Source organism: Delphinus delphis, chromosome 6 (genome assembly GCF_949987515.2).
Source record: "Delphinus delphis chromosome 6, mDelDel1.2, whole genome shotgun sequence".
NCBI lineage: Eukaryota > Metazoa > Chordata > Mammalia > Artiodactyla > Delphinidae > Delphinus > Delphinus delphis.
In genome coordinates, this window is record NC_082688.1 from 52962177 (window position 1) to 53106355 (window position 144179).

General features: G+C 40.5%; 2 long non-coding RNA genes across 3 annotated transcripts; one reads left to right on the plus strand and one right to left on the minus strand.

Annotated features, from left to right (window-relative positions):
* The first annotated feature begins 18157 nt into the window (after positions 1 to 18157).
* LOC132426641 (uncharacterized) lies at positions 18158 to 64668 on the plus strand. Of its 2 annotated transcripts, XR_009519744.1 has the most exons (4): positions 18158 to 18244; positions 62621 to 62666; positions 63464 to 63582; positions 64536 to 64668. It is a non-coding gene; the product is annotated as an uncharacterized lncRNA (long non-coding RNA). The 2 variants fall into 2 exon arrangements; XR_009519743.1 differs by lacking the exon at positions 64536 to 64668 and having other exon boundaries at positions 63464 to 63870.
* A 5143-nt stretch (positions 64669 to 69811) lies between these two features.
* On the minus strand, positions 69812 to 72338 carry LOC132426640 (uncharacterized). Its single transcript, XR_009519742.1, has 3 exons — positions 71985 to 72338; positions 71118 to 71319; positions 69812 to 69987 (listed from the first exon to the last, which is right to left on the minus strand). It is a non-coding gene; the product is annotated as an uncharacterized lncRNA (long non-coding RNA).
* Positions 72339 to 144179: the final 71841 nt, after the last annotated feature.

Here is a 144179-nt window from a genome sequence, read left to right on the forward strand (position 1 = left end):
AAACTTTTCATCTTGCATTTGTTCATATTTGTATCAGGAAGGAAAACAGAGAAATCCACATTTAGTTCACAATAATGCTGGAACTGTAAGGTCCCATGCCAGTAAAACAAGGGATCTAGGTGATGTCCAATGTCCCTTACATATTTGAAATTCTATTATTTTCAGTGCTAACGTTGACTTTATCTAGTGCATGTACATCATATTAAATTCCTATAGTCCTTACCTGTTGCTGATTCCTTAACTATCAGAAGATTTTATCATAAGAGATTCCACCAGAGAATCCATTTTATGATTTTATATCCATAAAATGCTGGGCTCAAGCAGATTTCTGTACAAGCCTCTTAGTGAATTTATGTCAGTGTGACTGAATTCTTTGACTAATTTCCTTTGTAAAATGTAACCTCCATGTTGGTTGTCATAGTCACTGAATATGCTCACAGTTATTTCATCTCTTTCTTCTTTGAAGCATATGGTAGGATTACCATTCTTCTCCCTCTTAAATTTAGATGTAGCAATATGACTTGCTTTGACCAGTGAAATGAGAGATGATATGACTTCCTGGTGGAAACTTTAAGAGTTAATATGTGCTTCACCAAATTCTCTTTTCCTTCTCCCATAGAAACTGGCAATGTCCCAGATGGTGTTGCTTTCTTAGCAGAGGTCCCAGAATGAGATGTATTCAAAGTAGAGTTTCTAAATGACTGATAATTGACATGGAGTCTGACTGAGAAATAAACTTTTGTTGTCTGAGATTTTAGGGTTGTTTGTTACTGCAGCATAACTTAGTCTTTCCTGATTGATTCAAGAATAGGTGGGGCAGCTTATTTTTCATTGTACTTCCCATATCCTAGCACAGTAAATATTTGTGAATTGTTGAGTCAGATTTTAAAATTAGAGCTCTCTAACCCCTGTGATAACAGTGCAATGATGGGGATTCTCCAATTTTCTGTGAGACTTGGTCTTGTATCCTTAATGTATTCCATCCATTTTTTTCCTAGCCAGAGGGAAGGAGAATTACATTCGACTTAGTCACAACTAGAAATCATATTGTTTGGTACAAAGCCCGCTGGGAAAAAGAATACAAAAGAATTTTTTTCCCCAGGAGGTAACCGGCTACTGCACTGGCCTGAGAGAAATGTTGCTAGGTAGAAGAAGTAAGGTTTTTTTGTTAGTTTGTGTCTTTGTTCAAAATAATTGGGAAAGAAACCTCTCCGATCACAGAAATGTGTGCTTGGGAAAGACTTTAGCATTCACTGAGTCCACTTCATTCCCTACAAGTAACCTGTCTCAGAAAGAAGTGTTTTCTCCTCAGAGGGTATGAGGTCGTTTTTGTTCTATGAAGTTACATGTATCTACCAAGATCTCTTGGTCAGATAAGTATTTTACGGATTTTTTTCCAAATAGGTGGAGTAGCCATATTATTTATTGTCCAGACATAAAGACATTTGAGAATGAAAGAGGCTATTTTTACCAATTAAAACAGGGCAACTAGCATACACTGATATTTACCTGGGAAAACTGCATGAACATCTTATAAATAGAGACAATTATGAATGTGAATTTTGTAATATCGAATCAGGGCATTAAGTCCTTTGTTCTCAGAGGACTGAACAGCAAAGGGAAGGAAATTTCATCCCCAATCAGGCACTTTGATGAGTAACGTCATTTTTCCATTAGCTGATTATCATTAAATATTCTGCAGATATTTGATACCTTTGTACAAATGCATGAACTATTTGCCTGGCCTGGAAGACCCATTTCTCCCCAGCAATCCTCCACCCCAAGACGACACACATTAAATGTTATTTCCTCTGGAAATAACATCCCTAGAGGTGGCTACTCTTTGGCGACTAGGTTTCCCCAGTGCGGTGTACACACTTCTGTAGTGGACTTAGCACACTGAATTCTAATTCTCCATGTCTGCCTTCCCTCATGGGCTGCTCAAGGGCAAAAACCATATCATATTTTCTATTGTATCTTCCTAAGAAAAACCTTTTTTGACCAAAAGTAACTGCTCAGGAAATTGAAAGAATCAATGCAGAGAACTACTTATTTAGAAAAAGATTACACTTACGAGTCTCTGGCAGCTTGAGCATGAGATAAAAGGAATAGAAAGAATGAACTGGTTTACCAGCTGTTCGCTGCTTCACAGGGGAAGAAGGAAACAGTGATTCAGAGGTGGAGGCAGGGGAAAAACAAAGCCCAGGGCCTCCATATTAATTACATTCAGCTCTGGCACCATTCAGGAGGGAACTCACAAAACTGTAAGTGCTAGAAGCTGGGTGTTTATTGCTTGAGGGAAAACAAGGTAATATAGTAATCTTTAAGGGAGTTTTAAAAGGCTTTTCTGGTACAGCTTCTAGGAATGAAACTTAAATGTAGATCAGATCCCCCAAGTGGCAATTATAGAAATTAGAGATGTAGAGAGCTCATCTGGTCCACCCTCTCAGCACAGCATGCATTTTAATGTAACTCCTGTCACTCCCCAGAAGTGGGCAGAGTTCCTAACAGAGCAGAGAACACTGCTTTGAAAATAGAAGGCAGATCCTTTGATCCTAATGCTATATGGCCTTGGTGAGGGATTGGGAATTGACAAATAAATTAGCAGCAGAATTCTCCAAGCCAGGAGTTAAATCTGAAGCCTGAACTACTAAGAAGTCATATATATTTATGTATAGGGGAGAGCCCTCTCTTCTGGGCCAAGAAGTGGATGGAGAGGAGGTACATTTGCTTTCCTAAGCTGTTTTATAGGAGTTGAAGGGCTGATCTCACTGAGGCACACGCAAGACAGGGCAATTGTTCTCAGAGTCACAAGTAGTACTGTGTATGGAGAATAGCACAAGGCAGAGACTTTGGAAGTTCCTTTGGGTTTTAACTTTGAGCTGACATTTGAGTGCGTTAGAAGCATTAAACATTGGTGTCTCTCTCCAGAGCTAGAGTTTTCATAGCACTAGGGTGTAAGGTAGGGGTCCCGGAAACCATGGGAGGTGGCAGCAGAAGGAGATGGTGCAGAAAGCGCATCATACATCTGTCCCTGCACTAAGTCTACCTCAGCCCTCACCTTCCTCTCACTCTGTTCCTTCAACGAGTGTATCCTGGGGCTCCACTAAGTTCATGGCACTGTGCTAAGCAATGGTAAAAATGACAGTCTTGACTGTCATGATCTCCCAGTCTTGTGGGGAAGGCAGCTACAGAAACAAATCGTCATCATCCACTGTGACGGTTATGCTATCAGAAATGTGTATAGGAGGTGGTGGGAATGTGGAGGAGGGAGTTGCTGATTCCGTGTGGTTATAATTATGGAGAAATTGAAGTTTGGGGAAGGGTTCCCATACGGCTCTCCATTGTAAAACCCAGTCCTCTTGGTGTGGGATTCTGGGGTCTCCAATATATGTGTCTTAGCCAGCTTGGGCTGATGTAACAAAATATCATAGACTGGGTGGCTTATAAACCGCAGGAATTGATTTCTCGCAGTTCTGGAGGCTGGGACGTCCAGGATCATGGCACCAACAGATTTTGTGTTTGGCAAGGATGTCCTGGTTCACAGAATGCTGTCTTTTCCCTTTGTCCTCACGCAGCAGAAGGGGCAAGGGATATCTCTGTGGTCTCTTTTAAAAGTGCACTGGTCCATTCATGAGGGCTCTACCCTCATGACCTCATCACCTCTTAGAAGCCCTGTCTTCTCATACCACTCCTTTGGGCCTTAGGTTTTCAACACATGAATTTTAAGGGGACACAAGCTTTCAGTCTATAGCAAAGTATCTCCGCTAGTCCAGTCTCACCACCCATCATGATTGGCACCATCGCACTGCTCCATCCTCTCTGTTGCCCGGCTGGAAAGCTCTGCTCTATACTTATGTGAATCTTATCGGTCAAAGATCAACTGAAGTTGTGCCTTCTCTGCGAAGCCTTCTCTGATTATTATAGCCCACAGTGGTCTCCCCATCCTGGACTTACTGTTTGGAATTCTGCTTTGATGCTTGATTTTATCCTGCCTTGTGACATCTCTTATATCGTTATACAGCTCTTCTATTATTGATTTAATAAGCAGACTTTTCTCCTCAACTAAAAGTAAAGGCATTTAGTGGCAGAATCCATTATCTAACATTCCGCATAGATGGTAGTAAAGTATAGGACACGGTGCTCAGTAAACACCTGTTGAATGAATGAATGGAAAATATAGGCATTTTGTTCCCTGGGGGGCTTTCAACATGAAATTGTCTTTTTTCTGAGCACCAGATTCAATACGGAGAGCCTTCCTTTCCTGTGGCTGCTAACTGGGTAATGGTATTTTTTTCCTGAAAGCCCTCCATACGTACATCCAACCATGAAATATTTACTTGAGAGTTCACTGTGACTCACTACTTGGTGCCAGAGAAACTGAAATTAACATACCCTAAGAACTGCCGTCTACATGGGAAGGCATATACGCTGAGAAAACCATAATTCAAAAAGAGTCATGTACCAAAATGTTCATTGCAGCTCTATTTACAATAGCCAGGAGATGGAAACAACCTAAATGTCCATCATCGGATGAATGGATAAAGAAGATGTGGCACATATATACAATGGGATATTACTCAGCCATAAAAAGAAATGAAATTGAGCTATTTGTAATGAGGTGGATGGACCTAGAGTCTGTCATACAGAGTGAAGTAAGTCAGAAAGAGAAAGACAAATACCGTATGCTAACACATATATATGGAATTTAAGAAAAAAAAATGTCATGAAGAACCTAGGGGTAAGACGGGAATAAAGACACAGACCTACTAGAGAACGGACTTGAGGACACAGGAAGGGGGAAGGGTGAGCTGTGACAAAGCGAGAGAGTGGCATGGACATATATGCACTACCAAACGTAAAATAGATAGCTAGTGGGAAGCAGCCGCATAGCACAGGGAGATCAGCTCGGTGCTTTGTGACCACCTAGAGGGGTGGGATCGGGAGGGTGGGAGGGAGGGAGTTGCAAGAGGGAAGAGATATGGGAACATATGTATATGTATAACTGATTCACTTTGTTATAAAGTAGAAACTAACACACCATTGTAAAGCAATTATACTCGAATAAAGATGTAAAAAAAAATAGATAATCAACAAGGACTTACTGTATAGCACATGGAACTCTGCTCAATACTCTGTAATAACCTAAATGGGAAAAGAATTTGAAAAAGAATAGATGCATGTATATGTGAAACTGAATCACTTTGCTGTACACCTGAAACTAATACAACATTGTTAATCAACTACACTCCAATATAAAATAATTTTTTTTTTTAAATCTAAAATAAATAAATGGGAAGGCCAGCACGTAAAGGGATAAGTGGGATAAAGTGTTAGGAGTTTTCTCTCTTAGGCTGGGGGCACAGAGAACTGAAAGTCAATTCTCTCCCAAGGGTAAGAAATGCTTTCATGAGGCAGGGGCTGCTTATTCCCATGTTCACCAGGGAGTGATGTGGCTGGGTGGGGACTTTAAGGGGGAAAAGCATTAGGAGCAAAGTAGAGCTCTATAGAGGTCAAGGCAGCCCGTTGCAGCCACACACCCCACGGTTTTTACATCCAAGTGAGGAGCCCTGAACACTAGCCGGTTATTTTAGTTTGTCTTGTCCCCTTTGTGCACTCCTGAGCTGATTCCACTGTGATATTGCATATTTGAACGCATCTTTATACTACCGTCACAGATGATTTGATGGCTACTTTGGCAGGAGATAAGAGTTCTTGGCTGGAAATTACTTTCCCTCAAAATTCTGAAGACATTTCCCACTTTTTTCTAGCTTCCGGTGTGGCTCAAGTTAGATGCCATTGCTGATTCTTGATGTTTTTATGTGTGACCTTTTTCTTCCCTGTTGGCCCCAGAAGTTTTTAGGATCCTCTCTTTGTCTCTGGGATCAATTATAATGTACCTTGATACGTTTTGCTGTTGTCAATTTGTGACTTCAATTAAATTAAAAATTTTAATTCTTTAACACATGATGGGCTCTCTCAAAATTGAGATCCGCGATCCTGTTTTATTTCTTTAATAATTTTCTACTCTCCATTTTTCTCCTTTCTCTCTTTCTGAAATTTCTGTTAGCTAGATGTCTCAGCTTCTGAACTGTTTCTCAAATTTTACATCCTCTCTCATTATCCATCTTTTTGACAATTTGTTTTACTTGCTGAGGTTTCTTTAACTTCATCTTCCAGTTACTTTACTGAATTTTTTTCTGAACATAGTAATACATTTTATTTTTATTTATTTATTTATTTTTTTCTGCGGTACGTGGGCCTCTCACTGTTGTGACCTCTCCCGTTGCGGAGCACAGGCTCTGGACACGCAGGCTCAGCGGCCATGGCTCACGAGCCCAGCCGCTCCGCAGCACGTGGGATCTTCCCGGACCGGGGCACGAACCCGTGTCCCCTGCATCGGCAGGCGGACTCTCAACCACTGCACCACCAGGGAAGCCCAGTAATACATTTTTATTAGGCATAGCAAGGTTTATCTCTTCTTTTTTATTTTATTTTATTTTTTATTTATTTTTTTGTGTTACGCGGGCCTCTCACTGTTGCGGCCTCTCCCGTTGCGGAGCATAGGCTCTGGACGCGCAGACTGAGCGGCCATGGCTCACGAGCCCAGCCGCTCCACAGCATGTGGGATCTTCCCGGACCCGGGCACGAACCTGTGTCCCCTGCATTGGCAGGTGGACTCTCAACCACTGCGCCACCAGGGAAGCCCTATCTCTTCTTTTTTTAAATTGAAGTATAGTTGAGTTACAATATTGTATTAGTTTCAGATGTGTAGCATTGTGGTCCAGTATATTTTACAGATTATACCTCCATTATAACTTACTATACAGCTATAATTCCTTGTGCTATACAATATATCCTTGTTGCTGATCTATTTTATACTAAGTAGTTTGTATTTGTTAATCTCATACCTGGAATTTGTCCCTCCCCTCTTCAGTAACCACTAGCTTGTTTTCTAAGTCTGTGAGTCTGTTTCTCTTTTATATATACATTCATTTGCATTATTTTTTAGACTCCACATTTAAGTGATACCATACAGTCTTCATCTGTCTGACTTATTTCACTAAGCATAACATTCTCTAGTTTCATCCACGTTGCTTCAAATGGCAGAATTTCATTCTTTTTAATGGCTGAGTAATATTCCATTGTATATACATACCACAACGTCTTTAGCCATTCATCTGTTCATGAACACTTGGGTTGCTTCCATGTCTTAACTATTGTAAATAGTGCTGTTATGAACATTGGGGTGTTGAATGTTTTCTTTCTGTTATCATATTTTGATTTTCTGTTTGTTATTTCTTGTTTTGAGTGATTTTTAAATAGCATCCCATTGTTTCATTGAAGCAAAATGTTCCCTTAATTTTCTGAGAATAATATATACAATTTTCTTGTAAGCCCTTTATTTTTTCTCCAAGTAACTTTTATCTTTTTTGGTTTACTTGGGGGTTTTCCTTAAACATCAGCCCCCCCTGGCTATCTGTTCATGACTTAGAATGTGCCACTAGGAAGCTGAGTGGATGATCCATTTGCATAGGCAGGGTTGGTTGATGGGTGGAGAGCATTTTAAAATGATCAGTCAGAGACCCAGTAATTTTCCTGGTGAATTTCTTGCACACATCAATGGGTGTTTTCCCTTAAGTTATGATGTCAGCAATCTGAAAACCAAGCCAGAGAAGGAAGGGAGTAGGATCTCACTGTTTACCATGTAGACTCTTAGTTATTCTGTTTACAGCACAATATTCCACTTTTTTCTGTGCTTGATGTACTTAACTCTGGAGGCTCTCATGTCCCTATTCTCCAGTAAATCAGCTCCTCTGAGCTTGGGGCTGGAAAGGCACCTGGGTGCTACCTGCCTCTTATACTCACTAATCCCTCCCCACCCCAGTGTCTTCTGATGCCCCTGGTACCCCTAAATCCTGAGCCTTTTCAGATTTTTTGCAGGTTAATCAGTTTCTCCCTCTACAAGCTTTCTTCATTATGGTGTCAGTTACCACTTATCTATTACTTTGTATCTCTGAAATTTTTTTGAAATATTATCAATTACTGTCATGTCCTATTCCCATTTTCTTCGTAACTTATGGGTTTTCTTTTTCATTCTCTTACTATCACGTTGGAGATTTTTCTGGTTAGAGTTGAGCTAGACCTGCCATATTTAATGAATAGTCCTTTTCCTTGTATTGGACCTTAGATTTCTCATACTGTCTTGGGAGGGTCCCCTCACCTTCCACCCCATACCAAGTGCTGTGGTATAAGGTTGCCAGATTAGGAAATAAAAATATAGGTTGCCCAGTTAAATCTGAACCTTAGATAAACAAATATTGTATAGAACATATTAAACTAAAAAAATATTCATTGTTTTTCTGGAATTCACATTTATCTGGTCATCCTCTATTTTACTTGGCAGCCCTATTAGGATAGAAACTTCTCACCTTGACATTGGCCCTGTAGAGCCCAATCCACCCATCTCACCACTTAGCACATAAGCAGCCTTCCTTGCTCTCCGCCTTCCACAAGAGGGTGGTGCTAGGCCTACCTGTGGTTCTACCCTCTGTTGAAACGAGATGGGTACGAGGTCTGCTCTCTACATTTTGCTTCTCCCTAAACTAAAGAGTTTGAATTTCATCCTTAAAAGTTTTGGAAAATTACCAAATATTTTTACCAGTGAAATGACGTGATCAGATTTTGAATTAAAAAGAAAAATCATGCTGTAGCATACAGGGTGATAAGTCTTTGGGTCACTGTTGTCATGAGTAATTCAAGTAAGAAAATATGGCATCCGGAACCAGGACAGAACACGTGAGAATGGAGAAAAGAATAATGCGAGGAATATTAAGGAGGTAGGAACCACTGGCCCGGGAAATTGAAAGCTGTAGGGAAGGGAAGGGAGATGTTGAAGACGCTTGCTGAGTTTCTGACTGAAGCCAATGAGGGCGAGTTGAGCCTTTAACCAAGACAAGAAATTCAAGAGGAGAACAGATTTCGGGGAGGAGGTTCCTATTAGTTCTCTCATAAAGCGTTCTCATTTACACAGGGGGGAGGGGGTGTTCTTCTGGGAATCATGAATGTGTTTGGCTTTGTCCCAAACTCCAGCAAAAAGAAACCACAAGGACATATCCAGCTTACTAAAGTTGCTTGCAAACTCTTGCTTCTGCACTGGCTGTGAGCTCGGCTGATAGAGGAAAGCCTTCCATTTCCCAAATACAAGCAAGGGAGGGGCCTTTTCACATGATAGTTCTGTCCTTTCAACTGGGGGGTGATACCTGGTGGCAGCTGTCAGCTCAGCAGCCCTGGAAGTAGGCTGTCCTCATTTTGCTCCAGCCCATGATGTCAAACGAGAATGATAGGGACTGTTTTGTGTTCACCCTGAATGGAAATAACCCATCCTGGACAGAGACCTGATAGAATCCGAGAGGACTTGCTCTCTGAAGGAACCATTTTCTTACTGCTTTGGGAGCTTCCTTCCTCACTTTCTCTCTTAACTTTCAGATCATATTATTTGCATCCAGGTCTCTTTTTGCACTAAATCATCTGCTTGGAATAATTATGTCAGGGGTAGTTTATTAGCTGCAGTCCACACATGTCACTTCCTGAGGCCCTGGAAATAATGTGGACTTCTTTGTTGTTAATTTTTGGCTCATGCTAAATCTCATTACTGAATTTAGTTGGTTGAGAGTTTAATATCAACTTCAGTGCCAGTTCTTTGCCCTGTTAATTGTCAAGCCAGTGAAGGCAACTGCTATCTCTGTTAAGCTAATGAGGCCGGGTAAGCATGGAGGATGGCAGGTGAGCCCATCCCATCATCCCTTGAGTCTCTGGTTGCCCAGGCAACTTTTCCCACGACCGTAAATGGCAGTTCAATGCTTTTCAGTGTTGCTTCCCTCTGTCCTGTGTTAGCAGACCACCTGGCCTCTCCCTTTTGTTTTCTCAAAGCCTGTGTGGGATGAACACAAATAGTCATCGTGGCCACTCCGGACATGCCTTCTCTGTCAATTTTTATTGCTGTTGATTTCTCTTGCTGTCGATTTCATGTCTTTTTGAAAAAGTTGTACAGAACTGAAAGCACAATTTTGCACGTGAAATTACCAGCACAAAGCAGCAAATGGCTATAGTGACTGGGAAAAGGAAGGTGGATATTGAAGGATACATTTTAAAAGTTGGGGGCGGAGAGAGAGAGGAATTCTGAAACTGAGATCTTCAGCTGAGTAACTCTAATGAGTCCATAGAAAAGTAAGAAAAGGGACTGCAAAATTTGAGGGACCACAAATTTGAAAAAACATTACTGAGCCTAAGTTTGCCCTGTTGGACAGATTGTTACCCTTCAGCCAAAGGACAGTGAAATAATAGGGAATCAACAGAACAGATTTTTTTAAATGGATAGCCTGGAAAACAGGACTTAAGTGGAAGAAGAGGGAGACACTGCACCGTAGCTTACAGAAGGAAGCATTCGTCAGCCCATAAGAGGCTTGCTGTTGGTTTTTTTTAACCAGCCCGCATTTCATGAGGTAACCATGGAATATGATGGATTAAATTCAGTGTTCAAATTCTCGTGATGCACATATATACGCTTGTGCGTATTTCGCAGGCAGGCGCACACACCCCAGCATGGCCCGAAGCTACTCCACTAGTTTTCAAGAAGTACCGTTATGCAGTGGTTAAGCATCTGGTCTGGAGTGAAAAGCCCAAGTGTCACATACCAGATCTGTACACTGCTAACAGATTTGGTAAAAATGATTCGGTCTCTGAGCCTCAGTGTACCTCTGAAGAAGGGGATGATTAATGGAGAAAAAGCCACAAGGCGCACCAGACCAGTGCCCGGCACACTCCAGCTGCCGCACAGTTGTTCTTTTGGGAGACTTGCCTACAAAGAGCGCGTCCTTTCCATTTCTTGGGTTCTGCAACTGAAGCACAACACAAGTGTTCCCACTTCCTTTGGTCCCTCAAGGGAGGTGCTTCCTCAGTCTCTGTCTCCCTTGTGTTTTGTTGCTGGCGGGTTGCACAGCCTCTTGGTTCTGGGGCTGGAGAGGAGGTTTGGCTACTTGCCAAGCTGTGAGGAGGCGCCCCCCCCCCCTTGGGGACTGTGTCAGAGAGAGATACTAATGAGATCTCTGTTTAGCCAGCACTGTGAGCTCTCCTGGCAACTAGGGGAGGGCAGAAACACCTTGCACAACAATTAGTTTTTCACAGCCTTTAGCAATTTCTAGTCATTAGCACCTAGAAATGCTGCAAATAACACTCAGGATGCAAATACCACTGAGTGGGAACAGGGCTTCTGAGCAGCAGTAGCCCCCAGAGAGGCAGGGGTCTTTTTTTTTTTAACATCTTTATTGCAGTATAATTGCTTTACAATGGTGTGTTAGTTTCTGCTTTATAACAAAGTGAATCAGCCATACATACATATATATCCCCATATCCCCTCCCTCTCGCATCTCCCTCCGACCCTCCCTATCCCACCTGTCTAGGTGGTCACAAAGCACTGAGCTGATCTCCCTGTGCTATGCGGCTGCTTCCCACTAGCCAGCTATTTTACATTCGGTAGTGTATATAAGTCCAGAGGCAAGGGTCTTAGAGGGTGAGACCCCCTGTCTCTGCCCACTCCAGCAAAAGGGATGTGTGACCCAAAGGGCCTCTGTCCCTTCCCATCGTACCTTTGAAGAAGGCTGCATTAAGCCTATTATTAGTTTCAGTGAAACGTAAATCTTTCTGAAGGAAAGTCCAGAAGACGTAGTATGTAATAAAGCGATTCTAAATTCCTTCACAGACCAAGAAACTTCCTAAACTGGGTATGAATAATTGAAATGTGAATTGCATGAAACCCCAGTGCAGTGCAGTGATTCAGCCCCAAAGCTGTTCATAGCAACACTGCTAAATACTGAAACCATCTATATCTGTAACGGTAAGAACTGGCTAAATAATTGTTATACCCTTTCAGTGGAATATAACACAGCCTTTTACAATAATATACTGGAATTTATAGGTAAATTATATTTAAAAAGGTTATAAAACAGTATTAACATATGACTTCATTTTTTGTAAAAATGATACACAATCTCTAAAATTTCAGCATTGGTTGTTCTTGGGTCTGGAAATAGTTTTAAATTTTCATTCTTCTGCTGCTCTGCTTCATATTATTGTTCTAAAATGACTATACACGTGTAAGTCTTGTGAATTTGAGAGGGAAAAAGAGCAGAGAAAGTAAGCCCTGCCTGGCTAAGTGGATTTAACATAAATGCAACATTTTAAAATAAATTTGGGCTTCCCTGGTGGCGCAGTGGTTGAGAGTCCACCTGCCGATGCAGGGGACGCGGGTTCGTGCCCCAGTCTGGGAAGATCCCACACGCCACGGAGCAGCCTGTGAGCCATAGCCGCTGAGCCTGCGCGTCCAGAGCCTGCGCGTCCAGAGCCTGTGCTCCACAATGGGAGAGGCCACAACAGTGAGAGGCCCGCGTACCACAAAAAATAATAATAAAATAATAAGTAAAGTAAATATTTTATTGAAGTATAACCTATATACAGAAAAAAGACACAAATACTAAGTACACAGTTTCATAACTTTTCATAAAGTGCATAAACCGAAATGCAAATTGAGTCTTAAAAACAGTGATGTTAATCATTAGAGAAATGCAAATCAAAACTACAATGTGGTATCACCTCACACAGGTCAGAATAGCCATCATCAAAAAATCTACAAACAATAAATGCTGGAGAGGATGTGGAGAAAAGGGAAACCTCTTGCACTGTTGGTGGCAATGTAAATTGATACAGTCACTATGGAGAACAGTATGGAGGTTCCTTCAAAAACTAAAAATAGAACTACCATGCAACCCAGCAATCCCACTGCTGGGCATATACCCTGAGAAAACCATAATTCAAAGAGTCATGTACCACAATGTTCACTGCAGCTCTATTTACAATAGCCAGGACATGGAAGCAACCTATGTGTCCATCGACAGATGAATGGATAAAGAAGGTGTGGCACATATATACAATGGAATATTACTCAGCCATAAAAGGAAATGAAATTGAGTTATTTGTAGTGAGGTGGAGGGACCTAGAGATTGTCATACATAGTGAAGTAAGTCAGAAAGAGAAAAACAAATACTGTATGCTAACACATATATATGGAATCTAAAAAAAAAAATGGTTCTGAAGAACATGGCAGGACAGGAATAAAGATGCAGACATAGAGAATGGACTTGAGGATATGGGGAGGGGGAAGGGTAAGCTGTGACAAAGTGAGAGAGTGGCATGGACATATATACACTACTAAATGTAAAACAGATAGCTAGTGGGAAGCAGCCGCATAGCACAGGGAGATCAGCTTGGTGCTTTGTGATCACCTAGAGGGGTGGGATAGGGAGGGTGGGAGGGAGATGCAAGAGGGAAGAGATATGGGGATATATGTGTATGTATGGCTGATTCACTCTGTTATAAAGCAGAAACTAACACACCATTGTAAAGCAATTATACTCCAATAAAGTTGTAAAAAAAAAAAAACAAAAAACAGTGATGTTTCTGCTTGTGGTTCCACAACCAGGAATCTGGATGGTGAGCGATTACAGTTAGGGGGTCAGCTAAGAGGAGCTCAGCGATCCAGGTTGGCAAATTGGAAGCCGTTGATGGTAACTCTAGAAAGAAAGGTGGTAAATCTTTATTTTGTAGCTGCAGCAGCTGGAACAAAGGGAGTAAGAGTAACTTGAATCCCACAGGTTCTAAATAGGGAAGCTGAGATTCATTCCCAAGCAGTCAGGCTCTGGAATCAATGCCTCTCCAAGAAGGAAAAATATAGCTGCGGCAACAAGCAGAAGGCCAGAGCTATCCCTCAAGGCTTGATGACTGGATATCAGCAGAGGGGGAAAAGATGTACAGGAGAGCGCAGGAAGGCTTATGTTAGGAAGGGATAGAAAAACCAGTTCTGGCAGTTCTACAAAAGGCAGACCAATGGAGAAAGCAATACTCCTGGTCTGGTACCTTTGTGTGCTTATATTCCAGGCAGGAATGAAAGATGCCCTTGAGGCTGATGGGCCAGAGATGCTGAGCATGAGAGCTCAGGCCTTGTTCAGAAGTCACAGTCAGCTCAGGAGGACGGAATCTGATTTCTCTATCCTTACATTTGCTGATTCAAAAGGAAGTAAGGCATAACTCATAATCCCCTCCACCTTAAACATGCCCCCCCCAAATCTTCACTAAATTATCAAATTTGTTTTCCCCTTGAAATAACTGCTCTGGGTGAACCATGCAGCGGGTACGCTTTGGACAAGGAATAACTTTGGAGAATAGAGGGTAAATGTTGAGGATCTTGGGCGATGACAGCAGAAAGTCACCTCCCAAAATAAACTCAGCTAGGGAGGACCAAGCTTGGGAAGCTTTCATGGGCAACACTTGTCAGAGATATATGCCTGGGAACGTGGTTTTCCTAATTAACTCAATGGTAGTACTGTGCTGTGCTAAGAGGGCTAGATATGATACCTTGTAAATACCTCTGTTCACATTGTAACATTCTGTTTTGTCACTGTAAGCTTTTCAAGGATAAGGGCTATGTGGTGCATCTCAACATCCGCAATGCATCATAAAGTGCCTGGTAGATAAGGGATGTTAAATAAATCTTACTGAATGTATAGAACACACACCCTAGATTTTCTAGGGCAATACCAATTTAAATATTCCATGGATTGTGTACTCCAATTGAAGTTCAGAAACATGGATCACCAGAGAGTTAGGTCTAAACGTGGCTCATGGGAATCACTGGGAATTCTGAGGAGATATTTCTCAGCAGTAGCTGCAACATCCATCACTTTTCATACTGTTTCTCAGTCATTCTTTGGCCCCAGAAAAGGTAGGATGAGACAGAAATCAAGAAGTCCCTGGCAGTGAGGGAATCAAGACCTTTATAAAACTTAAAATTGGATCCCAATATTCATACCTCAGGAACTTCAGAGGTTTTTTTTTTTTTATCACGTACACACCTTTTCAACAGGCATTTATTGAAATCTTACTAAGTGCCAGGATAATATTCAAGGCTAAAAGTACAAAAATTAATAAGACAGAATCCAGACATAACATATATAAATTACAACATGAATTGGAAAGTGTTTATATCACAGAAGATGTCTTTGGCTGCAAGTAAGAGAAATGAAATAGTGGCTAAAACAAAAGAAAATTTTAATCATCTCACAAATTATCAAATTCTGGAAGAAAATGGTTGCAGATTAGTTCAGCAGTTCAACAATATTATCAAAAACCTGTGTTCTGTCTTTTCACTGTTTTATCCTGTGCCCTTTGGCTTGTTGCCTCATGGTCACAAAATGGTTGCTGTCACTCCAAGCACCATGTTCTCACGCAATTGCATTCAAGTCAGGTAGGAAGGAACTTACTGTTTCTCTTTGTAACAGACAGATCCCTTCAACAAACTGCCCCTTTGGTCTCAACGGTCAGAACTGGGTCACACGCCCACTTCCAATTCTATCACCAGGAGAGGGGAAGGGAATTGCTATGTTTGGTGTAAGCCAATTATGCTTCATTCTCTCAGGCTGGGGGAAGGGTTCCATTTTCCTTAAGTATGTTGCCACACCCAGAAGTGGGGATCCTATAACCTAAAGAAGATGGAAAGAGAAGGTAGCCAACTACGCTTGACAACAGGTTAAGCAGAGTTGTGCCTATCTTGTACCTATTTTCCATGAGTTGTGCCATGTACTGTACCTATTTTCTCTTATTAATGACACGTGTTTAGCCCCACATGCCTTCCCTAGCATAACGCCCAAAGCCCTGGCCTTTCACTGACTCTGCCCTGGCGTTGACCGCCCCAGTGCAGGGAGTAAAATAAGCTGTCAGACTCAGCTGTGGCCTTATGTTGAGCTCCCATAACCTTAAGCTTTCACAAGTCTAACCAACTTCACAAAATGCAGTTTGTTGATGTGAGTGGGAGTTAGGAATGCTGGAGGGGAAGGGTGAAAGTCAGGTCAGTGAAAGAGATTTGAAGTGGATTTCCTTCTTTAGACAGAGGGTTCCTGTCAGGACTCAACTCCAGTGGCTTCTCCTGAGTGGCCCGGCCCAGCCACAGGTGTAGCTGAATGTCATTTTAGAGGAAGAACAAGTAGATTTTTCTACCTGAAGTGCACTGGGTATTGCTTTTAGAATATACATGAGAGAGAAATAAAAAGTGGTCTGAGTCTGGGGGAAAAAAGGTGACTGGAAGAGATCTCTACGGGGGGATGTGACTTCGGTCAACATACCCATTGGCACTGGTTTTACAAGGCTACACTCTATACTGCTGCTATATATAATGTGATATGATACAATACTGTATATATAATATCATGTAATATAATGTAATACAATATAACCTAACAAAGAGTAACTAAAACTTACCGAGCATTCCCTGTGATGGACAGGTTACAGAGTACATTCCTTGTATGATTACTTATGATCACAGTCATGGTATAAGTTCCATTATTACCCAGAGGTTGGTAACTTGCCCAAAACTACTGCATTAGATGGTGGACTCCAGGGTTCAGGGCTGTCTGCCCCCAGAACCCGCATCCCACACCCCACTTTACCACTTTGCTGTCTGCTTCCAGTTCGTCTTTTTCCCACTAGGGTGTGAAGGAATATTGTGGCAACAAGGCCAGGTGTTAGCAAAAGACAAGACAGTGAGAGAGTTTATAATGAAAAATAGTTCATTTGGACTCTGGATTGGGAACAAATGTTCAACTGGTTAGAAAAATAAAAGAAGTGACACCAAAAAGTTATTTTAATCCTGCCCAAATGTTCAGAGAACAAAAGAGCTAAGTTAAATGTTTCTTTTTCTACAGAGTTCAGTAGACTAAAGAACAGAAGAGGAAATGCCGTACTAATAGGAATTAGATAAACAGATGAACCTCTTTCTCCAGTGTAGAATTCATGCAAATTTATTCATGCATCATCAAGGTTTTGCAATTCCCTTGTGTATTTCCACAATCATTCTCTACCCAGATAGTTCATTCATTAACTCAAACACTCACTTTTCCTTCCTCCCTCCCTTCCTCCCTCCCTCCCTCCCTCCCTCCCTCCCTCCCTCCCTTCCTTCCTTCCTTCTTTCCTTCCTTCCTTCCTTTTTTCCGTTTCTTTCTTTTCTTTCTTCTTTCCCTAGTCATTTGTCAGATGTTTATTCAATCTCTTCCATGTACTGGGTACCAAGGAGGATAATGGAGGCTTAAGAATAAAAGAAAATGAAAAAAAAAAAGCACTGTTTCCTGCCATGAATGGAATTTAAATATGCTCACAAGAGACGGCAGTTTTCTCCTTCATATCTACCTTCAGCTCCGCCTTATCCGTGAATGGTTCTCTGCTATAGACAGATCTCCTTTAGTCCTCCGGCATGGCACTGCTATACTGGAGAGAGTTGCCTGTCCCTAATTTAGGATTGGGATACTGTAAAGAATGGAAGACATTAGATATGTCCTCCGTTGATCTGATTGGAGCAAATCCTGGTCCAGGGACCTCCTATGAGGTTCTGAGACATCAATATCCTATGGGATTTTGAAGACATCAAAGGTTCCAAGAACTGATCAGCCCAAAGTGGTCCCTTTAAGATTTCCCTCCCACCTGTGAAGGGGCTAGGCCGTGGGTAAGGCAGGTGTTTGGGGGCAGTCTTCATTCTCCAAGTCTACTCAAGAGATAACCCCTGCAACTGGATGGCTGATAGCCATTCCCCCTGGTCTGGCCTTTCAGCTTGACTCACAGATCCTAATGAAAGTCTCACCTCTCCAGTGCCTTTCTCTGGACACTGAAAAACCAGTGATGAGCACCATTCCTGAAACAGCTCTAGAATCATCCATACCTCTCTATGGCCTCCTGTTATACAAAGCCCCCAGAGACTGGGATCCCACCCTAACTATCCCATCCTGAGAAGGAATTACAGATCATTGAAGATGACCTGTATCAAAAAATGCTCCCCATGGTGATGGCAAACGTCCTCAGCAGTTTCCTATGTCGGAGGCAGTTCATGACCATAACTGGAACCCAATTATGACAATGCTTTAGAAAGAGCCCCCCCACCCCACCGAAGCCGAGGTATTTCTTTCTGCTCATTTCTCTGCCTAGATTTTCTCCTTTACAAAATAAATAGTTCAGACTAAGACGGGGCCTCAGGTCCTATCGAGCCTGGACAATCTATGACTTCTGAGTACTCGATGTATCTGCTCTGGCAGTTTGCACTGAGAACTGGACTTCAGAGATGCAGCACGTCCCGAGGTTCACTCAAGTGGTAAGCATATTCGGTTTCCCTGGTATGCGTCTACCAGGCATCTCTGGCATCTGGAGTGCCGGGGGTAGCTGGCATTCCCAGCCCAGTCCTGGGGGAGATGCAGCAGCTACTCCACTAAAGGACACTTTGGTCTCCATGGGAGCAGGTCTGTCCTCTTGGCAGAGGGCAGCCTGGGGAGAGGAGACACATCCGTGTGTGCTGCAGCTTGGGCAGAATGCCCTGGGGGCCGCGATCCCAAGCGCCCATGAATGGAGGCAGGGGACAGCCAGTCCCAGTGTGCCTGTGTCCTGTTTGATCTTAGAAACTTGGAAGCCTTTATGACCTGGAAGTGCTCACATCCAGAGGCCGTGCAGTGTGGTGGAAAGAGGCCTGGCTTTGCGATCAGAAGTTCTGGTCTGAGTCTCAGCTCTGCCCTTACTGGCTACGTGACTAGGAGCAGGTCTGCTCACCCTGCCGAGTGTGGGTTTTCTTGTCTGTCCAATGGGGAGAATTAGATCTTCCCTGATGACCTCATGGGCTGGCCTTTGTTGGTTACTTTTCCTACACAGAGTGCACAACACTCCCTCCACCACAACCCGTGATGTCTTCATCACAATCTAATGACAATATTGCTGCAGGATGATGATAACATTAATATTAATTTTTGTAGCAAATAGAAAAATAACTATTGCTACCAGCTGAGCTCTTATTATGTACCACACACTCTGCTAAGGACTGTAGAAACATTAGGTCACTGGCCAAGGTCACATGGCTGGTAAATCTTACTGCAGGACTCAACCCAGACATCCCCAACTCCAGAGCCAAGATCTTAACCCCAAGAGCACTTTGCTTCATTCCTTGTGCCCAAACAGCCCAGTTTCTTTAAGTCCTGGCTGGCAGAGGATGAGTGAGATGTGCTGGCTTGTCTACTCACCTTGATAAACGAACTAAATTAATTAAATCCTTTAAAACAGCCAAACACAGCAACTTTGGAATACATATCTTAAAAGATATTTAAGGTGCATAGTTAAATAAATGCATGCATTTTAAAAAGCGTATTTTCACTAATAGTCAAGCAACGTTGCTTACTGCCTTATGACAAACTTTTTCATAGGCTTGTACAGGGTGGCATCCATCCCAACCATCCAACACCCACCTCCAAATTCATTCTTTTAAGAACAATCTTTCAAGTGCCTACTCTGTGCCATGCACCCGAGAAGTGCTCAGATTCAGTGATGAATGAGGCGTTCGTGCCATCAAGGATCATTCTGGTGAAGGAGACTGATAGACAAGTACAGCCTGAAAGTCCTTTGGGGTGGGTTGGGGGAGGACAAACAGAACCTAAGAAGCTAATCCAGTCTGAGAGCACCAGAGAAGACTTCCCAGAAAAGGTGAGAGCTGAGCTGAGTGAGGGTCAAGCTTTTGGAAGGGAGGGGGGCAAGGACATGGTGGGGAGGAAGGAAAGGGGCAGGACAGTTCAGGAAGTGGGAACGTCCTATGCAGTGGCTAAGAGGCAAGAGAGTCATGACCCATTCGGAGAGCCAAAAGGAGTTCGGAATGGCTGAAGGACAGAGCCCAAAGATGGGAGGTGAGAGCTGAAAAGGAAGCCATATCATGCAGGGCCATATATATCATGCAAAGGAGATTGGACTTAATTGTAATCACATTGAGAATTAATTGAAAGGGCTCAAGCTGGGTGGTGGGGAGGTGGATTCTAATCTGCTTTGTGTGTTGCAAAGATGAATCTGGCCCTAGCATGGAAAATAGATTAATGAGGGGCGGGGGAGGGCAGGTAACAGAAGATAGAGCTAATTGTTCCTGGAGTAATTCAACCAAAAGCTGAAGATGACTCAGCCTGGGGGACTGGCAGTGGGAATGGAGAGAAGCAGGTACTGTGAAGAATGTTTAGTGAGGTGATGTGATTGAGTGAAGACGGGGGTGGGGAAGGCATGGTGTCAGGGATGCTGTGTCTGTGCCAGACCTCACCATCTCTGAAAATAAGGGGTGGTCTGTCTTGTTCCAGGCTCTTCCCAGTTAAGATGGAATGGTTTTGTGTCCCCCAATTTCTGAATCCATCATCCCATGCTTTTTGATGTCTCTCATCGCTTCTTTGGCCCTACATTTTCTTTCATTCTTCAGTGTGATAACTAGGGCAATGTGAACTGTGGCATCAAACCCAGAACTTTCAGTGGCTTAGCACAATAAAAGTTTATTTCTTGCCCATGTAAGAATCTTCCCAGGTGGGCCAGTGGCTTTCCTCCATATGCACGTTCAGAAAGCAGGCCTCCTTCTATTATATGGCTTGGCCATTCCCTAGGGCCCCAGTGCTCTCAGCATCCAGTTTAGTAGAAGGAGCAAGAGAGATTGAAGAAAGTAACCTTGGTGCATAGAACCTCATTTGTATGTCCATTAGTGAGAACTCGTTGCATGGCCATATCTGGTTGCATAGTTTATACCTACACACGAACATGAGGGAGGGCACATGAAGGTTTGCTAGACAGCCACCTCTGACACAGGCCTGCGTATTAACTGATTTTTTCCCCTTTTTTTTTTTTTTTTTTTTTGCGGTACACGGGCCTCTCACTGTTGTGGCCTCTCCCGTTGTGGAGCACAGGCTCCAGACGCGCAGGCTCAGCGGCCATGGCTCACGGGCCCAGCCTCTCCGCGGCATGTGGGATCCTCCCGGACTGGGGCACGAACCCATGTCCCCTGCATCGGCAGGCGGACTCCCAACCACTGTACCACCGGGGAAGCCCTCCCTTATTTTTATTTAGCTGCTTCTACTCGTCAACATTTCCTGATCACCGGAATGACACATTTCATTCCTCTGGTTTAGACTTTGAAGGAGGATGACACTCCTCTAATGCACCAGAAAACAAAACAAAACAACAAAAAAAAAGCTTAATGGTTTTTGGACCCTTGGTTAGTTAACAGCTGGGTAGTTCTAATCTTTTCTGTTTTCATTGCCTTAACCACAAATTGTGGTGCTTTTTGTATGTTTTATGTATAAATCACACAGTTGAATTCTGACTATTTTTAAGACAAAAGTCTGTTAAACTTTTTTATTGTAAAGAATATTTATTATGTGAATCTATTATATTTACTGCAAAAACTGTTGAAATGTACTCATGTCTTAATATAACAAAATATCAATACATAACAGAAAATAAGGTGACACGCAGAAAGTACATATGTTAACTATAATGCAGAAAATATATTAATGAAACTATCGAAAATTTTTTATTTTATTTTGTTTTTTTTTAAGTTTCAAAATATTTATTGAAAAACAATCTACCATGACATTCTTATACCACAGGACTCTAAAAAACAAAACAAAACAAAAGACAAACAAAACAGAAAAGGGACAATTCACAAACTGTCCATCCCAGGTAAACCCGTGACCGTTGTGCTGCCACTGAGAAAAGTCCACCTGAGAAATGGGAGATCTGGGTTCAAGTTCTGGCTCCATCAATAATTTATTGCATGACTTAAGCAAGTCACTTTTCCTCTCTGGGCCCCAGTGTTCTCATCAGTAAAAGGGATGGACTGGGCTACGCCAGTGTTTCTCTGTGTCCTATAGAACATTAGTTACATGAAAAATTCTGTGAAAAACTCTTCTCTGGCCAAATAAGTTTGGGAAATACTGTGAATTTTAAACCTCTCCTGGGACATTATAATAACCTCAGAATAGAATTGAACATATTTAATACAAATTAAACATGTTATAATTATCTTTTACATTTTATACAGCTCTGTTGAGATATAATTTGTATGCCAGATGATTCACCTAAAGTATAAAATTAAATAATTATTAGTATATTATTACTTCCAAAAGAAACCCCATACTCTTAGTGATCTCCCCATTTCTCCCCAAACCCTCAGCCCTAGTCAATCACAAAAGTACTTTATGTCTCTATAAATTTGCCTAAACTGGAAATTTCATATGAATGGAATCATACAATAGGTGCTCATTTGCGATTGGCTTCCTTTACTTAGCATAATGTTTTCAAAGTTTATCCAGGTTGAGATATGTGGGGTATTTCATTCTAGTTTATGGTTGAATAGTATTCCATTATATAAATACACCACATTTTATTCATTCATCAGTTGACGGACATTTGAGTTGTATCCATTTTTTGGCTATTGTGAATAATGTTGCTATGAATATTCATGTACAAGTTATCATGTGGACATTTTCATTTTTTCTTAAATTTATACCTAGAAGGTGAATTGCTGGGCAATAAGATAACCCTATGTTTAACCTTTTCAGAAACTGCCTGAGTACTTTTCAAAATGCACCATGTTACATTCCTATGAGCAGTGTATGAGGGCTCCAATTTCATCAACATTTGTTTTTCTGTCTTTTTATTGTAGCCATTCTAGTGGGTGTAAAGTGGTATCTCATTGTAGTTTTGATTGCCATTTACCTAATAAGTAATGATGTCAAGCATCTTTTCATGTGCTTATTGGCCATTTGTATATCATCTTAGGAAAACTGTCTATTCAGATCCTTTGCCACTTTTTAATTTGTTATTTTTCTTTTATTATTGTGTTGTAAGAGCTCTATATCCTTTATCAGATATATGATTTGCAAATATTTTCTCCAATTCTGTGGACTGTATTTTAACTTTCTTAATGGTATTCTTTAGAGTGCAAAAGTTTTTAATTTTGATGGTGTCCAATTTATTTTCCTTTTGATGTTGGGCTTTTAGTACTATATCTAAGAAACCATTGTCTAATCCAAGGTCATGAAAATTTATGCCTATGATTTTTTCAAAGTATTTTCTAACTTTAGCTTTTACGTTTAGGTTGTTATATTCAGTGTGAGTTAATTTTTATATATAGTGTTGTGGTGTGTGGGTGTAACTTCATTCTTTGGCTTGTGGAAATCCAGTTGCCCTAGTACCACTTGTTGAAAAGACTGTTCTTTCCTCTATTGGATTTTCTTATCATTCTTGTTGACAATCAATGGATCATAAATGTGGGAATGAAATATGGACTCTCAATTCAGTTTACTTGATCTGTATGGCTAGACTTAAGCCAGTGTCACACAGTCTTGATGGCTGTAACTTTGCAGTAAATTTTAAAATTGGAAAGTATCAAGTCCTCCAATTTTTTTTTTCAAGACTGTTTTGGCTACTCTGGGTCCCTTAAGTTTCCATATAAATTTTAAGGTCAACTTGTCAATTTCTGTAAAGAAGGCTGTTTGGGTTTAATAGGAATTGTGTTGAATCTATAGATCAGTTTGAGGCATTTTGCCATCTTAACAATATTAAGTCTTGCAATGCATGAACACAGGATGCTTCCCATTCAATTAGGTCTTTAATTTCTTGCAGCAGTATTTTGTAGTTTTCAGAGTGTGAGGTTTGCATTTCTTTTGTGAAACTTATTTCTAAGTATTATATTCTTTTTGAAGTTATTGTAAATGGAATTATTTTCTTAATTGCATTTTTTGGATTATCCACTGCTCTTGTGTAGACATACAATTGATTTTTGTATATTGATCATATAGCCTGCAAGCTGGCTGATTTCATTTTCTAGTTCTAACAGCTTTGGGTGGATTCCTTGGGATTTTCTATATACATGATCACATCATCTGCAGAGATAGTTTTACTTCTTCCTTTACAATCTGATGCCTTTTGTTTTATTTTAATTTTATTTTTTTGTCTAATTTGCCCTGGTTAGAACCTCCAGTATAATACTGAATAGAAATGGTAAGAGCAGTCATCCCTGATTTTAGAGGGCAGCAATGAGATTTTCCCCTTTAAGGATTATGAAACATGGACCAAAAGGTGGCTCGCCATGAGCAAATTGGAAATGCCAGACATGCCTTGATTTAATGTAGAGGAGAAAGGATTCAAAGACGTAGGGAGACTGGAATGTTAGAGTGGATTTTTCATTTAAGACTTAATTACCTGCAGTGGGAGCATCCAAAAGATATACCTTTCACCAATACTTTGAGAAATACATTTGTGAGGGGAGCTTTGTGATTCCCTCTTCTCTGTAGGTCAGACCTCACAGTGGGAAATGCAGTCACTGAATTGGGAAACCTAAATGCAATGGAAGAAATTGGATCCCGGGGTGGCAGGGTCCAAGTGAAGACACTCAGGCACCAAAGACAATGGCGTCGTTACCATGATGAACAGCAGTCAAAGCAACAATCAGAATAGTTTGACCTGCACAGAGTTTTTGGTGCTGGCTAATTAGTCATGGTGTTCCTAGAAGTCAAAGAGATAGAAAGGCTACTTATTCTTGATATGTATAAGCAGAAAATTTCTAAGTCAAGTGAACAAAAGTCTAACCCGAATCATAAAACACAGTCATGGTCCTTCAGTCAATTCCCAGACTTGAGCCAGTTTACAGACCCTGAACTCCTTGGATGAAAGGGAAGCCAAGTCCCCTTGAAGAAAAATCTAAGTACTATCAAGTACTTGTATCTTGTATCTACCAAAAGTTTATAGAGCTGACCCTTAAACAACGTGGAGGTTAGGGGTGCTGACTCTCCATGCAGTCAAAAATCCGAGTCTAACTTTACAGTTAGCCCTCCATATTCACAGTTCCACAGCCATGGATTCAATGAACCTCAGATTGTGTAGTACTGCGCAGTATGTAATGAAAGAAACCCACGTATAAGTGGAACACATGCAGTTCAATCTCATGTTGTTCAAGAATCAACTGTACTGTTAACCTTTCTCCCAGACTTCCCCTAAAGGAACCTATGACCTTTTACGAGGGTAACTGCATATTGGGGAAAAGGAAATAATCAGATCTTTCAGATCTGAACACTGGCTCCTAACTGACACTAATTCCAAGTGACACAATGTCAGCTGTGGTGCACCAGAGTAGCGGCTTATGGTGGTCTGGTGATCGATGGGGTTTTAGCATAGGTATCTCTCACAGTGGTTCCACGGGTTTCCTGAACCCATCTGTGGTTATTTCTCCAGTCTGAGAGTACATAATTGGAATAGACATAAATAGCAGCTGGCAAAACCTTCACGCTAGTTCCTTTTAGCTCTGGGTTTTCCATAGGTGTCCTTTTTCAGATTGAGAATGTTCCTTTCTATGCCTAGATAAGCGTTTTTATTATGAAGTGGTGTTCTGTTGTGTTAAATGCTTTTTCAGCAACTATTGAAATGATTATGTGCTTTGTCATTTTTTTATTTGTATAGCATTGATTGATTTTTGAATGTTGAACCAATCTTGCATTCCTGTGATAAATCCCACTTGGTCATGATGTATAGTCTTTTTATATCTTGATCATGATTTATAATCTTTTAAAATGTTGCTCAGTTTGGTTTGCTAGAATTTTGTTGGTTTTTGTGTCTATATTCATAAGAGATAATGATCTATAGTTTCTTTTTTCTTGTGATATCTTCATATGGTTTGGGTAGCAGGGTAATACGGACCTCATAAAATGAATTGTTTCTTTCTTTCCTATTTTTTGAAAGAGTTTATGAAGTATTGGTGCAAATTCTTTAAATATTTTGTAGAATTAACCAGTGAAGCTATCTGGTTCTGGGGTTTTCTTTGTGTATAAGTTCTTTTTAAATTTGTACTAATTAATCTACTATTATATATCTATTCAGATTGTCTTTTGCTCCTTGAGTCACTTTTAGTAGTTTGTATCTTTCTAGGAATTTGTTTATCTAGATTAACTTGTTGGCATACAATTGTTCATAGCGTATCCTTATAATTTTTTCATTTCTCTAAGGTTGGTAGTTCTGTTCCCTCTTTCATCCTGATTTTAGTAAAATGACTCTTCTCTCTTTCTTTGTTAGTTTAGCTAAAGGTTTTGTTGATTTTTTTTCAAAGAAAAAAGTTTTTTCTATTGATTTTCTCTTCCCATTTCATTAATTTCTGCTGTAATCTTTATTATTTATTTCCTTTTGCCTGTTCTAGAGTTGTTAGTGTGCTCTTCTTTTTCTAGTGTCTTAATGTGGAATACTAGGTTACTACTGTGAGATTTCCCTCTGCTACAAATTTCCCTCTAAGCTTTATTCACATCCCATAAGTTTTGCTATACTGTATTTTAACTTTAATTTCATTTCAGGGTATCTTCTGATTCCTTTGTGGACCTATTGGGTGTTTAGGAGTGTGTTTTTTAATATGAACATATTTATAAATTCTCCAAATTTCTTTCTTTTATTGACTTCTAAGTTCATTCTATTGTGGAGATCATCATTTGTATGATTTAAATCCTTTTAAACTTATTGAGGCTTGTTTTATTGCCTAACATATGGTCGATCAAGGAGAATCTATGTGCATGTGTGAAGAATGCATATTCTATGACTGTTAGGTAGAGGCTTCTATTAGGTCTAATCGGTTTATAGTATTGTTGAACTCTTCTATTTGTTCATCTTCTGCCTTGTTGTTCTATCCATTATTGAAATTGGAGTATAAAAGTCTCCAAATCTTGTTAAATTGTCTTTCTTCCTTTATTTCTGTTTTTGTTTCATGTATTTTAGGCTGTTTTTAGGTGAACATATGTTTATAATTGTTATATCTTCCAGATGGATTGACCCTTCTGTAATAAGAAAATGTCTCTTTATCTTTATTAAAATTTTTGTTCTAAAGCCTATTTTGCCTGATATATGTATAGTCAATCCAGCTTTCTTATGTTTACTGTTTGCAAGATGTATCTTATTCTATTCTTTTTTTTTTTTTTTCTTTTGAGGTATGCGGGCCTCTCACTGTTGTGGCCTCTCCCATTGCGGAGCACAGGCTCCGGACGCGCAGGCTCAGCGGCCACGGCTCACGGGCCCAGTTGCTCTGCAGCATGTGGGATCTTCCCAGACCGGGGCACAAACCCGTGTCCCCTGCACTGGCAGGCGGACTCTCAACCACTGCGCCACCAGGAAAGCCCTTATTCTATTCTTTTATTCATAATTATTTGTATTTTTGAATCTAAACTAGGTTTCCTGCAGACATCATATAGTTGGGTGTTGTCTTTTTATTCTGTCTGACCATCTCTGCCTTTTAATTGAAATGTTTAATCCATTCACACTTAATGTTATTATTGAAGTAGTTAGATTTACATCTGCCATATTCCTTTGTTTTCTATGTGCATATTAGTTTTCTAGGGCTGCCATAACAAAGTACAACAAAGTGGGTGGCTTAAACAACAGAAATTTGTTGTTACACAGTTCTGGAGGCTAGAAGTCTACGACCAAGTTGTCAGGTTTGGTTCCTTCTGAGGACTGTGAGAAAAGGATCTGTCCCAGGCCCCTCTTCTTTGCTTGAGGGTAGCCATCTTCTCCCTGTGTCTCTATTCATATCATCTCCCCTCTGTGTCTGTGCCCAGATTTCCCATTCTTAAAAGGACACTAGTCATATTGGATTAGGGCTCACCCTAATAACCTCATTTTAAATTGACTACCTGTGTAAAGACCCTATCTCCAAATAGAGTCATATTCTGAGGTACTGAGGGTTATGACTTCAACATGTAAATTTTGTAGAGACACAACTCAACCCATAATAATATTTTTTCCACTAGTCTTCTTTTACTACTTGCTTTTGCATTAATGAATATTTTCTAGTGTAACTTTTCACTATACAGTTTGAACAACACAGGTTTGAAATGCATAAGTCTACTTAAACACAGATTTTTTTTTTAATAGTGAATACTACAGTACTACACAATCCATAGTTGGATGAATCTGCAGACTTAGAACTGCAGATACAGAGAAACTGCAGATACACAGGGACAACTATAAGTTATATGCAGATTTTCAACTGTGTAGAGGGTTGGAGTACCTAACCATTGTGCTGTTAAAGGGTCAACTGTATATTTTTTGAGTTATTCTCTTAGTGTTTACTCTATGAATTACCATACACATCTTAATTTTCAGAGTCTACTTCAGATTTACCAATTTTATTCCAGTGAAATATAGAAAAGCTGCTCCTTTTAGTTCTATAGTCTCTTCCTCCCTTTTGTGTGATTACTCTGTGTGTGTGTGTGTATCTCACAAACCCAACAACACATTCTTGTAATTATTACTTTATATAATTTTACGTGTTTTAAGGAGGTAAGAGAAGAAAAAAGAGCAAGCTTATACTTACAGAGTTTGTTACAGTAACTGTCTTATTTGCCATTTCTTGTTCTTTTCATTTGTTCCTGTGTTTTTTAGTTAGCATATGATGTTATTTCCTTACTACAATATAGCCTTGCTCCCACCCACGTCCTTTTTGCTGTTATGATCAAGTATATTACATTTCCATTACATAGTCCCCCAAATACAATTATATACATATTGCTTTACACAACTGCTTTCTAAATAAGAGAAAGGAGAAGAAATATGCACTTATACTGTCTTATATGACTACATAATTACCTCTATCAGTGCTCTTTGGTTTTTTCCACATAGATTTAAGTTACTGGTTGCAGCCACTTGATTTTATCTTGGAGAACGCCTTCTTTAGTATTTCTTGTAAGATACTCTGATAGCAATAAATTCTCTCAGTTTTATTTATCTGGGTATGTCTGATTTTTGTCTTTATTTTTGAAAGACTGTTTTACTGGATTTAAGTTTCTCAATTGTCCATTTATTAAAAATTTTAGCACTTTGAATATGCCATCCCACTGCCAGTCTCATTGTTTCTAGGGAGAAGTCAGCTATTAATCTTTTTGGGATTCCCTTGTACATGATGAATCCATTTTCTTACTGCTTTCAAGATTTTCTATCTTTATCTTTCAGTGCTTCAATTATGAAGTGTCTGGCTATGGATCTCATTGCCTGTATCCTCCTTGGAATATGTTGAACGTCTATGTATAGATTACTGTTTTTCATCAAAGTTTGGGAATTTTCAGCTATTACTGAATATTCTTTCTACTTCCTTCTCTTTCCTCTCATTTTGCATCCACATTCTGTATATGTTAGTGCTCTTAACGATGTCTCACATTTCTCTGAGCCACTGTTAATTTTTCATCATTTTTTTAATCTCTCTGTTATTTGGATTCTGCAACCTGTATCAAACTGTCTTCAAGATCATTGATTCTTTCTTTGCCAGTTCAAAATCACTGTTGAGTCCCTTTAGTGGATTTTTCATTTCAGTTACTGTATTTTCAGCTCTAGAATCTGCATTGTGCTCATCTTTTAGAGTTTCTATCACTTTGTTATTATTCTTTATTTGATAAGACATTGTCATCATACCTTCCTTTACTTTTTTTTAAATACATCTTTATGGGAGTAAAATTGCTTCACAGTACTGTGTTAGTTTCTCTTGTACAACAAAGTGAATCAGCCATATGCATACATGTATCCCCATATCACCTCCCTCCCTCCCTCCCACCCTCCCTATGCCACCCCTCTAGGTCATTGCAAAGCACTGAGCTGATCTCCCTGTGCTATGCTGCTGCTTCCCACTAGCTATCTATTTTACATGTGGTAGTGTATATATGTTGATGTTACTCTCACTTCGCCCCAGCTTCCACCTCCCTTCCCCACGTCCTCAAGTCCATCCTCTCTGTCTGTGCCTTTATTCCTGCCCTACCACTAGGTGCATCAGTACCATTCTTTTTTAATTCCATATGTATGTGTTAGCATACAGTATTTGTTTTTCTCTTTTTGACTGACTTCACTCTGTATGACAGACTCTAGGCCCATCCACCTCACTACAAATAACTCAACTTTGTTTCTTTTTATAGCTGAGTAATATTCCATTGTATATATGTGCCACATCTTCTTTATCCATTCATCTGTCAGTGGACATTTAGGTTGCTTCCATGTCCTGGCAAATGTAAATAGTGATACAATGAACATTGTGGTACATGTCTCTTTTTGAATTATGATTTTCTCAGGGTATATGCCAAGTAGTGGGATTGCTGGATCATATGGTAGTTCTATTTTTAGTTTTTGAAGGAACCTCCATACTGTTCTCCACAGTGGTTGTATCAATTTACATTCCCACCAACAGTGCAGGAGGGTTCCCTTTTCTCCACACCCTCTCCAGCATTTATTGTTTCTAGATATTTTGATAATGGCCATTCTGACTGGTATGAGGTGATACCTCATTGTAGTTTTGATTTGCATTTCTCTAATAATTAGTGATGTTGAGCATTTTTTCATGTGCCTCTTGGCCCTCTGTATGTCTTCTTTGGAGAAGTGTCCGTCCATTTTTTAATTGGGTTGTTTGTTTTTTTGATATTGAGCTCCAAGAGCTGTTTGTATATTTTGAAGATTAATCCTTTGTCCATTGTTTCATTTGCAAATATTTTCTCCCATTCTGAAGGTTATCTTTTTGTCTTGTTTATGGTCTCCTTTGCTGTGCAAAAGGTTTTAAGTTTAATTAGGTCCCATTTGTTTATTTTTGTTTTCATTTTCGTTACTCAAGGAGGTGGGTCAAAAAAGATCTTCTGTGGTTTATGTCAAAGAGTGTTTTTCCTTTGTTTTCCTCTAAGAGTTTTATAGTGTCTGGTCTTATATTTAGGTATTTAATCCATTTTGAGTTCATTTTTGTGTATGGTGTTAGGGAGTGTTCTAATTTCATTCTTTTACATGTAGCTGTCCAGTTTTCCCGGCACCACTTATTGAAGAGGCTGTCTTGCCTCTTCAATGTTCTTGCCTCCTTTGTCATAAATTAGGTGACCATATGTGTGTGGGTTTATCTCTGGGCTTTCTATCTTGTACCACTGATCTATATTTCTGTTTTTGTGCCAGTACCATACTGTCTTGATTACTGTAGCTTTGTAGTATAGTCTGAAGTCAGGGAGTCTGATTCCTCCAGCTCCATTTTTCTTTCTCAAGATTGCTTTGGCTATTCGGGCTCTTCTGTGTTTCCATACAGATTGTAAAATTCTTTGTTCTAATTCTGTGAAGAATGCCATTGGTAATTTGATAGGGATTGCATTGAATCTGTAGATTGCTTTGAATAGTATGGTAATCTTCACAATATTGATTCTTCCAATCCAAGAACATGGTATATTTCTCCATCTATTTATGTCATCTTTGATTTCTTTCATCAGTGTTTTATAGTTTTCAGAGTACAAGTCTTTCGCCTCCTTAGGTTTATTCCTAGGTATTTTATTCTTTTTGTTGCCATGGTAAATGTGATTGTCTCCTTAATTTCTCTTTCTGATTTTTTGTTGTTAGTGTATAGGGATGCCAGAGGTTTCTGTGCATTAATTTTGTATCCTTCAACCTTACCAAATCCATTGATTAGTTCTAGTAGTTTTCTGGTGACATCTTTAGGATTTTCTATGTATAGTATCATGTCATGTGCAAACAGTGACAGTTTTACTTCTTCTTTTCCAATTTGTATTCCTTTCATTTCATTTTCTCCTCTGATTGCCATGGCTAGGACTTCCAAAACTGTTGAATAAGAGTGGTGAGAGTGGACTTCCTTGTCTTGTTCCTGTTCTTAGTGGAAGTGCTTCCAGTTTTTCACCATTAAATATGATGTTTGCTGTGGGTTTGTCATATATGGCCTTTATCATGTTGAGTAAGTTCCCTCTATGCCCATTTTCTGGAGAGTTTTTATCCTAAATGGGTGTCGAATTTTTTTCAAAAGCTTTTTCTGCATCTATTGAGATGATCATATGGTTTTTATTCCTTAATTTGTTATATGGTGTATCACATTGATTGATTTGCATATATTGGAGAATCCTTGCATCCCTGTGATAAATCCAACTTGATCATGGTGTATGATCCTTTTAATATGTTGTTGGATTCTGTTCAGAATTTTACATCTATGTTCACTGGTGATATTGGTGTATTATTTTCTTTTTTTGTGATATCTTTTTTTGGTTTTGGTATCAGGGTGATGGTGGCTTTGTAGAACTAATTTGGGAGTGTTCCTCCTTCTGCAATTATTTGGAAGAGTTTGAGAAGGATGGCTGTTAGCTCTTCTCTAAATGTTTGATAGAATTCTCCTGTGAAGCCATCTGGTCCTGAACTTTTGTTCGTTGGAAGATTGTTAATTACAGTTTCAATTTCATTGCTTGTGATAGGTCTGTTTATGTTTTCTAATTCTTCCTGGTTCAGTCTTGGAAAATTGTACCTTTCCAAGAATTTGTCCATTTCTTCGTGGTTGTCCAGTTTATTGGCATGTAGTTGTCTGTAGTAGTCTCTTATAATTCTTTGTATTTCAGCTGTATCAGTTGTGATTTCTCCTTTTTTGTTTCTAATTTTATTGATTTGCATCCTCTCCCTTTTTTTCTTGATGAGTCTGGCTAAGGGCTTATCAATTTTGTTTATCTCCTCAAAGAACCAACTTTTAGATTTATTGATCTTTGCTATTGTTTTCTTCGTTTCTATTTCATTTATTTCTGCTCTGATATTTATGATTTCTTTCCTTCTACGGACTTTGGGTATTCATTGTTCTTCTTTCTCTAGTTGCTTTAGCTGTAGGGTTAGATTGTTTATTTGAGATTTTTCTTGTTTCTTGAAGTGAAATTGAGTTGCTATAAACTTCCCTCTTAGAACTGCTTTTGCTGCAGCCTGTAGGTTTTGAGTTGTTGTGTTTTCATTGTCATTTGTTTCTATGTATTGTTTAATTTCTTCTTTGATTCCTTCAGTGATCTCTTGGTTATTTAGTAGCACACAGTTTTGTTTTCTTTTCCTGTAACTGATTTCCAAACTCATAGTGTTGTGGTCAGAAAAGATGCTTGATATAATTTCAATTTTCTTAAATCTACTGAGGCTTTATTTGTGACTCAAGATGTGATCTTTCCTGGAGAGTGTTCCTTGTGCACTTGAGAAGAAAAGGGTATTCTGCCTCTTTTGGGTGGAATGTTCTATAAATATCAATTAAATCTATCTGGTGGCATTTAAAGCTTGTGTTTCCTTATTTATTTTCTGTTTGGAATTTATGGAAGTGGAGTGTTAAAGTCCCCTACTATTATTGTGTTACTGTCGATTTCCCCTTTCATGGTTGTTAGCATTTGCTTTATACATTGAGGTGCTCCTGTGTTGGGTGCATGAGCATTTATAACTGTTTTATCTTCTTCTTGGATTGATCCCTTGATCATTATGTAGTGTGCTTCCTTATGTCTTGTAACAGTCTTTATTTTAAAGTCTGTTTTATCAGATATGAATATTGCTATTTCAGTTTTCTTTTGATTTCCATTTACATGGAATAACTTTTTCCATACTTTCACTTTCAGTCTGTATGTGTCCCTATGTCTGAAGTGGGTCTCTTGTAGACAGCATATATATGGGTCTTGTTTTTGTATCCATTCAGCCAGTCTGTGTCTTTAGTTGGGGTATTTAATCGATTTACATTCAAGGTTATTATCGATACGTATGTTCCTATTACCATTTTCTTAATTTTTTTGAGTTTGTTATTGTGGGTCTTTTTCTTCTTTTGTGTTTCCCACCTAGAGAAGTTTCTTTAGCATTTGTTGTAAAGCTGGTTTGGTGGTGCTGAATTCTCTTAGCTTTTGCTTGTCTGAAAAGCTTTTGATTTCTCTGTTGAATCTGAATGAGATGCTTGCTGGGTAGAGTAATCTTGCTTGTACGTTTTTCTCTTTCATCACTTTAAGTATGTCCTGCCACTCCCTGTGGCCTGCAGAGTTTCCACTGAAAAATCAGCTGATAACTTTATGGGGATTCCTTTGTATGTTATTTTTTGCTTTTCCCCTGCTGCTTTTAATATTTTTTCTTTGAATTTTAGTGTTGTTAGTTTGATTAATATGTATCTTGGTGTTTTTCTCCTAGGGTTCATCCTGTATGGGACTCTCTGCACTTTCTGGACTTGGGTGACTATTTCCTTTCCCATATTAGGGAAGTTTTCAACTCTAATCTCTTCAAATATTTTCTCAAACCTTTCATTTTTCTCTTCCTCTTCTGGGATCCCTATACTTCGTATGTTGATGCATTTAGCACTGTCCCAGAGGTCTCTGAGTTTGTATTCAATTCTTTTCATTCTTTTCTTCTTTATTCTGCTCCTTGGCAGTTATTTCCACCATTTTGTCTTCCAGCTCACTTATTCATTCTTCGGCCTCAGTTATTCTGTTATTGATTCCTTCTAGTGTATTTTTCACTTCAGTTATTGTGTTGTTTATCTCTGTTTGTTTGTTCTTTAGTTCTTGTAGATCTTTGTTAAACATTTCTTGTATTTTCTCAATCCGTGTCTCCATCCTATTTCCGAGATTCTGGATCATCTTTACTATCATTACTCTGAAATCTTTTTCAGGTAGGTTGGCTATTTCCTCTTCATTTATTTGGTCTTGTAGGTTTTTACCTTGCTCCTTCATCTATGACCTATTTTTTGCTGTCTGATTTATTTATTTATTTATTTTTTAATGAGTGGGATTGTGTTCCTGTCTTCCTGGTTGTTTGGCCTGAGGCTTCCAACATTGGAGTTTGTAGGCTATTGGGTAGAGCTGGGTCTTGGTGCTGAGATGAGGACCTCCAGGAGACTTCACTCCCATGAATATTCCCTGGTGTCTGAGGTTCTCTGTTAGTCCAGTGTTTTGGACTCAGAGCTCCTACTGCAGGAGCTTTGGCCCACCCCCTGGCTCATGAACCAAGCTCCCACAAGCCATGTGGTGTGGCAAAAAAAAAAAAAAAAAGAAAGAAAAAAGGGAGAACAATAATAAAGAATAAAAAATAAAATTAGACTAGGAAACTAACCAATATGTTAGAAAGAATATAAAAATAAAAGTATAGATGAAACAACAACCAGAAGGTAAAACAGAACCACAAGAGTAAAAGAAAAGGAGAAAAAGAAAAAAAAAAAAGGTAGAAAAAGTCTTTGCTGTGGAGGGTGTGGCTTATGCAGTGGTGGGGTTTAGGTGGTGTGTGGGGCCTATGCTTAGGACCCACAGGGCTGGAAAAGGCCCTGGGGTGGGTGTGGGGTGGGGCCTAGTGTCAATGGAACAGAAGGGGCCCAGGTGTGCCTCTGGTCTCAGAGGGTCGGGGACCCAGCAGGCTTCCCTGGGCCTGAGCACGCAGAGCAAATGCCCTCTGCTCCTCTCTCGCTCCTCTAGTCCTGGAGAGCCCCTCTCACCTGCCTCTCCTGCTCTTCCCCAGCCTCCTTCCTATGTTCCCAGGACCAATGTGGCCCCGAAGGGGACCTTGGAGGGCGGGGGACCTGGCCTGGGAGCTCAGCAGTCTTCCCAGGCCGATTGGGCAGGGGAAATCCTCAGTGCACCGCCCCCAAACTGAGCCCCCAAGGGTCCCTCCAGGCGTGGGAAAGCCTCCCCCCTCCCAGCCATCTCTCAGGAGCACCAGTCCTGTCCGGCTTCCACCTCTCCTACCCCCTCATTTCCCCCACGTCTTACCAGTTCGCTTGGGGGTTCCTCCCATCTCCTTGGGTGTCGAGGTTTCTCACCAGCGTCCAGCAGGTGCCCTAGTTGTCCCTTGCTTTACTTTTTAATGCATGTTTTCCTTTAGTTCTTTGAACATATTATGATGGATGTTGTGAAGTCTATTAAGTCAGACATCTGGGCCATCTTAGAGGTGGTTTCTCCTCCTCCACTCCCCAGCTGCCATATATTGGTCATACTATCCTGCTTCTTTACATTTCTCCTTTTTTTTCCCCCCTGAAAACTGAACATTTTTTATAATATATTGTAGGAACTCTGGATCTGATTTCTCTTCCCCCAGCCTTCTTGTTGCTATTTATTTGCTTATTTGTTTGCTTATTTGTTTAGTAACTTGGCTGGAGTATTTTAGTGATATCTATGTTTCATGCATTGTGAAGTCTCTGATGTCATTCTTAAGAGGATGCAGGCTAGGCATGGGCACAGTTGCTCTGGGATGACTGGTTTTAGTAGGGCTCTCTTTGTCTATTTTTCTGATCTCTCTGTTAAGCTGTTCGTCTCTGTTGGTATTACATCCAGCTGTTAGGCTCCACTAATTCCTGGTTGATTTTTGTTATTGATAATGTCCTAGTACATACATTGCTCCACAGTCTGATACAGTTAAATTTGGACCTCTTCATAGGGCCAGTATTTCAGGTGTTTTTTGACTCCAGGACTGCTCATCTTAGCAGTTCTCTCTTTACCTCGTTTCCTCTGGTAATCCAGCTGGCCTGTAGTTTTTCTTCTTGCTTTCATGGAGCTACCAACCTCCTCTGAATTGCTTACCACCAGAACCTCCATTGTTGTTTGAGAATGCACGTAGGATTGAGCTTCTCCACATTCTGTTGCAAATCAATTCAAATTCATATTCTTTTGGCCTGCCTCTCCCTCTAAGCAAAATATCAGAGCCACTGCTTTGGATCTGAGAGCAGGGACAATGAACCACTTCTCTTAGAGTACCATTCCTGCTCTAATGAGGAGGGCAATGGGAAGGGGTGGTAGCCTCTTGTCCTCCCAGCTTTCTTCTCCCAGTGTGAAATATTCTCCCTATGAGCAAACTGTGGTGAGGGTAATTGGTCCCAGTATTATCAGCCCTCTTTGCCTGGGATAGAACCAGTGGGGCTACAAAAGGAGCTGGACGGAAGAAGGGAGCCCCTGACCTCAGGACCACACTTGTCTAAAAATTAGCCTTTGCAGCAGGTGGCTAGGGGAGGGTGAGAAGTGTTGGCAGCCTGTCGATCCCAGAGAGATACTCTAGTGCTTGACTGGTAGTTTGGTATAGAGGGAGCCCCCTCTGAAGTGGAGTTTCCATTGTGCTGAGCCATGGGGGAGGAGCAAGGGAGGGACTAGACCCTGACTCAAGTGACATAGGTGCTCACTGTTCTGTCCAAGTTTTATTAGATTTTCTTAAATAAATGTTTTCTCAATTTCTGTATTTCCTTGGGCATTTTACAGAGATTTTAAAATAGTTATTGTTATTTAAAATAATCTTGACCAATTAAGGTTGTTTTTGGGGGAGTTAGTTTGCAGAATTCTTCATATTGCCATTTTAGAAGTCATCTCTCTCTAATTATCTTTGGATGAAACTTAGCTGATTAGGGTAAAGGAAATAAATCGGTGTAAATACAAAGAGTTAGAACAAACCTGAAGTCTAACTAATTTGTATATTAGTAGTAATTATTATTTACAGATAGATTATTTGTAGCTCATTAACTGCAAACTTGCTTCATTTGTGTTGTAACCCATTAATCAAAAAAATATGTTGAGTGATGAGACTCTAATGTGGTTTGACTTTTTAAATAAATTCCAAGATTTGGATATCAAATTCCAGTGGAGCATTAAATAAGCACTTTAGAGGATTGAAGAATTGGTGATTATATACATTTTCTATAATGCAAATACTTTAGTATCTTAAATGTCAGTGTGCTTATCTACCCAGAGTCTGGGTAGGTTTTAATATGTCTGCTCTACACCATATCTCATGTTTGCCGAACTGGCACAGTAAGAAATTATTTTATCTTATAGAACACATAATCTCTGATTTAATTAGCCAAGAAATATTTATAGAGTATCTACTGCCTCAAAAGTCACTGTGCTACAAGATACAGCAAACTCCACAAATGTAGTCTAAGACACCTGTCTCCAAGAAGCTAATTACTGAGCTGGTAAGGTATTCTCTAAACACAAGAAAAAATAATTTCTAACTCAAGATAGCAGAGTTCAATGACAGATGAGTGGTACTAAGGGATTCAGAGGACAGTCAGGCCCTTTAGCGTTAAAGTCATATTAACCCTAAAGTTAAAACAGTGGCTTAGGGCTTCCCTGGTGGCGCAGTGGTTGGGAGTCCGCCTGCCGATGCAGGGGACGCGGGTTCATGCCCCGGTCCGGGAGGATCCCACATGCTGCGGAGCGGCTGGGCCCGTGAGCCATGGCCGCTGAGCCTGTGTGTGCGGAGCCTGTGCTCCGCAACGGGAGAGGCCAAAACAGTGAGAGGCCCGCATACCACAAAAAAAATACAAAAAAACAAAAAAACAAACAAAAAAAAACAACAGTGGCTTAAAACAATAGCATTTTTTCCCTCTTCCTCATAAATCTTCAATTTGAAGATTTGGGCAAGACTCCTGGGAAAAGCTTGTCTCTACTCCATGCAGTGTTAGCTGCGGAGTAGCTGGTGGGTAATAATGATTAGCAGAGGGCTGGAGGATTTGCTTCCAAGATGGTGCCCTCATGTGACTAGTGAGATGGTGCTGGCTTTTCAAGGTGCTGAGAGCCAGAGATCTCGGTTTCTCACCTGGAAAGTTCTAAAGAGGGAGCAAGGAAAATGAGGACTTAAAGAGGTCATTGGAATCACCTACATTAGAATCCAAGAATACTAGAATTTGGGGGAAAGAAATCAAATTGCAAACAGAGGAGGAAACAGAATTGAAGCAGGTTCATCTCTAGTCCAGAATGTAAATGCTTAAAGGCAATAGAGAGATTGGTTGGTAACCAGAGAGACAGTTCAATCAAATAAAGGCTTTCTTTTAAGCTAAGAGAGATCATTTATCATAGAAAGCTGAAGAGAAAGAAGAACATTCAGTATGTAGCCTGCATTAGACTGGGTTTCTAATAGTACTGCATTTGAATACTACCTAAGGAATTTCTTGTACTCTTTTGGGGTCTTGATTTGTTGAGATGCTTCTGTGCCTCCAAGAAAAGAGAGTCAGATTTTTACAGCAGTCCATCTTGAAATAACCTGAATCCAGTACTTTCAGAAGAGAGTAAGTAGTTTTCTATTCCTCTCCCTTTGGAGAATCGTTCCCCTTGGAGATTAAGAGAAGGCTGAGTACTTCTTGGCCTCAAGCAAAATAGAATATGGCTGAAGGGACAACCAAAAGTATAACACTGAGTGGAAATTTGCACTGAAATTGCAATAATGTTCTCCAAAGAGCTATGTGACTTTATTCATAATCACTTATTGGGTAGTCATAGCTACCTGAGACTGGAAAGCCCATAGAGGACCCTGGTGATAATTTGCCTATTTACTGGCAAGAGGTCTCATTGCTAGGAGAGATGGCTAGAAGGCAGCTTAAGTGACCTACAATTGGGAGCCACCACTTCTAAGAGCAACTGCTGCTGCTGAGAGTTCCTGCTACAGAGGCTCCAGGGTGTACTGTTCAGTGGGGACCAACTTCAGCTCCTGACGGTTGGCATTGATGGGAACAGGCTCAACTGGGCTTTTCCTAAGGACACCACTAATTCGGCTGGTGCTGTCAATAGATACTGCTGTGAGCCACTGAGAGAAAACTCTCCAGGGGGCTGAATTTAGATTCAAAAATTGGGAGCATTCTTTGCAGGTCAGTGGTAAGCATTGGTCTTAACATTGGTGGGAAGAGCAGATAGTATGGTTGAAAGAGCATGAGCCTTGGAGCCTAGTAGAGTTGGGTTTGTATCCTTGCTCTGATACATACTTTTGTGTCCATTGATGATTTGTCTCAGTTTCCTTGTCACCAACATTTAGAAAAATCATGTCAGGATGTTACAGAGAGGGCTGAATGAGATGAGATAATACAGGCGATACCACTGGTGCATGGTATGTTCTCAGATTGTGACAGCCAGCAGTGTTCTTTCCTATCTGAACCCCATGTGAAATGGAAAGCAGGAAACTCTAAGGCACCCAGCCAGTTATTGAATCCTTGAATTATAACTTGTTTCTTGTACTCCTATGGAAATAATCTAGAAGAGTGTTGTTTGGGAAATTTGTTAAATAAAGTATGAGAAGCAGGCCCTGTGCCTGTGAGAGCTAGCACTCTATTATAAGGAGGTGGACTTAGGATTGATCCTAGAAATTTCATGTGCTGTAGAAGCTGGCAAACCCATTCTATTTTTCTTTCTTTCTTTCCTTCCTTTCTTTATTTCTCTTTTCTTTCTTTCTTTTTCTTTCTTTCTTCTTCTCTCCCTCCCTCCCTCCCTTCCTTCCTCTCTTTCTCACTCCCTCCCTTCCTCTCTTTTTCTTTCTCTCTCTCACTCTCTCCCTCCCTTCCTTCCTCTCTCTCTCTCTCTCTCTGTCTCACTCTCTCCCTCCCTCTCTCCCTCACCCCCTTTCCTTCTTTATTTATTGCTGCGTTGGGTCTTCGCTGCTGTGCATGGTCTTTCTCTAGTTGCGGTGAGCGGGGGCCACTGCTTGTTGTGGTGCACAGGCCTCCCATTGCCGTGGCCTCTCTTTGCGGCACAGCATGGGTTCTAGGCACGTGGGCTTCAGTAGTTGCAGCATGTAGGCTCTGTAGTTGTGGCTCATGGGCTCTAGAGTGCAGGCTCTGTAGTTGTGGTGCATGGGCTTAGTTGCTCTGTGGCATGTGGGATCTTCCCAGACCAGGGCTCAAATCCATGTCCCCTGCATTGGCAGGGAGCTTCTTAACCAATGCTCCACCACGGAAGTCCTCTATGTATTTCTAATGATGACTTCAGGGCAATTATCATTAAACTGTTGAAAGAATTACAGTCACAAAGGATTTTGTTTCTGGAAAATGTTTTCAACATAAGCCTCCTTCAACTCATGTATAAAAGATGCAGGCCAAATTTCTCCTTTAAAAATCTACTGTTTGATTAATTTCCCCTTGCCCAAGTTGTGTAATAGCTAGATCACTTTACAATTCAAAATCGGAGCCTTCCAAAGATGCTTCTTGATTTGATGTCCTAGGTGGCTGAGAAGAAACGGACATTAAGGGATAGCTCGTGGCTTCCTTCAACAGGGTGGAGAATGTCAATATGTACCTGACATTTAAGACTCATATTTTTCTGATTATACATACAAATCATGTGACAGTGGCAAGTAACTCATTTTTACACATATCCAGTGCTCAGTTACATCAGGGCTCAAAGCTGATTGGTGCCTCTGTGACTGGCATTTCAGAGGTGTATTAGTTTCGGTCCTATATTGCCTTTCTCTTTTAACTCCAGCCTCAAAGGAATTTAAACAATTTGGCTGGTGGGTAAAGGGAAAGTAATTACTCACTGTATATATAATCATTTACACATTCAGAACCCCCAAAATGTGCCAGTTTTTCACAGCTCGAATTTTGCACATAATTCATTTTCTAAAGATAAAATGACACATTTCAAAAAATATTGCAAAAAACATGGATGTGAGCATTTGAAACATTGTTATATAATAAATAGCCATAAAGTTCCTACAAGTGCTGCTATTTTTGGTGTAGCATCAAATCACTGATCCACCAAGGCACAGTTCTGAACATTACAAAATATTTTCATCTAGTGCTTGGTACAGATAAAAATACTTTACAACTAAAATGTTTTTCACACATACTGCATTGTTAATACACTCAAGCTCAGTGAATTAGATTCAGATATTTGTTTTGCAAATATTTATTGAGTCCATTTTGTGCCAAGCCTTGAACTAGCACTGCATTTTAAAAGGTCTCATTATATCTGGATGTACAAACAATAAATTTTAGACACAAAAATAAAATACAGTGTTCTACATATTATAAAAGAAATAGTGTGTAGGGATGGTGAATTTTATGAGGTTTTAGACTGAAGAGTCAAGGAAGGACTCCCTAGGATTTAGGTGAAGTGACATTTAAGGTGAGTATGCTGTGTAATATCACAATTACTAAGCATCTCACCTGAGGCCAGGTGGGATGAGATACTGGCATTTGCAAACTTGCTAATACTTGAGAGATAAAGTCCAGTGGTAACTATAAGGGCTGTGGAGTTGGCAGGCTCAACCAAACCAACCACTTATTCAGGGCGTAATGTGCAACTCAAGAGGCCTCTCTCACGGACTTAAAGAGATCCTGCACTACCACAGACAGAAGGCAGATTGGGCTGAAAATCAGGCCCAGGACCTGACTGTGAAAAACAAATTACAGAGAAGCCCTAATATGTAGCCCCACCAAATCTCATACGCCAAAGTCAAGGTTTGATAGGGAACGCATGGGATACTGGGGCATAGAATGGGGACATCTAGATGGAAGAATTGAGTACTCTGGGTCCTCAGAATCCCTTGAACCCTCTGGGCCTTCAGAAGTGGTCCATTATTCCTTGCCTAAAAATACTACAAAGGCTTCCCTTGAGGCAGACGCCTTGCAAGTTGGAAACATTTCTTTCTCAAGATTTGTCTCCACCTCCTTCATGACATCCAGGTCAATAACCAGGATCAACTCCCCAAACTGCCCAACTATAAAATAATGTTGTGAAGGATAAAAGAAAACATATATAGGTTTTAGTTTTATATTGCTGCTGTAGCCAGTTACCACACATTTAAAAAATTCAAGAATACAATTTACTGTTTTACATTTCTGTAGATCAGAAGTCTGGCAGAGCCTCAGGGGTTAAAATCAAGTTGTCAGCAGGGCTGCAGTCCTTTTAGAGGCTAGAGGGTAGGATCCGTTTCCTTGCCTTTTCTAGATTTTAGAGGCCACCCACATTCCTTGACTCAGGGTCCCTTCCTCCTTCTTCAAAACCAGCAATGGCAGGTTAAGTCCTTCTCACTTCATATCACTCTGATCTTCTCTTGCGCTTCCATCTTCTACTTCTCGGACCCTTATTATATTGGACCCACATAACCCATATAATCTAGGATGATCTCCCTATTTCGCAGTTGGCTGATCCGCAACCTGCATTCCATCTGTAACCTTAACTCCCCTTTGCCATATAATGTAGCACATTCACAGATTCCAGAGATTAGGATGTGGGCATTACTAGAAGGTCATTATTCTGCTTACCACAATATGCAGAGATGCTAAGATAAGTTTCAGGTACATAGGAAATGCTCAATAAATGTTTGCTGTTATTTTCTGCCTCTGTTCCTGGGCTTCTGCTTGCAAGTGGAAAAAAATCACAACCATGAAAACCAGAGGCATCTCAAACCCAATGTGCTCCCCCGCCATCAGTGATATTTCTCCTTCTACTTACTTCTCTGATGTTCCCAAGCTACCATTTTCCCTCAGCCCTTTCCCCAGTCTCAATGTCCTTACTACCAGCAGATGTGACTTTGTAACCTACTTCAACAAAAACTGAAGCCATCTGGCTTGAACTGTACCATCCTGTGGTGTTCCCACCTCCACGTTTACCTACCTCTGCTCCCATTCTTGGATCTTTCCCTATGGTCTTGGAGGATTAGAGGTACTCATGGTCAACTCTTCCAACCCATACACTTGGCCTCCCATCAGCTTGAGGACATTGCTCCATCCTCTCTTCTCCCTACTTTTAAAAAAATTTTTACTGAAGTATAGTTGGTATACAATGTTGTATTAATTTCTGCTGTACAGCAAAGTGACTCAGTTATACATATATATATATTCTTTTTCATATTCTCTTCCATTATGGCTTATTATAAGATATTGAATATACTTCCCTGTGCCATACAGTAGGACCCTGTTGTTTACCCATCCTATATACAATAGTCTGTATCTGCTAATCCCAAACTCCTAATCCTTCCCTCCTCCACCCCCCGTCCCCCTTGGCAACCACAAGTCTGTTCTCTATGAGTCCTTTTTTGTTTCATAGATATGTTGATTCGTGTCATATTTTAGATCCCACATGTAAGTATATCATATGGTATTTGTCTTTCTCTTTCTGACTTACCTCACTTAGTATGATAATCTCTGTCCATCCATGCTGCTGGAAATGGCATTGTTTCATTCTTTTTAATGGCTGAGTAATATTCCATCATACATACATACACACACACACACACACACACACCCCACATCTTCTTTATCCATTCATCTGTTGATGGACATTTAGGCTGTCTCCATGTCTTGGCTATTGTAAGTAGTGCTGCTATGAACATAGGGGTACATATATCTTTTTGAATTGTAGTTTTGTCTGTGTATATGCCCAGGAGTGAGATTTCTGGATCATGTGGCAACTCTATTTTTAGTCTTTTCAGGAATCTCCATACTGTTCTCCATAGTGGCTGCACCAATTTACATTCCTACCAACAGTGTAAGAGGGTTCCCATTTCTCCACACTCTCGCCAGCATTTATTAATTGCAGACTTTTTTAATGATGGCCATTCTGACCAGTGTGAGGTGGTACCTCACTGTAGTTTTGATTTGCATTTCTCTAATAATTAGCAATGATGTCTTCTCTCTACTTTTTCTCTGTACTTTACTGTTGCATATTACCTTCTCCTTGAGTTGCTGTCTATAATTTCTTGCTCTGCACAGCAGGCTTCTCTGGCACTATTTTCTCCCAGTTCTATTTCTACCTCTCTCATCACTTCTTGATCCCCTTCAAAGTCTCCTTTTCCTCCACGTACCCCTTAATCTATGGGATATCCCAGATCTTGTCTTTGGTCCCTACTGTTCTTATTTCATCGTCATTTTTTCTCCATCTGATAAATGGTGCTCACTTTGTTCATCCTTCTAAGACTCAGCAACTTCAGGAAGCCTTTCATTGACCTCTCCTCAATGCCTTTCCTCTGAGTTTCCATAGCGCTCGTGAGTATCTGCATCTTAGAATTTATATACTGTAATGTTGAAATTGTATCTTTGCTGGTCTGTCTTCCCTAATGTAGTATAATCTCCACCTGGATGGAGTATTTTAGTCATCTTTCTTTCTCTGGTACCAACTACAGAGGCTGGCACACAATTAACTCTCAATATAAATTTGGTGAGGTTTTGAAAATAAAAAACTAATGGTGAATTTATAAGGTCCTGGACTTAATCTTTCTTGTCCACTAGATCTACCTTCTGCTGAAAGATGTATGTTCTGTTATATTGAACATCCTCTGTAAAGTAGAATAACACTTTCTAACAAATTTCACTAGTGTCATTCTACTTTGAGTATATGCTTAACAAAGCAAAAGAAACTTTGTTAGGCTAGTTATAAATATAAACAATTTGATGTAAAGTAAATTCCAATACTGGTTCTGATTTCTGTATCTAAAATGCTTCCATTGCTTGCTCCACACATTTTTGGAAGCCCATTTATGGAAACATTCTCATATTTGCACAGTGTTTATGTGGATCTGAATGGCCACAATATGGGTTTTTGTAATGGACGGCTGATTAAATGCTCTGGAAGTCCAGAAATAAGGTCAGATTTGCACAATACTTACTGTATACAGCCTCCATTCAATAGGTTGTTTCATTGACAATGAAATTTGGTAACTTAGTTCTTAAATATCCTATTCATGTCAGGAGATCATGGAGGAGTAGACAGCTTTTTAAAATTTCTGACCCTCCTCTTAGCTCTGCAGTAAAATTATTAAGGTCTCCTGGGATGGTTGCTCTGTTTGACTTGTAAGGGGCATATGTTTTATTGGTGGATGAAGTGATGCATCCTTATGCCAAGTGTAATTTTCCAAAGTTCTTTGTGTAACAGATGTTACACAAACAAGAGAAGGCACTTGGAATAAATAGCAACATACAAATGCAGCTTCCTTTGGAGCTTTTCAAAACTGGGAAATACTGAGTCAGGAAAAAGAAAGAGTTCAGTAGAATCAGTTTGTGGTTCAACCTATTTACTGGGTCATCCTTTTCTAAATCAAGCCATATAGAGCAATCCATCTACACAATACTGGATGGCTTCAAAGAATAGTGGAAACATATTTAGGTCACCATGGAGTAACTCATGTTTTTTTTTACTTAGCATCGCAGGATGGAAATTGTCCCAGCTTTGTCAGTACAGGAAGCACTCAATAAATACTTGATGAAATAAATCCAGGTCAGACTCTGTCCCCAGTGCTAGGATAAAAAGTTAAATAAGACACATTCCACGCTGGAGGAGGTCACAGTTTGGCAGAAAAATCAAAGAAGCTAACAAAAGGGGATAATAAAATGTGATAGAAGCAAAGTGCTCCGGAAGCGTAGTAAAGGGTAAGATTAATTGTTAGGTGGAATAAGAAAAGGTGACATCCTTCAAGTCCCAGTAGGCAGAGAAGCCAGGGGATAAGGGAGAGAAGAAAGGATGTTTCAGGAAGCATCTATGAGGTCTCAATGAGAGAGCATGGAGTATATTCCTGGAACTCTATGTAGTTTGGGCTAAAACAAAGATGGTGAAGGGTGAGGGGTGGGAATAAATTAGGTCTGGAACGGCAGGTTGAGGTTGGGTTGTGAAAAGCATCATAAATCGTGGAAAGGAGTTTGCATTTCATTTTCCCCACTGAAAACCTCAATTTTTAAAGATTTATGTTGCCTGTACGACTAGGTTTTCCAAAATCTGTTCCTGGGCATGCTAGTTTTACAGACTGTTAATAGGTGTTAAACGAAAACTCCTATTCAGCTTTTAGTTGAAGGTGGAAAGGTAATTGTCTGGAGCAGATAGTATGGAGACCACTTGAGAGAGAGTTTCCTGAAATGTGTACAGTCTATGAATGTCTTAAACCAAATTAGACTGCATAGCTAGACCCTATAGTTCTGTCTCTTCCTCGAATGGATTTTACCATTCTGCCCTTCGGCAAAATGAGACTGAGAATTGTATTAGGAAATTATTTGATGTGACATTTATGTGTGCTTCCTCTGAATAGCTGGTTTGTCTTTATCTTAAAGGCAATATAAGTGTTGTAATTGATTGTGTGTCCTTTTTTGTCAAACACTAGGAAGCCTAGAGCCAAGTTTGTGGTTCACCTACAAACGAGGGTCCTCAGGGCATGCATTCTTGGGTAATGACTGAACCCAGGATTCTGTTTGACTTCCTACATTCATATTCCTTTTGCTAAAACGCCTTCATCTACTTATTTGATCATTTTGCAAGCATTTTGCAACGTCTCTCTGATCTTTGTGGGGGCGGCGGGGGAAAGCTGAGAAGAAAGAGAGTGAACATATATCACTTATCACAGTACCTGGCGTACAGTACATATGAAATGAGGTCTTTTTTCTTTTATTACGATTTTTTATCAGTCTCACCTACTCCACTGCACCATCCTCCATGTTGACAGAAATGGAAAGGTAGCGTATATAACAGAAATTATTTTCAAATGCTATTTTCATGATCTCAAGTCCTTTAAGCACAAAATTAAATGGACAGATATGAGGTGAACAGTCACCAACTGCAAGTTCCTAAACCTTGTGCTGAAAAAGAGACAAGTCAGTAAGTCAAAGAGATGGTAAATGGAGCTTCTAATCTGATGAGGGAGATAGGATAGCACTATGGGCCCTGGGATCCTCATCTGTAAAATGGGAATAATAATACAGCCTAATTTATGGAGTCATTGTATGGATTCTGACTTTATATCAGTAAAGTGACAAGAATAACGCCTGGCACATAATACTCAGTTAATATTTATTATTGCTGTAAATTATAGTTCATGTGGGCACCCCCAGAATGTACAGTCATTAAGGGATCTAAAAATTCAAACAAGGGGGAAATCACTTCTAGCTGAAGTCATCCAGGAAGGCTTCCCAGAGGAGGTGAGATTTGAACAAGACCTTAAAGGATGGAGATAATTCAACTAGGCAGAGAGGAGTAAGGGGAGTTGATCCCTTTGGGAACATCTCCCCCCACCAAAAAAGAAAAGGTAGAGAGGAAGGATATATCCCATCAGGAAGAGACCTCAGGAGAGCAGAGGACTCATGAAGGGGGTTCATGGGTGGCAGGGCTGGCACAGGCCCCTGTCCTATTGTATCCTCGCTGTCCACAGAGTCAGCACTAATGCCCTGCCTCACGATGGGCTCCTCCCCAACTATTCCCCTGAAAGAAAATCCACGCTGTTCTCTGAGAGACATCGGAGCATCCTTCTGAATCCTTTATCTACCTCGTAGCCAGCAGGAAAATTACTTCAGGGTGTGATGATTACAGGGAGCTCCAGAGACCCTGTCCATTCTCCCTGTAAATTCCTACACAGGGACTGAAAAAACGGTGATTCTATTTTGGGCAGTAGAGTGCTTAGGAAGAAAAGTGCAGGAAATGTGAAATGAGAAGGTGGCAGAATTCCCATCTGTGCAGACACCGAAAGGCCTTTATTACAGAACTTGAGAGAGAAACTCGGTGAGTTCCCGCCCTGATGGCTGGATGGGCTCCAGCGTGGAGGCTGCAGAAGGCCACAGCCAAAATGGCTGCAATGATTTCAGAGACAAGGGTTCAAGGCTCCTTTCTCACACTGATCTGTTTAAAGAGAAGAAAGTGTGTTTTTAAAGATGTCCCATAGTCTGGGATTTCTAGAGCCCTTAAGGTTTGGAAGGGAGGGAAAAAAATCCTATCAGCTCAAAGATGTTAATTTCGATAATTAACCACAATCCTTACACCAAGAGGAAAAAAAACCAATTTTAAACTGCAGCAGTGAACTGTGAATCAACAAAGTATACAGAAGGTTTGACTGATGTGTGCATGCCGATAAGCTTATGCCTATCGGTGACAGAAGCCTTAAAAGCAGAAGGATGAAGATAGCAAGCAAAGAGTGAAATTGCAGTTATAGCTATTTATTTATACCCTGACTCATTCTAAAATTATTTGAGCTTGCCGAAATTCAAGTGGCGAAGTCGAACTATTCAAATTAACACCTGCTGACACCACTGAGTATCACATTTAAAGCAAATGCTAAACTCTGTACGGGAGAGATTTTCCTTTTTTTTTTTTTTTTTTTAATTTTCCTTTCTGCCACGAAACACTGCTCTGAGTGGGGAAAAGAGCATTAGTGAAGCCTGGAAATTCATTTGAGTCAAACCTACACTCCCCACTTCTGTCACTGTCGTCAATGCCACAGAGAAACATGTTTCACAAGGGGAACATCTCTAAATTAAAATTTTTATTAAAATATGAGAGACAGATACATGCCCAAATCATAAACATACAGCTGGATGAAAACTCCACAGCCAGCACCCAGATCAAGAAGTAGACACTACTGGGGTCCCAGATGCCCCTTCTATCAGTTACCCTGTACATTGGAGAGTAACTATTCTCATGATTTCTAACACCATATATAACTTTTACCTGCTTTTTGAGCTTATAAAAATGGAATTCTACATCATTTATTTCTGGCTTCCTTCACTCAACATTACGTTTGTGAAATTCATTCACAGTCAGTCAGTCTCACTGTTGTATAGGATTTATTTATTTTAAATGCCGTGATTTACTTACCCATTCTATGGTTACGAGACATTTGGGTTATTTACAGTTTGGGACTAATCCAGAAAATGCTGCTTTGAACAGTCTTGTACATGTCTTGCATATGTTGGGATTATACCCAAGAGTGAAATTTTTATTGGAAATATTTTTGAGTGCTTGCTATTGACTGGAAACGATGAAAGTAGGCTAGGCACTGGAATAAAGTCATAGAAAAACCCAGCCCTTGCTTGCAAGGACCTCAAGACCCAATCAAGGACAGAGATGGGCCAGCAAATACTCTTAGCTGTTTGTAGGGGTCATGTGTGAGAGAGCCTTGGACTGAATCGGGGGGACAAGGGAGGTGAGAGGGAGGGAGGGAGAGGCAGAAAAGGTTTCTCTCAGTAGGGATGACACTCAAATTCAGTTTTGAAAGACAAGGAGGCATTGACGGGGGGACCAAGGGGAGAAGGGAAGGGAACAACCTGTGGAAAAGCAGACGCAAGTGAGAAAGCAGGTCAAGTCCAAATACAGTGTGTTAGAGAAATAGCGGAAGGTGGGAAGTCTGTGGTGACAGTGAGGGCTAACTCGGTAAGTTGGGGGCATATCACGAAGGACCCGGCTAGCCATCCAAGGAATACATATATTATCCTGAATGTGATGGGAAGCCACAGAAGATTCAAGGGCCATGGAGTGACAAGATCAGTTCATTCAGGTGGCTCTGCAAAGGCAGGACTGGAGAGGAAGAACCAAGGAGTTGGAAAGGGACCAGAGAGTGTGCTTTATCTGGAAAGGGGAAAAGAAATATGGTATTTTAGCAGATGGAAACTTGGTGATTCTTTGAAGGTCTGCCGGTGGCCCAATATCGTGGCCAAATGGAACAGGCTTCTAATGGAATACAGAGTGTATGTTGGGGGGTGGGGGGCAGGGAGGTGTGGATGTGTGTGGGTTCCATGTTTCAACGTGTAGAAACCACACACAGTAATTCATGCAGAAGGCTTTGGGGGACAGCAGGCCACCTGCTGACATCCAGACTGGTGCAGGCAAGGAGCCCTCTGCTTGATCGCAGAAAGGCAAACCATATGTGTGAGGAGTTCCAGCCAAAAAACCAATGCACTACAACTTGGGTCTGGAACAGGATCTCATCACTCCCCATCCGCACTGGAGACTAAGATGGAATGTTGAGTGGAAACCAGCCAGTTCGAATCCCACCCAGCTCCCTGCTAGACTCCTGAGAGGATTCTAGAAAAGTTTCCAAGCCTTTGTTTTCATGATTCAAATCATAAATTCAGTAGTAATATTTGTATGTAAACTTACCTAATGTGGTGGTCTGGTTGGAGCCCAGAAACTTGGCATTAGGACTCAGTGTGGACATTTGACAGAGCAGAGAGGTGTGTAAAATAGGATGGAAAGATGCTGATTACTTTATTAAGTTCAATTTTATATTTAAAAAATAAATTTCCTACTCATTCTTCTAAGAATAAAATTGGTAATATATTAGAAAGTATGAAAAAGTCATAAGTAGAAAACATTTGCCCCATGTTTCACTGGCCAAAGAAAACTATAAGGAGAGAGTTTTCAGTCCTTCCTCCTTTTTTCCTTTATTTATATCCTTTATTCTTTTAATTTATACATAGTTGTAATCTTTTTGCCATATTCGGTATTATCTCATATTAAAAAGTTTTATCAACAAATCATTGTATCTTATTTTTGTTAAAAAATAAAATTTCATTACAAAATTTATAAGCAATACTACGTAAAAAGAAAACTAACCAGAAGTTCCAACCACCCAGAGATAATCATTACCAATTCTTAGTACAACTCTTTCTTGGCATTTTATGTGTTCTGATCTATAATTTAACAAAATTATAATATTTCACCTATTTTTCATTTTTTATTATTACCTATATATTATTAATATTTTTGCTAACTATATTCCATTGTATAGCACCATATTGTATTAGTTCCTATCTGGGGATATTTAAGTTCCCAATTTTTTCTTAATATAAACAGTGTTACACTTGTTCAATTTTTAAAAAAATATATTTCTATATGGATTTGCTGAGCAAAAAAAAAGAATTAAGACTTTGCTTACATACTACCAACTTTCTGTCTAGAAGCTATGTACCAACTTATACTACCAACGGCAAAGTTATGCCCATTTCTCCACAATTTCACCAACACTGGGTATTATCAATCTTTTTTTTCTTCAACTAATTTTTATCAGATGAGTGAAAAGGAAATTTTATTATTTCCTTTAATACTAATAAGGTTAAATATTTGTGTTTGTGGTACATTTTTATTTCTTTTGTAAACCACCTGCTCAAAGATAATTTTTAAACTGGCATAGCTCTGTCATGTGGATATAGCATTATTTATCTAAGCGTTTTCTATCGAAAAGGGAAAGCCAAATATATGTGTAAGGAGTTCAAGCCAAAAAGCAAATGCATTTCTACATGTGTCTGAAACAATTTGCCAAGATCTTAGTGCCCTCTGTCCCTTCTGGAGACTTGCAGATTTCCACATATATCTATATAATGCTGGAATGAATATCTTTGAATATATAGACTTTTTAATTTAATTTTTATTTTATATTGGAGTATAGTTGATTTACAATGTTGTTAGTTTCAGGTGTACAGCAAAGTGATTCAGTTATATGTATACATATATCCATTCTTTTTCAGATTCTTTTTCCATATAGGTTATTACAGAATATTGAGTAGAGCTCCCGGTGCTATAAAGTAGGTCCTAGTTGATTATCTATTTTATATATAGTAGTGTGTATATGTTAATCCCAAACTGCTAATTTATCCCTCCCACCCACGTTTTTCCTTTGGTAACCGTAAGTTTGTTTTTGAAGTCTGTGACTCTGTTTCTGTTTTATAAATAAGTTCATTTGTATTCTTTTTTTTAGATTTCACATGTAAGTGATATCATATGATATTTGTCTTTCTCTGTCTGACTTAGTTCACTTAGTATGATCATCTCTAGGTCCATCCATGTTGCTGCAAATGGCATTATTTCATTCTTTTTTATGGCTGAGTAATATTCCATTGTGTATATGTACGACATCTTCTTTATCCATTCATCTGTCGATGGATATTTAGGTTGCTTCCATGTCTTTGCTTTTGTAAATAGTGCTGCAATGAACATTGGGGTGCATGTACCTTTTCAAATTATGGTTTTCTCCAGATATATGCCCAGGAGTGGGATTGCTGGATCATAGGTAGTTTTATTTTTCGTATTTTAAGGAACCTCCATACTGTTCTCCATAGTGACTGTACCAATTTACATTCCCACCAACAGTGTAGGAGGGTCCCCATTTCTCCACACCTTCTCCAGCATTTATCATTTGTAGATTTTTTGATGATGGCCATTCTGACCCATGTGAGGTGATCTCTCACTGTAGTTTTGATTTGCATTTCTCTCATAATTAGTGATGTTGAGCATCTCTTCATGTACTTTTTGGCCATCTGTATGTCTTCTTTGGAGAAATATCTATTTAGTTCATATGCCTGTTTTTTTTGATTGGTTTTTTTTTTTTTTTGATATAGAGCTGCGTGAGCTGTTTTTATATGTTGGAGATTAACCCCTTGTCAGTCGCCTTGTTTGCAAATATCTTCTCCCATCGTGTGGGCTGTCTTTTCATTTTGTTTATGGCTTAAAAGCTTTTAAGTTCAATCAGGTGCCATTGGTTTATTTTTGTTTTCATTTTGATTACTCTAAGAGGTGGATCCAAAAAGATACTGCTGTGATTTATGTCATAGAGTGTTCTGCCTATGTTTTCCTCTAAGCGTTTTATAGCAGCTGGCCTTATATTTAGGTCTTTAATCCATTTTGAGTTTATTTTTGTGTATGTTGTTAGAGATGTTCTAATTTCATTTTTTTACATGTAACTGTCCAGTTTTCCCAGCACCATTTATTGAAGAGACTGTCTTTTCTCCATTGTATAGTCTTGCCTCCTTTGTTGTAGATTAATTGACCATAGGTGTGTGGGTTTATTTCTGGGCTTTCTGTCCTGTTCCATTGATCTGTATTTCTGTTTTTGTGCTAGTACCATATTGTTCTGATGACTGTAGCTTGGTAGTATAGCCTGAAATCAGGGAATCTGATTCCTCCAGCTCCGTTTTTCTATCTCAGGATTGCTTTGGCAATTTGGGGGTCTTCTGTGTTCCCATGGGAATTTTACAATTTTTTTGTTCTAGTTCTGTGAAAAATGCCCTTGGTAATTTGATAAGGATTGCATTGAATCTGTAGATTGACTTGGTGAGTATAGTCATTTTGACAATATTGATTCTTCCAACCCAAGAACATTGGTACATCTTTCCATCTGTTTTTGTCATCTTCGATTTCTTTCATCAGCATCTTATAGTTTTCAGAGTACAGGTCTTTTGTCTTCTTAAGTAGGTTTATTCTTATGTATTTTATACTTTTTGATGCCATAGTAAATGGGATTGTTTCCTTAATTTCTCTTTCTGACCTTTAGTGTATAGAAATGCAACAGATTTCTGTGTATTAATTTTGTATCCTGAAACTTTACCAAATCATTTTTTAGCTCTAGTAGTTTTCTGGTAGCATCTTTAGGATTCTCTATGTATAGTATCATGTTATCTGCAAACAGTGACAGTTTTACTTCTTCTTTTCCAGTTTGTATTCCTTTTATTTCTTTTTCTTCTCTGACTGCCGTGGCTAGGACTTCCAAAACTAGGTTGAATAACAGTGGTGAGAGTGGACATCCTCGTCTTGTTCCTGACCTTAGAGGAAATGCTTTCAGTTTTTCACCACTGAGAATGATGTTAGCTGTGGGTTTGTCATACATGGCCTTTATCATGTTGAGGTAGGTTCCCTCTGTGCCCACCTTCTGGAGAATTTTAATCATAAATTGGTGTTGAAATTTGTCAAAAGCTTTTTCTGCATCTATTGAGATGATCATATGGTTTTTATTCTTCAATTTGTTAATATGGTGTATCACACTGATTAATTTGCGGATATTGAAAAATCCTTGCATCCCTGGGATAAATCCCACTTGATCATGGTGTATGAGCCTTTGAATGTGTTGTTGGATTCGGTTTGCTAGTATTTTGTTGAGGATTTTTGCGCCTATGTTCTTCAGTGATACTGGCCTGCAATTTTCTTTTTTTGTGTATGTGGTTTTTTTTGTGTTTGGGTATTTAGGATAAATTCCTAGAAGTGGTGCTATTAGTTCAAAAAGTATGGCTATTGTAACTATTCTAATTACACTCAGTATTACTTTAATGTAGAGTTAGCCTTTATTATAAGAGTTAACCAACCACTAATCTGAAAACAGATGTCCATAAAGGTAGACTAGATTTCTTATATTGGTGGGTTAAGGTTTGTTTTGTATTTAATATGATATACCAAGTAAGACAGAAAGCATGTCTTGCCAAACACTCTGAAAATTTGGAACATTCATTAGTCTCATCAAACACACACCCAGGATTCTGAAGGTGTGAGGCAGAATGATGTGCCCTCTGGTTCTAGTCATAGGTACACTGGAGAAGACGGAAATGGGAAAAGATTTCGGAGGTCAGAGATACTTGTACTAACTCCTTTGCCTTGTTCTTTTGGGATCATCTTCTGGCACCATTTAGCATGGATTCTTAGTTATGGATCCAACCTCTCCATTTTTTTTTTAGGGGTAATCTCACTAAAATACAGCAGAGAACAATGTGTGTGAGCATACCAATGTATGTATGTGTTTATGTATTTGGTGCTAAGGAAAGAGGGTTTTAAACATACTTGATGACCCGAGAAGCTTTTTAAAATGCACATTCCTGAACAACATGCAAGGGCATCTGGGGTAAAACCATAATACTGTAGTTTAATGTGCTTCTCAAGTGATTCTGATGGTAAGTGAGAATTGTCTTCTGGTCTCTATTTCATTGATATCCTCTATTATTCTAATGATTGTTCCTTTGCATGTTATCTGTCTTTTCTCTCTACTTGCTTTTCAACTAGAGTTTGTTTTTCTTCAGTGTTCCAGTCTTCACAGGATTAACAGTGGATTTCTATATTGTGCAAGACTCAGTGTGGTTCTTCAGACTGAGGTTTCATGGCTTTTCTTAGTTCTGAAAAATTCATAGCTATTTTCCCTTAAAATATTGCCCCTTCACCATTTTCTCCTTCTGAAATTCCCATTAGACGCAAATTGAAACTTCTAGTTTAATCATCCATTTATCCTAACCTCTCTTTTGGGTTTCACATCTCTTTATCTCCCTCTGGGTAATTTTCTCACGTACATCTTTCATATCATCAATTCTCTCTATAACTAACTGTCCCAATCTGCTCTTAAATTGGTCATTGTGTTTAATTTTATTCACAACTTTTCATTTTGAATCGTTCTATTGGGTTGTGTTTCATATCTGCTTGTTCTTTTTGAATGCCCTGGTTTTTTTTATGAGGGTTGTTATTTCTCCCTTTATCTCTTCAATGATTGTAAATATACTTAATTTACAGACAGCTTTTGATCATTATATCTCAGGTTCTTGTGGTGCTTTTCCTCCCACATGTATCTGCTGACTCTCCCATGTTGTGAACCACTTTCTTACTTAATCTGTACTTTTTAATTGTGAGCATATTTTCGGCTAGGTTATATTTCCCTGTGGAATCCCTGTGTGTACTGTAAGATTTGGTGGTAACCATTCAGAGAAGTCTTACCTTTGATTTTTCTGAGGATTCCAGGAGTTTCAGTGGTCTGAAATATTTCCAGTATCTCCATCAGTATCTCCATTTGGGATTCCTATTCTATGAAAATAGTCTAAAATTTGGATTCTACACCTGTGCATAACATAGAGTTTTAAATTGCCATTTATTGTGTGGAACTTCTTCCCATCCAGATATCTAATCAGTGAGAATTTTGCCACTTGGGCGTTTGTACTAAGTGAACGATGTTTCATAGTCCCTTTATATGGTGGGAGCAGCTCTTCCTCGGTCCTAGCTTTATGCATGAATTTCAGTTCCAACTCCTCACCTTTCACAGGCCCAAAGGCAAGTCTTTTGTTCTAGACATGTAAAAACCACAGCCCCTAGCCGTTAGGTCACATAGCCATGTCTGATATCCTCTGTTTCGTTCTGGCATCAGCTCATGCACTTACCATATCGGTTACGAGATTCTTCTTTATTTTTGGCCTGTAAGAATTTCCTTTCTCTCTCCCTCCCTTTCTTCCTTGGCAATGTATATCATAGTTTTGTTATATTTTATCCAGCATTTCTGTTACATGTAGTACACAGAAGGACGTCAATATGTTAAGTAGTTGAAACTAGAACCCTGCATTAGTCAGGTTTGGAGACCACCAGCAAGTGCAGTAGAGAATATGTGATCTTTGAAACTGGAACCAGAGTTTGGACTGTTTAACTTTACTACTTTCTACTTGAGTAAGCTCTGCTAAGTCACATAATCTCGCTAAGCTTTATTTTTATCATCAGGAAACTAGGGATAATACTATTACTAGTTTTCCTTCTAGGTTCTTCCTTATTGCTCTAAATTCCTTCCTTTATAAATTCAAGCCATTTCTCCACCCTCCATACCTACAAAGGTGGGAGCAGACTGCAAGTTTTTTGGAGGCAAGAACCATAGACTATTCAATATTTTCTCTTACAAAGCAAATAATGAAAGAGTAGTTGATTGAAGGACCGTGGGAGGAGACTGCAAGTTTCTTGGAGGCAAGAACCATAGACTATTCAATATTTTCTTTTACAAAGCAAATAATGAAATAGTAGTTGATTGAAGTACCTTGTTAATTTCCTTTTATTAATGTACTTTTCCGTACCGACCCACCGAGAAAAACTGGTTAAAAAAAGACAGACCTGGGATTGGAAGAAATGAATTTCATTTCTCAAGAAGTTTCCAAGGGTGAAGTGCGGGGTAGACTACATTTCTGTGGAGTTTCACTCCCTAGAGTTCTCCTTCTCTCCCTAGGGTGCATGTGAGTGAAAATGTATGTTGGTTTAGAGGCTCTGCTTGGATAAATGTTTCAGAGCCCCTAAATCTGTCACAGTAGCTCTCAGGCTGAGCCAAGGTGAACAGTCACACAGTAATTGCTCCAGAGCCTCAGGTATCAGGCAGCACAAGCAGGGAGGTCCCTGGATTCCTGCTCACCTTATGCCCAGGAGCAGAGACATCACCCCACATGCCTAGGAGGAGCTTTCCCCAAATGCTGTATTTACCATATGGTAAAATTCCTTGTCAAACAGCAGAGCAATGAGATGTAAAACACAATTAGAAAAAAAAACAGTAGTACATAAAAATAACCAGTTTGCTCAGTGATGCTGGTGGTTGGTAGACTCCAGGTGAAAATCAGTAATCATTACAGAAGGCAACGTGGTGGTGGTGCTCAAAAAGTTTAGTGTACACGTCCTTTGTTTCAGCTACTCACTTCTAGAAGTATATGCCACAGGCACACTCACACAGAAGTATGAGGTTGTCCATGGCAGTTCAATTTTTAATTTTTAGCAGTTTATTTCTCATAATGAAAAATGTGGAAGAGAATAAAAATTCTCATCAATTGGGAGCTGATAAGCGCCATCACACAATGGAGTGTTCTGTAGGTACGAAAATTACGCAGTAGATCTCTGTATACGCAAATGGAAAGGTGTCCGAGATACACTGCTTATAGTGACTGAGAGCGTGAACTTGGGAGCCAGTCTGCCTGAGCCCAAATGCTTGTGTGACACCAGGCAGATAGAGAGCTTCCCAGCTCTGTGCCTCAGTTTGCTCACGTATGAGGATAACAGTAATATTTAAGCCATAGGGTTATCGTAAGCACCAAAATAAGTTCATATAGGAAGTGCTTCTAACAACATCAGACTCACAGTGAAGTACTAAACTATCATTATGTTAGCTATTACGAGTAGTAACAGTAGTAACTAAAAATAACTAATGCTAACTGCTTATTTCTGGGGCTTATACTTGTGGAGTTTGAGGTGAAAAAGTAGACTTTTCCATTTTCATTTTATATCATTTGGATTAGTTACAGTGAACACAGTACTTTTATTAAAAAGAATAATTAAAATCATTATTCAAAAGTATACGGGATAAGAAGACACTTGTTTTGCAAGTTTGACATGTAACAGGGACTTAACCAAAATCACAATTACTGACGGCTGTATATTTAATACATTAGAAACTGATTAATGTAAGCAATCCCTTACATTTAATCCCTTGTATCTGTAATGCATTTTACACTTAGCAAAATGTCTTCTCATTCATGAGTTGATTTAATCCAACTAACTGGTTTATTAATAAGTTCACTTAGTCCCTGTGAAGTGAATTTTCATATTGTTATTCCAAATAAAGAAGGGACGAGAGGGACTTCCCTGGCAATCCAGTGGTTAAGACTCTGTGCTTCCATTACAGGGAGTGCGGGTTCCATCCTTGGTCGGGGAGCTAAGATCCTGAAAAGATCCTGCATGCTGTGCGGGCAAAAACTAGAAGAAAAAAAAAAGGGGGGAGAGAGTGAGAGAAAGTGAGAGAGAGTGGGTGAGAGGAAGTGAGAGAGAGTGGTTATTGGTATTTTTGGTTTTGTTGTTGTTGTTTTCTCCCTGCTCATGGCAAAGCTGGACAGGCTACGAAATTGAAGCTTAGAGTATTAAGGGCTTGCTTAAGCTCAGACAGCTTCTGAGTAATAGAATGGACGAAAAACCAGGCTTCCCAAGGCGAAGGTCTTTCTGCCAAACCATGATTACCCTGTAAACTGGGCCACTACCATGATGACAAAATAGATTTATAATTCTACCCTACACATAAACACTATCAAGTATCTGGTTGGTAAAAAGGTGGGTTTTTAGTGGGTCAGCAGGTGAGAACAGCCAAAAAGTCAGTTCTCTAAGTTTATAAAAAAAGCTTATAACTGCCCCGGGAAAAATATGACCTGTGTTAATGGCAACTGACACAATAGAATGTAGAGCTGGCTCCTATCCCAAACACCCTTGGGTAGGATAACGCTAATAAGATATGACCCTAAGGTGAGATGATGAACAAATGAGATTGGCAGAGCCAAGAGTATAATTAAAGATAGTTGCTTTGGGATGTAGTTGAGGTCACCATAACAATGAACAAATTTAAAACAATAAGCCAAAGAGCCTGAGAACTACATCATCTTTGGCAAGTCGCTTTTCTCTCTGGTTTTCTCACCTCTGAAAGTGAGGAAGTTGGACTAGATGGCCTCTAAGGCCATCTGTTAATCCATTCATTCTACAAATAGGCACTGAGTGATTTTTTTTTTTTTTTAGTTCCAGGCACTGATGATACTAGTTGAGTAAAGATGGATGAGGTCACTTCTCTCAAGGAGTGGTGGGCGTTAGACAGACAATAAACAAACAAAAATATCAGAGAGGAATAAGTGTTATCCATAGAATTAAAATAGGCTGATGGTAGAGAAAATGACTGAATAAGTACTCTAGGTGGGTACCCTGGGAAGGATTCTCTGAGGCGGTGACTTTTTAGATAAGAAGAGAATACTGAATGTGCGCTGTGAGAATGAGAGAGAAGCTCATTCTAGGCAGAGGAAGAGCTGGGTCAAAAACTCTAGGGAGGGAATGAGCCTGGTGTTGTGAGGAACCAAAGGAAGGGTTGGTAGACCAGAGCTAGAACATGTATGGTTCTGTAAATCATAAGACTTGGAGGATTTTAAGCAGTGGCGTGATCTGATTTATGCTTCTAAAAGTTTGCTATGTGCAAGCTTGGAAGCAGGGATCCCAGGTAAGAAGCTACTGCAGTAGCCTAGAAGAAATATTATGATGTCTTTGTCTAAGGTAAGAGTCAAGAAAATGCAGAGAATTGGACAGATTCAAGGTATTTATGGGAGTAGAACCCATAGTGTTTGTAGATAAATAGTTTTTGTGGGTAAAGTGAAAGAAATGAATCAAGGGTAACTGTCAGATTAGGAGCTTGAGCAAGTAGCTGGATTTTGGTGCCATTTTCCAAAATGGGAAGAAAGAGGTATGTAAGGGGTAGTTACGATGTTATGCTAAGCACTAGAGGCCTATTGAACATTTGTATGAAGATGTCAAGGAGGCAACTAGAGTCAGGAGTCCTGGGGATACAACACAGTTAAATGTCTGGGAGTCATTAGCATAAAAGTATGGACTAGATGGCATCACCTAAAGAGACCTGGTAGACAGAAGAGAAGAGGTGAGTACAGGATCCGGAAGCACTCTTCCATTAGAGGTCAGGTTGAGGAGGTGGACCTAACACAGGAGGAGAGAAAAGAGGGGCCAACGGGATAGGAGGTAGCAGCAATATTGGGAGAGAGTGGTATCCAGGGAAACTCTAAGAAGCAGAAACCAATCCAGTGTATTAAATGCTGCTAGGAGGTCAAGTTACAATAATACCAGAAAGAGCAAGTATGTGAGTCCACATAAAGGAAATCACGTTTAAGGATCCAGCTCTGTCTACAACTAGTTTCTATAACCTTGAGGGCTTGGGGAGGAACTCTCAACAATATGTTAGACGAGAGGTCTAGAGCGTTAAATTGAAAGTCCCATAGCGGGACAGTCTAGTGTGACTGTCCCCAAATGGAGAAAATCTCAGGCATCAAGAGGATAAAGAAACATGTGGTTTCAGCAGAGTCACTGAAACAAGGAGAAGGAGGTACATCAAGATAAATGTAATTATCATGATGCGTAGAATGGATCTACATGCAGTAATTACAGAAATAAGGAGTATATGTAAATTGGCACCAGTCCAGAAGTAAAGTTTCTTGATAGTTATCATGTAACTACTAGAGTTTTCACCTCTAATAGTTGGGTATGTGGCACAAACTTAAGAATGATTGTTCTGGGCTTCCCTGGTGGCGCAGTGGTTGAAAGTCCGCCTGCCAATGCAGGGGACGCGGGTTCATGCCCCCATCCGGGAAGATCCCACATGCCGCGGAGCGGCTGGGCCCATGAGCCATGGCCACTGAGCCTGCGCGTCTGGAGCTTGTGCTCCGCAACGGGAGAGGCCCCAAGAGTGAGAGGCCCGCGTACCGCAAAAAAAAAAAAAAAAAGATTCTTCTTTGGGCTAGAACTGTCTTCAGAATTCGTAAGAATTCGTGAAGCTGATTATTCTGAGGACATACGTCAGCATGAACCTAATAGCTCTACCTTAAAATGGGTACGAATTTAATAGTGGGGAGAGGAGACCATGATAAGCAATACGGTGGGGAAATAGAGTCCAAGGTGCAGAAATAGCAGGAAGAGCTTTAGGAACCCACCCACATATCTCACAGTGAATTTTTTGTTGTTTGTTTGTGCTGCCGTAATAGAAATTATCTCAATCTTCTCAAGACTTCAATACACATTTACACAAATAAATACGTCATGTGCTTAGAGAACACTCTGTAGGTCCTGACACATAGGAATCTCCCAATTAAAAAGCCAACTCATCACCCAGTTACTCTACAGTGCACTTTACAGTTGACAAGCCAAGTGTAAGCACACAGAGCTTCCAGCATTCTAACTTTTACAATATGAACAGAAAACCAGTGATGGCTTGACAGTTGAAGAAAGCCTCTACCATAAAAGATAGAGACATCAAAACAGAAGCAAGGAGGAAAGAAAACTCAAAAAAAAAGAGAGAACGCACTAAAAAGAAGAAAATTTAAAAAAACATATTTAATGACCTCAGAGAAGATAAGCTATCATTAAAACAAGGTCAGGATGCTATTAAGAAAAAGGAATAGGCAGACATTATTATTAGGATAAGAAAACATTCTTAGAAATGTAAATATGAGAGCTAAAATTACATGGATAAATATACATTTATATGCGTATTGTATATATATGGCAAATAGGAACATACCTCAAAACCTTTAAAAAATGGGACAGAAAAAAAAGAAGAAACCAGAAGGCCAATCCCAGAGGCCCAACAGCCTACCGTAAGGATCCACAAGAGAAAAATGTCAAGAGAAATAGTACAAGAACATTTTCTGGACCTGCAGAAAAGTCCTCCCGAACACCCAGCACAATAAATGAAAAATACCAACCACTGCTGTAAAATTTCAGAATACCAGGAAGATAGTAAAAGACAGGTCACATGTAAACAATCGAGGATAAGAGGGCAGTGAACACTGTACCCAGGGCTATCAAACTAGAATACAAACACTTGCTAACATTTAAGATCTAACAATTATTTGTCTCCCATTCACCTTTTCTCAAGAAGTCTTCTAAAGGATTGGCTTCCCCCTAAAGCAATAAGGTACACCCAAAAGAAGTGATAGCCAGAAAATGAGGAATCAGTACAGAAAGGAGATATGGGAAATTCCCTTGACGATACTGAAAATCCATCCTACTATGACAGCAGGTACAGGTATAGTACACAAGCAAAATCCAGAGGAAAATGAGAGCACAGGGACATGCAGGAGAAAGAGTTCTAGTGTAAAAGAAAAAACCAATTGCTTATCGGGTAGACTTGCTTGTGTAGAAAGTTTTCTCAAAGGCTGTGCTGCTTCAGTTTGGGAATGTGGATACAAAAGCCAGACGGGCCGGGCTCAAATGCTGCCTCTGCCACAATGATCTTACATCCCCACGAAGCACAGGCAGCCTCCCGGTGCTTCATGTTTCCCGTCTATAAAATGTGGATCGTGATGTACCTACCGCACAGAGCTTCTTAAAAAATTAAATACATTACTTAATGTGTTAAAATAGTGTTTTGAATATTACAGGCTCTCGGAGGGACTGCAAAAACATTAACAACGTGTACAGAGAAAAGTAAGTACATTTCTAAAACATAAGTAATTTATCAGCTCTAGGAAAAAAAAAACAATTGAATAAGAAAGGAAACGTAATGATAATAGACTCGGCTCAACAGTGAATATTCCATTGTCAGATAACACAAATAGTAAAAACTGTAGTGTAAAAAATTAGAAGGATGGAGGAAGGGTAAAGGGATATGACCTACCTCAGAGGTAGGCATTCTATGTAGAATGAGGAATATTAACATGAATGAAGAAATATGTTTAAAATAGTCCTGAAAGAACAGGACATGGGTAATGATGGCCCTTTGGGTAATAAGTGACTGAGTGAGTGAGACAGATGCAGGGGGACCAGGGGCTGCTCTGCTTCTGGGTTTCCAGAGCACCAGCTTCCACGAGGGATCTGAGGGTGAGGGGGTCCACCATGGGGTTGGCACTGCTGGGAACAATGCTAGGAAGGGAAGAGTTGCCCTCCTTAGCATTCCATCATACAAACCCCGAACATGGGTCTCGCCTATTCTGGGAAGGTTCTTTTCTGGTCTGGAATAGGGCCTGAAGGGCAACCCAATCCTAAAAATTCATAGGGGAGAGCTTCCCTTTTTGACCTCCACCGCCTAGGACATAGGCACCGCCTAGGACATAGGATAAGCTTGGCTCGACACTACCACCATTCATTTTAAAAAAAAAATTACATTTTGGTTTGAAATCATAGTTTCTAAAACAGCAAGTCATGACAAAATTGATATTTGAAGGCACCTGACCAACACATAAATAAAGCAATCAATATCCCTGTTGTGCTCTGAAATTAAACAGATGAAAAGGATTGTGTCCATGACAAGTAGAAGAATGAGAGAGACGGCGTAGAGGGTGAAGCTTAAGTGAGACCTGATATTGCCTGGGCTCCAGCTGATGTTTCAAAGCCAAGCCAAGCGGTGAGTACCCTGACGACCGCCCCCAGGTATCAGTGCTGGCTGGCACGCTTCCACCCCAGTGACCCATCCCTGGGCTTTGCCTTCATCCCTGGTACTCAGGTATCCTTGTGGTACTCAGCTCCCACACTGTCTTGTCTTTTTTTTTTTTTTTTTTTTTTTTTGCGGTACGCGGGCCTCTCCCGTTGCGGAGCACAGGTTCCGGACGCGCAGGCTCAGCGGCCACGGCTCACGGGCCCAGCCGCTCCGCGGCATGTGGGATCTTCCCGGACCGGGGCACGAACACGTGTCCCCTGCATTGGCAGGTGGACTCTCAACCACTGCGCCACCAGGGAAGCCCCCACACACTCTGTAAGGGCTGAATAAAACCACAAGCCTAGCCAGCATGGAGGAAGTCACTTAATAAGCACTTTCCTATCTGGGGGGACAGATGTGTTTGGATTTCAGTGAAGGAAGTGAAATTTCAACAGCTGAGTTCAAGAAAGCTGCTGCAGAAACCCAGAGGGAGATGTAGGGTCTTGTGTTTTGTACCGTATCTTGGCAACCCTCCTGGCTGCTGCTGACCCATGGCAGAGGCCCGGCTCCTTTTGCAATGGGCCTCGAGGTGATCTTATTTCCAACCGTGTCAAAAGTGTGCTATAGTCACGGGACTCCTTGCTTGGGTCACAGAAACACCAAGACACCACCTGAGAATGAAATCCCACAGAAAATAGAAACCAGTAGACATTTCACGGCACCCATGGGAAGTGAGGATTCCTCACCTCCTCATTCCTCACACTGAAGAAACAAAATAAGTGCAGATGAATTTTTTTTAGAGCATCTGAAATCCTGAGTAAATGGCCTTGGATTTACAATGCCCATGGATTTTTGGTGTTTTAAGCATTTTCCTATAAAAGGGATTCACCCCAGCCATTTTTTCTAGACAGTACTTCACTTTCTCACTTTTTTCCCTCTAGGTTACAGCTATGATAAAAAGAAGGGAGACTGAGGAAGCGAACAAATATTTATCATGGCCTAGAAGCTTTGCCTGTATACCATGCTCCTTCTCACAAATGCAAACACAGACCTTTGCTTCCTCTTACGCACTGCCACTAACAAAGAGATTACATTCCATTTATTCATGGAATTCATCGAGGACGATACCATCAATTCAAACTGTGAGTGAATGCGCTCATCTCTTGGTTATCAAGATGCCAAGTATTTAAAACTCTTCATTATTCGTTGTTTCTTACCTTGCCCAATGAAAGTTGGCAAGCACTGTTATCCTCACTTAATAACCCACGTTACCCAGGGAATAGCCTGGATTAGAAGCTATGATACTCAAAGCTCCTGGATAAGCGCTCTGAGTCTCCTGTCTAGACTCGATGAATAATTCACAGGTCTAGTTGGTGGGTGTCCAGTTAGGAGCCTGGCAGAGTTGATTGCTTCAGAGCCAAGACATCCAGGGCCTTACTCTTGCCTCATTTTCCTCCTTTCTCTCCGATTGCTTCTTCTTAAGGGAAATCCTCTCATTTCCCTATTCTTTTAAGAGTTGGTACAGCGCAAGATTCTGGTGCCAGCCCTCTCCTTGGTTATTCTCTTCACTCATTCAGCCAAAGAGCATTTGAACTCCTAGCACATGGGCATGGCAATTGCCTGTCGGCTTTCAGGTCTATTTCTGGCTCTTGCCCTGTTCTGCTGTGTACTATAGGCTCCCTTGCCCTCTAGCTTCTGGTCATTACTTCCAACTCATGGGAGGTACGGTGTAAAATTGGAGGCAGGGAAAAAGAAAGAAGACCAGATATTTCTTTCTCTCCCTCTTGCCCATCCTTCCTGTGAGCTTCAGCTCCTGGATCTCACTGGTCAACCCTCTGCACAGCCCCTACATGGTTCTAGCTCCTGTCAGATGATGGGTTCCCTTCCTCCACTGCCCCTCCAGCCCTAGTGGTGGTAGCAGCTTCCAGCTATCACCGACCTGTGAGTTGCTTCCTTTCTCCCTGTTTGGCTTGCCAGCTTTTCCATCACCCTTTTAACCTATTATCTGTATTAAATTATTAAACCCCATCTGCGTGCAAGATTTAGAGGACTGTTTTCCTGGCTCTATCCTGACTGACACAGACACCATTCTTAGTTACAAGCTACAGAAACCACCCTTGACATGGTGGCAGGAAAGGATTTTACCACGAAAGCTATTGGAGAGATCAAAGAATCTCCGAGAGGACCCCAGAACCCGGCTCCGAGACCACAAGGGAAAGAACAGTGCTCGAAAATCTCCAGGCGACACTGTGTGGGGGAAGCCATGCTCGATGTCTTGGGTCGTGCCATGTGTACCAGCAACACTGGATGCTGCAAGGTGCCGTTCAAACTGTCAACAGAATCAAATCTGGGCATCTCCTACTACTTCATGACATGAGCTTCCAATTTAGAGAGTGTGGAGATGGGTACATCTAATGCTCAATGCCCAGGTCATGTGCCCAACCCTGGCCACAAGTGTATCTGACATTTTCCATTCCTGTCATGGGAGATGGGCTCTTTATAGGCAGAATTCCCTAAACGTACAATAGAGATTTGGATGCCTGAGTAGACCTTGAGACAAGGATTCAAGTGTAAGTGGTTTCTTTGGGAGTTGTGAAAATCCCAGGAATCACTGGTAAGGAAGTGGGGAAAGGAAGGGAGGGTAACTTATCGATCGAGTTATTGCTATGAGGTAACTAGATCTAAATCCTCTACGGGGAACTTGGAGCCAGTGTAGAAGACATGTCTCAGAGTCATTCCAGGGCCTAGGAGCTGAGTTATTTATACACCAGCTCTACCCCAAGCTGCTGAGAGCAGCTGGGGTGGGCCCTAATTCTCCTGCACTCCCGGCTTCCCTCCCCTACTAGTGGGCTGAGTGGCCCTCATCGGCCAGAGCAAACCTTCAGGCAAATAAAAGCAGTGGGGAGAGCAGCTGAAAGTTGGGCAGGTGTAAGCTGAAAAGGTGAGGGAGAGATGATGTGACAGGGAACCTACCACATCAGCCACGGCGGAGAAGAAGAGCAAAGGTCCACTAGGAACTGCTCAGCGTTGAAGATATGACAGTGGATAAGAGAGAAGCATTCCTGGCCTCACTAAGCTCATGGTCTCAAGACCCAGACATGACAACAGGCAAGTACAATATACAGTGGGACAAGAGCGGTAATAGAGGCAGCCCTACGCAGCTAGAGGTAGACCTCAAGCCTCTAAGACCCAGGAGCACAGAGACAGCAACCTACTCATTTTCCCATCCCCACTGCCTAGGATGGTACCTATTCACTACATGTTTTCTGGCTCAAGACTGACCTGCGAGGCACAGTTCTGGTGTGTTAGATTCATGGTTTCTATGTAGGTGTGTCTCTATTTTACAGGGAAGAAAGTTAAGGCCCTCGTGATTATTCCTCACCACCTGACTACCCCGAGTGATTCTTCGCACTTCAGCTTTGGTGTAATTTCTCCAGAAGTTTTGCCTGCATCTCCAAGCCTGGGCTAACCTACCGGAGAACGTATGCTCTGGAGTGTCACTGGCAACTCATTCTCAAGTATCCTCCCGAGCTAAGCTCTTAGAGAGCAGGAACCATATGTCCGTTTTGTTTAGCAACGTACACTCAGCATCCAGGCCACAGCTGGCGCTTTCTAGATGTGCAAGCCTCCTTTCTACTGATGATTTTTGGAATGATGTGAATAAATGAATAAGGCTCAGAGAGGTTGAGTAACCTGACCAGTCACACAGCTAAGACATGGCAGAACTGAGGCTTGAACTGCAGTCTGTCTGAGCCCCAAATATCTCCTATGCCTTGCTGAGCATTAAGCAACTTATCTGTCTATGGCAACTAGAAAATTTAACTTGGCTTAAAGGTTGCTGCTCTAAGGTCAGAAGTCATGGGGCAGGAAGTGGCTAAGAACTTCCCATATTCATGAGGCTGAGGAAATATCAAGCAGAACTCTGGACCTAAAGCTGGAAGAAGGTTTTTACAGGATATGGCAGGATGGGACAACCTTTAAAATTCCCTGAAATTAGAACATTCTGTAACACCATACACAAAAATAACCTCAAAATGGATTACAGACCTAAATGTAAGACCTGATACTCTAAAACTCTTAGAGGAAAACAGAGGCAGCAATATCATTTTGGATCTGTCTCCTAGAGTAATGGAAATAAAAACAAAAATAAACAAATGGAACCTAATTAAACTCCAAGGCTTTTTGCACAGTAAAGGAAACCATAAACAAAACGAGAAGACAGCCTACAGCGTGGGAGAAAATATTCACAAAGCAACTGACAAGGAATTAATCTCCAAAATTTACAAGCAGCTCATGCAGCTCAATATCAAAAAAACAACCCAATCAAAGAATGGGCTGAAGACCTAAATAGACGTTTCTCCAGAGAAGAAATACAGATGGCTAGATTCTCAACATCACTAATCATTAGAGGAATGCAAATCAAAGTTACAAGGAAGTATCACCTCACACCGGTCAGAATGGCCATCATCAAAATATCTAGAAACAATAAATGCTGGAGAGGGTGTGGAGAAAAGGGAACCCTCCTGCACTGTTGGTGGGAATGTGAATTGATACAGCCACTATGGAGAACAGTATGGAGGTTCCTTAAAAAACTAAAAATAGAGCTACCATACGACCCAGCAATCCCACTGCTGGGCATATACCCTGAGAAAACCATAATTCAAAAAGAGTCATGTACCAAAATGTTCATTGCAGCTCTATTTACAATAGCCAGGAGATGGAAACAACCTAAATGTCCATTGACAGATGAATGGATAAAGAAGATGTGGTACATATATCTGATGGAATATTACTCAGCCATAAAAAGGAACGAAATTGGGTCATTCGTAGAGACGTGGATGGACCTAGAGACTGTCATACAGAGTGAAGTAAGTCAGAAAGAGAAAAACACATGTTGTTGTATGTTAACGCATATATGTGGAATCTACAAAAATGGTACAGATGAACCAGTTTGCAAGGTAGAAACGGAGACACAGATGTGGAGAACAAACGTATGGACACCAAGGGGAGAAAGCAGGGGCGGTGGGTGGTGGTGGTGGGATGAACTGGGAGATTAATAAGAACCTGCTGTATAAAATAAATAAAATTCAAAAAAGAAAAGATACACGCACCCCAAATGTTCACTGAAGCACTATTTACAATAGCCAAGCCCCGGAAGCAGCCTCAGTGTCCATCAACAGAGGAATGGAAGATGTGGCACATACACACAATGGAATACTACTCAGCCATAGAAAAGAATGAAATAATGCCATTTGCAGCAACATGGATGGCCCTGGAGATTATCATACTACGTGAAGGAAGTCAGACAGAGAAAGTCAAATATATATCGCTTCTATGTGGAATCTAAAAAAATGGTACAAATGAACTTATTTATGAAACAGATTCACAGACTTAGAAAACAAATTTACGGTTACCAAAGAGGAAAAGTGGGGGGCAGGGATAAATTGGAGTTTGGGATTAAAATATACACACTACTATATGTAAAATACATAACAAACAAGGACCTACTGCATAGCACAGGGAACTATACTCAATATCTTATAATAACCTATCATGGAAAAGAATCTAAAAAAGAATATATCTATCTATATATCTGAATCACTTTTCTGTGTACCTGAAACTAACACATCATTATAAATCAACTATATTTAAAGAAAGATCATACCTGCTTTTCTGAAAACTGGTGAGCTCACCTGAATGGAGAATATTGGAGGAAGAACATTCTCTGCAGGATAGTGAATGAACACAGGCATTACCTGAAGTGTCCTGGAGAAGGATGCGGGAAGTCTGGACAGTGGCAGTGGGTATGCAGGAGACAGAGGGGCAGAGCATATGCACACTGCTGTACAGCACAGGGACCTGCTGTACAGCACAGGGGACTCTGCTCAATCTTCTGTAATAACCTAAAAGGGGAAAGAATTAGAAAAAGAATGGATACATGTATAACAATCACTGTGCTGTACACCTGAAACTATGAAACTAACACAACATTGTTAATCAACTGTACTCCAATATAAAAATTTTTAGAAAAGACTTAACTTTCTAAGGTTTTTAATCTCTAGGTAAAAATGTTCCGTCTAGCACCAGCAATGATTGACGTCATTAGCTTACTAAACCAATTTTAAAATACTGGAAATAAAGTGATTGTAAGCAGCTGATACATCATTTTTTGCTCCTTTAAGACACTGCAGAAAAAGTCATGACCCACTTCCAGCTTTCAGACGTTCACGGAGCCCCATTCAAAATGCAGGGGAAGAGGAGAGATGGTTTCGAAATCTCCAGTCAAAGCAATTCTTCTTCTGCCTTATTTATCAAGTTCTCATTCTCTCCTTTTGGCAAAATCAAAGAAAGTCATCCATCCTCCACGCATGCACTTTCCACACTTCCTTGATTCTAAAATAGCCAAGAAGCAGCATAGAGTTATTAACAGCTTTTTGGTATGGGGAGGCCAGAGAAGGAAAAGACACGGAAAATGCGACACGAAATGTTCACAGGGATTACAATGCACATAGCCCGACTTTAGAGTGTTAAAATGTGGCCCCAAGAAAGCCTTAGAAGTGAAAACACATGCTAATTAAATGTAAAGTCTTCAAGTAGTATTAATGAAGAGCCTATATATTTTGTCCAAGTGAGACTGCTAGATGTAACCAAAAAAAGTGGGAACAACAAAAAGAGCTTTCACAGAAATTAGTTTTGAAGAAGTAAATATGCATTTTAAAATTTCCTTGCAGCATGTTAAGTATTCAGATTTGTTTCTGAAAACTGGTAAATTGATTAGATCAATCAATATTTACATGTATAATAATACAGGTGCTTTGACAATCAGTGTAAACTTTTCTTGGTAAAACTGAAGTAGGACCTAATTTCTATGTTAGCTCTTTTTCTTCTGGAGAAACATATGTCTGTGCCCCATCGGCTTTTAAATGGAAACCCATAAATGCAGCAAATCAGCTTAACAGTTCATCAGTCACCCTTTGACTCGATCGCTGATTCAGAAATTCAGAAGCAAACACTGGGTTGTAGTCATCTGGTTCTCACCACCTCAATATGTTCCAGCAAAGTCCACTCACAGTGCCCACCCATAGGGTTAGAAGGGCAGCCAAAGGCAAAACATCTTTCTCAAAGGATCAGTATTTCATGAACCCCTCAAAGATCAATATATAATCTAAGATACCACAGGGAGAATTAAAAGCAGGACAAAGACATTGAATGTATATACCAAATTAAGAGAAAGTGTGGAAGAAAACACTAAGATCAAGAATACATGCCCAAAAGGTACAGCACGTAGACTAGGAATAGAAAATACACTGATTTTCTGTTGCCCGGTCTTCTGGCCATAGCTGATCCCTAATCAACCTCAGAGCCAGATGCATCCTCAGAATCCATCTTAACATACTTTTTCAAAAAGCCACTCCAGACAACTGGAAATAGAACCGAGACAGAATTCTTTGCCCCCACTGCTGAAGATTGAATATCTTAAGCCATGGATATCTCCCATTATCTCGTACCCTGGCTACGCTTACCTACATCCTTGAATGTGCCAGGCAAGTTCAAGCATCTGTGCCTTTGTTTATTCTGTTTCCTCTCTCTGTAGAAATCTTAGGTATCCTTTGTGGCTCTATACAAAAATTTCCACTTTTATGAGGCATGCCCCATTCATATCCTCTAACCATAATAAATTGTTCGTAGTTCTTCATTTACTTCATGAGTTCCAGCTAGAGGAGCCTAAAGGATGTAAAAGAAAAGTTTTACCAGATAATGACAGTAATCATTATTATTATATATAACATTATTTACATATAAAATATATTTCAGCCCAAATACAAAGCTAGAGACGGAAATAATGATGAGAGTTATGAACTACATCTCCCCCCCTTTTTTTAAATTAAGCTGTAGCTTCTACTGTAAAGTCAATATATGAAAGTTTAGATAAAGCCTGAATTCCTATTGTAAAATGTAACAAGGATAGAAATTCAAACATAGTATCACTTTGTTTTGAGCTATAAAAACCCTATCAAGGCAAAACATCTTACTTCACAAAAGTTACTTTAAAAGTTAGCAAATTCTCATTCAGTCATTCCCACCATGGGCTGACGCCCAGAATCATAAGAGGGACTTTTGTAGAGTATAGATTCCTTGGCCTCATACTTGGCCTGTGAGCCAACATCTTCCGGGAGTGGAACAAAGAACCAGTATTTTATAAAAGCTCCCCCAGGTGAGCTGAAGAACAACCATGTTTATTGTCTTGGCTAATGGTTCGCATAACTGTCTGAGCTGGACATATCAGTAAATGTTCTTTACAAGGATACATCAATGAACGTAAGAATCTGGGCTCACAATATTTGAATTCCATTTATGCTGTCAGTTTCAGGGAAGATACAGGCACTGACCTTGCTCCTTTTGTTACTTTGGCGCTGTAGTGGTGGGAGAGAACAGACTGGAAAAAGTTTCAAGTCTTTAAAAATTTCTGAAGAATAAAATGTTGACTGAGCTAAAACGAAATGTCTTATGGTTGTCTTGAGTCTAAACAAGAAAATATTAGGAGGCAAAACTTTGTTAAAATTCAATTTGACTGATTTACCCAACCATGGATACAAGCTGTTTTTCACACTTTAAAAGGCAATGTGAAAGTCCGGTTTTTTTCTTTTTAGTTTGTTTCACATGTCAATCACCAAAAGAGCTTAGTTTTTAAGACTTTGGTTACATGATGACCACATCTTCAATGAGGAAAGAACTTGGTTGTGTTCAAAGAAATAAAAATTAACAGTAATAGAGTTTTTAAAAATTAGAATCCCTGCAGATCTAATTTACAGCTGATTTGGGGAGAATAATTCATACCATAAAGTAAAAGGAGATTTGAACTTAGTAGACTCCATTAATTGGATGTTTTCTGACAATTCTCTAAGTGCCACTCTATGTAAATATGTTTTCTATGCATGCATGCCCCAGTGGGAACCAAGGACACTAGGGATACAAATGAGTAAGTTGACTCAAACCTTAACAAAAAATGAGAAAGGCATCTGACTCTCAACATATTAAACTTAACATAGCCTTGGGACTTCCTTGGTGGTGCAGTGGTTAAGAATCTGCCTGCCAGACACGGGTTAGAGACCTGGTCCAGGAAGACCCCACGTGCTGCGGAGCAGCTAAGCCCGTGTGCCACAAGTACTGAAGCCCGCGCACCTAGAGCCCGGGCTCCGCAACAAGAGAAGCCACCGCAATGAGAAGCCCGCGCACTGCAACGAAGAGTGGCCCCCGCTCGCCTCAACTAGAGAAAGCCCGTGCGCAGCAACGAAGACCCAACGCAGCCAAAAATAAATAAAATAAAATTTTAAAAATAAACAGACTTAACATAGTCTTGAATAGCGTGGCTGGTAGGTAATAACACCAATGTGCATTTAAGAAGAGTATTTGAAATTCCATTGCAAACCATTCATTTCCATGAATCTCTCTTCTGTGTTCTATCTTTTGTTGTATTTGACAAGTAAGCTCAGAGATAAAAATAATACAAACCCCCCAGCTTCCTGAGTCCAACCAATAAAGGTAGACTTTCACCATCCCTGTAATGTGTCAATCTCCCTTTTAGGTTAAGGCAAATTTGACAGTACACAGGGAGATTGTTTTAAAAACCATGGTTGTGCTAAGCGTGGGAAATAGAATCTTATAATACTAAAATTCTTTTTGTTTCTTACATAAGAATTTACAGCTTTCACAATGCATGAATATGGTTTTTGGAGTAAAGGTGAAACTGCAACATACTCACATGTAGCAGGGCAGCCAAGAGGATCTGGGCAAGTTTCCATATTTGCTCTGTACATATGTAGTACAGACCACATTAGAAAGGAGAGGACTTATTGGGGCACGTTGTATTTTCCAAAAATGGCCACGTTAGTATTCCCAGTCCCACACGTTCTTGTAGAACTTGCTACTTACCCATCAAGAGAGAGAGTCCAGTTTTCCTCTCTCGGCACCTGGGCAATGCTTTGCGACCACCTTGAGTAAGAGAATGTGAAGGAAGTGATGCTGTGTGACTTTCAAGGTTAGGTCACAAAAGCTGATACAGCTTCCACCCGGCTCTCTCTTGGGACACTCACCTTTGGAACCCAGCCACCATACTGTGGGGAAGATGAGCAGCCGTATGAAGGGCCACACGTAGGTGTTGCAGCCACGGCCCCATGTTGGTCCCAGCCAACGGTCAGCATCAACCACCAGACACGCGAGTGAGTGCCCTTCAGATGATTCCACCTTCCGCCCGCCAGTCACCCCACCTGATGCCAAGTAGAGAAGGGACAAAATGTCCCCACCCACCCCACCCCACCCCACCTGCAAATCTGTGAGCAAAATAAACACTGTCATTATTTTAAGTTGCTGTTTTGGAGTGGTTTGTTCTACAGCCACTGGAATACTTGTCAAGTGTCTTGATTCTATTTCATCTTCTGTCAACAGCTGAAGTCACTTTTCACCAGGAAAACCACCTAACCATCATTTAACGATGCCTCCATCTACAATGATTCATATATTATGGTACCTGACTCTCCCATAATAACCGCCCTTTATCTACTAGGCATTTGGTCACTGTTGGACTGCCATCATGTGAGAGAGCTATGCTTGTTTAACTTGGACAGTGCAAATTTTCTTCAAAAATTATAAAATTAATCCATACTCATGAAAATTCAAACTACAGATTTTTAGTAAAAGAAAAGAAAAAAAGTCCCACTTTGATAGTTAACTTCCACTCAATCCCACATCTTTTTGAGGTAACCATACCAAATCCAGTGTGCATCCTTTCAGACGCTTCTCTGCTTTTCCTTACCTTTATACGCACACACTCACACACTCCTAAACACATGTCTTGGACATTTACCTCCGTAGATCATGAGTTTCTTTTTAGTATGTTGTTAAAGCACAATCATCATACACAATATTGATGAGAATTATGATCGAGACAGAAAGATGATGACGATGGTTGCCATGTTTGAGTTCTGACTCTGTGCCAGGTAGTGCAGAACATGGAGACCTTGAAACTGGCAAATACTCAAAAGACAGGGCTTTTGTTTCTGGAAAACCAGTTGTTAAATTTACCAGCAAGGACCATGTTTGTCTTTGCTTATTAATACACCCCCAGCACCTAGGACAGTGTCTAGCGCATGGAAGGCTCTCAATAAGTATTTGTTGAATGAACAAATGAATGAATGTTTTAATCACAGCCTCACACAGTATTCTAATTGATGTACTTCTGAAATGAATGTGACCTACCAGTTTTATGAATGAGCTTAATTCCAAAATATAACTGCTATTTATTCTTTGTTTTCAGACATTTCTTTACCTGGATAATTGGATTACCCTCTCTGTGGGTCACCAGAGCCAATGGCATGGCTGGAGCATGCATTTCACCGGAAGGCACAGTTCCCCAGTGGTCAAGTGTTCATGCAAAAATAAATTCATACCTCATAATCAGAAAGTACCATCCTTTCTTCCTTCATATCTTTTGACAGCTTTTGTTATATTAATGGTTTCTTAGGAGCGACCTGGTCAAGGGAAAAAAAAACATACTGAAGTACACTTATACTGTGGGTATATGTGTATTCACGCAAGCAAACCTGGGCATAGCTAGATCTTTCTGGAGGAATCTACATACATATATAATAAATAATATCTTCTTTAAACAGAACTGGTAGGAGGGTTGGTAGGAGATGAGGAAGAAAGCATGAATAATGAAACATAAAAAGGATAAGAATCCAGGCTTCGTTCTCTGTCAGCAGAAGAAAATCATACCTGCAAGGTGGTTATCTCCAAAATTAACCAACTACCCAGATAAATATAAGCAACTTATGTACTTTAGGCCTAAAAGACTCAAGGCAGTGTGGTAACGATCAGGTGGGGAACGAAACCATTCCCGGAGAGCAAAACTATGGACATTATTTAACCCTCATAACATGCTCCAGGTTTCAGGTCACTGACAATAATCATGATTTGTAGAATGACAGACGTCTACGTGGCACTTCCGCAATTCCATCTCTCCTCAAAATACAAGTGCTTCGCAAAGCATATTTATCTTTTCAATTAATCTTCTTGGCTTAAAAGAAGATTGTGGGCTCCAACAAATTCTTTTGCGTCAGGCTGATCTGAAGGAGACGAAGGATAGTGGTATTGGTGTGGGTTTACTCACCAATTATTCTTTAAGGCTGCTCCCTTCCAATGCTGGGCTAACAAACAGGCATTTAGGTGAATTTTTTTTTTCTTGCCCTGTTTTTTGGGAAGTTCCAAGAAACATTAGGAATCTCTGTTCTGTCTCTATGAAAAAAACTCATTAGGCTGTTATAAATGATGGTGTGGCTTTCATTTATGAGAGTCATATATCACCACTGGAAAGTAGATATCCTGTGATTCCTTGCTTCTGAGACATAGCAATAATTTCCACCACTGAAAATGCAGCCATCATTCTGGGGGTACTTTCAAAGGCACTGGAAAAACGCAAAGAAGTGAGGAGAAAGCCATGTATTCCCCCTGTAGAAACCAAAGAGAATGAAATTAAGGGAATGTCTAAGAAAATTTCTAGCATGTCAAGGCTTTTTCAGATGAGCAAAATAAATTAACTTATCAAGAAACCTTGACTTACTTCACTTAGTATGATAATCTCTAGGTCAATCCATGTTGCAGAAAGTCAGACACAGAATGATGAATATCATATGATCTCACTCATATGCGGAATCTAATTTTTAAAAAAAGATACAAATGAACTTATTTACAAAACAGCAACAGACTTACAGATATTGAAAACTTACAGTTACCAAAAGCGAAATGTGGGAGGGATAAATCAGGAGTTTAGGATGAACAGACACACACTACTATATATAAGATAGATAACCGACAAGGACCTACTGTGTAGCACAGGGAACGCTACTCAATATTCTGTGATAACCTATATAAGAAAAGAATCTAAAAAAGAATGAATATATGTATAACTGAATCACTTTGCTGTACACCTGAAACTAACACAACATGGCAAATCAACTATATTCCAATAAAATTAAAATGTTAAAAAAAAAACTTATCAAGAAATCTTAAATGAAAGAGTAGAGAAATCAAAGCAGGGCACATTGCAAAAGTCCAAGGATGAGTCAATATTAGAAAAACCTATTAGTATAATTCACTAAATTATAAGTCAAAAGAGAAAAACAGCTTTCTCCTCCTTCTCACCTTGTCCCCCTTCCCTTCCTGACCAATTCAATCCAAAAGCCAGTAGCTAGGGCCAAGAAGAAATGGGTGTGTGTTAGAACTTGAGTGTGGTGAGAAGGGCAAACACAGAGGAGAGAACAGTGGTGGTAGATGGAAGACTGGTTTTACACAGGGTTTCATCACATAGGTAACGCCCTTACTGATAACAGAAGTCAGATTTCTTACTCTCAGAGGAGCGAGCTACAAATGTGGAAACGCAGAACACTCAAACTTATGGAGTTGGAATGGGGTAAAAGTATCTCTATAAAGTCATGGTTTTTGACATATGGGTGGATGGATAAACACAGATAATACAGAAAATCACATACATATAAGTGTGTGTGTAGGTACACAGAAACCTACATATATCCTCTAGCTCAGTCCACCGAGAGGGGTTTGGAGCAGTGAAACCCCAAAAGCAGCGAGCATACCTTAGAGATCAACTCTTAGTTTCTAAATAACATTTTCTCCTAAGAGGAACTGGGGCTTCTTGGGAAAATGGCTGATTCTAGGGCTGGGGAAGGCAAAGTACAAAATGAACTAGAGCATCTTCTTATACCAGAGAGTAAGGGATCATTCACGGAATGAAGGGGATACACTAAAAGGACACAGATACCAGTTTGACGGGCTCCCGTGGGTCAAATCTGGGATAATTTGCCATCAAAAAATTAATTTGAGTAATGGATCATAACATGACAAATTAAATATGAAAGCATGGGTTCACACTAACATAATAAATGAATACACCTTTGATAAAGAATGGGATTTTTATACCCTTTCAAGGTATCTTTCCACAAAATAAAATTATTTAAAAGGGAAAGGAATAACTCCACAGGAGAGAAACCTGACAGATAACACCTTAATCAACTGATCAAATTGAATGTCATCAGTAATGGGACAAATCGAAATCATGTACCACTTGATAAGATACAATGTGAAGAACACAACCTAAAATTGAGGAACAATCTACAAAAGAACTGGCCCATAATTTTCAAAAGTGTCAAGGTCAATAAAGCCCAGAAAAGACTGCACAATTGTTCCATATTGAAGGAGACCAAAGGGACATGAGAAGTAAATGCAACATACAAGTCCTTTCTTTAATAACAGCCTTATGAAGATAAAATTCACACCACATAAATTTCACCCTTTCAAAGTATACATTTCAATTTTTTTTTTACTACATTCACAGAGATGTGCAACCATCACCACCATTTAAGAACATTTTTATCACCCCAAAAGAAACCTTGCACCCATTAGTAGTCACCCCCATTCCCTCTCCCAACACCCCCCAATCCCTAGGTAATACTAATCTACTTTCAGTCTATGGATTTGACTATTTTGGGCCTTTCATATAAATGGAATCATATCATATGTGATCTTCTCTAACTGGTTTCTTTTGCTTAGCATAATATTTTCAAGGTTCATCCATGAACCTTGTATCATGTATCAGCACTTCAATCCTTCTTTTCTGGCTGAATAATATTCCATTGCATGGAGATACCACATTTCTTTTACCTATTTATCAACTGATAAACATTTGAGATGCTTCCATTTTTGGACTATCATGAATAATGCTGCTATAAACATTTGTGTATAATTTTTTTGTATGGACAGCATGTGATTCTGAACTGGGGGTCATTGCCAAGTGGCTGGGACATTTGACAGAACTTGAATGGGATCTACAGATTTGATGATAGTAATGTTTCGGTGTTTAGTTTTGGTGGTTGTATCTTGGTAATGCAAGAGAATATTTCTTGTTTGTAGAAAATATACACAAAAGTATTTAGAGTTGATGGGTATTATGTCAGCAGCAAACTCTCAAATGATTCTGGAAAAATAGTCATTTGTACTGTACTCACAACTTTTCTCCAAATTTGCAATTGTTTCAAGAGAGACAGAGAGCTCCTGAGAGAGAGACCACATTTATATAAACAGATGCTAAAAAATATTTGATAAAATTCAGGAATTACTGTTAAATTTTAAAATTGTAAAAATATCTAATAAATGGATATTTACTTAGCAAATACATACTTGTTTTGACACATATCTCACACCAAAAACCAGTATCATGTTTAATAATTAAACTTTAAGGTATTCCTAAAGTCAGGAACAAAGCAAGGATGCCCATTACCACCACTATTATGTAGCACTGTTCTTGAATTTCTAGCTAATACAATAAGACAAGAAAAAGATATGAAATTCAAAATTAACTTAGAACACATTTCAAATGAATATGAACGTTTAGCAAGCTTACCAGTTAAATAACACATACACACACACACAAAAATATAACTTTTCTATAAATCAAGAATAATCTGACAGAAGACATAATCCAGAACACATCCAGTTATAATGAAATACAAAACTAAAAAGCAAATAAAACTGAGAAAATTATTTGCGATAAATATTCTTTGCACTAAAATAACTACTCTAAGCCATCTAGCCATTAAGAAAAATAAAAATGCCCTAACAGAAAAATGAGCAACAGATATGAATAGTTAATTCTCCAAAAGATAAAGTTAAAATGGCAATAGACAAGCAAAAAAATGTTCACTCTCACTACCTATTAAAATGCAAATAAAACAATGGAATATCATTTGTTTTTGTTCTTCAAACCATCAGACTTTATGATTATGAGTGCAAGTGTGTAGAAAAATCGGTGTTCTTATTGTTGCTAGTAACACATCCATATTAGTACAATGTTTCTAGAAGACAATACGACATATAGAAACAAACGCAACAACTTCAAATGTCATATCTTTTAGCTCAGTAATTTCACTCCTAGGAACTTACCTTAATAAAAAATGTATATATATTTAGGTTCTTGACTCACAGACATGGAAAACAAACATGATTACCAAATGAGAAAGGGCAGAGAGGAGGGATATATTAGGAGCTTGAGATGAACAGATACACAGTACTATACGTAAAATAGATAAGCAACAAGGATTTACTGTATAGCATAAGGAACTATATTCAACATCTTATAATAACCTATAATGGAAAAGAATCTGAAGAAGAATATATATATATAAAAACGGAATCACTTTGCTGTACACATGAAACTAACACAATACTGTACAACAACTGTAGTTCAATAAAAAAATGAAAATAAAAAAATTTAGGTTCATGGATGTTTATTAAAGCATTGATCACAATGACAAAAAAAAAATCAAAACCTAAATGTCCAACAGCAGGGAACTAGTTGAATAATCTACGAAGTTTTGATATGATTAAATATGTCGCTGATAAAAATGTTGTATGAAACATGTTCACAGAGGATGGTTCAGTGCCATTGCAAAACGCCACTGACAGTACATACGCATCCCTGTGCATAAAAACAATTAGGCTTACGTACGTCAACATGTTCATAATGGTCATTTTGCTTGTTCACATTTTCCACATTTCCAAATATTTATTTCATAACCAGAAAAGAAGTCATCACAGCTTCTTTTTTTAAAAATAAAAATAAACTCCGGAAGTGCTAGATGAATCAACAGCAAGAAAAAACAGGGCTTTTCCTCATCAACCAAGTTCATTCTGAATCTAAAGTCTCACATGGCTGCCAACCAACCAAGACTGAGGACTCGCCGGCAGAAGCAGAGAATCAACAGCTAGGGAGCTAATAAACCCATTTTACATCTTGATGTTTGGACAAAGCTTGGAACATTGTGAGAGGTACACTTTAGGAGAGGTACACTGTTTCCTGGGAGAGTCCAGAGGGTTCTGTGATTAATAGCTAAAGGAGATGAGGAGATTTAACCCATTGAAGAGTAGAGTTAAGGGGAAGATACAAACGCTCTTCAAATTTCCAAGTGGCTATCATGAGAAAGAGAGATTAGATTCATTATCGTAGTGGTTCCAAAAATAGATCAAGGACCAATGCACAGAAATTTCCCAGATAGCATCTAGGGACAAGGCAAAACTCTTCCAACAATCAGACTCACCCCACAAAGGAGCAGGAGGTGAGGCACACCAGAGGTCTTCCTGCAGAGGCTTCCAATTACTTTCCAGGGCTGTTGCAATGGAGATTGCAGCCCTGGGTAAAGGACTGGACTAAACAGACTCTAAGACCCTGCAGCTCAAAGTGAGGTCTGTGGGCCGGTGGCATTAACATCACCTGGGAGCTTGATAAAAAGTGCGGTTTGTTGCTTCCATCCCTAGACCTAATGAATCAGAACCTGTATTTTCACAAGGTTCCATGTAATTCTTATGTGTATTAATGAGTGAGAAGCAGACCTGGAAGATACTCTCTAACTCTCCAGTTTCTCCATCTGCTTCGGTTTTCAGAGTCTTCTTTTGCTACTCCTCTTCCACGTGCTCTTTCATGGTCTACTAAATAACCATGTAATAATTAGTTAGTAATGGCAGAAGACCCGAGGGTGATTTGTGATAGAATGGTATAATGCACTTCCAAATTAATATAATCTGACGAATGATTGTATTTCTTATTGGTGGACATTTATAGGGGGAGGAGTCCTACTGACATCCATTCACAGGTCAATGAGTGTGAGTGCAGCCATGTATACTCTCCTTGAACCCAACGAATGAGAGCAAATCAAAAGCTCTGCCGTCCTATATTGATTCTCATTCACTAGTCCTACACTCTAGGCAGCAATTTTAGGCTGCCTTTCCGCCTTTAGGACTCACTGCAGAGGGGACAATGGCATCCTGCCTTCCAAGTGTCATGTGTGCATTCATTAGTCCCGTCCTCTGGGAAAACCCTATTCTTGTACAGACATAACTTTCCAACTCTCCACGGCTGATAGTCTAAAACTTCAAACAATAGTGGAAACATAACCAGACCTCAAGTATAAGACAAGAACCAGAGCATTTAATGACAGCTAGATGTTAAATGATGGGAAAATTAGACCTCACTTCTCTGGTAAGCTTTTTCTTCCAGTCCCCAACTCACCATACTTTATGCCGTGGAATAACCAACTGCTTCCAGTGCCTCATAAACACCATCCTTTCCACGCCTTCCTGTTACCTCCATCTGGAATGCCCTTTAGATTTGTCGTTGCCTGGATAACCTCTGCTCATCCTTTAAGATTCAGCTCAGGATGCATCTGCTCCTTCAGGAAGCCTTCCTTCAACCCCAGGCTGCATGACGTGCCTCCCTCCTACACCCCGCTTGAACTTCCATTGTATCATCTTAGACTAAGTGCTAGCCAACAGAAATCTTTAACGGGAGCCACATAATTTTTTTAGTAGCACAGTTTTTAAAAATTAAAAAGAAACAGCTGAAATTAACTTTAATTATGTGTTTTATTTAGCCCAGCATATCCAGAATGTTATCATTTCAACAGGTAATCAATATCATATTAAAAATTATTAATTAGGTATTTTACATTCTTTTACCATTTCAAGTCTCCAAAAGCCACTGTGTATTTGACATGTACAGCACATCTCAATTCGGACCAGCCACATTTCAAAAGCTTAATTAATAGCCACTCATGGCTAGTAGTGACTGCACTCGACAGCCAAGCCTTAAACTGAAATAATCTGCTTATGGGTTTGTCTTCCCTACTGGAAGGCAAGCTACTCAAGGGCGAGGTCAATTTCTTGCTCGTAGTTTCGTCAGTGTTGCATCAGAGCCAGAGATATATTGAGCACTCCGCAAATGTTTGCTCAACGAAACTGACCTGAAGGTATTTTGAGAGAAGGTGGAATTTTAGCAGCTGCTCAAATGTAGAGCAGCTTATGTGTACTTACAGTAATAACGGTGATAGGAATAATGGCTAATATTTTTGTCTTGGACCTCGTTCTATGCTCTCTAAATGTATTATCTTGTTGGGTCCTCACAACAACCCCATATACTAGGCAGCATTATAACCTCCGCTTTATGGATAAAGAAACGTGCCTCAAATCATACAGCTGCTAAGTGGAAGAGCCGGGACTTACCGAAATAGTTATTGAAAAACAAAGTAAATGACAATTAGACGCACACACACATTGCATAATAAATAAAAAGTCAAAAATAAACTATATTCACAGATATTATAGCCTACTTCGACAGGTAGACCTACCCTTGAATCTCCTTTACCACCCTCACCAGCATCTTTTCTGGGGCTTCTTGATCTGCTGAGTTTTGCCTTATCCAGGGGGTACCTCTTTCCAAGTTTCTGAACCAACTCCTTCTGGCTTGAAATTTCGTATCTTTCATACTTGCCTTCTAAGCTACTTGCATCCTGCCTGTCTCGTCAAAATGGCAGCGCTTTTCACAAGCCACTCCAGTGAAAAGTCACCTTTCTCAGTGCCTAATCTTCTCCCAGGATACGGAGACAGAGTGGGGGCCTAAACTGTTTTCCTCCACACGCTGCCCCCAGAGGACCCCTCGGTCTCGCTCACGTGGCCTGGGGGAGGGGGAAGTGAGCCATCACTGCTGATGTGCGCTTTGTGTAAGGGAACTAGGCTGAACTGTGCTTAAGAAAAATGACGCAGATTTCAATTTTTGTGTGTGAGTGTGTACAAAAATTCCATTATCTCTAAACCACAGGAACCAGAACCACATCTGGCAAAGGAAAGAAAGCTGGAGACGCGAGGAAAGAATAGATTAGGAGAAGCCTTGAAAACAGGCCACCGCGTTTAGATTTGATGTGGTGGGAAATAAAAATCCCTGCAGGGTTTCTGAGCAATGGAGTGATGTGATGAAAACAGTGATTAAGGAAGATGAAATGCAAGTGGGACAAATCAAAGGGAGGGACCAGGGGAGGCAGTCTTCTGGGCGTTGGAAGGCAGGGAGAGCGAGAGAGAAAGCATGGGGGTTAGGGGCAGGAACCAGGATTCTCTATGAATTAACCTATGCCATCCGGAAGTCACTTTACTACCAAGTTACCACCAGTTTTTTAGGCTCATCTCCTATTTGGGAAGGCAAAAATCAACCCACAAGGAGCTGAATACTGTCATTAAAATGACAATAAAATTTCCTCTCTGTGAATATAATGATTTAACTGTATGTATGCCCTGCTGAGTAAATGAGCTTTACCGTGAGCCTATAGGACGGTTTGCAGGGCAGAAATGGAGCTCAGAGAAATTTATATTAGGCCCTTATTCACCAAATAAACAAGCCAGTGAAAACAAAGCAACTTTTTTTTTACAGAGAAAGACAAATATCATATGATATCACTTATATGTGGAAAAAAATTAGACAAACATTTACAAACCACAAACAGACTGACAGACATAGAAAACAAACTTATGGTTACCAAAGGGGGAAGGGGGCGCCCATGAGCTGAAGGAATAAATCAGGAGTTTGGGAATAACAGATACACACTACTATATATAAAACAGATAAACAACAAAGATACACTGTATAGCACAGGGAACTATATTCAATATCTTGCAATACCTATAATGGAAAAGAATCTGAAAAAGAATATATATATATATATATATATATATATAACATACAATGTTTATATTTTATATATATATAAAAGTGAATCATTTTGCTATACACCTGAAACTAACACAACACTTTAAATCAACTATACTGAAAAAAACCCCAAAATTCTTTAAAGCAGCTTCATGTGGATGAAGCCCATGGGACAGGGTAGAAATGGCTGTCCCCAAGGTGGCAGCCCCAGCCCAAGAGTGCCCCAAACTCACTGCCCCACAGGACTCTGAAAGCATCCTTTACAAGTCAGATTCTACAGTGGCAGAAATCCGCAGAGAACTTGGGTTAACCGACACTATTTGCCAACGCCCCATGCCCTAAGCCATCATGTTCTCTAATTCTGGCTGCAATTTTAAATGGTCCAGAGACTCAAAAGCTATTTTCATTCCAGTTTAGATCTGGAAAGAGCCTTGGAGAATATCTAAACCTATAGTTTAAGAATATTTTCAAGCTGGACACAATGGAAATACAATGGATAAATATCAAAATGAGCTCCTTGGGTAGGGACTGTTGCGAAAGGCCCAGAATTCCACCTACTCATTCTCTTCCTTTCGCTACCCTAGCCCCTCTCTCCCCACAGCTTACACATGTTACGGCAGACCCTGAACCCCTCCCCAGGACCTTGGGGCTGAAAAGAAAGCAGTCTGCAAAACACTGAAGAGTCCACTATTTTTGTTTTGTTTCCGCTTCTTGTGACAGATGAACAAATTGAAGCCCGGAAAGCTAAAACGGGACTTCCATTTCCAGCCACTAAATAACTCAAAAAGCCGCATCTTAGAAACCCCTACAATGCTGGCTAAATGCAAATATCCATTTAAATGCATCAAATGAACTCACAAAGGCATAAATTCCTCAATTTGAAAACGGCTATAACATAAGACCCAGCAATTCCATGTCCAAGTGTGGACCCCAGAACAGTGGAGATGAACCACTGGGTCATGGAATCATTTAGTAAATTGCAAACAGCATATTTTTTGGTGTGTGAAATAGACCAGACCAAACTGGATTATAGCTGAATAGACAACAAGGGTGAGTAATTATTCTGAGAAATTTTATTACACATACACTGTGTATACACACAGACACAGAAATGTAGCACATGTATGTGCTGGGTTTCCATGTAAAGTGTGTGTTTAACTGTGGGCGTAGACAAAACATTTTGAAAAAATGCTATTTTTGAGAAGCTTTTGTATGTCAGTACAGGACATAAACAAGAACACTCATCGAAGCATTGTTTATCATAGTGCAAAATTAGAAACAATCTAATTATTCATCAACAGGAGAATGGAGATAGATATAGATGGATAGATAGATAGACAGACCGACGTCTGTTCACAAATCATTACAATACATAGTAGTTAAAATGAACGGATCAGAGCTTTGCTGCTGAAATCTAATGCTAAATTTAAAAAAAAAAAGGTGCAGAATGATATGCACGTTGTATTTAAAGTTATTTAATGTTTTAAAACATGCAAAACAAGAGTTCCTATTGTTGAAAACATATATACGGAAGAAGTATGAAAGCACGCAAATTCAGGACAGTGTTAAGCTCTGGGGTAGGAGGAAGGGAAATGGGGTTAAGGAGGAATCCACAAAAAACTCAGCTAGGTCTGAAGCGAACTCGTCCAAATGTCAGGATTGCCTAGAACTCAATGGTGGCACACACAGTTCTGTTATTATATTCTCCCTATTTGTTGTTGTGGATTAAAAAAAATTTTTTTTGTAAGTCACAGATACTTACCTGAGACCAGATGGCTGACGGGTGGGGTCATCTGGAAGAAACCCAAGCAGGACCCCGAATCTGATTTCCATTCCAGTCCTCTTTCCACGTGGCTCTCAGTTCAGGATCTGCCTGCAGATGCAGGATTTACATCATTTTGGTGTTAATCTTAGTAACTTATTTTTACCTGAGAGATACTGTTCCTCACGGCCCATCAAGGCCACATCTGCCCTGGCCAGAAAGAGCACAAAGCGCACTTGCTCTGTGAGGCTGAGCTGTTGCTTCACAGTTTGTCACTTGGCTCTGTTTTCCAGCTTCGCTCATGCATTGCAACAAAGTGCTGAGCCACTGAAAGGCTGGTAGAGAGATGGTCTAAACATGCAAAAAGTATATGCAAAAAAAGAGAGAGAGAGAAACAGAAAGGAGAGGGAGAATCATGTGCATGTGAGGAAATAGACAAAGTCAGTCACAATCAATACTGCTCAGGAACCATAAAACACACAGGGGGGTTATTTTAGATGATGGGAAGAGCTTGAAATAATGGCATTTCATAGTCTTTAAGTGCAAATACACAATCTAATGGGAAGGGGTTTGTTAGCATTTTTTCTAGTCTATTTTAAGACAAAAACAAGAAGACAAATGATACCTTGGCAATGACTGCAGAGTCTTATGCAGAGAGATTTATTACACCTTGGAAAGTTCAGGGCAGTGTTTTCTGTTTTCTTCAGTGGCTTAAAACAATAAAAGTTTGTTTTTCATAGCGAGTCTGCCCCAGGCTCTTCTCAGTATCATCATCATCTTAGCTCCAAACCCAGGCTGATGAAGCATCCACTCTGGAGAATTTTGGGATGTGATGGCAGAGGAGAAAAAGAGAGATCTCGAGGGTGTCAGGTCAGCAGTTGAATCCTCAGCTGAAAGTAGCACATGTCACTTCAGGGCAGTGGTTTTTATCATTGGATCCTTGATGCTCTTCAAGTTACCTAAGAGGCTCTTCCCTCTTTTTCTTCTCTAAGCATAACTTCCGGGTCAGCTTTTCAGGTGCATGAACCAAAGCTTTCCGCTGTTGGAGAAGAAGATAACTCTTGTAGTAGAGTGCCCGGAACAAACCTTCTCTGGAGTCAAGGAGTAAACTGTCTATGTTTTTAGATACTTCTCACCCTGGAATGCCTACCTGTTATCATGAGCTATGAAAGTATTCTTTTCATACTGCTGGAGAAAACTCACATCTGTGACAGAATTCCTCCTGCTGTCTCGAGAGCCAATATAGCAACAACTAACATTTACTGAACACCTACTCTTCTCGGGAAGGCACTATTGCTAGCCCATTTTACAGATAAGAAAAGTGAGATAGATACCAGAAGGTTAAGTAATATCCCTCAGGTCACCCAGAAGAAGTGGTAGAGCCAGGATTTGAACCTAGGCAGTTGGTTCTAACAGCCTGGGCTTGTAATACGTGCCACACTTTATCCAGGAGGTGCTATTTAAAAATAACTGAAGGCAGCTATTGAAATGACAGCACCAGGTTATGTTAGGAGCCGTGGGGCCTCTACTTCAGATACAGGGGGTCTAGGAGGGAAGTATTCACACACCAGTGAAGGTGACAGTGGTTTGATAAAAATCAGAATCCTTTCCTTAGGGCTCGTAGCAACCTAGAACATTAGCTTCAGGGCTCCTGTGTATTCTACCCTACCTAAGTTATGGCTAATTTCTGTTACGCCCCTCAACCCCCAGAGAATGAAAATGGAGATGGACTTGGAAATGATATCAGATAAAAGTCAGAAGTCTTAAGCTTGAGTTCAGTATTGCCACTTAACTAACTACATGGATTCATTTTCCTCACCTTCCTCATGTGTGAAATGAGAAAAAGAATTCCTGCTACATAGGTAGTGAGAGTCGAATCCAACAGAGGCACAGAGAACTGTGATTGTACACATTCACACTGTTGACCCAGGAACTTGTTTTCCCTTTATTCCACAAGTCAAAGGGAAACAACAAAATGCTGTAAACATGTATGAAAGACTCATGTGAATGCCCAAAAGCCTTCTATTGTAGAATTAATATTAACCTGGGTTAAGTCATTTTCCCTTTTCTTTCCCCATCTATAAGAGGAGGGATACTAATCACTGAAGTCTCTTCCAACTTTGATACTGTGTGATTTGTTTCATCCCAGAACTAGGAGAAGTGAACCAGAGTTTTTAAATGGTAGCTTGGCTCCTTGCGGACCACCTTACCCTCTTAAGGTGAACACATGCCTAGGGTCCCACCAATCACAGAGGACCCATGGGAAAATCTAACAGCTCCAAGATATAATTCATTGCCCCCAAATCTATGTGTTAAAGAGAACTGGATTCTGCACCGGAACCAGGTGGGTATCTGGTTTAGCAGGGAACCTGCTAGAAATGGGGGTGGTGGCATTCCAGCACTTTTGTTCTGGGTAATGCCAGACACATGAGGAATGCAGGACACGATGACCTTTGAGGGAGCTTCTAGCCCTATGATCTCATGTGACTGCTTCACTGATAAGTATCACTTGAAAACGATGTTGGGTATGACCAGGCATAGCAGGCTGGGAGCCAGAGCCATGTCCTTCCACAGGCAGACACGTCAAATGTGGCAAATGTAACTTGAAGGAGTGACTGGAGTGTGGTCCTGAAGCAGCTGTGTGCCAGGTGAATGCTTTCCCAGCCCCTCCAGAATAGGGTTGACCCATTCCAGGGGAAGCCAGCCCCCTGGGGAGCCTACGTGCTGTGGCTGAGAACGATGGGTCCATTCTCAAAGGGAAAGGGCATGATCAGTCGCTCTGATCACAGTCTGTTACATGGACCCTCCCCCAGCCATCCCATCCCAGCCTGAAGCAGATGATAGGAACAGTCACCTATGCAGCATGGAGCCCTGTCAGCAGCCTGGAGATCCATCATAACGCCCGCAAGCTGAGTGGCCAGTGCGGTCACAATGAGATGAGCACGGGTGGCCTCCCGAATCACCATGCACTGGACGCCCATTAATAATTCAGTCTGTGCTCATCCCTGCCTAAGGGCCTCTGCACTGGCTGTTCCCTTCTGAAAAGCCTGGCCCCCGGGTCTCACACAGCTGGCTCCTTTCTGCAATTCAAGTTTTATTTCCAGTATCGCTTCCTTAAGCCTTCTATGCACACACCCTCCCAAACTCTCTATCACAACACTCCATTTTATATTTCATATAGCACTTCTCATTATCTGGAATGGTTCTGTTCATTTATTTCTCTGGTTTATTGTCTATTTCCCCTGTAAAACGTTAATGAGAACCAACGTCTCCTGTGTCTTCTCCAACCTGCTCTCAACACCTAGAAAAATATCTAGCAGATAATAAGGGATCAATAAAAAATTAGCAAAATGAATGCATTAGTTAATGAGTTAATTCCATCTAGGACAGGTGTGGACCAGCCCAAAGAGGGCTCCCCTCTCCATGCTGTGTAGCAGTGGTAAGAATTCACGGCTCCAGGGGAGCTTTCATAGATACCTCTCCCCATTTCATGAGCCATCCTCTGTCCTCTCCCCCATTAAAGATCTGAGAATCACTCTCTGACCCATAGGGATTGGCTCCCGACATCTATATTTTAGGAATGATTTTGGTTGCAAAGTAACAACAATAACAACAACCTATTGTAGTGCACTGTAATTTCAACGAAGGGGTTATCATTTTTCTCAAGAACAAATCGGGAGGCGTTGGGCCCGGTGTCAGTGTGGCAGCCCTGCTGTAAAGACATCTTGCCTCTCCCTCCTTTAGAATCCCTGCTCCTAGCACACAACTTTCATCTGGTGCTTGTCACATCACAGTCACAAGATGACTGTGGCACCACCAGGCATCACGTCTGAACTCCAGAGAAGGGAAAAGCAAAGGGAGAAAGAGCCGTGCCTTGTGAATTTGTTGTTCCTTCTTATTGGGAAAATAAAAGCTTTTCCAGAATCTATATCCAGCCCCCTTCTATTTACATCTCCTACCTTAGTACTGGGTCACAAGGCCACCCCTAGACCAGTTCCTGACACAGGGCAATGAGATCACGGTGACTGGTTTATAGTGTCACACTGCATCCCCTGGGGCTGGAGAAAAAGACCCATTTTCCATGAGATCAAGGTGTTGCCACACTCTGCCGAACAAACCGATATATCATAACTAAATGGCCTAGAGCGGACGTTTCACCCAAAATTAGAGCTGAGGCTCACATAAACTGAGAGTGAAAAGCAGATGCCTTGAGCCATCATGCTTCTGAAGTTTCTGAAGCTTTGGCTATTCCAAGTGTTTAAATTCCATCAGATGCTGAAATATCTACCCAATATATTTTCTTTTTTTTCTTAAGCTGGCCCAAAGATAGTGTCTGTTATTCAAAACCAGAGGGTCTTCGTTACAGGAGCATCTAACTACCAGCATCCTGCATGGCCCATCAGGCTGCGCTGCATGGTTGCTGTAGGGTGTTAGACAACCCATTCCTATCTCCCTCAGGAATGACAGCCCTTTGGACCAAACACTCTGCTCCCCCTGCGGTGACCCAAACGCTGAGACGTTACGTCATCAGCCTGACAACCTCCCCCTCTTCACCTTCAGACAGTATTTGCTGAGATCCCCAGTGTACAGGGAGGCCCGCTGGGTACTAAAGGCCTGCCTTGTGACAGAGGGATGGGGTTTGTGCAATAACACCATACTCACTAGTGGAGGAGATGTCACATCTCACATCCATGACAAAGGCCGAAACATATCGGGCCTTCTGATTGTGAGCCCAGTACTTTTTTTTTCTTTTTTAAGCCATCTGATTCTCCGGGACATACATACACGCTCTCCCTCTCTCCCCGTTTCGCTCACATACATATACACAAAAAACAGTCACCTACACCCTCACAATTAAGAAAGATCCTAATGGGGCTTCCCTGGTGGCACAGTGGTTGAGAGTCCGCCTGCCGATGCGTCCGCCTGCCGGACGGGTTCGTGCCCCGGTCCGGGAAGATCCCACATGCCGTGGAGCGGCTGGGCCCGTGAGCCATGGACGCTGAGCCTGCGTGTCCGGAGCCTGTGCTCCGCAACGGGAGAGGCCACAGCAGTGAGAGGCCCGTGTATCGCAAAAAAAAAAAAAAAGAAAGATCCTAAAGAGTGAAAAGTCTGGCCAGTCCAGCTTAGTATTCCGCCCCTGCTAATCAGCCATAAGGAAATTCTAAGAATTGTCACACAAGTATCTAGAGAGAGATCTCTGCAGGTCTCTTGCTCTATTTCCTATACATTTATTCTACATTCTTTCCCAATGTATATATCTCTTCAACTTACGCAAGTTTTAGACAGGATTTCTCAAAATGTGTTGCTTGCAAATTACAGGTTTACATGGACAAATGGTTCCCTAATCAGATGACTTTGGATACACCTGATTAAAGGAAGTTCAGTGCTTCTTCTTGAAAGACACTGCAAAGCCTTCTGTATTCCAGAATGCATGATGAGTAGCTGCAAGAGGGATGCGGTGTGTGGCATCTTTCGAATTTCTTTACCCACTGAAATTTCTCCCTTGGTGTATGTTGAAAGGCTGGTGATGCAAGAGATAAGCTTTGGGAAACTGCTAGGGGAAGGGGCACAGAGGGGAAATCCTAGAAACTACTACCTCTTTTAAGTACCAAGAGACACAGTGTATGAGTTGGTTAAGTAGGCCCCGTGCCATTTTATGAGTACCCCTAGTGGATGTCAGCAGATCGTAAGAAATGCCACCTAGTCCACTGCTCCCAAGTTCTACATCGCAGCTGCTGTCCTGGGTGAAAAGCACGTTAGTCTAGCGGAGAGTGCACGTGTGTTCTTGGGCTGATCACGTTATTTCTCTGATCATCAGGTTTCCCTCCTTCAAAATGAGCACTCTAGACCACAGAAACGACACCTGTTCACACCATCTAGAAAATGAAACCAGAGGGATAGGAACCAAAACCCATTATTTCAAAATACTTATTAATAAATTAAAGACGGTGACTATGTAATCTGTTGTGATTTTTAAAGACTATGGTCATTTTTTGGCTGCACTGCGCAGCTGGTGGGATCTTAGTTCCCCAATCCCCTCGGCAGTGAAATATGAGGTTCTAATCACATCCCTGTATCCTACCTCTGTGAAAAAGAAAATGGTCTTCTGTGTGTCCAAGGGAACAAGAACATTAAAAGGCACATGGTGTAGTAGGGGAAAAAACCTAACAAGGGCATCAGAAGACCAAAATTCTAGTCAAGCCTTTAGACAGCTATTGTTCTGAGTTGAATTGTGTCCCTCCACCCAGGTCATATGTTGGAGTCCTAACCCCCAGCACCTTAAAATGCAACTTTCTCTTGGAGACAGGGTCTTTATGGAGGTAATCAAGTTAAAAGGAAGTCATGAGGGTAAGCCCTAATCCAATATGACTAGTGGACTTCTAAGAAGAGGAAACTTGGACACAGACACACCTAAGTGGGAATATGATGAGAACAGACACAGGGAGAAGATGGCCATTGATAAGCCAAGGAGAGATAAGGCCTGGAACAGGTCCTTCCCTCACAGGCCTCAGAAGGAACCAACCCTGCCAACACCTTGGTTTTGGACTTCTAGCCTCCAGAACTGGGAGACAATAAATTTCTGTTGTTTTAGCCACTCAGGCAGCGGTACTTTGTTACAGAGCCCTGGCAAACCAATACAGCTGTGTTCTTGGCTACGTCTTCTAATATCTCTGGGTCTCAGTTTCCTCACCTATAGCATTAGGGGGCAGATGACCTTTGAAATTGCTTTTATCTCTAGTGGTTAGTGGTTAAGGATGAATACAGCCTCTCACTAGTTCTTCTGAGATATAAACATGTACCATCTTCTGAGAAAAGCTTTCCCTCTTGTCTACAGAACAATGGATTACAGACAACCTGACACCATCTTTGATAATCCTGTCTGGCCATCCAAATTTATATTTCAGTAATGACTTTGGGAAGCAAAAGAAGGAAGAAAGGAGGGTCAAAGTAACTCTGATGAAAGGCTACAAACGGATAAGTTCATCCCTTTCTACAGGAAATTCATCATTTGAAAAAACTGGCTTATAACAGATTCCAAGGAGGTGCTGGGGGGGGTGTTCAGATGGAAAGAACAATAACAAATGTAGGTTTCATGACACCATTCCCCATGGCAGAACCTCTGTCAACAATAAAAGCACACATTCTGTGCTCTCTTCACAACTCATTTCTGGGTGTTCTCTTCCCCTCTTCCTCTCTTTCTTTCTAGTGTTTATCATGAAAGAATATATGTTTCAGGCACAACTGTTGAACTGGGTGCTACTATCCTGTTCCATCTCACCAATAAACCAGTTAATAACAATGACTTTGTGCAACCTTTATTGACCTCACATCAGTAATATCATCTTGGTATAAATCCCAGGCTATTAATGAACCTTCAAAGCCTGGAATATAGTATTAATGCCAGAATCATAATTGGTAAGAAGAACATTTTGGCAACTGAAATCGCAATTCTAAATGCTATAAAACAGAACTGATGTGCTAGTTCCCCTTCTCTTTAACTCACTGAATGTATACTCTCCTGCCAATGGAAATATGAAGATAAGCATTCTAGTCTATGATATGATTTAAAAAAATTTTTTTTTCTTTTCTTTCTTTTTTTTTTTGGTACGCGGGCCTCTCACTGCTGTGGCCTCTCCCGTTGCGGAGCACAGGCTCCGGACACGCAGGCTCAGCGGCCACGGCCCACGGGCCCAGCCGCTGCACAGCATGTGGGATCTTCCCGGACCGGGGCACGAACCCGCGTCCCCTGCATCGGCAGGCAGACTCTCAACCACTGCGCCACCAGGGAAGCCCTATGATATGATTTTACCATCACTAAGAAGCAATGATAGGGTGACCTTCTTAAGAAGCAGCTGGCTATATTACATTAATATAGTAGCATCAACTATATCAAAACAAAAATCAACATACTTGGCAAGCATCAATCCCACATTTAAATGGACAGTGCTTATATTAGTCAGGGTCCCCATAAGATGGAATACTCTAATTAGATCATTCAAAGGCTTATTTACCAAGGAACTTTTTACAAAGGTGTACGCAGGTTGAAATAAAACCACAAGGAATTGTGGGCAATAATCTGGGGTTGGGAGCTCAGCCACTGTTACCAACCCTAGGTACAAGGAGACAAGGAGAAGGGGTTGGCAGAACCTGGAAAAAGAAAGCCATAAAGAGAAGACTGCCTTGAAAAGAGTAGTGGTGTTCCATCTAGGGACCTTGCCAAGGTGTCCCCACAAGGACGGAGTAAGGAGGATAAGTACTCTGACCTCACTCACCCCCCTCCCTTCAGTGTTCTGCCAGGGCTCTCCACTGATCAAATTCAACCAGAGACAGAACGGGGTGCCCACTGACGTGGTCCATAAGAGTCAGCCTGTGAAGACCAGGGTGAGTAGATCTGCAGGGGCAACTGGGTGACATCCAGCAGAGTGCTACGTAACCCAACAAACTCATAGAAATATTTGTAAATTTTGTAAGAGCAGAAAATGTCTGCTCTTGTTCACCATTTTATCCCCAGCTGTGTCATTCCAACACTAACTTTCCAATTCTCTGACACCGACTGGGTGCCCAATAATTTAATTCAATGTGACATTAACTCCCAGAGTTAGCACAGACCCCAGAAGGTAAGGGCTCAGTCCCACTTCAGACACCAGCTGCAAATGGGGTCCCCAGACGACCTTCACTTCTGCCCAGCCGACTATACATCTGGAGGTACCCACAACCCCTACTCAGGTTCAGTAATTTGCTAGAACAACTCACAGCTCAGGGAAGCTCTCTACTTTCTCTTACAGTTTTATTATCAAGAGTACAACTCAGGAACAGCCAAATGCAAGAGATGCATAGGGCAAGGTACAGGAGTAAGTAGGGCACAGAGCTTCCACACTCTTTTCAAGGCCACACCCTCCCAGCACATCAACGTGTTCACCAACCTGGAAGCTTCTAAATTTACTAAATCTTTGGCCATTACTGCTTGAACTAGATCTCCAGTCCCTCTCTCTTTCCCAGAGGTTAGAGGTGGGACTGAAGTTCTACTCCTCTAGTCACATGGTTGGTTCCTCTGGGGACCAGCCCCCATCCTGAAGCTTTCTAAGTACCCCATCTATAGTCACCTCATTAGAATACAAAAGACACTCCTATCACTGGAAATTCCAAGGATTTTAGGTGCCAGGAGCCAGGACAAAGACCAAACATATCTTTTTATCATGCCACACCAGCACGCTGTACCACAGTGTCTGGCACATAACAGACACTCTGTATTTGTTAATGAATGATACAGTCTCCAGTGGGTCACTCTAAAGTTCCTTCTCCTTTCCTTCTTTCCTTTTGAAAGACGGTTAAATTTTTTAAGCCAAAATTATACATGGCTTTAAGCTGCTCCTTCCCCTCTAGTCAGATCATCTAGAGAAGACAAACCCTAACTGGCTTGCAGAATCCTAGGACATTTCAACACCTCTGATACCCAAAGCAAAGAGAGACTCAAAGGAGAAACAGTCACACAGATTTTTTAGAGAAGGAACCTAAACTACTGATATACAACCTGCCCCAGTCTCCTCAGAGTTGTATCCCTTCTTGTCACCTTCACTACAAACAGATTCTGTAGTCCTAAACAGAAGTAGGAAGCTAGGGCTGGACATTTGCTAGAGGAGGTACGCTATTTTTGCTTATATAATATATTGTACAACATGCCACCAAAAGGACTTTATTATGTTTTGGATAGTTTCCCAATGAGACGAATTCCACCTTATACTTTTAAAATCCCAAGGTAACCAGCATTTTACGTATCAGGGAAAACTGGATCTCTACCAGGAAAATATCTGAAACCAGGGATGAAGAAAATACAGAACATAGTAGAGATATTCTAAATCCATTAACAGGAAAAAAAAAAACCCCCAAAACCCCACAAAACTGAAAAACAAACAAATCCATTCCAGGCTGATATGCCTTGAAAATACAGTATGAAATTCTACTTTATGTAGCCCATCAAGTTCTCAGGGCAGCACCCTCTCGCCCGCCTGCTTGTAAGCCTCACAAGCGTCCTATTTAATAAATCACTTCTTATCTATCAAAAAAAAAAAAAAATGAGGGTTAGGGGAAGAGCAGTGAAGTTTTCCATCCATCAGTAGACCTAGCTGTCAATGGGACTGGACTGTCGTGAGGCTTCTCTACAGCAACAGCCTCCTAATATTAACAAAATGAGCCAAGCCCTATGACCAAAATCTGAAGCCTCAACCTAAACAGTTATCCAAAGGCTTGATCAGGTCCCTTTGGAGAATATTTTTAGGCTGTTCACACACCCATGACCCATCTTTCTGGGGAAAGGGGCTCCTGAATTTCCTCAGCTGAGTGTCCTCTCTGGCCAGTGCATCCTCTGTGCACGGGACACCTCCTTTGATCAACAGCATCGTTTCAGGCACTGATCACAAAAGGCGTCCAAGAACAGATTGTGATCACTTGCAAAAGCTTGCTAGACACACCTGATCGTGGAAAGAAATGCCTAAGGCAGTTCTAAACCCAGTTGATCATTCTAAATGACCTACGGGGAAGGGAAGACGGGCATGGCCAGAGGTTGCTGGAAAGAAAGACAGTGAGAGAGAACTGAGTGGATATCTGGGCCCACCCAAGTGTACGGAATTACGTCTGGAGGTGGGGACCAGGTGTCTTTTTTAAGTCACACCGACCTACCCCACTATCACCCCATCACACAGTGGAAGAGACACAAAATTTTCCTTTTCATATCTCTAAACGATACACTGGATTGGTTAGACTGGAGTTACGTGGGGAACTTTTTCAAAATATACATGTGCAAGACCCTCCTTACCCACCACCCACCTCACCATCCTGAGAAACCTTACGTGGTGGCACCCTATGAATTTTGCAAGAAAGAGCTCCCTAGGTCATTTCGACCCTCCCCCTCCTCCCTTCATCCTGCCCCATCCCCGGTTGGGATCCACTAAACACTAGTTCCCTATTACACTCAATTACTAGAAAGAAATATACTTGGGTCACATATCTTAATTCCCTGCTGACACACCTTAATGGAATTAATATTTAACAATACACACTTGACTTAGATCGGAAATGCCTGATAAAGGTTATCTACTTGAATTTTACATTGTTATACCTTCTGGAAAATCATTTTCAATCATCTGATACATTACTCAACATCCATTACATAAACCTTCACAAAACGCCATGTCTAACAAGAGATGGTCCCCCCCCCAGCAGAACACGTCTGTGTCTTTCTAACAGACAGTGATAATGAGATATTGCAAAGCATTTGCCCTGATGCCTCAGCTGCTAGAAAACAAGCTTTTAAAAAAAAAAAAAAAAGAAGCAATAACTAATACTGGTGAGGATCCTTGGAAATGGCTTGTAAGACAGCGCTATCGATAGAACTTTCTGTGATGCCAGAAATGTACTACATCTGCACTGTCCGATTCAACAGCCAATAGGCACATGTGGCTCGTGAACACTTTAAATGTGAATCGTGTGACTGAGGAGTGAATTTTAAATATTATTTAATTTCATTCTAATGTAAATTTAAATAGCCGCATGTGGCTAGTGACTATATGGAACGGCATGGTTCTAAGGCCACTTTTCATATTTAAACTTAGAGTTAATACATACGCATAAGTAAGATGACCCAAAAATTTGACAGTAGTTTCAACTTAGGTACAAATGTTATGTGTAAATTGTAAGAGTGTCCTCGGCCTTTAGCAATATTATTCAAAAGGATTTGTGCATTTCCAGGGTTGACTATAGAAACTTGGCTGCTCTCAATAAAAAGCAAGCTCAGGTCATCTCTCTGATGCAGCCTGATTTAACCTGACGTGCCTTTTGGCCTGGGCTGTTACTGTTGGAACTGCTGGGACCTGATGGCAGAATAGCTGACCTTCCTCTGAGCAGGGCCACCATAACCCCTCTGAATGGCAGGGCAGTGACATTTACTCTCCCCTCAGCTAGGGACCCTCCCCTGTTCCAACCTCACCTGGTAAAGGGAGGGCAGGAGGTGGCTTTAGGGCTTTGTTAATTCACACCTGGAGGGTGTGTTCTCTTTCCAGTGAAGGGCCCAGTGGGTTTGCAGGGTTTCTCAACCTCGGCACAGGGACATTTTGGGCCCTATAATTCAGTTATGGGGACCGTCCTGTGCATTGGAAGATGTTTAGCAGCATCCCTGGCCTACCCATTAGATGCCAGTAGCATCCCCCCAACTCTCCCAGTAGTGCCAACAAAATATTTCTGCAGACATTGTCAAATATTCACTGGGGGACACAAAATCACGCCTGGTTGAGAGCCACTGATCTAGACAGTAAGTTCTTGGACTATGGGTTTCTTACTAAAGCAGCCCAATCTTAGTCTTTTGTTTACTCTTTAAAATCTCTAGTACCCAGCAGATGCCTGCATGTGATACACACTCAATTAAGCACCGCGTGGATGCATGAATAAAAAGCCAACATTATTTTTTAACTTTTTAAATATCTCCCCCAGTGCCTAGAATAGTGTAAGACTCAATCAACAGATGTTTTCTGGTTTGTTAATAGTGTTATAGGTTTAAAAAAAGTAGGAATTCCTATTAATGACTATTTCTGAGGAAGAGAAATGATGGGAAAAATACATCTTTTTTTGCATCCCTTAATGTACATGAAGCAATTTCCTGGCCTGTTAGGGTCTTTAGTAAACAGAGTAAGTCCCAACACACACACTCACCAGTTCCAAATTAAGTACCATAATTGTCTGTGCATGAGGAACCAGGGCTCCATCACCTCAGTCTCCGTCTCTTCACTGAAGCTGGTTGGGGGGCTGGGGTCAGTAGGACCCCTTCCTCACTGACTGGTGGAGCCAATCATCGCCAGGGCCAGATATGATCCCCAGGAACCCCTGCTGCCAGGTTCCCTGCACGAGAAACATTGATGGCTCAGGTCAGTTGTAAGTCCCTGAACATTCAAGCTGTGTTTGCCAGCACGTGATGCTTTTACCTCATTTGTCACAATCAAACACCAGAAAATAAGCCTCCTGTCTAATCAAAGCCAAACCTTTGCACCTAAAACTTAGCAGATCTTTTACCTCCATGTACACATGGCATGTGGCACAGCACTACAGAGAGAAATGAAAGGCATTGCCACTAGGTACAGATTTAAACCAATGATACGTTCAGCATAGTCTAGCCTACCCTGTTTACCTAAACAGCTGATGGTATTTTGAGCTTCTTGGACAAGATTCTTTTACTGAATGGGAAATATCACTAAGTTCCATACTGCTGGCTGTACATTTAAAGAACTGCTTTATTCAAACAACCGAAATCATTACGTCACACTGCTATTTTACTAGGGACAAGGTCAGAGCATTTATTATAAGTAGAAAGGAAAAAAGAAGTGCAGCTGGCTGTAAGAGCCCTCACTTCCCTTAGAGCAGTGACTTGCTGGCGACATATTAGAATCACCTGGGCAGCTTTTTAAAGTCCCAAGGGTCAGGCTACAGACCAGGCAAGTTAAATCAGACTCTCAGGGTAGCACTCGGCATTGCAGATTCTTTTATGTAAATGTTTTATTTTAGAACAGCTTCAGATTTATGGAAGATTGCTAACATAGTATAGCCATTTCCCATATTCCACACATCAGTTTCCCCAGTTATTAACATCCTGCATTAGTATGGTATATTTGTTACAATTAAGGAGCCAATATTGACACATTATTATTATTAACTAAAGTCCACACTTTCTTCATATTCCCTCAGTTTTTTCCTAATTTCCTTTTTGTATTCCAGGATCCCATCTAGGATTTACATTTAGTTGTCGTGTCTCCTTAGGCTCTTCTTGGTTGTCACAGTTTCACTGACTTCCCTTGTTTTTGATGCCCTTGATGGTTTTGAGGAGTACTGGTCAGATATTTTGTAGAACGTCCCTCGATTGGGATTTGTCAGCTGTTTTCCTCATGACTGGACTGGGGTTACATGCTTGGGGAAGAAGACCACAGAGGTAGAGCCATTCTCAATATGACATCACTACGGACGCTGATCCTCATTCGGCTGAGAGAGTGTTATCAGGTTTCTCTGGTATAAAGTTGCTCTTTGCTCCCCTTTCTCATACTGTACTCTTTTGAAATAAGTCACTATGTTCAACTCCAACTTAAGACATGGGGAATTCTATTCCACCTCCCTGAGGGTATAGGATCTAAATAAAATGTTTAGAATTCTTTGGTACAGAAAATTTGTCTATTTTCCTCCATGTATTTATTCAATAATTGATTCATATCAGTATGGACTCATTTAGTTTCTACTTTGGGTTTCAACCCTACACTACTTCATTTATTTTGCTGCTTACCATTTCCAGCCTTGGCCATTGGGAGCTCTTTCAGGTAGCTGTGTCCCTCTGACACATCCCCATCACTGCGTTGTTGTTTTACTGAGCACTTTCTTTTCGGCGCTGTAAGATGCTCCAGGCTCATCTTGTTTATTTTCTACCCTAGTCCTAAAATCAGCCATTTATCCAAGTTCCGGTTCCTTTTGTTGGAGAATAATATTAGAAACCAAGATCTGGGGGCTAGGTATGCTCGTTGCTACTGGGGTGTCATTGCCTCTAGGTCCTCTCAGGTGACAGAACAAGGAAGTACAAATGTATGTACGCTAACCCATGTATATACAGATATCTATAAGTATTTCTATATATAACCATCTGTGTCTATATTAAGCTAACATGAGTCCATATTGATGACTCCAACTCTAATCTGTTATCGCATGGATGATTCCAGCCTCCTCCTTTTACTTATCTGTAACCTCCAACCAAACTTGGCTCCCACCATTGTGCATGCATTTACTTAATTGTTGAGTTTCAGTATGCATGTACAGTGGCATTAAAATCATTAATCTGTACTCCCCTGGGACATAGCATTATCAACGAGGGTAGAGTGCTTACATACAGTTCATTTTGTCTTTAGTCTTACAGACTCCACTCATTTCTGAGATTACTTAGGTCAGCACCTTTTTTTCTCCACAGCCTTCAGTGAGGTTGTTTAACACATTTGTAGCACAGTTATATTGTTTTATCACAATTCTGCATTTCATCCTGGCATACCCAACATACTAAATGATTTTTTAAATTTGCATACATTAAGGTTCACTATTCTATAAAGTTCTATGGGTTTCTGACAAATGCATAATATCATGTGCCCACCATTACAGTTATCATACAGAATAGTTTCACTCTCTTAAATAATCCCCTGTGCTTCACGTATTTCAACCCTTTCCCATTTTCCCTAAGCTGCCATAGAACTAGAACAAATAATTTTAAAATTTGCATGGAAACATAAAAGACCCCTAATATCCGGAACAATCTTGAGAAAGAACAGAGCTGGAGAAATCCCATCCCCGACTTCAGACTATACTACAAAGTTATAGTAATCAAAACAGTATGGTACTGGCATAAAAACAGACACATATATCAAAGGAACAGAATAGAGAGCCCAGAAACAAACAAACAAGCCCACGCACTTATGGTCAATTAATCCACAACAAAAGATGCAAGAATATACAATGGAGAAAAGATGGTCTCTTCAATAAATGGTGCTGGGAAAACTGGACAGTTATGTGTAAAGGAAATTAGAACATTTTCTCACGTCATGAATAAAAATAAACTCAAAATGGATTAAAGCCCTAAACATAAGACCCGAAACCATAAAACTCCTAGAAGAAAACATAGGCAGAACACTCTTTGACATAAATATTAGCAGTATTTTTTTTTATCTGTCTCCTAAGGCAAACGAAACAAAAGCAAAAATAAACAAATGGGACCTAATTAAAAAGCTTTTGCACAGCAAAGGAAACCATCAACAAAACAAAAAGACAGATTACTGAATGGGAGAAAATATTTGCAAATGATATGACCAATGAGGGGTTAGTATCCAAAATATATAAACAGCTCATACAACTCCATATCAAAAAACAACCTGATTACAAAATGGGCAGAAGACCTGAATAGACATTTTTCCAAAGAAGACATACAGAAAACCACAAATAACAAATACTGGTGAGGATGTGGAGAAAAGGGAACCCTAGTGAACTGTTGGTGGGAATGTAAATTGGTGCAGCCACTGTGGAAAACAACATGGAGGTTCCACAAAAAACTAAAAACAGAGTCGCCATATGATACAGCAATTCCACTCCTGGATATATATCTGAAGAAAATGAAAACACTAATTTGAAAAGATACATGCACCCCAATGTTCATAGCACCATTATTTACAATAGCCAAGATATGGAAGCTATCTAAGTATCCATCAACAGATGAATGGATAAAGAAGATGCAGTATATATAAAAACAATGGAATACTACTCAGCCATAAAGACGAATAAATTTTGTCATTTGCAACAACAGGGATGGACCGAGATGGTATTATGCTTAGTGAAAAAAGTCAGACAGAGAAAGACAAACATTGTGTGTTATCACTTATATGTGGAATCTAAAAAATAAAATGAACTAGTGAATATAACAAAAAAGGAATAGACTCACAGATATAGAGAACTGGTGGTTACCACTGCAGAGAGTGGGGGAGGGGCAATACAGGGGTACAGGATTAAGAGGTACAAACTATGTATAAATTAAATAAGCTACAAGGATATATAGCACAGGGAATATAGTCAACATCTTACAATAACTATAAATAGAGTATAATCTATAAAAATTTTGAATCACTACGTTGTATACCTGAAACTAATATAATACTGTAAATCAACTATACCTCGATAAAAAATAAAATAAAATAAAATAAAAAACTTACTGGCAGGGTTTTGGTAAAAGCAACAGTTTGGAATACCCCAGCATAGGGATGAGCATGTAACAAATGACCAGTCAAAATGAGTTCCCTTTTCTCCATTTTAAATGCTTTCTTGACTGTTTTCATGGTATACTCTTTGACCATTTTATTCCAAACATTATGAAGGACTGGCATAGTTATTATGAAATATCTCCCAATAGATGCATAAACATGCAAGATGGGTTATAATCTAGAGTTTTGCTTCTCTTGGAAACTGGCTACCTAGAATAAAGAAGTAAGCCTATTTGACAATCTTTTTTAGAAGGAAGTGATTCATGTTGAATCCACAGGAAGTTAATACTGGTCTATTTTTTAACTATTAGGGGAGGGGGTGAGAATTTACTAACGTCATGGAAACAATAATAAGTAGCAAATAGCACATATGATTAAAAAAAGGGGGGGGCGAAAAAAGTGATGTGTTTTTTTTTTTTTTAACAAGGCAAACAGGAAAATAACCAGGAAGAACATTTTTTTGAAGCAACAATGGACCTTTTTATGATGACACCTTTGTACTTTTAAATTTCTGGACCCATATACAGGCAAGCAAGCAAGCAACAACAGAACTAAAAGCCAGAAAAGGTGAAAAGAGGGAAAAATAAAAGAACTGCATTTATCAAGTCTTTATGCTCCAGGCACGCTAGGAATTACACACGTTTAAATTATTTAATCCTCGTGACATATTTATACCATTCTCACTTTACAGATGAGAACTGAGGACTCAGAAAACCTAAGTAACTTGCCACATATGGTTCACATGGCAGAGACAGGAAGCCAAGTGTGCCTCAAATCCAAGCTGTCTAGTCCCATCTCAAAATCATTGTACCATAAAGCTCTAACTCTTTAATTTCTGAAAAGGGGAAAGAGCGTGGAAAATTTAATTTCCCAAAAATACTGCCAACATTCCTAGATATTTTATAAACTCAATCCTAAATTCTGCTTATTTTCTTGTATGGATAGCCTAAGAATTCCTTTAGCAGTTCTGAAAGGAAAGAAATCACCTTTCATTTCTTGTAAGATACGGACTGGTGCATTTTCACAATGACCTCCCTAAGACAGTAACCCTCCTCTTGCATCTCCCCAGTAGTCATTAGTGAATCCCAGAGCCCTCCATTCCTGCTTTCAAAAGATCTGCCAGCCCAGCAGTAGTGGCACTAATGAGAGCTGGCCATGGCGTAACAGACGCCAGTGACTCATGGGAGAGAGGGGCCAGGTCTAGCGATGCATCTCCCTCTTGTTGCAAACATTAAGCCCAACCAAATTCTTCACAGTAAAACTGATGATGAAACTCACAGAAGGAAAAATGTCAGGGGGTCAGAAGTGGTCACAGAAACCACTGTAGAACCCAATTAAAAGTGGGGCTTTTCCAGCTTCCCTGTGACAGGTATTTTTGTGAACATTCCCCTCTCGTTTCCCCAAGGAGAGGTGGTGAAATATAAACCAAGAGTAGGAAACACTGCTCTAAGAAAGGAACTTACAGAATTTACAGTAGTGGGTGCAAAGCAAATTAATTAGGAGTAATTAAAGATACTCTAAGAGAAAACAACCCTCTGTCATGTCAACTAGGCTGAGATGCGGAAATGGTAACTGTTAACTTTTAGAGATTTTATTCCCAAGAGAGAAATAGGGCTGTCTCCCCACACTCATGCTGAGAATCTCAGGTGGGAGTGTTTTGAAAGCCACTCGTCTAGGGTCTGATCTTCCATTTTGCAAGTCCAGAAATTCAATTTTGTCCACATATTCAAAGCTACTCAGGTTCTCAGGGACTTTCCTGCTCACTGACTTATAAGATCCTAAAACACAAAACAGAATGCCAAAGGTGTGAGGTTTCTTTTCACTTATAATATTTTTGTTTCTATTTTTTAAATTTAAAATAGTGGACAAAATTTTTTATTAGTTATAATACTAATATCAGGGAACCCTCTTGTACCAGCTAGCTACCGCTGTATAACAACCATGTCAAAACTTAGAGACGTAAAACAACAAGCATTTGTTTTTTCTCACACATCTAAATCCAGCAGCGCCGTTCTGGGCCAGGCTCAGCTGATCTCTCCTGGTCTCACACAGGCACTTGTGGTGAGCTGGTGGCTGGGCCATAGGCGGCTGATCTAAGATGGCCTCACACACATGTCTAGTGTTACGTGGCAATCAGCCATTGCAATATGAGTGAATGGGCCTTGTTTCTCATCACTGGGCAAGTTGGCCTGGGCGTGTTCCCGTGATGGCTGTGCAAGGTTCAGAGATACGGAGGAGTATTCAAGACCTCATGAGACCTAAGCTTAGAACTGGCACACCATCACTTCCATCAAATTTTACCAGCCGAAACAAGTCATAAAGCCAGCCTAGGTTCAAGGGGTGAAGAAATAGTCTCTACCTATTAATGGGGTGAGTCACAAAGTCACATACATGATATAGGAAAGGAAATCATTACAGCTATTTTAGCACCAATCTTCCATACCTCCCTTTCTCAGGTTCTTAGAATCTGAATTAATAAGCAGAGGTCACTTGATAAATACAAAATCAAATCTAGTTGGACAGTGCTCCGGGGTTATTTCAACCAAGCTTCAAAAGAACTTGATCAACTATACTTGCTTCAAACCCAAAATGTACCGAAACGCCAGATTGTCCCTCTCCCTCTCCTGCCACACCCACACGCCCCAAATGTCTACTTGGAGATTCTCTCTCAGACTGGACTCTTTCTGCAGATGCCTGCCACTAAACCCTTCCATTCTGCATTGTTCTTTGTTGGTTTCACTCTTCTGGCGACACCTGTTTTCACATACTAGATTTACTTTCTGTAGTCTCCACAATAATTACTATTTTAGGTTTTCAGTCAATAAAAATTTAATTGCTGCTAAAGTTGATGCAGGAAAAGATAGAGGAAAACATTCTTCATCTCCCACCCCCTCCTCAGGGGTACCAAGGCAACAGCACTCCGGAATCTGGAAGGAGAATCCTTTTCTTTTTGCTTTCATTAGCTATTGCTGTAACGACTGGGAATTTCTGGCCCTATGGTTCATAATTCAGTGGAAGAGCCCAAACATCTGTGGACCACAGGTTTCCTGCATACACAGGGACATTTCCTCAACTCTACCGGAACTGAAACCAAGTTATTTTGCAGAAATTCACGGAGCTCGAACCCTGTGAGAGTAAATTAGCATTCAGGTATTCGACACGGCTTTGGGATGAGTCTTTCAGGCGAAATTAGTTTTCTAGGCTGCTATTCCATTACACGGTGCCCTCCTTAGGAGAGCCCAAGGGAGAAATTTCTCTCTGATCTCAGAATGGGAAATAGTTGGGCTGCTTCTTAGTACTTGGAGTGGTTTTGTGGTGGCTGTTACTACAGATAGTGTAGATCATGCATATGAGGGCATCTCCTTGGTGTCGCGCCTAATCTGAGACCCATTTCTAGGAAATCTATAGGACTTTGGGTGTGAATTTTAGATATTAACCTCACACCTGACTTTGCCTTATCTTTTCTAGTTCTCTATACTCTCTATTCTGCTTCCCTCATTCAATTACTTTTTTTATTTTTTTGGTCCTACTTAAGATACTTATATAAACAGACTTAAATGCCCTTCAGAGCTTCAGAGAATAAACCAGCAAACAAATAAGTGCCAATTTCTCAAGAAATGTATAATATTTTAAACACTTTAAAAAATTCTTCAATTTAATCTATTTTGACAGAACACTCCCTTTTCAACTTCAGATACTACGGCTAAGTTAATCATCTTCTCAATGGTTCATTATCATCTTTGGCTTAAGACCCCTCACATCTTTTTTTCCCCTATATCCCACTACTATTCCTCACCTAGCCCAAGGCAACCATTTCAATGTGCTCAACGCAAGCCCTTCTGTTAATATGTGTTCTTATAAAACATATAGTTTTATATGCATGGATCGTAACAGTGTGTAAATATTGTTGTTGTAAACCTCAATCTCTCTTCTTTTTTCATCCAGCACTATGTTTTAAAGATCCATATATTTTACTATGGGTACATCTAGTCTCTTACTTCTTTCTGCTGAATAGCATGAACCTAACACATTCTGCCTCTCTACTCCCCAAAGTGCCTCCAATCCCCTACCACCCCAGAAACACTGTGAAGACAACCCTTACACACAGGGTGAGCACTTGTGAGGAACAAAAGGGTGCTATTCATAATTCCACCGAGACAGCATATGTACACTATAACTGCCCCAGACAAGCTAAAATGCCTTGTCACCTTACTCATACAGGACCTTAATAAACTCTGTGAGAATTCCTTCTGGATATGTACCCGGGGTGGATTTGCTGGGTCAGGAAGTATACCTAGAGCTAACTTGCTATTACCACCAGAATCCTCTGCAGAACTTCTACACCAGTTGTCCTTCCCATCAGCAGTGCATAAGGGTTCCCGTGGTCGCACACCCCTGCCAACACTTGGCATTATCCTAACCTTGCCAGTCTAGTACATGCAAAGTGATATCTCAAGTTATCTTGTATTTTTCTGTCAACTAATGAGTTTGAGCATTTCTTCATATTCTTACCTTTTTGTATTTTTTCTCTCTGTGCCTTTTGACTCTACCTTTGCCCATTTTCCATTGATGTATCCGTTTTGTTGATTTGCGACAGAAATTTTTCTAAAGTGAGCACACACTTCTTTGTCTCCATAGTGTGTAACTAGCATGACTATCTTTTCTGGCAGAACTAGAGTCACATGATGATGAGTATAAGTAACAATGCTGGGGCTATAAGATGCTATAGAATCTAGAGTTATTTGGGTACACACCAATTGTTATGGATTGAATCATGCCCCCCACTAAATGCATATGCTGAAGCCCTAACCTCGCATGTGACTATATTTGGAGCTGTGGCCTTTAAGAAGGTAATTAAAGTTAAATGAGGTCACAAGTGTATGGGGGTCCTACTCCAAGGTGGCTGTGACCCTATAAGTCGAGAGAGAGACACCAAGCAGGTGGGGCACACACAGAAAAAGGTCATGTGATGACACAGTAAGAAGGTAGCCATTTGCACACTGAGGAGAGAGGCCTTGGGAGAAACCAAACCTGACAACACCTTGATCTCAGACTTCTAGCTTCTAGAACTGAAAGAAAATAAAGTTCTGTTATCTAAGCCACCCAGTCTGTGGTATTTTGTTATGGCAGCCCTAGCAGACAAATACACCGATCAACATATAGAAAACATCTTTACATTTAGTCATTTGCATCTTCCTCTTAAGATAAGATGAAAGATGCCCAGCTGTGTGCTATACCTGGCTCTTTCCGGAAAATCATTTACCAAGTCAAGAGCAAAAGTAGCCATATTCCAAATGATTTCCTCAGACCCCAGCAAATCTTTTTTTTTTAATTGCAGGTATCAGTGTCATCTGTCTTAGCAGCATCTTCCAAAGCAGCACAAACAACAGATCATGCGTACTGCCAGCTCTCTTTTATATAACTCACTCTGCTTACTCAAGGGTTTGAAGGAGGATTATCTCTCATCATTTAAGAATTTGAATGGAATTTCAGTGGAAGGAGTTTGCTTGCAAACATCAATTCTTCATCCTCTGGGGAAAATAACAGTTCTGAAGACATAATACCAGAACAAGGATGGAAAATAAGTTTGATTTCACATAACACCAATCAAATTGACAATGGTGGTGCAGAGTGTCCCGTTGAGAACAATGCAAAGGTGAACATGAACTCAGTAGGTAAAAGTGCCATAATGGATTAGTAATGTCTGTCATGGCCCTGGGTGTCAGGTGGGGTAGGCCATATGTTTGCCATCTCTGTCTGTATAGACCTTCACTTTGCTTTTAGTGTTTGGCTATGAAAAAATTCCTGATGTAGGCATCTTTCAAAATTTCATCTTGAATATTATGAGGCAGGAAGTTCAGTATGTTACTTACAAGTTGAAGAAAACTATTTGGGGGTTTCACCTCTCAACTCCATTTTCTTTTCTGGAAAATGCTTGGTTAATAGCAGCCTTGAGCACTTTTATGTACTTGGCACTGACGTGAGCACTTTGTATCTATTAACTCAAACTACACAGAATCCCCTGTTTACAACTAAGGCCACTGAGGCCCAAAGAGGTTAAGCAACTTTTCAAAGTCTTGGAGCCAAGAAGTGGGGATTCAAACCCAGAAGTGTGATCACTTTTAAATATTACATCATTTTGATGCCTGCAAAAAAGATGGTGAACACCTTAATAGGAATTAACACTATTTTTCGCAATGAGCTGACAATAAAAATGGTTTCTTATCTTCAGGTAAACTCATGGTACTGATGTAAAAATTAAAAGGAAAAATCATGGAACTAATCAGAAAAAACATGTTGTTTATCCATCCATGTGTTTCTGGAGTGTCCGGGATATGCCATGCCCTGTGTTGAGCTTCATGTAGATTATCTCATTTAATCCGCTAAACCATCCTATGAAGTGGTTATCCCCACTTTACGGATGAGGAAGTGAAGGCAGAGAAGTGAAGTAACTTTCTTCCAAATCACACAACTGACAAATGATGAAGCTGGGATCCCAAACTGCGCGGTCTGACTCCAGAAGCTCAGTCTTTAAAACCACTCTTTACCCTGAACCCAAAATTTGCAGTTTCACTAGGTGGGTCTCCAAGTTAGATACAGGTAAAAATCTTAAACTCCTTTAAATTGCTTACCTCTTTGGGCACTTGGAAGCATCAATACTTGCTGTGTGACACTTGGAGTGCTTTATAAAAATTAATCAGTTCCGTCATTTCTAGGAAACTGTTCAGGATATAGACTGTGTTCAGAAATCAGGTATTTCTTCCCCTGGAAAAGTCAGTGAATTCTTTTTCAGCTACATGATTTCCCTTTTTTTTTTTTTTAAACTTATTTTCCAACGTGATATCCTCCTCTGATTCATTAAGACCCCCGAGAGAAAATACACACGGCTCCAACACCTGTGTTCTTAAAAACCTTTTGCTTCTGCTATTTATAATGGCCCAAAGATGCTGGAGGGATCTATACTTTTTCCAGCTGGAGAAAGTTTGCCATAGGTCCTGTAGGATGGTTTAGGGGACACTGCTAATTATTTTGCTGCTTGTGTGTATGCTACTGGCAACGTGTATAATCTCAAAGATTACGATCAGGGAACTGACTGCAAGCCGCCATCATAAACTCCACCAGAAATGATTTACAAAACCTGATTTAACACCATGTTTCAGAATTCTCCAGAACTGACCTTATCTTGCTGGCCTGTTCCCTATCAGACTTCAAATCTCCAAGTCACCAAACCCTTCTGGAGAGCATCCTTGAATTTCTAATGAATGTCCTGTGACTCCACAGAAGTTAACAGCACTTGGTCCAACTTTTCACTAACTGGCACCCTCCATCACCACCTTTGCCACCCGCAGATGCCGCTGGCGAGCGACTTCTGATCCTTTAGAGTAGCATCTTCCCTTAAACTTAAAAGACTTCCTCTTTTCCCCGCTGTGGTATTGCTTTATCCTTTTTCCCCCTCTCTTCGCCACTGTATTTCTTTTGTTTACTGTTAGTATCATATCTGCTACTTACAACCTTCATGGCCACTCTGTTCTCTCTTCCTTCCCCTCCCACTCATATATTTTCACTTTCTCTTTTGACTTCTGTCTTCTCCCCCTATTGCTTCTCTCGTGCTCCCTGGCTTTGGGCTGAGCTGAGAATCCATTTGAGCGGCTCTCTCTTAGTTTGGCCCTATAGAGTGGCTCCCCTCCAACCCCCACTTAGAGAAACCCCCTGGAACTGCCTGGCAAAGTTGGATGTGTGTGTACCTGTGGATGCATTTTTCTGGCGAGAGGACTGTGGCAGACCCTATGGACGGTTTACCCCCGCACAATTCACCATTTCCTATGCCCTTGACTTCCTTTGTCAAAGAGGCCAAAAAGCTAAAAATTTCAATTTCTCGACTTTTCTCATTTGACCAATGAGAAGGAAAACATGCCTTTCTGAATAAAAAGCAAAGCTTCACTAGGAGAAAATCCCTTCCCCTTTACTTTTTCCCATTATTCCTGCCTGGAATGTGGACATAAAGGTTAGATGTGCAGCAGCCATCTTGCAAACATGAGGCTGCCAGCCTGAGAGTGAAGGCCTGTATGGAAGGTAGAAGGGCAGAAAGTTGGAAAGAGCTTCAGTCCCTGGCGGCACCCTTGAGCCACCGTCCCAGCTCTGGATTGCCTACCTCCAGACACATTTTTACACGTTATGAAATACACACAAACACACACACACAATTTTTAAAAGGAGAGGTGAAAGTATAAACAGGAATTCTAAAATTTTCTTCCTGCTTCCCGATAGATTACCTTGCATGTGCCCAAGGGGCAAGCATCCCATTTTGGAGATCTCTGCTAAACAACCAAGGCACTGTTATATTAACAGAAATCCGCAAAACTTAAAACAGCAGTGATAAGGAGGGGGAAATATACCCAGGAAAGTACACTATAAGACAGGGTGGGCTTCCCTGGTGGCAGCAGTGGTTGGGAATCCACCTGCCAATGCAGGGGACATGGGTTCGAGCCCTGGTCCGGGAAGATCCCACATGCCGTGGAGTAGCTGGGCCCGTGCGCCACAGCTACTGAGCCTGCGCTCTAGAGCCCATGAGCCACAACTACTGAGCCCATGAGCCACAACTACTGAGGCCTGTGCACCTGGAGCCCGTGCTCCGCAACAAGAGAAGCCACAGCAATGAGAAGCCTGCGCACCGCAATGAAGAGTAGCCCCCGCTCGCCGCAACTAGAGAAAGCCTGCGTGCGGCAACGAAGACCCAACGCAGCCAAAAATAAAAAAAAATAAAAAAAAAAAAGACAGGGTGATACTGTGAGGTCATTTGTGTCTTGTATATAAATGACTAGAAGGATGTACATAGAATGTTAATGGTAGTTGTTTTAAACTACTGTATGTTCATAGTTTTCAGCATCAACCATGTACTGGTTTTCTTATTTGCAGTAAGAAAAAAAAAAAGGAAAAGGAAATGTTACTTTAAATACCCCAGTAGTTCAAGACAGGCCTTCCCCACTTTATAAAATCACTTTTTCCTTCAAGGTGCCCTTGTCGTGGAGCTGAGTGTCTCTCTGCCCTGCACAAACATGTTCTACCGTGAGCTCCAGCCAGGCAGGTGGGGTGGTAAGGACCCGAGATGAGATGACAGCTCATTTCAAGTGGCCTCCAGCCTGCTCTGGGGGGAAGGAGGTGATCGGAGTTGGGAAAATGAAGGCCCTGTGGGACGTCACCCTTGGTGACCAGACCACCCTCCCATGTATCAGTGCACTTTCCCCACGGCTCACTCTACTTGTCACAAAATTGCCCTAATTTCCATCCCTGTCACAGAATGATGGGCTTTTATCCTTGGAACACTGTCTAGTCCACTTCTGCCTCTTCAGAGCTGGAGAAGAGCAAGCGCTAAAAAGCTGAGGGTATGTCCAAGGTCAACGTGGAGACATCAGCAGCAGAGTGGGGACCAGAAATCATTTAGTCGTTAACAAGCACCATACAGAATCCTCCCTGCAAGCCGGGCACTGCCATCTTTCTTACCCACACAAAAGTCCTACAGGACAGGTGTTGTCATCTCCATTTTAAAGCTGAAGAAACCAAGGCTGAGATAGATCATATGATTTTCCAAGGTTAACAAAAGAAGCAGCACCAAGAGTTGAACCCAGCCCTATCTGGCTTCCAAATCTGGGCCGTTTCCACCATTTCAGCTGACTCAACACAGTGCTTGTGTGATCCTGTGTTACAGATGTATCCACAAAGCAGTTTACCACCAGCCCTCCATAGGTGTCCTTAGCTATTGGAGCCTCAGAAAATCCATTTCAGTGCCACCTCCCTCTCCTCCTTGGTATAGGAGACGCTTCCTGAAAGCCTGTTCTCTCAGCAGCTGGTGATATTTGATTTGATTGACACCCTGGGACCTATCACCAGACTTAAAGATGATGCTTAATTAATTGCTTGCATTAAAGAGCTGGCACTTTCTGCATTCGGGTCACACTTCCAGCCTCAATCATGTTTTCATTTCAGCAATAATATTTACATGATTAGCAAATAGTCAATTCATACTCTGGTGTGGACTTAAGCTGTGTGTGGGACTTCCCAAAGCAGATGTCCTTGACAGGTGTAAAGAAATAGGCTTTTTTTCACAGCAAGAGCCATGAACAGGATCTTCTGCTTATTTTTCAATGAAAAATTGTGCCTGAATCAACAAATATTCATGGAGCACTGACCTCGTCTATGTGTCAGTCAACATTTCCAAGGTCCCATGGGAGCTAAAAAGACGTGCACTCACTGAGAAGTCACATTAGATTTAACTCTGTTTTTGTTTTCCCATTTTCTGGTCCAAGACCTAGATGCATAGATTAGGAAAGACATTTTATATTAGACATCTGAGTCTAATATAAAATAGATATTCACATTCGCTAAGGTTTCCCAAAATATTATCATGCAAATGGAAGAAATACATGGCCTGCATGACACTACAATTAAGTGAGTTTGTGATGTTAAATGACACTAGGATGTGAAGAGAGGTCAGACTGGAAAGAGGTGATGTACCACAATATTATCCTATGCGATATTTTTCATCAAGAACCTAGATAATGACACAGAAAAGCATGATTACATCTTCCAATAGCTGCACGTTGGGAGGAACAAGACAGCATTTTGGATGACAAAGTTCTTGACAGACGGGACAATGGGCTGAATTCAAACACCATGAAATTGTGTAGGAACAAATGCCATAGAATCACCAGAACCAGTGCTGTACGGGTAGGGCATGGCTCTGACGGGTGCCATCAGCCACAAGCTTCACATGAGGCAATGGTGGGATGTGTGACTCAAGTCACTAACGCATCTGCTTGACTGCACGTGTCAACTACCGAGATGGAGGACAGTGAAAGCCCTGCTCTCGTTTTTACTTCTCAGCCCACCCTTAGATAGTGCAGTCGGTTGTCGGTTGTAAGTAGGTTGACCACATGTGATAATATTCTAATCAGGACAGTTTTTAGAATAAAGGGGTTTGCAGGTGATAATTAAGCCTGGAAAATAGGCAAAAACGAAGACTCCTGGATAAACTGGGACCAATGTTACCTAGTTATAAGGGATATAGACAGATTGGAGGGGATTCAGAGGAGAAACCGCAGGAGCGGCAGGTCTCAAAAAAAGATTATGGGGACTTCCCTGGTGGTCTGGTGGCTAAGACTCCACGCTCCCAATGCAGGGGGCCTGGGTTCAATCCCTGGTCAGGGAATTAGATTGTGCATGCCGCAACTAAAGATCCCACACGTGGTAACAACGATCCCGCGAGCTGCAACTAAGAGCCGGTACAGCCAAATAAATAAACATAAATGAATTAATTAAAAAAAGAGATTATGGTACATCTTTGAAGAGAAATGTTTCGCCTGAGGAAGAGCCGAGAGAGGTTTATATGAAAGCTATCTTGGGATATTCAAAGGGCAGCATATGGAAGAGGTGCGGGACTTGTGATTATGGGTCTTCAGGGATTCTGCTATAAGGTATCCACTATAGAGAAAATGACTGCTTCTCAGGGGTACTCCCACCCAAGAGGGGGTAATGAACAACTGACCCCCAGCTATAAAAAAAAAAAAACATTTTGGAAGCCTACCTGGGTACATCCATCAATTCCTGTTCATGTGCTTACTTAGTTCTCCAAAAAACTTCCAATAAAATAGGAATAATTCCTTGTTAATGAAATCCAGCTTCTTTTCTTTTAAAGTATGACTATTGTTTAAATATATGGTGGTTCTTCTCTCTTTTTTTCAAAGAGAACATCCTTTATGGAAATAGACACACACGGGTCTGTGATTCCCTGGTCCTCCTCTATAGGTTTATATATACTTTCTGCAGGAGATAATTTAGAGGAGAACTTTCTTCAATATTCTCAGTTGTAAAGACCAACACAAATACCATATTACACTGAATCTAAGACACCACTGATTATAAGATGCATAACTACTGTGGGGCATTTAAGAGAGAAAAAAATGCTGCCAATGAACTATACCCCAAACTTCACATTTAGATTCTAACCTTCCTGGGCCAACTCAAAACTGTCACATTTGTTTCGGTTTTTCACGTGATATTAGTACCTGTGTCATCGAGACCATTAAAAATGCAGTATTCCCTTTAAAAGCATTCCACTGTTATCTCCAGAATTTTCCCCCAAGCAACTAACACTTGATCTAAAGGTTTTGATGTTGTTGCTTTTTTGATCTAACCAGCAAAGGACAAGAGTAAGTTTTCAGACAACAACCAGGATTTGATTCTTTCTTCAAACAGTCCTTAAATTGTTTGCTGACTGAAACATTGAGGAAGTGAAGTCGTCCAGTTATGTCACCAAGAATAACAATAAAATTAGCTCTACATTGACAATGACAGCTCCATCCCAATTGGCACCCAGCAAACAGATGCCTGGGATGCTCAAATGTGAAATACGGATGTTTGAGAATTGATAACAGACAGTACCTCCATCTCCCTATCTGCTTTGTGGTCCTAGGTTATGCCCTTCGCCTGCTAATCCCCTGCCTGCTTTCCTTATTGGCTGTGAGAACCTCTCCTAGCTCCTCTTTCTTTAGCTGAGAGTCTCCTCAAGTGCTCTCCTGGGTTGTCATTTCTATTTTATGCCCAACTTTGTCTACTTTGGAAGTATTTCCAATCTTTCCGTTTTAGCTACTTTTCCATTATATGCCCATCAACTGGTAGAACACAAAGCAAAAATGAAAACGTCAAGCAAGATTCTGAATCTCAAAAGAAGACACGCTTCATCTCTCACTGTTTTTAATAAGAAGCGCTGTACAGCTTTATGGTAAAGAGGTAGTTCTTAGCTCTGGCTGTGAAGTAAAATAATTTGTAGAGATTTTTTAAATGTAGATTCCAGTGGGCTATCCCAAGTCCTACTGACTCAGACTCCCAGGGTTGGGAGTGGAATCGGGGGGAAGCAGGTACTTGTATTTTTTAAACAGAGTAACGTGGTACGCCACCTACGTTGTAAACCGCTAGGAGGACATTAGGCATTTTCCCGTTCATGCAGGGATAATTCTACTGGCAAACACCAACACAAATTTGAAACCAAGAGCCCCAACTCTACGTGTGCAGCAAAAAAAAACAATTCATATGGACAGGCCACAATTTTATTCATTCAAACCACAGTATTCATACCATCCTGTTTTCAACATGTTTAAACTAAGGGGTGTGAAGGCGATCGTAATGATTGGGCATGGGGATGGGCACAGTGGGAGCACATGCTGGAAACAAAGAATGAGATTTCCTTTTTCCAGTCTTGCAACAATCCCCGATGTTGACTGGTCTGAGGCCCTGGGGAAGGAAATCTCAACCTCCACACTCTTGCTACAGCTTTCCAGGGCCATTTCAGGAACAAAATGATCTGGGCATAATTCTGATTCCCTGATCTGAGGCTATTCTCTCACCTGAGAGTGGAAGGCTGTACTAGCGAGGGCCTACACTCAGGAAACATGCACTCGGGAAGTGGTGTTCAGGGCTGCAGGAGAGTCCCGATGTTCTCTACTCATCCTCTCCATTTTTAGAAAAGGTTCTTCTGCATTTCAGGCAAGCATGAAGATCCCCCACCTTGTGTGGTGTAAGTAGATAACTGGTGATTCGACTGCTGGCCTTTTCATTGTGCCAGGGAGTTCAGAATGCAGTTTCCACACCAAAGCCCAGATTCCTCTTGCTTACCTCTTGGAGCCAGGGACCTCATGCTCATAACCAAGGAAGAGTCTGAGATTCACTGTCTCTTACGAATTTCTTTTCCTTTTGGGCCTACAGCAGAGGCTGCAAGCAAGAACTCTAGAAGCACAAACCATGCAAATCCAGTGCCGGTGGCTGAAATAAGTATTTACATTGTACTTTGTCTCTGGCTACTATGTAGTGAACACACACTCTGCGCCTGGCCCTTTATCTACATTATCTCCTCACCACAACCTGTGAAATAGGTTTCAGGGGCCTCCTGTTCTACAGAGCGGGAAGCAGATGCAGGTTAAGCAACACTCCCAAAGCCATGCAATGAGTAAGGGCTGAATCCAGGAATGAATCCCGGATCGGATTCCAGAGTCGAAGGTCTGTCAAACATCGGTTGTATGTGAAAAGCAGTGAGGAAAACCTAATTTGGATTGATGGCTAGATGGACAGATAAACAAGTAATACTACATAAATATATAGATACATACATATAATAGAACATACATTACAGAACCTAGGTGGTAGTTATATGGGTGTTCTCTGAAAGATTCTAAGAGAAAGAGTAGCATTGACATATATGCACTACCAAATGTAAAATAGATAGCTAGTGGGAAGCAGCCGCATAGCACAGGGAGATCAGCTCCGTGCTTTGTGACCACCTAGAGGGATGGGATAGGGAGGGTGGGAGGGAGACGCAAGAGGGAGGGGATATGGGGATATATGTATACGTATAGCTGATTCACTTTGTTATACAGCAGAAACTAACATACCATTGTAAAGCAATTATACTCCAATAAAGATGTTAAAAAAAAAGTTTCATATGTTGGAAAAAATTTGAAATCAAGTGTTGGGGAAAAGAAAGAAAGGGAGTGAGGGAATCAAAGCTATAGCCAATGAAGCATTCTTTCAAGGATCTGTCTCATGTTTCACTATGTATTTTAGAACTTTAAATTCAACTTAATTTGACAACTATGTATTGAGGCTTTATTGTGTGCCAGGCACCAAAACACCTGCCAGCCTAGGGTGCTAAATTCATGGCAGGTGCTGTAAGCACACACAGCAGAACACTTCTGGGGTTCAAACCCAGAAGCTCACCCTAACTTAACCTGCAGTACGAGGCTGACTTTGATAAAGGGCTGTAATGAATGGGTGAAGAGCTACAGAAACACGAGGACAGATACACTAATAACTGACAGGTCTGGGAAGATGCCTGGGAACAGGTGAAATGTGAATTGTGCCTTGGAAAACAGGGAAGATGTCAAAAGGTCTGAACTGTTTTTACTCAAAACTCTTCTAACCCAAACACGTGGGTTTTTTCCCCACACCAACCAATCCTCTGATACCACCTGAGTGTCCTAAAATGCAATTCAATTTTGATACTACCTGCTGGAGGTAGAGTCAGATCCCATAAGTTAAGGGCTCAGTCCCCCCCAAGACTGTCCCCAGTTTACTTATTTATTATATTTTTGGCTGCTTTGGGTCTTCGTTGCTGCGCGCAGGCTTTCACTAGTTGCGTCGAGTGGGGGCTACTCTACGTTGTGGCGTGCGGGCTTGTCATTGCGGTGGCTTCTCTTGTTGTGGAGCATGGGCTCTAGGCACGCAGGCTTCAGTAGTTGTGGCACACGGGCTTCAGTAGTTGTGGCACACAGGCTCAGTAGTTGTGGCGCACAGGCTTAGTTGCTCCGCGGCATGTGGGATCTTCCCAGACCAGGGCTCAAACCTGTGTCCCCTGCATTGGCAGGTGGATTCTTAACCACTGCGCCACCAGGGAAGTCCCTGTCCCTAGTTTAGATGCCAATCGAAGGTCGTGGGTCCTTTGTCATAACTCAGGTGGCACTTTTGAACACAGAAGACTCACAGCCATGTGCTGTGTGCACTCAACTCCAGGAAGCTAGCTCAGACTCTCTGTACCTTAGATACCACTCAGCCATTTCTATCCTGAGGTTTTGCAGTCTCCTTGGGTTCTACTTGGGAAGTCATGACACCCCAAGTCACGTGGGGTTTCTGCATTTACCACCTTTCCCCCTGAGAAGCAGGGCCAAAGCCTCTTTCTCAGAAGGGAGAGGGGCCACCAGCTTCTGAGAGCTCTCTCTGCTCCCCTCTCCCTTTCCACCTACCCTTCCCTCCTCCTTACCAGCACACCTGGAAAACTGCATGTTCTCTCAGAGGTAAGAAGCCTTGGTCCAACTCATCTTATAATTTCTATGCCAAGTGCCTTTAGAGTCTTGACTTTTGAAAATCAAAAGCTTTTTTTTTTTCTTGTGCTTTGGTGAAACTCCTTTTTCCCCTGATACAATAAATGATGCCTGAATGAGGTTAGGGGGAGAGGTCAAGGCAACAGGAGCTGCCAGAGGGGGAAATCTGTTCATATATTAAAAACATCACTCTTCCAGTGTCCTCACCACCCTTCAAATTTGGTTCATCCCTTGAGCAGAGGGCAAAGTGCACGGTGCATCCTCCCTGATAATAATTACCCCTCCCTGTTCTTGTGTCTCAGAAGAATTTCAGTTCCAGGTGACCTGCTCTAGACTGGCTGCAGATTGAATCCCAAGGGAAGTCTAAAACCTAAGAATGACGCATCTCACACCTCGAAAGTTGCCTCAGTCTTAGAGTAACTTCTGACTCTCTGGAGGTTTTCTCAAGAAATTCAGCAGACAGGTCCCCAAGCTGCTAATCACCAAGGTGTGTAAATGACTCGAAACATAACTATCTTAGTTGTATGGCTGGTGTGCCCACTATACAGTCTTCGAAAAATTATTGTAACACAAGATCCTTAAGTTGGGGCGATGTGCTTCTCGAGCTTTCTGTGCCACCACAGCAAATTAAATATTTCTCATCCTCCTACCTGGCCACGCACAGCTGGTCTCGTGCCCTGTTCGTTGAGACATCTGCTCCTTGTCACCCCTTGTGGCATGTCTTTGGCTAGACACTATGGTCCTTTGGTTTCAGTTACCCTTTCTGGTTCATATGACAGTCTTTTGTATCAACTATGGGGCCTGAAAGAGAAGTAACTTGTCAGTTGAAAAAAATCTAAGTCAAAAATGCAGATGTTTGAGAAAAAGATGAACTTGATGCTTTTATTCACCAGTTGCACACCCCAAATGAGGACCTAGAGAGTTTTAGTTCTGAAACATAACTATATATGAGAAAGACCCCTCAGTTCAAGTTAATAAATACCCATAGGGTCTCCCACCATAAACCCACACAGATAAAAATCAGAGATGCTCCTCCGCCTTCAGCAGAAAGAAATTTTCCTTGTCACAAATTAAATCCTCCCTTATGGCTGTGGATTCATCAGCAGACTTGCTCATAATGGGCACCTTATGAACGACAGCTGGGAACAATAAATCATTTCTTGTTACAAAGGCTGCTCGATCTGGTTCAAAATGGCAGACTTCCTGCTGGAATGAACCTTCTCTGGGCCAATAATAATATTTCTAGGGAAAAAGTGGATAGGGTGGTGGCTGCAGTAGAGTGAGACACACACGTGCAGGATCTGAAAGGGAACATTCAGCAGCTTGTGGCTTCGCCACTGTACATCTGTTCTAAAACAACACCCAGAGGAGATATCGACCTCAGATACGCTGAGTTTTTTCACCCACTCAGAGTTGAACATTAACTATTCAACTGAACTTTTATTATCTAGTGAAAAATAATACAAATGCACAAGATCATTCAGGGAGTATGTTGTACGGCTGATACCATACGCCCTCTGTTCCTCCCTTCCACCAGGGATGAAAGAAGCTTTTCACTTCAAGAACAGAACTTTAAGACATGTGACCAATAATGCTAGAAGATATGAATAAAACATTGATTGGGCTTTGCAATTCTGAGAACAAATCACCAACAGCTCAAGCAGTGATCGTTTAACCAAGAACCTGAAATATATTTGTTTAATTTGGTGTTTTATCAATCACTTCCATTGTCTTCTTGGCACTGGGAGAAGTGCACAGGCAATTTCTCTCCCAACATACTCCCTGCCTCAAAAATAAAGCACATGCTTACAAAAAATCTCTCTTACCTAACCAGACATTTTCTGAGAAGCACATACGATGGTGTTTTAAACTCAAGGCAGCACTCAGACCTGTGAAACATTTTTCAAAGCCCCTGAAAACTTCACTAAAGAAGCAGAATCCACATACTTCACCCAGTCTGCCTGACTTAAAGTAGCGTGAGGCTAGAATCGTCCACATGTAGAGTTAAACAATAACATTCTCCCAGGAGATACATGCTGTGAGAATCAATAACCTCTTCTCAAACCAGCAAATTGGTTTCAAGTGTTTCGGTTCACTGGTTACATCCAACAGCCACGGATAAGAGGCCACCTTCCGAGTGAAAGGGAAGGGGGTGATGATGAATTCCTGAAAAATACCTTCTCATCAGAATTCGTGTGTTTCATACTACATGGGTGGTGTTTGTAAAAATCTTTGGAAACTACACTGGGGTTTACTTTCAGGCAATCCTCTTTGTTGGAATTTTAACAAAAATGCTTTTCTCAGAGCACTGTGTGTGTACTGTCTAATTTCGTGAAAACAACTCACTGCCAAGTAATTGTTTAAATAATTTGATATCTTCAGGATTTCAGGTTTTCCTTAACTTTGCAACCGTATTATTCTTTCTAAAACAAAACATATTTTCTAGAAAAGTTACTGGCCCTTCTACTGAGCTATGGGCTCTGGGAATATTTGTCAGAAAATCTGGTCATTGAACTCGCACAAAGTTCATGTCCCTCATTCTCAGGCAAGTAGCCTGTGTTTTTTCTTTCTTTTCATTCTCTGAGTGCCTTTCACCCTTCTCTCCAGCAATGTCTATCATCACCTCCATAAGTTGACTTCGCTCCCCTGTTCAGAGGGCTTCTATACCAATCTTTCTAACTTTGGAAACACCTTTCCTCTTCTTCCTCTTAGAGTGGAATATTTAGACAGAAAGTCTAGCTCAAAGTACAGTTACTTCTATAGTCTAGATGCGTGAAAGGTCTTCCTCTAGAGGAGCAGCTCTATCTTCTACTTAAATTCACACACTTTCAAAAGGGACATACACAGAATAAAGGAAAAGGGACTTTTGCTAGCCAGTCCTATCAGCTGGCTCACGAGGTTATTCTTCCACTGAATGGTCCCCAAGGCTCCTCTCCAGTGCCGTCTGCCCAGTCCCATGCTCACTACTAGAATGGCAGACCTCAGGACACACCTGTCAGAGAAGCCTTCCCCTGTGGAGTTCTGGGAGTTTCTAGTATATGGAGTCCTCTTTCCCTCCACATCCCCTAAGTCCCTCTCAAGGCCCACAGGGTCTTAGTAGATTTCAAGGCTTGAAATTATGGTTTTAGTTCTATTCTTAATATTTTGAGGAATATCCATACTGTTTTCCACGGTGACTGCACCAATTTACATTCCCACCAACATTGTATGAGGGGTCCCCTTTCTCCACATTCTCTCCAACACTTGTTATTTCTTGACTTTTTGATAATATCCATTCTAACAGGCATGAGGTGATATCTCATCGTGGTTCTCATTTGCATTTCTCTAATAATTAGTGATGTTGAACATTTTTTCATGTGCCTGCTGGCTATCTGTATGTCTTCTTTGGAAAAATGTCTGTTCAGTTCCTCTGCCCATTTTTTTAATCAGGTTGTTTGTTTTTTGTTGTTGGGTTGTATGAGTTCTTTATATATTTTGGATATTAACCCCTTATCAGATATATGATTTGCAATTATCTTCTCCCATTCAGTAGGTTGTCTTTTCATTTTGTTGATGGTTTCCTTTGCTGTGCAGAAGCTTTTTAGTTTGATGTAGTCCCATTTGTTTATTTTTACTTTTTTCCCCTTGCTTGAGGAGACAGATCCAGAAAGGTATTGCTAAGACCAATGTCAAGGTGCGTACTGCCTAGGTTTTCTTCCAGGAATTTTATGGTTTCAGGTCTTACATTCAAGTCCTTAATTCATTTCAAGTAGATTTTTATGTGTGAAGTAGTAGTCTAGTTTCATTCTTGTGCATGGGGTGTCTAGTTTTCCCAACACCATTTATTAAAGAGACTTTTTCTCCATTGTCCTTTGCTCCTCTGTAATAAATTAATTGTCCATTTATGTGTGGTTTTATTTCTGGGCTCTCAGTTCTGTTCCACTGACTTATGTGTCTGTTTTTTCTGCCCACACCATGCTATTTTGATTACCATAGCTTTGTAATATAATTTGAAATCAGGGTGTTTTATACCTTCAAGATTTGTTCTTTTTTCTCAGGATTGCTTTGGCTATTCAGGATCTACCATATAATCTAGCTATTTCACTTCTGGGTATTTATCCAAAGAATATGAAAATACTAATCAAAAAGATATGCACCCCCATGTTCACGGCAGAATTATTACAATAGCAATGATATGGAAACAACCTAAAAGCCTATCAACAAATTAAAGGATAAAGAAGATGCGATATAGGGGCTTCCCTGGTGGCGCAGTGGTTAAGAACTTGCCTGCCAATGCAGGGGACATGGGTTTGAGCCCTGGTCCGGGAAGATTCCACATGCTGCAGAGCAACTAAGCCCTTGTGCCACAACTACTGAGCCTGTGCTCTAGAACCTGTGAGCCACAACTACTGAAGCCCACGTGCCTAGAGCCCATGCTCCGCAACAAGAGAAGCCACCGCAATGAGAAGCCCGCTCACCGCAACTAGAGAAAGCCCGCGCGTGGCAACGAAGAACCAACACAGCCAAAAATAAGTTAATTAATTAATTAAAAAAAAGATGTGATACACACACACACAATGGAAAACAAGTCAGTCATTAAAAAAAATGAAATCTTGCCATTTGCAACAACATGAATGGACCTTGAGGGTATTATGCTAAGTGAAACAAGTCAGACGGAGAAAGGCAAATACTGTACTGTATGATTTCACTCATATGTGAAATATAAAATAAACAAACAAAACAAAAACAAACACATAGATACAGAGAACACAGTAGTGGCTACCAGAGGGGAAGGGAATTAGGGGAAGGGCTAAATGGGTAAAGGGTGTCCATAGCACGGTGACAAATGGAAACTAAACTTTTGGTGGTGAGCATGCTGTAGTGTATATAGAAGTCAAAATTGTAAACATGAAAGTTATATAATGTTATAAACCAATAAAAAAAATTTTTAAATTTTCAATTACTGCTTTAGAGACACTATGGGTTCAACAGGCCTTTGTGAGCTATCCTAGGCATCCTACTAACAGTAAGTATACTTTAGCTATTGATAACCTCATATACCTACTACATTTAGAGATGGGTTAGATATGATGGCCAATGTTCAGAAAGCATCAAGGAATGACTCACAGGTTTCTTAGGTATCCCATTTTAACTATTTGGTCCTTCGCTTAATCATTGACTACCCTCTATGGTTTTTAGACTTATTATTTTTCTTTCTTCACACTCTTACTTCATCTTGAAGGAAAAAATTCCTACTACTTAAAAATTAACAGTGTATACGGCCCTTCAGCATTATCCTACCAATCCCCCAAATCAATTTTAATACATATAATTCCCAATTAATTTCTGTTATAATTTTTAAACTAAGTTTAGTCTTTCCCCCTTACATACTTTTTCTGTTTAGTATAATTTCCTTCATTGAAATGAGAAAACTGAATTTTGATATAGTGGTAGAAGATCTTTAGTTACAAATAATGGGAACCAAACCTGAACCAACTCAAATACAAAAGAGAATTTATTCAAAGAACATGACGGTGTCTCACGGATCAAATGCAGAAGTGCAACCAAGACACTGCCCATTCCGGAATGGGCTAGAATCCCTTGGGAATTTCACTCAGTATCCTGTCTGCTCCTCTCTGTATGCTGGTTTCAGCCTCTTACCTTAGAAGTCTAGCTTTCTCCAACATTCAATCTATAATACAGCTCTGTTACAGCTCCTGTATTTTTATGTTCTGGGTTTATCCACAGAGGCTGACCCTCAGCCCCTCAGTGTCTCTATTCCAAATTTCAAGGAGGGGAATGTGGCCCTGATGTAGTCAGGTGATCAGCCCTGGTCAGTTGACTATGACTGGATGTGGGTGGGTGCAGGAGTTCAGGGAAGAAATAGCCAACACCAATTCTGAGTTCCCAGAGAAGGGAGAATTGTTACTAACTTGGCAGATACCCCATATGGAGAAGGAGGGAAACAATAGCTCCTTTACTTTAGTAAACATGTGTTAAGCGCCAATCATGTACCAGGGCCAGGCTAGGCTCATGGACACAAAAATAAGTGCAGCAAATTCCACCTTCAAGGAGTGTAACACCCCACACTTCCTGTGAACACCCTGGCCTCCACATATGGTCACAAACCTATAGCAAATAGCTAAAAACTCAGTGCACTATATATAGACCCAACATGCAAGATAGTCATTCTGTGGAGTCAACGTTCAGCTCTCATCTTGGACAAGAACAAAACATTTGCAGACAGAAAACAAACAGTTAAAGTTTTATTTCCAGCTGCTGTCAGATGCTAACAAACGAGCAGAATAAAATATAAAATTTATAATGCAGATAACTGGTATTTCTATTTACCATCATTCATACATCTTCAAGGGAAAAAGGTATATGTCTATATGTTCACCAGTAGGAAAAAAAATGCTAATTGAAGATCTACAACATGTCAGTCAAGTTGCTAGATAGGCCCAGACACAAGAGTAGAGAGCGCATAAGATTCTGAGCCAGAAGACCTGGAGTCTCATTATACTAGCTGTGTGACCCCAGAGGGCCATACACCCTGTAGTTTTACCTGGAAAGTGAGGCTCTTACCTCCCTAACAATGTCAGCATGCAGATGTAAGAACTAAAAGGAAGAGTAAGAAAGGAGAAAATGAAGCACTGAGAAGGCAATCCAAATAGAAGTATCAGCTACAAACAGAAGTAAGGAAGCAGGAACCCACAAGAACTACTGGGAGGTTGGGAGGCTGACCTGAGGAGAAGAGAGGGTCTGTAGAGATGCTGTGGTACGATGTAGGCTGAAACCTCAGACAGGACCCTTCTGCTGAGGAGTGAGGAACTAAGGGAGTAGATAAAAATGGGCCAGGCCACATAAAGATTCCTTCCAGACCTATGGCCTGATGACCAGATAGCTAACCTATAGGCCCTAAGCTTCCAGTTTTCCCTCACGTGACATGCCCCTCTCTTTGCAGATTTAGTTGTGGTTAGTCTTTCCTTTTCAAACAAAGCGGGGGCGGGGGGGGGAAGCTCCCTAATTAATTAGTAACTTTCACCTACAAAAATAAATGTTATGAGCTTCCCTGGTGGCACAGTGGTTGAGAGTCCGCCTGCCGATGCAGGGGACGCGGGTTCGTGCCCCGGTCCGGGAAGTTCCCACATGCCGCGGAGCGGCTGGGCCCGTGAGCCATGGCAGCTGAGCCTGCGCGTCCGGAGCCTGTGCTCCGCAACGGGAGAGGCCACAACGGTGAGAGGCCCGCGTACCGCAAGAAAAAAAAAAAAATGTTACTATTATTTCCTTCAGCTTCCTTATCCAGCCCAATTTCCCTTCCCTCCTATTGCCTCTCAAACCTTTCTTTTATGTTTCCTTTTCATGAGAAGCTTAAATTCAAATTAGCTGCCTCTCTAGAAAGCTTTCATCTTCTCTTCAATTTCTCGTATTTTTGCCCTCTATCAGATTTTATTTTTGCCTTTTCAGACTTCACTAAATCGACATTCATTTGCATGAGCATTGCTGTCCATTTAAAGTGCTATAGACATTTGATCCTTATATAGCCTATAGGCACTTTAAATCAGCAGAATTGTTTTTGAGTTTTCTATTGCTATCTCATACGATCCCAAATGCAGAACAAGTGATATTAAATGACTTTTAGTTTAATAAGTAATTAAAACATCATAAAAAATATTTTTTACTTTTATAATTCATTCCTCTTTTATTTAGAACATGCCTTCTCAGTGATGGTGATATTGCCCCAAGAGGATGAAAATTGGTTCATGTGGGGCAAAAACTCATCTTAGATATCACAGTGGTTTGTGGCCCTCCAAACCTTGAACCTATCTAACTAGATCAATAGACACACAGCACACTTGTAGTATTAAAATTTCACGGTGGGAGAAAGCAATCAGGGAAGAAAAGTATCTACAGAGGCACCGTAGTAGGGAAATAATGAAAAAAATTTTAAAGGTTGAGGAAAACAATTTAGAACTAACCTATACTTGCATAGTACATCAGTTTATAAAAGCATTAAAGTCTTCCGTTTAATGTCCACAAAAACCAGGTGAATTGGGTACTATTAACCTCTTTTCCAGACATGTAAATTGATGATCAGAGAGCTTACTTCCTAATTGTAAAAGTGTGATGGCCAATTCCCCCTCCATCTATGACAGTACAGCATGTACATTTCTTTAAAGCAGGGCTCCTCAACCTCAGCACTATTGATGTTTTGGGGCAAGATAATCCTTTATTGCAGGGGGCTTTCCTCTGCAATGTAGGATGTTGAACAGCATCCCTGGCCCCTATTCAGGAGCATCCCCTCGACCACCACCTCCACCAGTGAGGACAAACAAAACATCTCTAGGTACTGCCAAATGTCCCCTGGGGAACAGGGTGGGGAAATCACTCCTGGGTGAGAATCACTGATTTAAAGCCTGCTTATGAAGAGAGACTACCATCTAGTATTTTTAAATTTGTATATAGTGTCATGAGAGCTAAGAGTTATGGAGCATTTACCAACGTACCAGGCATTTTATATGTATTGACTCATTTAATCCTCCCATCAACCCTATGGGGTAGATAGTAGCATCCATCGTGCCCATTTTACAAACAAGGATACAAGTTGGAAGGACTGTAGTCAGTAAACTGTGAAGCTAGGATATGTGGATACTGGTGTTGCACTATATCACAAAGAAGTGTTTAAACTATTGACCCAAATATAACTATTTAGTCCATGCAAAATAATCTGCATCATGATTATGATTATGTTGATTTTGAATTTAAACCCAGAGGTTGCTGTAAATGGCATTATTTCATTCTTTTTTATGGCTGAGTGATATTCCATTTATACATTTATGTGTGTGTATATATGTGTTTATACACACACACACATATACCACATCTTCTTTATCCATTCATCTGTTGATGGACACTTGGGTTGTTTCCATATCTTGGCTACCGTAAATAGTACTGCTATAAACATTGGGATGCATGTATCTTTTCGAATTAGTGTTTTCTTTTTTTTTTTCCAGATATACACCCAGGAGTGGAATTGCTGGGTCATATGGAAGTTCTATTTTTAGTTTTTTGAGCAACCTCCATACTGTTTTCTACAGTGGCTTTGCCAATTTACATTCCCACCAACAGTGTTGTTACACAAGGTCCCTAAATTCAAACTGCTTACAGGCTAGCAGAAGAGGAATACCATGTCCACAGATAACTGGAGATTACACCAGTGGTTCTCAAAACTGTAATTCTCTAATAAGACTGAATAATAACCTTTCCCAAATTTTCAAGTATAATTAAATTTAAAAAGAGAATTTAAAGTTTTTTACATTTTCTTTAAGTCTTAGATATCTGCCTCTTCTTGTTCCTGAAAAAGCTACAAAAAGGCAAAACATGAACAAGTATGAAAATATGAATGAGTAGCAAATAAATGTCTGGGGCAGAATTTGGACACTTGAGTAGCTTAAAGTACTTATTTTGTGGACTAGGTAGTCATGCAATTTATATTATTTCCTATTTTGATGATAAAATTAAATATGAGTATTTCATGACTTCCAAACACTCTAACATCTAAATAAGGTTGAACTAGATTGATTTCCAGGGTGGGCTCTGCCCCTGATTTTCCTTTACAACCCCCATCAACTGGCATGTTGTACAAACCCTTTATGGTATTAATGGGTTTAATTATTAATAATGAATACAATGAAGAAAGAATCTTAAGAAGAATAAGGAAAACTAATGGCATAAGAATTCAGAGGAGAGACTCCAGGCTGAGTTGGTGAGAGAGACTGGCTAGTTGTTCACCAAATAATTTCTCTCTTTTTTGCTTTTTTTTCAGGACACACAAAGTTAGACATTTACCAGCATATCTTGCATTTAGAGATAGAAATACAATTGATTTACATCCAAGGGAATGTGGGAAGAAGGCAGGAAACCATTTCTAGACCTGGCCCATAAAACCCACCAGCTGAGGAGAGAGGATTTTGAGGACCTGGAAGTTCATAGAGCCACTAGCTGCAAGCAGCCTTTATCCCTGCAACACTGCCTGGAGGAAAACTACCCAACCAGGAACAATGCTTCCACAGTTCATGAGGAAGAAAAAATGTCTTATATTCGGTCACTGGGATTTGGGGGCTCTTTGTTACATTAGCTACCCTGACTAATACATTTGACTAAACCTGAAACCAACCATCCCAATGCTCAAAATCAACCATGACACTGGAGTCTTTTTCAGATAAGCTGCTTCATAAAATCCCTAACACTTGCCTCTGTTTTGCCTCTAGAGACAACAGTACCACTATTTTTAGGATAAAGATAGGTTTGTGAATAGAACACCTAAGGTCACGCCTGAAATAAGTCTTGTGGAATAAGGAAACTCCATTGAACTAAATGTGCTTTAAAAAGCCTGTCTTCATTTTCATGTACCTTTAAATACTACAAAGAGCATGCCTGTTTTCCCCATGCGCAGGAGATAAACGTTAACATCCAGAAATATGTCAAGAACAAAAACTTGTCTGTGAGAAAATACAGACAATGGTTGCCCAGCAGACCCAGAGTATTTAACTTAGATCCTACCCTGCCCCATCCCATGCCATCCCATTTCTGATTAAGGCTTACTGAGCACCTACTGTGTGTGAGCCACTGTGCTTGTCACTAGGGACACGAAGATGAAGGAGGCAGCCACTGTCTGCAGGAAATACCCTGTTCAGGAGACAACTGTGTACACGATCAGTTCTACAGTGTGAAGTAGATATTTCTAGTCTATTCAAACAGGGCATAGTGACAACACAGAAAAACAGTGTTTACCACTACCTGGGAAGAATTTCCACAGGAAGTGCTCCATAAGGGTCCCAAGTCCCCCCCTGAAGTGGCAGCTTCTTTGACTTTCCTCCAATTATATATAAACTGACAGCTTTGACTGAACACTAGCTAATTATCCAGATATGAAAATACAGTAAAAAAAAATATGGAGGCCACCCTCATCATCAAGAATTTGAACACTTGCCACCTATTTATATGTATTGGTACATCTGCTAATGCTATATAAATATTAGAAACATAATGATGCAATGTTAACTTTAAAATAAATATTAAAAACCATTTTTACTGAAGTATAGTTAATTTATATTAGTTTCAGGTGTACAACATGGTGATGCAATATTTTTATAGATTATACTCCATTTAAAGTTATTACAAAATAATGGCTATATTTCTCCATGTTGTACAATATATCCTTGTTGCTTATTTATTTTATACATAGCAGTTTGTATCTCTTTATCCCATTCTCCTATCTTGCCCATCCTCCCTTCCTTCTCCCCACTGGTAACCACTAGTTTGTTCTCTGTATCTGTGAGTCAGTTTTTGTTTTGTTATATTCATTAATTCTATTTTTTAGATTCCACATATAAGTGAAAATATACAGTATTTATCTTTCTCTGTTTGACTTATTTCATTAAGCACAATACCCTCTAGGTCCAACCACATTGTTGCAAATGGCAGAATTTCATTCTCTTTTATGACTGAGTAATATTTCATATCTTCTTTACCCATTCACCTGTTGAGGGACACTTAAGTTGCTTCCATATCTTGGCTATTGCAAATAATGCTGCAATGAACAATGGGGTGCATGTATCTTTTCAAAGTAATTTTTTTCATTTTCTTAGGATATATGCCCAGGAATGGAGTTGCTGCATCATATGGTAGTTCTATTTTTAGTTTTTTGAGGAACCTCCATACTGTTTTCCACAGTAGCTGCACCAATTTACATTCCCACTAACAATGTACTAGAGTTCTCTTTCTCCACATCCACACCAACATTTGTTATTTGTAGACTTTTTGACAATAGATAGCCATTGTGACAGGTGAGGTGATATCACATTGTGGTTTTGATTTACATTTCTCTGATAATTATTGTTGTTGAGCATCTTTTCATGTTCATCCTTTCATGGTCTGTTGGCCATCTGTACGTCCTCTTTGAGAAAATGTCTATTCCGGTCTTCTACCCATTTTTTAATCGGGTTTTTTCATTTTTTTAATATTGAGTTGTATGAACTGTTTATATATTTTGGATATTAACCCCTTATCAGGCATATCATTTGCAAATATATTCTCCCATTCAGTAGGTTGTCTTTTTGTTTTGTTGATGGTTTCCTTTGCTGTGCAGAAGTTTTTTAAGTTTAATTAGGTCCCATTTGTTTATTTTTGCTTCTGCTGCTTTTGCCTTAGGAAACAGACCCAAAAAATATTGCTACAATTTTGTCAGTGTTCTGCCTATGTTTTTTTCTAGGAGTTTTACGACTTCAGGTCTTACGTTTAGGTCCTTAATACACTTTGACTTTATTTTTGTGTATGGTGTTAGAGAATGTTCTTATTTCATTCTTTCACATGTAGCTATTCTGTTTTCCCAGTACCACTTATTAAAAAGACTGTCTTTTGTCCCTTGTAAATTCTTGCCTCTTTTGGCATAGATTAATTGACCATAAGTTCATGGGTTTATCTCTGGGCTCTCTATTCTGTTCCATTGACCTATGTGTCTGTTTTTGTGCCAATACTATGCTGCTTTGATTACTGTAGTTTTGCAGTATAGTCTGAAGTAGCATAGTCGGGGAATGTGATACCTCCACCTTTGTTCCTTTTCCTCAAGATTGCTTTGGCAATTCAGGGTCTAAAATAAATATAAATTCGCTATATTTTCCCCTATAGTCAACAAATGTCTTGCGGGAGATACTTTGAGACTCTGCAAATCCTTCTGTTCCTCAAACCTTTGCCCAAGGTTCCAGCATCCATCAGTGGATCCATCTATAACAATGATTCCTGTGAGGGTTACCTAGTGGTAATTTTCTAGACCCTTCATTCTTTTCACCTTTATTAATTGGAATTCTACTGCAAAGAAGAGCTGTCACTTCTCCTAAATATACAGTCCACCCTTGTAATTCACAGATTATGTATTGATATTTGAGAATTTGCCTACTTGCTAAAATTTATTTGTAATGCTTAAATCAATACTTATGGCACTTTCTTGGTCATCCATGGACATGTGCAGAACAGTGAAAAATTTAAGTCATCCAAAGCACACATTCCCAGCTGAGGCTGGAGAAGGCATTGTTCTGCCTCCTTGTTTCAGCCCTCATACTGTGAACAAGAGTCCTTTTCTTGTTATATTTAGTGCCACATTTTTCACATTTTGGTGCTTTTTGTTGATAACTTCACTGTTTAAAATATCCCCCAAGCATAGTGCTTAAGTGCTATTCCTAAATTCAAGAAGGCTGAGGTGTGTCTTACAGAGAACATATGTGTGTTAGATACACTTCATTCAGGCATGAGTTATAGTGCTGTTGTCTATGAGCTCAATGTTAATGAATCAACAAAATACATTAAATAAGGTGTCTTTAAGCAGAAACTTAAAAAATAAAGCCGGGTATACAGCAAAGTGTATTGATCAATTGATGAAAAGGTTTTGACCAGAGAATTACAGGAACCTAACCCTGTACTTCCCCCAGGAGCAACAGTTCAATATTCACAGGGACTTTACAGAACATAACTACCGCGAATAATGAGATTTGACTGTATCTATTTTAACAGTTACTTATTTATATCACTATGAACTCGTGGATATTTATATTATCGTATGGGTTACAATCTGGCACTATCATTATCTATTTTATTGCTCAAAATGTTCCATCCTTAGCCATTTTGGGAAAGTAACTTCAGAGTGAAAAAGTCTAGTAGTGACTCTCTTGGCCAGACAATCAAGATCAACAGCACCAACAGGAATACATATCAACATCATGAATGCTGTGAGATGTACTGAGAAGGCTGAGGAACCATTTCTGCGGCATTTTTGATGGGGACCTCAGTCCAATCATGAGAAGACTCCAGACAGGCCTGAAACGAGCGGCATGCAGCAATATGATCAATGTTCTTTGGGGGGTGTCCAGGTCACAAAAGACAAGGAAAGACTGAGGAACTGTTATAGAGTACAGGAGACCAGACAGAAATAACTAAATGCAGTGTGGAATCTTAAATCAGATCTTGGGAACAACCACAACAGCAAAAAGATATTAGTTGGACACTTCAAAGTGAAGTTCAAATGTAGTCTTTAGTTCATGGTACTATGCCAATGTTAATTTCCTGGTTATGATAATTATACGACAGTATGTATGATGCTGACATTGGGGTATGCTGAGACAGGGACATACAGAAATTCTCAGTACTATTCTTGCAATTTTTCTGTAAGTCTAAAAGTAATTTGAAAGTTGACCATTAGATGGTCTTGCATACCCCTGGGTGCAGAAGTTAGAGAGTTGCGGGCAACTTCATTTCAGAGACTGTGGAGACAGGAAAGTGCTCAATTTTCCAGAGAGTCTTTCTACATTCAAAAACCTTTAGGGAATAGTGGAGAAAATAAATACTTTCTACTTTCAGATATTATAGAAGGTTTGGTTGTTCAAAGACAGGAGACTTCTCTTCTAGCTGTTGACCTTGGGCAAGCCATACACATAGTTTCTTTATCCATAAAATAAAAGGGCTAAAATGAATAATCTTACCTTATATCTGTTATATAATGAAATCTTATTATTCTAAATTAACCTTGTTATTCAGCATTTGAAATCATGTACTGTAAGAATATCCTTTTAGGATGCTTATTTATTCTACTTTCTTAGTAATAAGCAGTAGTAGTGACATCTCACAGGAACTCCAGGAATCAAATGGCAATAGTTTGAAGAAATTCTGCAGCAGTGCCCCCTGAAGCTCATTTATAAATGGATATAGTTTACATACTCACAAACAATATAAATATATCTAAAGAATCAAGAATTATGCAGCCCTCTAAAATGTGTAAGTCACGAGACCATTATATGGAAAAGCAGATCATAAATGTGTATAATGATTTCAGATAACATTTTCCAACACAAATATTTTTAGATGGAGATAAGGTAGAACTTCTAATTATAGTCTGAAAGAGTATTATTTTAGAAGACATAAATCACTGACAGAAGGAAATACACATTATATACTGATAAAACATAACATTTCGAACAATAAAATATTTATTACATTTAATCTACTCTCTATTATAAGGGAAATCATAATGTTGTCAGATGTTGCCAAGTTGGCTGAGAACTTAGATTTCCTGGCCATTTCATAATTAATACCATTGGGGAAATATTAGGAGACTGGATTGAGAAGGAAGCAATGGATTTGATATTCATGAGTGTGTAATGGTCACTCTTCCAGGGCAACAGAAGAAGTGAGTGAAGGGAGTAGGGGAATGTGAATCCTTTGTGGGTTAATGAGATGATTTCTCCTCCTGACAAATTCATCAGTTCACTTAGGACAGTTAAAGAAGAAATGAGAAATGAAGAAAATGACAAGTTCAGTTTATGGCATCTCATATGGGTAATAATTCCCTGACCCATTTTATGGAGGACAAAAAAGGTGCTGTTAAGAAATTTATGTATTTTTAACCATCATTAATACACATTAAATTATTTTTCTCAAAGATAATAACTCTTTAAAAAATTAATCCTCTAATCACTAGTAAATTTAATTAAAACAATGAAATCTAGTATTAATGAAGTAGAATGGTGACCAGAATAGTGTATCATTAATACTGTGGGCTCCTCTCTGCTTGAGTTTTCATCCTTACTTACTTTGGTCAAATAATTTCATTCTCTGAGCCTTATTTCCTCATTTAACATGAGAACAATAGGTCATACTTCATAGGGTTATAATGAAGATTAAATGTAATAATGTACATAAAATGCTTGGCATAGAGCTAGTACACAGTATAAATATAAGCTATTATTATAATGTAACTTTTTAGCAGAGAAATTGTATGCAGGTATCTGTATAATTAGCATATAGATGAAGGAGACAGGAAAGAAATACAGCAAAGTATTAACAGTGGTTATCCTGTGTGGTAAGATTATGGGTGATTATATTTTGCTTTATTAGTGTTATTTTGCCAAACTTCCTACAGTGGACAAGTACTTCTTCTATAATCAGGAAATGCATGTTGTTTTAAAAACCAAGTAAGGTGAACAAGAACTGTAAATTCACATATACTTTCCTTTATGTCCTTCTTTCTTTGCAATAATACATTATCTAGTCATTTCTGACCCAGGAACAAAGTAGGCTATAGACAGCTCACTTCTACTTGATCAAAGTTAGGCTGGGATATAAGGAATCTTCAAGAACGGAACGAAATGATAAAAATCGATGGGGGAGGGTGGAGAGCTCCCGGGAGCACGGAACTTGAAGAAATAGATACAGGAGAGGACACGCTAACAGAGGGAACACTGCGCAGATTCTCACAGGTCAGAGAGGCTGCCAACAGAAAGTCAGAAGAAAGAAAAGACCAGATATTTTAGTGTGGAGAATCTTATGCAAGAACCATCCATAGGAAGTTTTTTAAAAAGTCTACTGTATATCTAAAAAAGAAAATTAGAGTCTCCTGTGGTGAATGAACCTTGCCATGCCACTGAGTAACCATTCTCGGTGGCTCTTTTCCAATCGTGCTCACAGGTTGATGATTATTTGTATTTCATTTCAAAACTTTGTGAAGAAACTTCTGACAGTAATAAGGATCCAAACAACCAACAGATTAGATGAGGAGCTTTCTATTTGCCCTTTCTACTCCTAATTAAACGTCCAGTTTATTCTTCATGACTGCTATTCCCAGTTTTGTATACAACTGCAAAACTCACTCCTTGTGGTACAAACTGGCAATGACCTCACGTAACTGGGTGTGACCAGAGTAGCAAGGTAGACTAGAAAGTAACCTCCACTGCCTTATCTTGGGTTATGTATTTCCTTTACCAAAACATGATGCTACTGACCTACCACTCGTCACTGGGATGTATTTTCCAGTGAGACTAAGATATTTATGCTTACCCAACCATACATGCTACTACTCAATCTTTCCCAGGGACCAATCTGCCCCTGGTGAAAGGTTCAGCCTGTGGCCACAGGAGAGAATCAAGAATGACAATGAAACTAGGGATCGAATCCATGACTTGGTTTCATTGACTCTATGAACCAGACGGCTGCCCATCAGTCAGAAAGGGGTATGGGTTAGGGTGAGACAAAGGATAATTCCACCAACTCATTATAAATGGCTAGAGGCTATTTACTGGTAAATGACTAAATGAATGACTAAGGGTTGCTAAGTGTGTTATTAATAAACTAAACTTAGTATATTGCCAAAATTTACTATGAATTTATTCTACATTCTCTTAAGATGGCTTAGTGCCAGGCAACACTTACCAATGTTAAAAACAAACCAACAAACCAAAAAACCCTCCCACCAGGCATACCCCAGAAAGAAACAGAATTTCTGTAAATTTTTAGAAAGGATATTTAGGGAGGACCCTTACCACTGTAGATTTGAGCTGGTGAGGTTTTGAATTACTGTTAATTTTCCTTTTTAATTATAAATGCTCTTAGTTTAGCATCTTCATTATAAATTTAGTTTGTCGTGGGTTGTTTAATAATAACAACTACTGTTTGAGTGGTTTTTTTTTAGTCCAGGCCCTATGCTGAGATTTTACGTACTCATTTATTGCTCTTAAGACCCCTTTGAGGCAGGTAATGGTATTGTACTCATTTTACAAATGATGAAACTAAGGCACAGAGAGGTTAGATAACTTGCCTGACATCACACAGCTGGAAACCACAGAGACAGAATTTGAACTCAAGGATCTCTACTCTAGATTGGGGGTCAGCAAACTTTTTCTGTAAAGGGTCAGTTGGTAAGTATCTTAGGATTTGTAGGCCATATGGTCTGTACTCAGCTGTGCTATTGTAGCCCCGAAGCAGCCACAGACACTAGGTAAACAAATGGGCATAGCTGTGTTGCAGAAAAACTTTATTTATAATAACAGGTAGCATGCAGGATTTGGCCTACGGGCCAGTTTGTTGACCCTTGCTTTAGAGCCCTCACTGTTAACCACTATACCATTAACATATGCCTTCTGAGCTTCCATTGAAGCACATATGAGATTAGGAGACAAAAATATTCTAATAGCTATACTGACACACTCAGAGACATTGCAATTCAAATATTAATCATTCACGCCCTTATTGATAAAGATGTAAGATATATGCTTGTACATTCATTGGAGATGTGAGAAAATTTTGTTTGCTTTTTTCTAAATTGCAACATATGATCAAGATGAGCATAATAAGATTATTTGATTAAGTCCATGGTCTAGGTTGTAAAGATCTATGACATAAAAATCTATACATAAGCTCATCATTCGATTTTAAAGTAAACATATGATCCACATATTTTGAACCCAATTGCTTTATATATTCTAGCGGAGTACAGGAAGTAGGGAGGGCAAAGGACCTTCTGAGCTACCTATAATGGCTACAGTCCAAAAATGTTTGAGAGTCAGCACTCTAAAGGACTGAGCTAGGGAAGCTTCTGAGTCCCGAATACGTCTGGGAGGAGATCCCAAATGGGAACAGTAAGGCATGAGGGCATTTCGTTCCATTCAGCAGCAGTCTAACTCAGTGGTTCCTGTGAACCACTGAACTGAACTGTGTCCCCCCCAAATTCATATGCTCCAACGTGACTATATTTGGAGACAGAGCCTTTAAGGAGGTAGTAAAGTTAAACGAGGTCATAAAGGTGGGGCACTAATCTGATAGACCTGGTATCCTTCTAAGAGTCACCAGAGTTCGCCCTCTCTGCATGTGACAAAGAAAAGGCCACACACAGTGAGAAGGCAGCTGTCTATAAGTCAGGAAGAGGGCTCTCATCAGAAACCAATCCTGCTGGCCCCTTGATCATGGATTTCGAGCCTCCAGGACTGTGAGAAAAGAAGTGTTCATTGTTTAAGCCACCCGGTCTGCGGTTTTTCATTATGGCGGCCCAAGCAGACTCATATAGTTCCCAACCTTATAATGTGAAAAAAGCATATTAACTTCCGCAAGGTATTAATTGGTTGAATATTCACTATCTGTTGACTGAGGTTATATATAAATACATATATACACACAATTTGATATGATGAGTTCAGTAGTGCCTGTTACTAATCATAACAGTATATAAAAGTCTTCGGGAAAAAAGTTGTATATACATTTGGGAGATATTATTTTATTCAGTCTGCAGCTATGTTTTCATAGTCAACCCTCTACAATCAGTAACCCCGTTGACCCCCTGGCACCTTTGGTCTTTGGGGTAGGAATCACCTATTCCCAGACCCTTTTAAGTCTGGCTAAATTTGCACTACCCTTGACTCAGTCTCCCTCCCTCACAGGCCCTCTGACCGAGGGCACGGCACACACAGAATGACATGTGTCAGTTACAGTTTGAGAAAATGATCTAGTTGCAGGGATCCCAAGAGCCAGGTCAGATTTTAGGCCAGGGAAGAATCATGGCAGCAATCGGATTGAAAGCTGACCTGTTGCTATGTAACTCACCACATCAGTGTTATCTGCCTGAAGCTCAATGAGAAACTCCATCATCTTCACCTTACATCTCTTTCTCTATCCCTTGTGGCATTTATCATTGTAAGACCTTAATTAATATTGTTAAACAGTAGAAGGGTCTAGACCAAGGGTTTCTGAACCTGGCTTATCATCAGTATTACCCAAGGAGATTTTAAAACTATGGGTACCCAACCCCATCCTGAGCATCTCTGAGGGGTGGGGATCTGAGGACCTCAAGTTTACTATCCTCCCCCTGGCAACTCTGCTGCAGCTATCTTTTTTTTTTTTTTTTTTGCAGCACGCAGGCCTCTCACTGTTGTGGCCTCTCCCGTTGCGGAGCACAGGCTCCAGACGCGCAGGCTCAGCGGCCATGGCTCACAGGCCCAGCCGCTCCGCGGCATGTGGGATCTTCCCGGACCAGGGCACAAACCCGTGTCCCCTGCATCGGCAGGCGGACTCTCAACCACTGTGCCACCAGGGAAGCCCATGCTGCAGTTATATTGGCACCATTTCTCAGATTTGCATTCAACAGCTGCATTAAATAAATAGAACCAATAGCCTCAATTAATGGCCACCCATATCCTTGCCCTTTGCCCTGTAACTCTGCAATACGCTGTCACTCTGAGCTTGCCCAAGTGACTAGTTCTGACCAACAGAATCTTAGGAAACTGGATGCAAGCAAGTGTTTTAGCAACTTAACGCATGGAAAAGTGTTTGCTTTCATGTTTCTTTCTTCTCTTCAACTCCTGTCACCACAATGAAAATATCCTAGGCTAGCCTGCTGGAAGGATATGAGAAGCACATGGAATAAAGCTGAGTCATCCCAGCCAAGGCTAGGCTAGACCTGACATACCACAGCCTGCTCATCACTGCAGATGCATAAGTAAGCCCAGCCCAGATCACCAGAATCACCCAGTGAACTGTAGACATGGGGGAAATAATAAATGGCTATTACTTATTATTAACCACTAAGGACTGGAGTTGTGTGTTCCACAACGCAGCTGCATTGCACCAGCAATCAGGGGGACAGAGCATCTAAACTAAAGGCTGGGCATTGATGGTGCCAGAGAATCTTGCAGAACTTTTTCATTTATTCTGTAGGATGGTACTAAAAAGAAGAAAGGGGTTTTTCCAAGATCAGGTGTTTGGGAAATGCTAAGTTGAAGTTTAGTTCAGCCGGTTTCTTTGCTGCAGAATTACAAAGCCTTTCATATGAGTCATGATAAATCTTCCAAAGGAAGAGCTTATAAGCAATGTTTCCCAAACTTACTTGACCAAAGAACTTCCCCTGTCCCCTATCCCCACACTGAGCGTCATACAAAATGAATATCCCATAAAACACACTCGGGATATGATTTAAGAGGAATTGGTCTTTGTCTTGCTTCAGTGTTGTTTCAGAGAGTAGAACTGCACTTAAGGCATGACAGTTACATGGAGCAGGATGGGAACTATGCAATATTACTCAGCCATAAAAAGAAACGAAATTGAGCTATTTGTAATGAGGTGGATGGACCTAGAGTCTGTCATACAGAGTGAAGTCAGTCAGAAAGAGAATGAAATACCGTATGCTAACACATATATATGGAATTTAAGGGGAAAAAAAATGTCATGAAGAACCTAGGGGTAAGACAGGAATAAAGACACAGACCTGGGCTTCCCTGGTGGCGCAGCGGTTGAGAGTCTGCCTGCCAATGCAGGGGACACAGGTTCATGCCCCGGTCTGGGAAGATCCCACATGCTGCGGAGCGGCTGGGCCCATGAGCCATGGCCGCTGAGCCTGCGCGTCTGGAGCCTGTGCTCTGTAACGGGAGAGGCCACAACAGTGAGAGGCCCGCATACCGCAAAAAAAAAAAAAAAAAAAGACACAGACCTACTAGAGAATGGACTTGAGGATATGGGGAGGGGGAAGGGTAAGCTGTGACAAAGCGAGAGAGAGGCATGGACATATATACACTACCAAATGTAAAATAGATAGCTAGTGGGAAGCAGCCGCATAGCACAGGGAGATCAGCTCGGTGCTTTGTGACAGCCTGGAGGGGTGGGATAGGGAGGGTGGGAGGGAGGGAGACGCAAGAGGGAAGAGATATGGGGACATATGTATATGTATAACTGATTCACTTTGTTATAAAGCAGAAACTAACACACCATTGTAAAGCAATTATACTCCAAGAAAGATGTAAAAAAAAAAGATTTAAAAAAAATAGAAAAATAAAAAAAATAAATTCAAGCAAGGGCTTGTCAACCATAAGAGTTATCCAGAGATGGACCTGCCTGCCTCATGAAGCAATGGCTCAAAACCCCAGGACTGAAAGCATTCAAAGAGAGGCAAACGAGGGTTAGTAAACTTTTGTGACTACTAATTACCTTTATTAAGATTCTTATTCAATAACATGCTAAAATAACATGCTAAAAAATTCAGATTACTTCTTTTAGTTAAAAGTAGTAAGATAGTTCATTTTATGTGTCAACTTGGCTAGGCTATGATGCCCAGTTGTTTGGTCAAACACTGGCCTAGGTGTTGCTGAGAAGGCATTTTGCAGATGTGATGAACATCTACAATAAGCAGTCTTTAAGTAAAGCAGATTACCCTCCGCCATGTGAGTGGGTCTCATTCAATCAGTGGAGGGCCTTAAGAGCAAAGACTGAAGTTTCCCATAAAAGAGAAATTCTGCTTCAAGACTGCAACATAGAAACCCTGTCTGAGTTTCCAGCCTGCGGGTCTGCCCTGCTGATTTTGGATTTGCAAACCCCATAATCACATGAGTCAATGCCTTAGAATCAACCAATCTCTCTTCTCTCTCTCCTCTCTTTTCTCTCTCTCCTCTCTCCTCTTATCTTTGTCTCTCTCTCTCCCCTTCTGTTTCTTTGGAGAACCCTGACTAAATACAAGCAGGTAGCAAACATCATTTATATTTTGTCCCAATCCTAGATTAAAAATAGCCTCTAAAAGTTCTACTCTGACTGCTTCCTAACACTTGCCTTGAGCAAATCAAAGTGTTAGGTTTCCCAGATTTCTCTCTTGGTTCTTCTGAGGACTCTGGGTAGTCAGCTGAGAACTAGACTCATAATTGCATTCTAGTGATAGCCAGGAGGTGACATTTCTAATAGTCCCTTTTATAGGGGCAGATTTTATGAGTCACCTTGGGTGGCACAGTCATTTTGCAGCTGTGTAGTGTTTGTGAGGAACTGACAGTCCCTTTTGAGCCACAGTGACCCAACCTGGCAGGGCCCCAGCACCTATTTATGGCCTGAAATACAGGGGAAGAGGTCACAGGAGATGGTTCTCTCTTCTGGAATTGAGTCAGACAGATGGTAACTCTCCAAGTCAGAGTAAACACAAAGTCTGATTTACTGCATCATGTTCTCTGAATGACTTCCTGGGAGCCTAACTGAACTACTACAAATCCTGGGTTGATATCTAACACTTAGTCGTTTAGAAAAAGAAAGAAAAGAACTGGAGGAGGTCAATAAAAGACAGGACTTTAAAATGGGAGAAATAAGTAAGAAAGAGACCAAGTGTAGTCCAGTGACTGTCGGGACACAGAGCTGGAACGACCACCCTGTGAGGTTAGGTGCCCTGTTCAAATATTCATCATAAGACTTCCCACACTGTAGCAAGAGCCAGCCATAACTGCTCCTTGAGGACAAATCCTTTTGCCAATCCATCTTGTATTTCCTGTACCTAGTTCACTTCCTGGTACATAGCAGGAACTTAAAAAATACTCACTGAGTGAACGAGCTAGTAGAGACATAAAGCACTTCACATCCACAGAGCTGGAGCATCCAGGATTATTTCTCATCCCATCACTATGCTTAGCAGCCCAGCATGATCCCGCACCTGGGAATATTTCTTTCTAAGCTAGCCCTGATACATATGTGCAGTTGTTGAGTACTTGAAATCTCTAGCGCTAGTCCTTTTACTTTGTGTATTGTGTCATTTTGCTAGGGGTGCCATCACAAAGCGTTACAGACCAGGTAACTTAACCAACAGAGATGTATTTCCTCACAGTTCTGGAAGCTAAAAGTCTGAGATCAAGGCGCTGGCAGGGTTGATTTCTTCTGAGGCCTCTCAGGCTTACGAGAAATGGCTGTCTTCTCCCTGTGTCTTCACATGGTTTCTCCTCTGGGCCTGTCTGCTTCCTAATCTTCTCTTCTTATAAGGATACCAGTCATGTTGCTTTAGGGCCCAACCCAATAACCAAATTTAACTTAATTACCTCTTTAAAGACCCTATCTCCAAATATAGTTACATTCTGAGGTACTGGGGGTTAGGACTTCAACATAGGAATTTGGGGGGGACACAAATACAGGTTTACCTCAGAGATATTATGGGTTTGGTTCCAGACCACAACAATAAAGCAAATATCCCAACAAAGTGGGTCACACGAATTTTTTGGTTTTCCAGTGCTTATAAAAGTTATGTTTACACTATAGTATATTCAGTGTGCAATATGTCTAAAAACTGTAATGTACTTATCTTAATTTAAAAATATTTTCTTGCTAAAAACTGCTAACCATCATATGAGCCTTCAGCAAGTCCTAATCTTTTTGCTGGTGGAGGGTCTTGCCTCGATGCTGATGGCTGCTGACTGGTCAGGGTGATGGATGCTGAAGGTTGGGATGGCTGTGGCAATTTCTTAAAATAAGACAACAATGAAGTTTGCTGCATGGACTGACTCATTGTTTCATGAAAGGTCTCGCTGCAGCACGCAAGGCTGTTTGACAGCATTTTACCCACAGGAGAACTTCTTTCAAAACTGGAGTCAATCCTCTCAAAACTTGCCACTGCTTTATCAACTAAGTTTATGTAATATTCTAAATCCTTTGTTGTAAGCTGGGAAGAAGTGAGAGAGTGGCATGGACATATACACACTACCAAATGCAAAAGAGATAGCTAGTGGGAAGCAGCCGCATAGCACAGGGAGATCAGCTCCATGCTTTGTGACCACCTATGGGGTGAGATAGGGAGGGTGGGAGGGAGACGCAAGAGGGAGGGGATATGGGGATATATGTATACGTATAGCTGATTCACTTTGTTATACAGCAGAAGCTGACACAACATTGTAAAGCAATTATACTGCAATAAAGATGTTAAAGATAAATAAATAAATAAATCATTTGTTGTCATTACAACAATCTTCATAACATCTTCACCAGGAGTAGATTCCATCTCAAGAAACCACTTTTTTGTTCATCATCAAGAAGCAACTCTTCATCCATTAAAGTTTAACCATGAGATTGCAGCAATTCAGCCACATCTTCAGGCTCCACTTCTAGTTCTCTTGCTGTTTCCACTCTATCTGCAGCTACTTCCTCCACTGAAGTCTCAAACCCCTCCAAGTCATCCATGAAGGTTAAAATCAACTTCTCCCAAACTCCTGTTAATGTTGATATTTGGACCTCTTCCCATGAATCACAAATGTTCTTAATGGTATCTAGAATGGTGTATCCTTTCCAGAAGGTTTTCAGTTGAGTTTGCCCAGATCCATCAGAGGAATCACTATCTATGGCAACCATAGCCTTACGAAATATATTTCTTAAATAAGAAGACTTGAAAGTCTAAAAAATTACTCCTCGATGATTAGGCTACAGAATAAATGTTGTGCTAGCAGGCATGAAAACAACACTAATCTTGTTGTATATCTCCATCAGAGCTTGTGGATGAGCAGGTGCACTGTCAATGAGCAGTAATATTTTGAAAGGAATCTTCTTTTTCTGAGCAGTAGGTCTCAAGAGTGGGCTTAAACCATGTTGTAAACAGAGGTGCTGTCTACCAGGTTTTGTTGTTCCATTTACAGGGCACAGGCAGAGTAGATTCAGCATAATTTTTAAGGGTCATAGGATTTTTTGAATGATAAATGAGCATTGGCTTCAACTTCAAGTCACCAGCTGCATCAGCCCCTAACAAGAGAGTCAGTCTGTCCTTGAAACTTTGAAGCCAGGCATTGGCTTCTCCTCTCTAGCTATGAAAGTCCTAGATGGCATCTTCTTCCAATATAAGGCTGTTTCATCTAGAAAATCTATTGTTTAGTGTAGTCACCTTCATGAATTATCTTAGCTAGATCTTCTGGATGACTTCCTGCAGCTTCTAAGACATCAGCACTTGCTGCTTCACCTGGCACTTTTATGTTATGGAAATG